We start from the raw sequence: 140,863 nt of genomic DNA on the forward strand, positions 1-140,863 counted from the left end.
TCTATGGACTTCGACAAGCTCATCGAGCCTGGTTTGACAAGTTCAGCAACTTTCTGCTTGAATATGGGTTCTTTTGCAGCTCAACTGACCCATCCTTATTCATCTATCATACTGATATAGACACCATTCTTCTACTACTATATGTTGATGACATTATCCTGACTAGAAGCTCCTCTCAGTTACTTTCCAACCTTATCCATTCTCTAAGTCTTCAGTTCTATATGAAAGACCTTGGCCCACTACATTACTTTCTTGGCATTGAAGTTAAAAATACTTTTGATCACCTGTTTCTTTGCCATACTAAATATGCCAGTGATCTTCTTACTCGAGCTCATATGCTTGAGTGCAAACCAATTACCACCCCTATATCACTAAAACCAATTGTTCTGATAAATGATTCTACTCCCCTCTCCAATCCTGTCGAGTATCGAAGCTTAGAAGGTGGCCTTCAGTATCTAACTTTAACAAGACCTGACATTGCATATGCTACAAATCAGCTGTGTCAGAAATTACAGAAACCCACTATTGCAGACTTACATAAACTCAAGAGAGTTTTGAGATATGTCAAAGGCACTATAAGTCTTGGAGTCTTCATGCACTCTTGAAGCTCTCTCCACCTGTATGGGTTCTCAGATGCAGATTGGGCAGGATGTGTTGAAACAAGAAGATCAACAACAGGTTTTTATACATACCTTGGCTCCAATCTCATATCTTGGGCAGTAAAGAATCAATCCACAGTCAGTCGATCCTCTATAGAAGCTGAGTATCGTGCTCTTGCTTCTACATCTGCTGAACTTACCTGGATTAGCTTTGTCCTTCGTGATATAGGATGCTCATTGACTCGTCCAACACAGCTCTTTTGTGACAATAAATTAGTCATTTCTCTTACTATCAATCCTGTCTTACATGCTCGCACCAAACACATTGAGATTGACTTTCATTTTGTTAGGGAAAAAGTCTCCTCATGGTCACTACAAGTGAAATATGTTCCAAGTAACTATCAACTTGCCGATATATTCACAAAATCTCTTCCTCGTATTACACACTATCAGCTACGAATCAAATTAGGAATTGGTTTCTCACCCATTCCCAATTTGAGGGGGAATGTTAAGAACAACAAGAACAGAAGCTCTACCGATGCTATTATTGATATCAGTAAGAACAGGGGCAGTAAGAACAGGGGAAGTAATATATACAAGAGCAACGAAGAGAAAACATATGAAGAAGAGGAAGTAGAGAATATAAATGCTGCTGAGAAGAATTAGAAGAAAACCTGTTTCGAACACTCTGTATAATGCTGCAAGTCTTGGCAAGTCTCGGCAGTTAGTTTGGTGTACTTCAATTTTGGAAGGAAGTTAGTTTTTTGCTTCTGTTAGTTAGTTATATTTTCTTCAACTGTTCAATACCTGTAAATCAGTTTCCAGAGATAGCCATTGTATATAAAAGGCTAACTCTCGTGATTGAAAGAGATACAAGAAAATAATAGAAAGAAGTTTTCCATCTCAATATCTCTCTACTGTTCCTTCATCCCAAGATTTCCTATTTCTTCTGTGCGCATAAGCTTCTTCATTAGATACGTTTTGCGGGATCAAACTCAAGTGGGTTCTCATGTCGAGACAAGTCAACTCAGGCTACCAAGTTCCTAAGGGCCGGAACCCGATGGCTGAGCACGAAGTTCAGTATTTCGAGCTCACTTTTCACAAGAGACACAGGGAGATCGTGGTCGATTCCTATCTGCCTTTCATCATCGAGGAGGCCAACTCCATCAAGCGGAAGAAGAAGACGTTGAAGTTATACTCTTCGAACTCCAAAGGCGGTAATTTTCGTCCACAATTAAGTTGGAATCAACGAGGTTATCTCTAAATATGTTTAATTTCACAGAATCATCTTAGTTCAATGGGACTCGTCGGAAGTACGTAGACAGTTGCAATCAAATGGTCAAGTCCAAATATAAGTATTGGCTACAGAAAAGGTCACGTGTAAAATTTTAAAGAACATTAGGGTCAAAACTCACTGGAACAGTCTTGCACCTCTTGTATACTATCTACTCTGATTCTCCTCTCTATTTCTTCAACAGAAGATTGAATTTTGTATCTCCATCACAATTTCTTTCCTCTACAGGTTCTCTCTCGGGTAAGTGGTCTCTGGTGAACCTCAACCACCCGGCGACATTTGAGACGCTAGCCATGGACCCAAAGCTCAAGAAGATGCTCATCGACGATCTCGACAGATTCATAGGAGGAAGGAGTACTATAGGTGATCCGGCGGAAACTTTTGGTATCAAAGTGAGCGTCGTACACAATTTATGGCACCATTAGTATACTTATCCCCCTATAGTACTCCTTCCTCCTCACGGTGGCCAAGCGACGATGGCCGAGCAAGCTAGGTCGGCGAGGATGAACAAAAAAAAAAAAAACCTAATTTCAATCACAAATGAGCTATACGGCATAGTTTTTCCTAAGCCATCCACATAGGACGGCAACTTAAGTGATCCGACGAAAACTTTTGGCACCAAAATGAGCGCCATATACAACTTATGGCACCATTAGTGTACTTATCCTTACTATAGGAGAGTCGGCAAGGCGTGAAAAAGAGGGTACTTATTGTATGGACCTCCCGGCACAGGGAAATCGAGCCTAGTCGCGGCAATGGCCAATTACATGAAATTTGACATATATGACCTAGAGCTAAGCGGGCTCTGGAGTAACATGGAACTCAGGAGGCTGCTCGTCACCACTGCAAATCGGGCCATATTAGTGGCCGAGGACGTCGATTGCACCATCACGTTGCAAGATAGGAGGTCGGAAGCCCAAGCCACAAGCACGAATACAATGTCGTCCCCATATCGGCAACAGGATGCGGTACAATTTTTTTTTTTCTTTTGGCATTGTTTTTCAGTATTAGGTTTACTTCTAGTGTTGCCTCCTATGCATATGATCCATCCTTGACATTTAACTTATATTTGTCACTATGACATTGATTTCTTTCTCATGGAACAGCTGACGTTGTCTGGATTTCTTAACTTCATTGATGGGCTTTGGTCTAGCTGTGGCGATGAACGGATCATAGTCTTCATGACGAACCATAGGGAGAGACTAGACCTGGCTCTATTGTGTCCAGGGCGCATTGATGTAGAAGTTCCCATGCTCTATTGCACTCCGTGCGGTTTCAGGCTTCTCGCTGCTAATTATCTTAGGATCAATCACCACGAGCTCTTCAACCATATTGAGAGTTTGCTCAAGACAGCCAGAGTCACTCCAGCCGAAGTAGCCGAGCAATTGTTGAAGAGTGACGAACCAGAGGTGGCTCTCAGGGATATGGTTACCTTCCTCGTTGATCACAAGAGGAAAGAAAATGATGAAGTCATCAAGAAGAAAGTTTGTCGGTGCCAATTGGTCGAAGAAAATAGAGTGAGTGAAGAGAAAAGCGGAAAGTGCGAACTAATTGAAGAATAAATAATAAATATCGACTGTGTTGGTATGTTTCCATCAAATTTAATTTGGAGTATTATAAAGATGGTGATTATTGAGGTCACAGAAGCAATTGATGGGAAGTTATTGCCCGATCATCGAAATCATTAATTAAGTGGGTCGGATGGTAACATGGCATGTAATTTAAGTGAATTTAATCAAGAGTTTAGATGAACCGTGTGATATTTTTTTGGTAATTGATATTCATATCATGCCGGCACTATATTTTGCTTTATATAGTTATATCACGTCAACGACACATAATCAGACAGTAATGATTTCTCATGTTTAGGGCCTCCCATGATTTTTTTTTAGTATTTGCTTGGGTTTGCCGAAAACGTTATCCATCTGGTTTAGTCCAACCATTTGGTTCAAGGTGTATACTGATCTGAGCACCCTGCTAATTCTTGATAGTCTTCCGTTGCACACACATCAATTAATTACTAAATTCACATAGGTCCGTGTTTTGAGTATGTCCTCAAGAAAATGCGGAAGTAGAGTGGTTTGAATTCAATCGATCAGCGATAAAAGACAAATGAGGTCGTCGTTTGCACAATCCCATGAGGTTCTCACTTGCGTAATCATTTAGGGGTTACCATTTTTTCCCAGAACACCACAAGCTTGGCAAAAGCGGAAAGACGGCAAAAGGTTCCAACTATCTCTGGTTTTTCTTGTTCGTATCGTGCAGCGAGAGTTAAGGAGAGATTGATAAATAAATCATTCTAAATGTAACTGATCTATTCAAATTTTGATCTTTAACTAGTCCCGCCAATCAATAAACAAGCCTATGCTATCTAATTAAACTAAATTGAAGTGGAATGTGCCGTGGTTTTGCCTTACATCGAGATGCAAATCATTGAATTAGATGTTGCGTGGGAGATTGGTCGATAGGATTTTAACATCAAGATCAAACTTTACGAAGACTTGGACTAAGAACAGTGTATGAATTAACTTCGTCCAGAAGGTAACACAAAGGCGTACCATGCGGCGTTTGTCCCTTTGTGCTTTACAGCCAGACTTCCTCCATGCGTTTGTCCTTTTGTGCTTTACAGTCAGACTTCCGTGGAGAATGTCACTAGCTCACCCCTTTAAATGCAAGACCGACTCATTGACAATAACATATGCATCTACAATTCTCTAATTCTCTTATATATGGCCACTTGCAACTCACGATACCCTCCGATCAAATACCATCTATACCAAACAAAGTAAACTGAAAAGAATGGTGACCTATTCCAAACAAATTAAACTGAAAAGAATGGTGACCCTGACTCGAAATGTATGAAGTTGAAGAGGTTGACAAAGGAGTTAGTGCTAATTAAACCGCGGGCACGCAGGTGGGTATGATGGAGTTTAGTCCACAACCAATCATCTCTTTAGGTACACTAAAGAAACCCCACACTTATTAATTGACTCACTTCCTCTCACGTTTCCTATGTGAGACAAAGAAACATGCACTTAGTTTGTTTTACGAACAAACTTCCAACACAAACAACTCCAAGAACCCCGTGTGGCGGCCAAGGCAGTGCTGCCTGCCGCAGCCTCCATGATGCCTCCATGATGGTGGTGTAGTTGCTGGTTCGACGTCAAAGGCAACTGTCTGTGGAGGCATCTGAGCATTAATTTTGTACTGCTTCAGAAAATTTTTGCACCATACATGGCTTAATTGAAAAATGTGCATACTTGTCCGAACACACTGCATTATTTTCCGAGTATGATGGCTTCTCTCGTGTTGGAAGTATGGCACTCATGGGCGCTGGCATTCCATTATGAGAACGTATAGCAGTGTTCCGGTGGGTCTTGTCGGTGAAGTTGATCCAGTGACGGGTGAAATAACTGATTACCAGATACTTACTGATATACTTTTAAGTGTTACTTTTGTTTGTTTCATTTGTGCTTATATGAAAAGCAATGCACTTTTAGTTGATGCTTGATAGAGAATCCTTTAGAACCATGTCCACCTGTAGGATTATCCTTGTCTGCAAAATTTGTGTATTTTCACGTATATCTTAGTTATCTTTCACAGTTACGGCGCAGATGCTTTTGAAATCCTTTTTTTTCCTGCTTTTCTTGAGAAATGATCCTGCAAGTTAACTTGATCATTGCTATTTTACTTACAGGGTTTGATGAGCATGTCCTTTTCTAGGGTCTGGAAGATCATCTTGGAGATATGGACTTTAAAATTGCTGGCACTAGAAAGGGAGTTACGGCTATTCAACTGGACATAAAACCAACTGGAATACCTCTGGACATCATATGCGAATGTTTAGAACCTGCACATAAAGGCCGTCTGCAAATTTTGGACCACAATATACAGAGAAATCAGTTTACCACATACCCAGTATGATAGAGATACTCCTCAATTAGGTCAACTTCTTGACTGTTCATAGTCCCATGTTTCATTAGTATGAAAAGCCATGCTTTGACTGAAATTTCGTTATTTTAATTCAGCAACTCTTACGTACATCAATGATGCTCTATATGAAATATTTTGATTCACAAAGTACCGATTACATGTAATACGAGAAAAGCATTATATTGGAAATTGTAAACTTTATTTTATTTGGTTACTTAGCTAATATTTAGTGGGCATTTTTTATTAAATGCTTACAAATAAAATAAAAGTTTGCTCATTTTCCCTTACCAATAAATACTTCGAGATTATACATAAACGAGAGCATTTGTGAATAAAGGTAGTTTGAAAAGCCCCTGCATCACGTGCTCTTCTCTTTGAAATCCGACTAACTCATCTAAAACCCACTCCACCTCCTCTCTTGGTCTGCCTTTGCCTCTGCTCGACAAGCCTCGACACCATGTCTAAACATTCGCAAGAAGGGAAGCCTAAAAGAAGGATTATGACAGATTAAGAAGTATGTAGAGACATCGGAGAATTGATCCAAGATTTGGAAAAAAGGTCAGTGTTTTGCGGGATCTGAGCACTGACTATGTGTTGGTATTCGATTTCTCCAATATCACTTTCTTGGATGAAATTAGCAGAGGAATTGGCAGAGGTGGAAATAGATCCAGTGTTTTTAGGGGCATGCATCGTGGGCATTCCATTGCCCTGATAAAGTTCCCTACTAGACATGTCACGATAGATGAAGATGTGGTCAATGTTTTAATTGAGAGTCAACATCAAAACACCATGCACAATCGTGTAGTGTCTTGTTACAGGGGATCCATATTAATACTATAGCGCTTCACTTACGTAGCTTGAATGATATTGTTAATTCTCAATATCTGCCCTACTGATGAACCCTCAATTGTCCAATATAAAAGGAAGATATTATCTTAAGGAAATGTTGAGGGATATAAAACTGTGGATTGATGATAAACCATCGTGGATTATGCTAAAACTTATGAGGAATGCAAAAAATTTGGATTAGATGATGCACGGCACAGCAAATTAACATGTTATTTGTATTCTGAAATACACAGATTTGGTACCAGGTCTTGAACTATAGTACATGATAATTTGAGATCAGAAAATATTTTGATCATAGAATTTGAGGTTCTATTGGTGAAATCTCATATGTCAATGTCATGGATAGATCAATCTAACGTTCCTTAACTCATGCGGCCTTAACATTTTTCCCAAGTCAATTTTACTCACAATCGACTCATACTTGTGAATAAGATGATACAAATTAGGGGAGGAGACTCTTATATATATTAGTACAAGACAAACCGTATCCGTAGATCTCTCCTTGATTTAACGGTAGATATTGCATCTTCCCAACTTCCAATTACCCGTATTTATTACATGCGTATATAATTATGTATCGTCCACTCCATAGAGTATTCTAAAACACTTGAGAAAATCTTAGAACTTTGGGAAATATGTGGCTCATATGGTGAAATCACATGGTCAATAATCTAGGCGAACTCGATTTACATAGTCTATCAACCACCTGAAATCTTTTCGTGATCGACATTCATATCATGCCGACAATATAATTTGCTTTATGGCGTCGAGAACAGGCAATGTGGCAGTAATGCTTTCTCATGATTTGGACCTTCCACGGAATCTCGCAGTTGCTTGGGTTGGCAGAAAAAATATTTGTCTGAGCTTGGATTCTAGTCCAATCATTTGACTCGCACTAATTCCCGATAGATTCCTAGTCATCCTCTGCTTTAGTCACATGGGCACGTCCTCCAAGGATGGTCCCAATCTCAAGAAAATGCGCACGAAATTGATCGGCAACGAAGAGAATTGAGTTCATGCTTCTTTTCCTAGGAACCCTACAAGTTTGGCAAAAGCAAACTGAGCCAGGAAAGGTTCCCCACTAATATTAGTTGTATTCGAATGGACTTTACTAATATAAAAGTCTTTAAATACTGTGAGAATAATAATTTATTATAAATCATAAATTTTTAAAGGAGTAAACCTTATAATAATTTATAATAATTTATTATTTGATTTTTTTATGATTAAAAAAGGTTGTTATTTTAATAATAAAGTAAAAATTATCATATAATCATTTCTTTATTCGAATCAGGCAGCGGGAGTTAAGGAGAGAGCGGTCAATAAATCATCCTAAAATGGAGCTAACCTACATCGAGATGCGATCAGTGAATAAGATAATCGCCCGGGGCTGGTCGATCTGGTTTAAATATTTGCTACCACCCCTCGAAAGAAAAAGGCCAAGAACGACCCACCGTCGGGGGCAAGAACCAAGGTCTTCGAAGACTTGGACTAGGAACAGTCCAGGAACCAGCTCAGACAAGAAGGATTCCGTCATTTGCAGAGAATTCATCGCCACTTTCATCTCCCGATTCCCTCCGGTCATATACCGTCAGTTCCCCATAGATTGAACTCAAAAGAATGGTGACCCCGCCTCTAAACGACTCCAAGAACCCCATCGCGGTGGCCGAGGCAGCGCTGTCTGCCGCAACCTCCGTGATGGTGGTTCAGTCGGTGGTAAGAACGTTCATGCCCCCCGAATTCCAGGGCTTCCTCTTCTCTGGTATCCGCGGCTTCTTGTCTCGCTTCCGCAGCGAAATGACCATGGTCATCGAACAGTACGATGGGTACGCCCAGAACGAGCTCTTTCGGGCGGCCCAGGTTTTCCTGGCCGCCAAGCAATCCCCTTCGATGACGCGCATGCGAGTGACCAAGTCCCCGAAGGAGAACCACTTCAATCTGGCTATGGACCGGAATCAAAAGCTGGAGGATACGTTTCACGGGGTCAAACTCAAGTGGGTTTTCGTGTCGAGACAGGTCGACTCGGGCAACCGAGTTCATCAAGGCCGGAATTCAACGGCTAAACACGAAGAGCAATACTTCGAGCTCACTTTTGACAAGAAACACAGGGAAATCGTGGTCAAATCCTATCTGCCTTTCCTCATCGACGAGGCCAAGTCCATAAAGCAGGGGAAGAAGACGTTGAAGCTATACACTCCGGGCTCCAACGGTAATTCTACTATTAGAAGTGGAAAAAGAGTGATGCTAAATTCACAAAAACTCCGTAGTTCAATCAGTAAAATCCTAAAGAAGATTAAGAACAAAATTCAGTAGAGCCAGCCTTGCACCTTCTTATCTATGATTCTGCGTTCGATTTCTTGAACAAAAGACTGAATTTTGTATCTCCATCACATTTTGTTTCCTATAGGTCCTTACCCAGGTGCGTCAGGTGCGTGGTCCCCAGTGAACCTCGACCATCCGGCGACATTCCAAACACTAGCCATGGACCTGGAGCTCAAGAAGAAGATCATGGATGATCTCGACAGGTTTGTGAGAAGGAGGGAGTACTACAGGAGAGTTGGCAAGGCGTGGAAAAGAGGGTACTTATTGTATGGACCCCCTGGAACGGGGAAATCGAGTTTGGTCGCTGCGATGGCCAATTACTTGAACTTCGACATATACGACCTAGAACTGAGCGGGCTCCTGAGCAATGCGGATCTCAGGAGGCTGCTTGTCGAGACCAAGAATCAATCCATATTGGTGGTTGAGGACATCGATTGCACCATTCAGTTGCAAGATAGGAAGTCGGAAACACAAGCCGCCAACATGAATTTGATGTTAATGGGTTATAAGCGACAATATCAAGTACAATTTTTTTCTTCTTGCTTTCTTTTTTAGTATAAGTTCTAGTACCGTGAACATGATTTGTCCTAGACATTTAACTCATGTTTGTGACTACAACATTAATTTTTTCCTCATGGAATAGGTGACATTGTCTGGATTCCTCAACTTCATTGACGGGCTTTGGTCGAGTTGTAGTGATGAGCGGATCATAGTTTTCACAACAAACCACATTGAGAAATTAGACCCAGCCCTATTGCGGCCAGGGCGCATGGACTTGCACATTCCCATGTCTTATTGCACCCCTTGCGGGTTTAGGCTTCTCTCTTCTAATTATCTCGGGATCGATCACCACGAGCTCTTTGGCCAGATCGAGAGTGCGATCACAACAGCCAGAGTCACTCCAGCCGAGGTAGCGGAGCAGTTGATGAAGTGCGATGAACCGGAGGTCGCTCTTGGGGACATGGTTTCATTCCTCATTAATCACAAGAGAAAAGAAAATGAAGAAGTCATTGAGGAGAGAGTTGGTCGGTCCCAATTGGTTGAAGAGAATGGAAGGCGTGAAGAAGAAAGCAGCGAGTGCGAAATATTGGAAGAATAAACAATATATCAACTGTGTTGGTACGTTTCCATCGATTTTAACTTAGACTATTATGAAGATCTTGATTATTGTGGATTCAATCACAAAAGCGATCGATGGAAAGCTATCGTGTATTCATCCGAATTATTAATAATCTGAGTCCAATGGTAAAATCATGTGATCAAACGGAGTAAATGAACTCAATTTATATGATTTACGAGCCATGCGATATTTTTTAGCGATTGATATTCATATAGTGCCGATGGTATAATTTGTTTCATATAGTTATCGCGTCAAGGACTTATAATCAGACACTGATGATATCTCATGTTTTGGGCCTCCCATGACATCTTGTATTTGCTTGGATTGGCTGAAACCATTCCCTGTCCGATTTAGACCAACCATTGGGGTCAAGGTCATTTCGGTCTTTTTGTTCCTCATTGGCGAGATGGAAATTTTCTCTTTTTTCCTTTTCTTTTAATATTACAGGGGTTCTGGACTTATTTGAGTTTAATATGATAATCCTCCATTGCACACATATCGAATAATTACTAGATTCACGTAGGTCTATGCTCTGAGTATATGGTCTTAACAAAAATGCCCAAATACAATGGTTCGAATTGGATCGATGAGCGATCAGTGAAGATGAGGTTATCACTTGCGTAATCTTTTATGGTTTGTTTTTATCCTAGAAAACGATAAGCTTAGCAAAAGCAGAACGACCGACAAAAGGTTCCAATTAACGATAGTTATTCATATCGTGCAGCGGGAGTTAAGGAGAGATTGTTATATAAATCATTTATAAATGCAACTGATTTACTGGAATTTTGATCTTTAAATAGTCCAGCCAATCGATGAACGAGTTTATACTATCTAATCAAATGAAATTGTAGTGAAATGTGCTGTGATTTCTCCCTTACATCGGAATGCAAATTCAGTGAATTTGATAATTTCATGGGATCGGTCGATCTGATTTTAACATCAAGATTAAAGTGCACAAAGAGACTCAGAACAGTGCATGAATCAGCTTGGTCGAGAAGGTAACACAAAAGTGCATCATGCATTTGTACCTTTGTGCTTTACAATCAGACTTCCATAGGACCGACTCATTGACAATAACGTATCCATCTACAATTCTCTAATCCTCTATTGGTTCTTTCCCGAGTGCGTGGTTGCCTGTGAACCTCGACCATCCGGCAGCATTCCAGACGCTGGTCATGGACCTAGAGCTCAAGAAGATCCTCAATGATCTCGACAGGTTCGTGAGGAAGAGGGAGTACTATAGGAGAATTGGCAAGACATGGAAAAGAGGGTACTTATTATATAGACCGACTGGAACGGGAAAGCAAGCATGGTTGCCACAATGGTCAAATACTTGAACTTCGATATATACAACCTAGAACCGAGCAGGCTCCACAGCAAGGCGGAGCTTAGGAGGCTGCTCGTCGACACCACAAATCAGTCCATATTGGTGGTCGAGGACACTGATTGCACCACTAAGTTGCAAGATAGGATGTCAGAAACACGAACCACCAGCATGAATCCGCTGTCGATGGGTTATTAGCGACAAGATCGAGCACAATTTTTCCTTTTGGCTTTTCTTTTTTGGTATGAGGTCTTGTTCAATTGCTGCATACTATGAATATGATCCATCTGCGATATTTAACACATGTCTGTACCTTCAACAATTTTTTTTTTTCCTAATGGAATAGTTAAGGTTGTCTAGATTTCTCGACTTTATCGATGAGCTTTGGTCGAGCTACAGTGATAACGAATTATAGACTTCACAATAAACCATATTGAGAAACTAGACCCAGCCCTATTGCACCCAAGGCACATGGATTTGCACATTCCCATGTCCTATTGCACCCCTTATGGATTCAGGCTTTTGTTGCGAGTCAATTGATCTAATGTTCCCTAACCCATGCGGCATTAGGTCTTCTTTCAAGTCAGTCTTACTCACATTCAACTCACAAAAATCATAGAGAGGAACTCTAAAACGAGAATTATTAGTATATTTCACTTGCGAATAAGATGATGTAATCTAGGGAGAGGATGCCCCTATTTACACAAGTACAGGGCCAACCATAGCTGTATATCTCTTCTTGGATCTAATGGTGGGGTTTAAATCTCCCAAAATCATCACAATCATTACTTAGATGTACACTTATCCTATTGCCCCTTTCCAAGGAGTATTTTAGAACACCCTAGGGCTTCGGCAAGCTGGAGAGTCATTTGTTCATGGATGGGTCATGACCCTTTACTTGGGAAACTTTGGAGCGCATCAATTTCTTCGGTCGTGACACTTCTCACTTCTATTTATCTTGGGATCAATCATCACAAGCTCTTCGACCAGATCGAGAGTACGAGTACGACATCTAGAGTCACTCCAGCCGAAGTTGTGAAGCAATTGATGAAGTGCGACAAACTAGAGGTCACTCTTGGGGACATGGTTTCCTTCCTCGCGAATCACAAGAGGAAAGAAAATGAAAAAGTGATCAAGGAGAAAGTTCGTGGTCTTGATTGTAGAAATTGGAGGAAATAAAGCAACGAAGGTGAGCTAATTGAAAAATAAATAATACATATTGACAGTAATGGTATGTTTCCATCAATTTTATCCATATTATTATAAAGTTCTTTGTATTAAGCATGATAATATGACAACTAGACTCATCAAACTAATAGGTCAAATCGAACCAAATTTGAAAACAATATAACCCTAAATGTAAATTTGGAGACCCATATCCAACTTGGCTCAACGTCTATTTTTAGCAATTTTTTCTTTTTAAATTGTTGGTTTGAAGAATAGGCGACTCCATGGACTAGCTCGTCGAGTTACTGAGGGAGCTCGGGGTTTAGTTATAGACAAGAGTATTAAAGTGACGGTGAAAGTCCAGCCTGGGCCTTGCATAAGTCATGAAAGAGTTTGGGCTTTAAACTCATTTCCTGTTATTTGTAAAATCTTAAATGACCCATACGCAACCTGGCCCATAGAATGTGAATTGAAAAACGGGTTCACACCCCCCATGCCTTGCTCCAATGCAACTTATCGGTTTGAAGTGACGCATCTGGCAGCTGACCAGTAAGATTGTCTCCAAGTCATGGGGAAGGAATTACATGTCTGAACAGCTGATGATCGGCTTAATCTTTTCTCTTCCTCAAGTCATGTATCAGAAAATCCAAATAAACCCTTTATGTACTAGCAAACGTTCCTGAAGATTCCTGTGCAGCTAATAACAAAATCAGAAGGGGTAATTCACATAGACATTTCACCAAGCATGTGGGTGACAACATGCATATTTCCAACAGACTCATATTTGTGAATGAGATGATACAAATGAGGGGAGAAAACCCTTATATATATTAGTACAAGGCAAACCATATCCGTAAATCTCTCATTGATTTAACAGTAGATATTGCATCTCTCCAATTTCCAATTACCATATTTATTACATGCGTATATAATTACGTATCGTCCACCCCAGAGAGTATTCTAGAATACTTGAGAAAATCCTAGAACTTTAGGAGATATGTGGCTTAGATGATAAAATCACGTGGTTAACAATATAGGCGAACTCGATTTACATAATCTGTCAACCACCTGAAATCTTTTCGTGATCGATATTCATATCATGCCGACAATATAATTTGCTTTATATTGTTATGTGGCGTCGAGAACACACAATGTGGCAGTAATGATTTCTCATGGTTTGGACCTTCCACGGAATCTCGCAGTTGCTTGGGTCGGCTGAAAAAATTATTTGTCTGAGCTTGGATTCTAGTCCAATCATTGGACTCGAATTAATTCTCGATGGATTCCTAGTCATCCTCTGCTTTAGTCACATGGGTACGTCCTCCAAGGATGGTCTCAATCTCAAGAAAATGCGCACGAAATTGATCGGCAACGAAGAGAATTGAGTTCATGTTTCTTTTCCTAGGAACACGACAGGTTTGGCAAAAAGCAAAATGAGGTAGGAAAGGTTCCCACTATTATTAGTCATATTCGAAAGGGCTTTATTAATATAACAGTATTTAAATATATGAAAATAACAATCTATTATGAGTCATAAATTTTCAAAAGAATGAGTTTCATAATAATTTATAATTATTTGTTATTTGATTTTTTATTGTCCAGAATAAGTTGTTATTTTAATAATAGAGTAAAAATTATTATATAATCATTTCTCTATTCGAATCGTGCAGCGGGAGTTAAGGAGAGAGTAGTCAATAAATCATCCTAAGATGGAGCTAACCTACATCGAGATGCGATCAGTGAATAAGATAATCGCACGGGGCTGGTCGATCTGGTTCGAATATTTGCTACCACCCCTCGAAAGAAAAAGTCCAAGAAGGACCCACCGTCGGGGGCAAGAACCAAGGTCTTCGAAGACTTGGACTAGGAACAGTCAAGGAATCAGCTCAGACAAGACGGATTCCGTGCATTTGCAGAGAATTCATCGCCACTTTCATCTCCCGATTTCCTCCGGTCATATACCGTCAGTTCCCCATAGATTGAACTGAAAAGAATGGTGACCCCGCCTCCAAACGACTCCAAGAACCCCATCGCTGTGGCCAAGGTGGTGCTGTCTGCCGTGGCCTCCATGACGGCCTCCGTGATGGTGGTGCAGTCGGTGGTTCGACCATTCATTCCCCCCGAATTCCAGGGCTTCCTCTTCTCTGGGATCCGCGGCTTCTTGTCTCGCTTCCGCAATGAAATGACCATGGTCATCGAACAGTACGATGGGTACGCCCAGAACGAGCTCTTTCGGGCGGCCCAGGTTTTCCTGGCCGCCAAGCAATCCCTTTCGATGACGCGCATGCGAGTGACCAAGTCCCCGAAGGAGGACCACTTCAATCTGGCTATGGACCGGAATCAAATGCTGGTGGATACGTTTCACGGCGTCAAGCTCAAGTGGGTTTTCGTGTCGAGACAGGTCGACTCGGGCCACCAAGTTCATCAAGGCTCAACGGTTCAGCACGAAGTTCAGTACTTCGAGCTCAGTTTTCTCAAGAAACACAGGGAGATCGTGGTCAAATCCTATCTGCCTTTCCTCATCGACGAGGCCAAGTCCATAAAGCAGGGGAAGAAGACGTTGAAGCTATACACTCCGGGCTCCAACGGTAATTCTACTATTAGAAGTGGAAAAAGAGTGATGCTAAATTCACAAAACTCCGTAGTTCAATCGGACTAAATGGGAAGTATCATATCCAGCTCAAAAATAAGTACTTGCTGCAGAAAAGTTCATCAGTAAAATCCTAAAGAACATTAAGGTCAAAATTCAGTAGAACCAGCCTTGCACCATCTTATCTATGATTCTGCGTTCGATTTCTTCAGCAAAAGACTGAATTTTGTATCTCCATCACATTTTGTTTCCTATAGGTCCTTACCCAGGTGCGTCAGGTGTGTGGTCCCCAGTGAACCTCGACCATCCGGCGACATTCCAAACACTGGCCATGGACCTGGAGCTCAAGAAGAAGATCATGGATGATCTCGACAGGTTTGTGAGAAGGAGGGAGTACTACAGGAGAGTTGGCAAGGCATGGAAAAGAGGGTACTTATTGTATGGACCCCCTGGAACGGGGAAATCGAGTTTGGTCGCTGCGATGGCCAATTACTTGAACTTCGACATATACGACCTAGAACTGAGCGGGCTCCGGAGCAATGCGGATCTTAGGAGGCTGCTCGTCGCGACCATGAATCAATCCATATTAGTGGTTGAGGACATCGATTGCACCATTCAGTTGCAAGATAGGAAGTCGGAAACACAAGCCGCCAACATGAATTTGATGTCGACCGGTTATAAGCGACAAGATCGAGTACAATTTTTTCTTCTTGCTTTCTTTTTTAGTATAAGTTCTAGTACCGTGAACATGATTTGTCCTCGACATTTAACTCATGTTTGTGACTACAACATTAATTTTTTCCTCATGGAATAGGTGACATTGTCTGGATTCCTCAACTTCATTGACGGGCTATGGTCGAGTTGTAGTGATGAGCGGATCATAGTTTTCACGACAAACCACATTGAGAAATTAGACCCAGCCCTATTGCGGCCAGGGCGCATGGACTTGCACATTCCCATGTCTTATTGCACCCCTTGCGGGTTTAGGCTTCTCGCTTCTAATTATCTCGGGATCGATCACCATGAGCTCTTTGGCCAGATCGAGAGTGTGATCACAACAGCCAGAGTCACTCCAGCCGAAGTAGCGGAGCAGTTGATGAAGTGCGACGAACCGGAGGTCGCTCTTGGGGACATGGTTTCATTCCTCATTAATCACAAGAGAAAAAGAAAATGAAGAAGTCATTGAGGAGAGAGTTGGTCGGTCCCAATTGGTTGAAGAGAATGGAAGGCGTGAAGAAGAAAGCAGCGAGTGCGAACTATTGGAAGAATAAACAATATATCAACTGTGTTGGTACGTTTCCATCGATTTTAACTTAGACAATTATGAAGATCTTGATTATTATGGATTCAATCACAAAAGCGATCGATGGAAAGCTATCGTGTATTCATCCGAATTATTAATAATCTGAGTCCAATGGTAAAATCATGTGATCAAATGGAGTAAATGAACTCAATTTATATGATTTACGAGCCATGCGATATTTTTTAGCGATTGATATTCATATAGTGCCGATGGTATAATTTGCTTCATATAGTTATCGTGTCGAGGACTTATAATCAGACATTGATGATATCTCATGTTTTGGGCCTCCCATGACATCTTGTATTTGCTTGGATTGGCTGAAACCATTCCCTGTCCGATTTAGACCAACCATTGGGGTCAAGGTCATTTCGGTCTTTTTGCTCCCCATTGCCGAGATGGAAATTTTCTCTTTGGGTTTAATATTACAGGGGTTCTGGACTTATTTGAGTTTGATATGATAATCCTCCATTGCACACATATCGAATAATTACTAGATTCACATAGGTCTATGCTCTGAGGATATGGTCTCAAGAAAAATGCCCAAATACGATGGTTCGAATCGGATCGATGAGCGATAAGTGAAGATGAGGTTATCACTTGCATAATCTTTTAGGGTTTGTTTTTATCCTAAAAAACGACAAGCTTAGCAAAAGCAGAACGACCGACAAAAGGTTCCAACTAACCCTGGTTATTCATATTGTGCAGCGGGAATTAAGGAGAGATTGTTATATAGATCATTTCTAAATGCAACTGATTTACTGGAATTTTGATATTTAAATAGTCCAGCCAATCGATGAACAAGTTTATACTATCTAATTAAATGAAATCGTAGTGGAATGCGCCGTGATTTTGCCCTTACATCGAGATGCAAATTCAGTGAATTTGATAATTCCATGGGATTGGTCGATCTGATTTTAACATCAAGATCAAAGTGTACGAAGAGACTCAGGACAGGGCATGAATCAGCTTGGTCGAGAAGGTAACACAAAAGCGCATCATGCATTTGTACCTTTGTGCTTTACAGTCAGACTTCCATAGGACCGACTCATTGACAAAACATATCCATCTACAATTCTCTAATCCTCTATTGGTTCTTTCCCGAGTGCGTGATTGCCAGTGAACCTCAACCATCTGGCGGCATTCCAGACGCCGGCCATGGACCTAGAGCTCAAGAAGAAGACCCTCAACGATCTCGACAAGTTCGTGAGGAGGGAGTACTATACGAGAATTGGCAAGGCATGGAAAAGAGGGTACTTATTAGATAGACCGACTGGAACGGGAAAGCAAGCCTGGTTGCCACAATGGCCAAAAACTTGAACTTCGATATATACAATCTAGAACTAAGCAGGCTCCACAGCAATGCGGAGCTTAGGAGGCTGCTCGTCGACACCACAAATCAGTCCATATTGGTGGTCGAGGACACTGATTGCACCACTAAGTTGCAAGATAGGATGTCGGAAACATGAACCACCAGCATAAATCCGTTGTCGATGGGTTATTAGCAACAAGATCGAGCACAGTTTTTCCTTGTGGCTTTCTTTTTTGGTATGAGGTCTAGTTCAATTGCTGCATACTACGAATATGATCCATCCGCGATGTTTAACTCATGTTTGTACCTTCAACAGAAAAAAGAAATTCCTAATGGAATAATTAAGGTTGTGTAGATTTCTCAACGTTGTCGATGAACTTTAGTCAAGCTATGGTGATAATGAATTATAGATTTCACAACAAACCATATTGAGAAACTAGACTCAGCCCTATTGTGCCCAAGGCACATGGATTTGCACGTTCCCATGTCCTATTGCACCCCTTATGGATTCAAGCTTTTGTTACGAGTCAATTGATCTAATGTTCCCTAATCCTTGCGGCATTAGGTCTTTTTCGAAGTCAGCATTACTCACACTTAACTGACAAAAATCATATTAAAAGAAAATTATAGTATACTTCACTTGTGAATAAGATAATATAATTTAGGGAGAGGAGGGCCCTATTTATGCAAGTACGGGGCCAACCATAGCCATATATCTCTTCTTGGATCTAATGGTGGGGTTTAAATCTCCCACAATCATCACAATCATTACTTAGATGTACACTTATCGTATTGCCTCTTTCCAAGGAGTATTTTAGAATACCCTTGGACTTTCGGAAGCTGGAGAGTCATTTGTTCATGGATGGGTCACGACCCTTTACTTGGGAAACTTTTGTGGCACATCAATTTCTTGGGTCGTGGCACTTCTCACTTCTATTTATCTCAGGATCAATCTCACAAGCTCTTCGACCAGATCGAGAGTGCAAGCACGACATCTAAAGTCACTCCAGCCGAAGTTGCGAAGCAATTGATGAAGCGCGACAAACTAGAGGTCACTCTCCGGGACATGGTTTCCTTCCTTGCGAATCACAAGAGGAAAGAAAATGGAAAAGTGATCAAGAAGAAAGTTTGTGCTCTCAATTGATTGTAGAAATTGGAGGAAATAAAGTAGCAAAGGCAAACTAATTGAAAAATAAATAATACATATCAACTATAATGGTATGTTTCCATCGATTTTATCCATATTATTATAGAGTTCTTTGTATAAGCATGATAATATGACAACTAGACTTGTCAAACTAACAAGTCGAGTCGGACCAGATTTGAAAACAATCTAATCCTAAATGTAAATTTGGGGACCCATATCCGACTTGGCTCGGTGTCTATTTTTAGCATTTTTTTCTTTCTAAATTGTTGTTTTGAAGAATAGGCAACTCCATGGATTAGCCCGTCGAGTTACTGAGGGAGCTGGGGGTTCAGTTATAGACAAGAGTATTAAAGCGGCGGCGAAAGTCCAGCCTGGGCCTTGCATAAGTCATGAAAGAGTTTGGGCTTTAAACTCATTTCCGGTTATTTGTAAAATCTTAAATGACCCATATGTCAACATAAAAAAAAAATGATCAAACTTTTGGTTATTATTGACAAATGGAAAACTTGGTCGATGAAGACAATTTATCAAAAAAATCAACAAACTTGAAGAATAGGTAACTTGCTTGTGGAGTCATTGACCACACACAACATGAAAGTTATCGACAAGAGCTTTCATCAAGACTTGAGAAATGGATCGACAAAGTCATAAGTAATGAGCAATCAACATAAGAATATAACTGTTCGCTGATTATATCTATTGCCACTAACTTAGGATTTTTGTTTCTTGCATATAAGTGTTGCCTGTGGATAAGTGTTGCATAGAGTAACTTCTTTAATAGAATTAAAAAGTTATTTCTTTATTTGAATTTAAAAAGTGTTGTTTTAAACCGTCGATGATGAGCTACAAAAATATCCACATTCTACTCTTGTAAGGAATCCTTATTAATCAATCAACGCACTTGAGTCCTTCTGTAAATTTATTTTAATCTTATATAATCGGTTGCAATTGCCTCCAATTTCCATACCTCTGGATCACAGATGAGATTTATGTCTAACGTAATCATTTAGGGGTTGCCTATGACACGACAGGTTCTTGCAAAAGCAGAGAAAAGGGTCCCCAGCTAATGCTGGTCGTATTCACATCGGCGCCGCTTAAGTCAAGAAGGAATCGTCAAATAAAATATTTAAGATGTATTCATAACTTTTCTTGTCAATATAATTACAACTTTAAATAATCTAGCCAGTCCGTAAACAAGTTTATACTACCTAATTAAACAAAAACTGAAATGGAATGTGCTATGCAATTATCTCGGGATCGATTGCCACGAGCTCTTCAACTAGATCAAGAGTTCGATCATGGTGGCGAGAGTCACTCCGGCCAAAGTAGTGGAGCAGTTGAGGTCACTCTCTGGGACATGGTTTCCTTCCTTGTTAATCACAAGAGGAAAGAAAATGAAGAAGTCATAAAGGAGAAAGTCTGCCGGTGCCAATTGGTTGAAGAAAATGGAGGGACTGAAGAGGAAAGTGGAAAGTGCGAAATAATTGAAGAATAACTCATAAATATCAACCGTCATGGTATATTCCAATCGATTTTAATTTAGATTATCATAAAGATAGTGATTATTGAGGATGAAGTGATTGTATGAAGTTACTACACGATCATCCAATCATTAACTATGTGGGTCAAATGGTAAAATCAAATAATCAAAGGTCTAGATGAACTAGATTGACATGGTCTATTGACCATGCCAATTTTTCTTGTGATCAATATTCATACCATGCCTGGCAACATAATTTGCTTTATGTAGTTATATCACGTCAAGGACATAATCTGACACTAATGTTTTCTCATGGTTTGCACCTTCCGCGGAGTCTCGTGTTTGCTTGGGTTGGCTGAAAACAATATTTGTCCGAGCTTGGATTCTTAAAGTCCTCCTCCGTTGCACCCACGCAAACCGATTAATCACTAGAGTCGCATGGGTCCGTGCTCCGAGGATGGCCACAAGAAAATGCGCACTTACGGTAGTTCGAATCAAATCGATCAGCGGTAAAGGAGAAATGAGGTTGATGTTTGTCTTTTTCCTAGGAGCCCGGCAAGCTCTGCAAAAGCAAAACAAGCTTAGAAAAGGTTCCCAGTAGCAGACGGTCGCATCCGCATCGTGCGGCGGGAATCAAGGAGAGGGCGTAAGCATTCTGAAATGGGACTAATTTACACCGAGATGCGATCGACGAGTAACACGATCGCGGGGGGTTGGTCGATCTGATTTTTAACATTTGCCACTGCCCTCAAAAGAAAAGGGGAAAGGATGGGGCACCGTCGGGGCAAGAAACAAAAGTCGACGAAGATTTGGACTAGGAACAGTCCAGGAACCAGCTCAAATACCATGTCCCCCATAGATTGAACTGAAGAGAATGGAGACCCTGACTTAGAACTAGTTCAAGAACACCGTCACGGTGGCCAAGGCCGTGCTGTCGGCCACGGCCTCCGTGACAGCCACCGTGATGGTGGTGCAGTCGGTGGTTCGACCGCTCGTGCCCCATGAATTCCAGGATCTTCTCTTCTCCGGGATCCGCAGCTTCCTGTCTCGCTTCTCCAACGAAATGACCATGGTCATCGAAGACTACGACTCCGCCCAAAATGAGCTCTTTCAGGTGGCCCAGGTCTTCTTGGCTGGCAAGCAATCCTTCTCGGTGCGGCGAGTCCGAGTGACCAAGCCCATGAAGGAGAACCAACTCACCCTGGCTATGGACCGAAATCAAGTGCTGGTAGATACGTTTTGCGGGGTCAAACTCAAGTGGGTTTTCATGTCGAGACAATTCAACTCAGGCTACCAAGTTCCTTAAGTGAAATATGAAGATGAAGATGAAGAAATGAATCAGGATACAGCAAAATCAGCAAAAGAAATACTTCGAATTACTCTATATCAATATGATTGTAGTACAAAGCTTCTGTGATCAATGACAGCTTTTGAATACAAATCCTCTGTTTTACATCCCCTGTTTCTATCTCTCTATCACAGCACGTATCGGCTACACAATTGCAGAGCATCCATTGATGATTGCTCTCTAAGCTTTCTCTCTCTGTATATCTTTCTCTACCCTCATCAAGGAAGAAGAAGACTACTTAAAGAACGGAAAACTGAATACAGCTCATCAAAGAAAAACAGAATTCAACTAACTGTTTCTTCATTTGTTTTTCTCACTTTCAGCTGAATAACCGCACGCGTGCTAGTTTAGATCTGTTATAACTTGGCGATCCATGTCAATCTTCATCTCAGGCTTCTTCTTCATTGATGTCAATCCAAGTTTGTCTTCACCACGAGTTCTCCACCGTTGATCACCAGCTCTTTGTTGCTTTTCTGTCTTTTGTTTTTCCTCACGTGTTCTTTCTCTATCTGCTGAATTTATAGTAACTAATGATTGAGAAGTCCTAGTTCCTTTATATTTAACATCCCCCCTCAAATTGGGAATGGGTGGAAAACCAAGGCCCAATTTGGTACGTAGTTGACAATGTGAAAAACGTGAGAGAGACTTTGTGAAAATATTAGCAAGTTGAGAATTGCTTGGGATATATTGGACATGAAGGGATCCCGAGGAGACTTTTTCTCGAACGAAGTGGAAGTCCACTTCGATATGTTTTGTTCGAGCGTCTAACACAGGATTGGGAGCAATGGCTGACTTATTATCACAAAACAGATGTGTGGGATGAGTGAGAGCATATCCTATGTCTCACGAGACAAAACTGATCCAGGTAAGTTTAGCAGAGGTTGACGCAAGAGCACGATACTCAGTTTCTATAGAAGATCTACTTACTGTGGTCTACTTCTTGGCTGCCCAAGAAATAAGGTTGGAGCCAATATAAGTACATAAACCTGTAGTTGATCTTCGAGTTTCGGGACATCCAGCCCAGTATGCATCTGAAAAACCATACAGATGTGGAGAGCTTTGAGAATGAATGAATATGCCAAGACTGATAGTGCCTTTGATATATCGCAGAACACTTTTAAGTCTATAGAGGTCTGCAATAGTTGGTGTTTGTAATTTTTGACAGAGTAAATTGGTAGCATAGGCAATGTCAAGGCGTGTTAAAGTGAGTTACTGAAGAGCACCAACTAGGCTGCGGTACTCAGTAGGATTGGATAAAGAAGCAAAATCATTTTGCAGAATGAGAGGTCTGAGTGGCAGAGGAGTGGAAATTGGTTTACATTCAGACATTTGAGCTCGAGTGAGAAGATCACTAGCATATTTGGTCTGACACAGGAATAAATGATTAGAATTTTGTTTGACTTCGATGCCAAGGAAGTAATGTAGTGGGCCAAGATCTTTCATGTGAAACTCGAGACTGAGAGAGTGAATCAAACCAGAGAGTAGTTGAAAGGAACTTCCAGTTAAGACAATGTCATCAACATATAACAATAGAAGAATGGTATCTTGTTTATGATGATATATGAATAAAGATGGATCTATGGAGCTGCAAAAGAATCCATATGCCAGTAAAAAATCACTGAACTTATCAAACCATGCTCGAGGAGCTTGTCGAAGACCATAAAGTGACTTTCTGAGTAAACATACATGAGAAGGTTCTGTGGATCTTGAAAGCCAGGAGGCTGCTCCATGTAGACTGTTTCATTAAGTGTGCCATGTAAAAATGCATTCTTAACATCAAGTTGATGAATAGGCCACTGTCTCATTTTTGCTACAGATAGAACTATTCTAATGGTAGCATGCTTGATTACTGGACTGGAAGTCTCTGTGAAGTCAATTCCTTCTTCCTGATGAAAGCCTTTAGCAACTAAGCGAGCTTTCAATCTATCAAGGCTACCATCAGAGGCAAGTTTCGTTTTAAAGACCCACTTGCAACCAATTACATTCATGTATTTAGTTCGAGGAGTTAAATCCCAGGTTTTATTTTGATATAATGCATCCATTTCTTCTGTCATTGCTTTATGCCAACCTTCATGTGACAATGCTGATTTAATTGACTTTGGTTCAGAAGGTACCTTATAGACAGCAAGACCATAATTCCAGATTTGGATCGAGTCTGCATTGGATGACTGGAAGTTGCTTCCTGTGTTGAGAGACTGGAAATGATCCCTTGTGATATATGAGAAGGGATAATTTGTTCAGATCCAATACTTGTATTATAGGGTATTGTTGTATCAGTAGTAAACATGTGCTCATATTGTATAGGTGAAGATACTTCATCGTGTGGTGTTGTTGTAGAAATGACATATTCTTGTGTTATTGCTGGCTGTAGTCATTGATCAGTATAGGGTACAGCAATTTCTGTTGAAGACTGTGAATTTATTGTTGTATTGTCTTCATTGAGCTGCAAATAGGCTGCACATGTCTGAGAAGAAGTAGAATGTATAGTAGAAGCTGTTTTCTTGCTTGTTGACTCTGTTAATTGTACTTCTTCTGCCCATAACTGATATAATGTTGTGAGAGATGCATACTTTGTTAGGCACAGCTTAGTAAAAGGAAAAAACTTCTCATCAAACTTCACATGTCTATTGATATATACTCGACCCGTTGAGCGTACAAGACATCTGTAGCCTTTATGGTGTTCACTATAGCCAATGAACACACAGGTGAGAGACCTTGGATCAAACTTGTGCTGAGCATAGGGTCATAAGCATGGATAGCAGGCACAACCAAATACCTTGAGGTGATCATAAGTTGGTTCTTGGTGATACAACTTTCTGTAAGGTGATTGCATTTGCAATTTTGGTGTTGGAAGAAGATTGATGACATAGTTAGCTGTAATAAAAGCATCAACCCAATATTTCAGAGGAACTTTGCCATGATATAACATGGCAAGACCTAATTCAACAATATGTCGATGTTTTCTCTCAGAGATGCCATTCTGAGCAGGTGTATAAGGGCAAGAGAGATTATGTTTGATACCATAGTCTTGTAAGTGAGCTTGAAATCTGTGGCTAATAAATTCTCCTCCACCATCACACTGAAAGATCTTGATTTTTGACTCAAATTTGGTTCTCTACTTGCTTTTGAAACAGAACAAAAATCTTATAAAAGTCTGACTTCAATTTCAATGGATATATCCAACTAAATCGAGAGAAGTTATCCACAAACAGAACATAGTACTTGAAATTTTGAAATGAAGTCACAGGTGATGGCCCCATATATCACAATGAATTTTCTGTAGGGGCATAGTTGTTACAGATTCGGATAAATGGTAAAGCTACAGCCTTAGCAACTTGACAACTACTACATACATTCAGCATTCTACTGCTACATTGAATGAGTTTTTGATTTTGCAAATACTTCAAGATATTCAAATTGGTGTGTGTTAATCTTTGATGCCATGTGTCCTCTTCTATTGCTCTGTGTCTTTGGGCTAGAAAGGCTTGTGTTGTTTGTGAATTCACTTGATATAGTCCTTTAGTTTTCCTTCCGAGCAGCAAAGTTGTGTTGGTCCAATTGTCCTTTATATATACACAAAATTTGTCAAAAACAAATGAGCAAGGATAATCATCTGTTAACTTGGATATTGACAGAAGATTTTTCTTTATATCAGGGACAATTAGGACATCATTTAGTGGCAACAAACTCTTTCCAGCATGTAGCAATGTATCGCCAGTACATGTAACAGATAGGTGTGATCCATCACCAATCATGACAGTGTCATATCCAGTACATTTAGAAGAGTTATGAAGTATACCGGAATTAGCTGTGATATGTGCAGTTGCACCAGTATCTGGATACCACTCGCTGCCTTTGGCATCTTCAAGATGTATAGCTGCCAGAGCTGTTGGTATCTCCTCAGCTTGATACGAGTTATCAAATCTATACCAGTAGTGTAAAGCATCATGACCCGGTTTCTTGCAGATTTGACACTCTAATTTTATGCTACTAGTTGCCTTCTCATCCTGCATACTCTTGGAAAGAGTTAGATTAGAAGGGTAAGACTTCACTTCTTGATATCTCTGTGATGGGCCAGCATAGGGACGAAATCCTGAGGTGAAACTAGAATCAGAAGAATTTTGATAAGGTTTGGTTCTCTGATTCTCTTTCATATAGCTGGTATTGTTGGATCTATAACCTAAATCGTCTCCAGGGTATCTAAATCCTCGGCCCTTGTTATTAAGAAAACGTCCCCTACTATAGCTACGGCCTCCTCTGTAATTACCTCTTTGTGCTACAAAACCTGAATTTTGAGATATGTACTCTCCATCAGTTGTTTCTTTAAACTGTGCTTGAGGGTGTCTTTGCCCAAAGTAAGCCATATTGGAGTTAAATTGGGTCCTGGAATAGTTCTGCATTCTTGACTCAAACCTCTCTAATTGTGCAATTACCTCATCATACTCAGGTTGAGGCTTTAGACAATATATTGTTGTTCGGAAATTTTCATATTCAGCTCCTAGCCCTTCCAACACACCAAATAACTTGGTTATGTCATCCACAGGTTTTCCTATAGCATTTAACTGATCACATATGTACTTGTATTCTCTAAGATAGACTGAAAGAGCCCTATCATGTTTTTGACAGGCTTGAAGTTTTCCCCTTAATTCGAATTCTCTAGCCGCTGATTTTTGTGTGAAGCGATTCAAAAGTGTTTGCCACACTTCATAAGATGTTTCTAAACCAATTATTAAGCTCAGTATATTCTCCGAGACAGCTCCACTTATCCATGAAGAAACTAGATGATCAGTTTTTGTCCAGTCAATATAGTCTGGATTTACAGCTTCAGTCTCACATCCTTCAACTACATTTTGCAGCATTCGAGGAGGTGATGTAATATCACCATTAATAAAGCCAAAGAGTTCTTGGCTTTTCAGAAATCTGTGGATCTGAGCTTGCCACAAGAGGAAATTGTCTTCGGCAAGCTTAATTGTGACAAAGTTAGAGATATTCACATGTATAGGAAAGGGATACTTTGGTGCTCTTACTGCCATTGCTGTATTTTCTCAGCTTTGAAGAAGAAGATAGCAATAGTGTTATGAAGACCTAACACAATTACCGTGATATTGCAATCTGCTGCAACTTCAGCTTCTTCTTTCTCGATCTAATGAATAGCTACTAAATGGATCCCTCTGGCAGATATGATCACCTGCTAGATGAAAACCTTCTGAGAAATCCAAGATTGAATGCGCAGCAGCAAGATGATTTCTTCAGGATACTATGCTTTGATACCAAGTGAAATATGAAGATGAAGATGAAGAAATGAATCAGGATACAGCAAAATCAGCAAAAGAAATACTTCGAATTACTCTATATCAATATGATTGTAGTACAAAGCTTCTGTGATCAATGACAGCTTTTGAATACAAAATCCTCTGTTTTACATCCCTTGTTTCTATCTCTCTATCACAGCATGTATCAGCTACACAATTGCAGAGCATCCATTGATGATTGCCTTCTAATCTTTCTCTCTCTGTATATCTTTCTCTACCCTCATCAAGGAAGAAGAAGACTACTTAAAGAACGGAAAACTGAATACAGCTCATCAAAGAAAAACAGAATTCAACTAACTGTTTCTTTATTTGTTTTTCTCACTTTCAGCAGAATAACCACACGCGTGCTAGTTTAGATCTATTATAACTTGGCAATCCATGTCAATCTTCATCTCAGGCTTCTTCTTCATTGATGTCAATCCAAGTTTGTCTTCACCACGAGTTCTCCACCGTCGATCACCAGCTCTTTGTTGCTTTTCTGTCTTTTGTTTTTCCTCACGTGTTCTTTCTCTATCTGCTAAATTTATAGTAACTAATGATTGAGAAGTCCCAGTTCCTTTATATTTAACACCTTATAGCCGACACCCGATGGCTGAGCACGAAGTTCAGTATTTCGAGCTCAAGAGACACAGGGAGATCGTGGTTGATTCCTATCTGCCTTTCGTCATCGAGGAGGCCAAGTCCATCAAGCAGAGGAAGAAGACGTTGGAGTTATACTCTTCGACCTCCAAAGCCCCTACCGCAGTAATTGTCGTCCACAATTAAGTTGGAATCAACGAGGTTATATCTAAATATGTTTAATTTCACAGAATCATCTTAGTTCAATGGGACTCGTCAGAAGTATCGTAGACAGTTGCAATCAAATGGTCAAGTACAAATAATTACTGCTACAGAAAAGTTCATGTGTAAAATCCTAAAGAACATTAGGGGCAAAACTCACTGGAACAGTCTTGCACCTCCTTGTCTACTATCCGCCCTGATTATGCTCTCTATTTCTTCAACAGAAGATTGAATTTTGTATCTCCATGACAATCTCTTTCCTCTACAGGTTCTCTCTCGGGTGCATGGTCTCCGGTGAACCTTAACCAACCGGCAACACTTGAGACGCTAGCCATGGACCCAAAGCTCAAGAAGATGCTCATCGACGATCTCGACAGGTTTGTGGGGAGGAAGGAGTACTATAGGAGAGTCGGCAAGGCTTGGAAAAGAGGGTACTTATTGTATGACCCCCCGGCACAGGGAAATCGAGCCTAGTGGCGGCAATGGCCAATTACTTGAAATTCGACATATATGACCAGGAGCTAAGTGGGCTCCGAAGCAACGTGAAACTCAGGAGGCTGCTTGTCACCACCGCGAATCAGTCCATATTGGTGGTCGAGGACATCGGTTGCACCATGACGTTCCAAGATAGGAGGTTGGAAGCCCAAGCCACAAGCACGAATACAATGTCGGCCCCATATCGGCAACAAGATGTGGTACGATTTTTTTTTTTTTTCTCTTTTGGCATTCTTTTTCAGTATAAGGTTTACTTCATTTGTTGCCTCCTATGCAGATGATCCATCCTTGACATTTAACTTATATTTGTCACTATGAATTGATTATTTCTCATGGAGCGGCTGATGTTGTCTGGATTTCTTAACTTCATTGACGGGCTTTGGTCTAGTTGTGGCGATGAACAGATCATAGTCTTCCCAACGAACCACAAGGAGAGACTAGACCCGGCTGTATTGCACCCAGGGCACATGAATGTGGAAGTTCCCATACTATACTGCATTCCGTGCGGTTTCAGGCTTCTTTCTGCTAATTATCTCAAGATTAATCGCCATGAGCTCTTCAACCATATTGAGAGTTTACTCGAGACAGCCAGAGTCACTCCGGCCGAAGTAACCGAGCAATTGTTGAAGAGTGACGAACCAGAGGTCGCTCTCAGGGACATGGTTATCTTCCTCGTTAATCACAAGAGGAAAGAAAATGACGAAGTAGTCAAGAAGAAAGTTTGTCAGTGCCAATTGGTTGAAGAAAATGGAGCGAGTGTAGAGGAAAGCAGAAAATGCAAATTGATTGAAGAATAAACAATAAATATCTTTTTTCTTTAGCCAAATTTTACTTCTTCTTCTTCTTTTTTTACCCTCTTTAACACTTGATTGCATTATAATATTAAAGGAACGTGAAGGTGATGGCAAAATGAGAAACTTACGGCAAGATAAAAGGGTGTTTTAGCCTGTAGTTATGGAATTTTCTTACCCTTGTTCTGATAACATTATCGTTATACTGTTACTTATTTTTTAGGACATTTTTGACCGTCTAAACCAATTCTTTTCCGTTACCATTGTTTCTGAACACGACAAAAGGAATTACCGCATTATTTCTTTTGCACTTATCTTTTGCCCATGAAATCTTATTTCGTGCTTAATTTTACAACTTGACGATGATATGCCGGTAAGTGAGCCAACCATCAAGATAGTGATTATTGAGCGTTCCGGTACAGAAATGATCGATGAGAAGTTATTATATGGCCTACACACAATGCAAGATGATATTATCCAAATCATTCTATATGGATCATATGACAAAGTTGACATGACTTCAACTTGCAAAATCTATGTAACATGTGATAAATTCTACCTCGAATCATTAATTACATGGGTCATATGATAAATTCACATGATCAACAATCTAAATGAACTCGGCCCGCAAAATCTATGCCCTCCTATAGGACATATACTGATTAGTTACTTAAGAGACGCGGCCCTTCGGGGATGGCCTCGAGAAAGCGAGCACATATGGTGGTTCTAATTCAATTGATTAGCGATAAGGACAGATGAGGTTATCTTTTGCTTAACTTTTCTACTTTTTTTTTTAAAGAGCACGGATGAGCTTTGCGAAAGCAAAACAAGCTAAAGAAAAAGTTCCCAGCTGGACAAAAGGCCCTTTTCTATAATAAATAGAAGTCAAAACACTCCTCCATCTTCCACACTAAATGCACTCCCGGATGCCCACGGATCATATTCAAAGATTGCCGCGAGAATTCAGGGCAAAACCATCATTAGATATTGGTCATGCTAAAGATTATCAAATTTACAAGATCGATAGCTCATCCCATAACTTCTATAGTTAGAAAATATTTCGACTCGACAGTTTCTTGAGAATGGTCACCCCCAATGCCAATGCCATCAAAACAGAACGTGCGATGTACATGTGGTTTCATCCTGCTTCAAAATGTGCTCATTAAATAAGACAATTTCACGGCATTGGTCCATATGCTCTTTATGCAATTGCGATCAAGATAAACCTAAGCCCTTTTTCTTGGGTCAAAAGATAAACTTAAGTTGAATGCGCCTCGTTTTGATGTTGTATTGACATTTTGCCAACGCCCTGTAAAGAAAAAGGAGACGAGAGAAGCGTAAAAGCAGGTGCGAGAATACCGAAACATCACGGGATTAGAAAGGGCAAAGTCAAAGTCTGCGGAGACTGACTCTGAACGGTCGTCGATGAACCAGCTTGGTCAAGAAGGCAATTCCCACCAAAATTTCCGATAATTTCTACTTTAGTGCCGCTCTGTCAAGACTTCATTATACATAGAATTTTTTACTATAATAAGGCTCCGTTCGTTTCATGGAAAATAATTTACGGGAAAACATTTTTCGGATTTTCTGGCGTTCGTTTCACTGAAAATGAATTCCTTGGGAAAAATGTTTTCCATGAAAGGAAAAAAAATCTTCTAGATTTGGGAAAAAATGTTTTCCACTTTTGAAAAGTGGGAAACATTTTCTCACTTGATCTCTTCTTATCTCACACCTCTAGAAATCCTCACTTTTTCCTTCCCTTTCTTCTTCTTCTTCTTTTTTTTTAATTTGAATTATTTTTAATTTCCCTTTTCTTTTTCTTTTCTTTGTTTCCCATATTCTTTTTTCTTGGCTAGTCGTCGGCCATTGCCAGGCGAACCTCTAGCTCGTTTATCTCGAGCTCGTGCTCTGCACTCCTACTTATCATTTTTTTTTTATTTACTCTACCCTGCAGTTGTACATTACTCAAGTAAAAGGCTCTACATATTTTGCTTCTTTTTTCTTTTCTTTTTTATTAGAACACAAAAGACATGAGGGAGAATAAGCTACATTGGAAGATTCTCATTAGGGCTGTACATGCTTTACTTCTTTTTAAAATCTATATGAATATTTTTTTAGAGTAGATGAGAATTTGGTGATAATGAGGGAATAAAGATATGAAGTAAGTTTGCCTAGATTTAAAGGCAAGTTTATATTTGATGGATTTATAGGTTTGTAAGTGATACATGCCTAAGTGGTGAAGTCTTAGAAAATATTTTCCTTACCGAACATTAGAAAATATTTTCCAAAACATTTTCAGTTTTAACCTAACACTAGAAAATATTATCATTTTCCTGGAAAATGACTTCTGGGAAAACATTTTCTAAAAATGATTCATTTTCCGTGAAGCAAACGGATACTAAGAGCAAAAATGTCACTAATCTCACTCTATAAAATCCAACCCTCACTTCCTTGGTCTCTCATTCACCCAAAAATTTCGTACAATAAACGATTTCATCTACTGATTTTCTCTGGCCGATTACCATCTATTGTCAAGTTGCTTAGATGACGACCCCAGCTCCGACCGACTTCAAGAATGCCATTGCGGTGGCCAAGGAGGTGCTGTCCACCACAGCCTCTGTGATGGCCACAGCCATGGTGGTGCAGTCGATGGTTCACACGATCGTCCCTCGTGAGCTCCAGGGTTTCCTGTTATCCAGAATCCGCGGCTTATTCTCTCGCTTCTCCAGTGAAATGAGTGTGGTGTCGACGAGTACGACGGGTTCGTCCAGAACGAGCTCTTTGAGGCGGCCCGAATTTTCTTGGCTGCCAAGCAAACCTTTTCAATGATGCGCATCCGAGTGTCTAAGCCCAAGAAGGAGAACCACTTCACTGTGGCTATGGGCCGAAATCAAGCGCTGGTGGATACGTTTCATTGGGTTGAATTCAAGTGGGTTTTCGCGTCGAGACAAATCGACTCGGGCTACCGAGTTCATCATGGCCGGAACTCGACGGTTCAGTACGAAGTCCAGTACTTCGAGCTCACTTTTCACAAGAAACACAAGGAGATCGTGCTCAATTCCTACCTGCCTTTCGTCATCAGCGAGGCCAAGTCCATGAAGCAGGCGAAGAAGACTTTGAAGCTACACACTCCGAGCTTTGACCACATCTACGGCAGTAAGTATCGTCGAACATTAAGTTCGGATCGATGAAATTATCCGTAAAGACGTTTAATTCTGCTATTATAAATGTGGAAAGGAGTAAAAATACTAAATTGACAAAACTTTTTAATTCAACCGGACAAGTCAGAAGGTATCATAGACATTGTCATTTCCAAAAATAAGCACTTGCTGCAGGAAAGTTCATGTGCGATATCCTAAAGAACATTAAGGTCAAAATTCACTAGAGCCGGTCTTGCACCTTCTTACCTACTATTATTCTGCTCTCAATTTCTTCACCAGCAATCTGAATTTTGCATCTGCACACAATTTCTTTTTCTTCTACAGGTCCTCTCTCAGATGCGTGGGCCTCAGTGAACCTCGACCACCCGGCGACATTCGAGACACTGGCCATGGACCTAGAGCCCAAGAAGACCATCATGGACGATCTCGAGAGGTTTGTGAGGAGGAAGGAGTACTACAGGAGAGTAGGCAAGGCGTGGAAAAGAGGGTACTTATTGTACGGATCCCCCGGGACGGGGAAATCGAGCCTGATCGCCACGATGGCCAATTACTTGAACTTCGACATATACAACCTAGAGCTAAGCGGGCTCCGGAGCAATGCAGAGCTTAGGAGGCTGCTTGTTGCCATCGCGAATCACTCCATATTGGTGGTCGAGGACATCAATCGCAACATTGAGTTGCAAGATAGGAAGTCCAAAAAACGAGCCGTGCGGACCAATTATCTACGAGAAAATGTACAATTTTTTTCTTTTTGGCTTTCTTTTTTGGTATAAGGTTTACTTTAGTTTGTCACATGCTCTGCATATTATCTGTTCTTGACATTTAACTAATTAATGTCTACTAGAACAGCTGACCTTGTCTGGATTCCTCAACTTCATCAACGGGCTTTGGTCAAGTTGTGGCGATGAGCGGATCATAGTCTTCACAACGAACCATAAGGAGAAGTTAGACCCAGCCCTATTGCGCCCAGGGAGCATGGACGTGCACGTTCACATGTCCTATTGCACCCCGTGCGGATTCAGGCTTCTCACTTCTAATTATCTTGGGATTGATCACCACGAGCTCTTTGACCAGATTGAGAGTTTGATCACGGTGGCAAGAGTCACTCCAGCTGAAGTAGCGGAGCAATTGATGAAGAGTGATGAACCGGAGGTCACTCTCAAGGATATGCTTTCCTTCCTCATTAATCACACGAGGAAAGAAACTGAGGAAGTCAACAAGGAAAAAGTTTGCCGGTGCCAACTGGTTGAAGAAAATGGAGGGACCAAAGAGGAGACCGAAAAATGCGAAATATTTGAAGAGTAACCAATAAATATCGACTTTGTTGGTATGTTTCGATCGATTTTAACTTAGATTATTATAAAGATAGTGATTATGGAGGATCAAGCGATTCGTGGGAACTTATTATATGGTCATCCGATCATTAATTTTGCGGGCCAGACACTAAAGGCTGCGCATGACAAAATTTCTGAAACATGCTAGAAATCAATTTCTTAATTTCTATTCCCCAGACAAGTTTCTGAGCAAAGAAACCCGTTTGTTAACGACTCAAAATTTCTATTTCTGAAACAGAAATCCGTTTGATAATAGAACAAAATTTTTATTTCTAGGAATATAAATTAATTAGATAACAACATAGGAAATCCTCAAATACAAAATAATAGTCGAAATAATACTAAAACAACATAGGAAATCCTTAAATACAAAATAATAGTCGAAATAATACTAATATATTACAAAAGTTGAAAATACAATTTCATGAAATTTCCGGCATATTATTATCCCTTGCCATTTTATTAGCAATTATTTTGCTAAGCGTATTTATTTGGTTTCCCTCCTTGATCAATGTATCGTTTGCAAGTTCATCCTACATAGGTTCAAACAAGTACTGCGGAAGCATGAATATAGGTGCTATCAATGGCGCTTATACAGCCTTGTCATTTTATCAAAAACTAGTATTATACAATATTATTAACAAAATAAAATTAATGGTATAAAGGAATATATAAGAATTCTACCTTAAAGTAACGTTTATGGTTAGAAACCAATTGGGAGAAGGTCGGTTTATTTTGATTCTCGAATAGAATCAGTCCAGTTGCTCATCCATAATTTCTTTATTGTTGCTCAATGAACCTTTAATGGCCATTGCATAGCAAAGAGAGAAATTCTCTTGAATCTATTGCCTTCGAATTAAAATTTAAGATTGTGTAACAATCTAATTATTTTGATTTTGCAAGAATTTTGAATCCGTAAAAAAATAAGGTTAAATTTCTAGGCACGTTTTTATTCATCTATTACGTAAGAACTTTTTCTTCAACTCGGCTATGCGCGTGCCTTTTCTAGGAGAAAAAACCCTATTGTTTTTAAGTAAGCAATTAAGAAATTTTGTCGTTTTTAAAAATTGGGGACCCATTCGATTGCCTTTCATCATAAAGAAGAAGTTATCAAAAAAAATTGAAAAAAAATGCAAAAAAAAAAAAACACAAGCAAAATAAGAAAAAGAAAATTAGCAATAATTTGTGAAGTTGTGGTTATGAGTGAATTAAGTTAGCAAGAAAGCGCAAGGTTCTTTTATATAGTTTGATTTCAGTTTCGATTTCTATTTCGAAACCGAGAAGTTAAAATTCCAGCTTCGATTTCTTCAATTTCTCTATTTCTATAATAGAAATCTGTTTCAGAAATAGAGAAATCAAATTGCGTTACCAAACGAATTTCTGTTCCAAACCTGTTCCGAGGAATAGAAAAACAGAGAAATCGAGAAATAGAAATTTTGTCATGCGCGCCCTAAAATCACATGATTTACAATCTAGGCCAACTCAATTTACACAGTCTGTCACCATGTGACATCTTTTCGTGATCGATATTCATATCACGCCGGCAATATAATTTGCTTTGTATTGTTATATCACGTCGAGGACACATAATCTGGCACCAATGTTTTATCATGGTTTGGACCTTCCACGGAATCTCGTATATACTTCGGTTGGCTGAAAGCGTTATTTGTCTGAGCTTGGATTCTAGTCAAATCGTTGGACTCAACCTAATTCTCGATGGATTCCTAGTCATCCGTTGCTTATAGTAACATGGGTCCGTGCTCCAAGGATGGTCTCAATCTTGGGAAAATGCGCACGAAATTGATCGGCAATGAAGAGGATTGAGGTCATGCTCCTTTTCTTAGGAACACGACAAGTTTCGCAAAGGCAAAAAGAGCTAGGAAAGGCTCCCACTAGCATTGGTCGAATTCGAATCGTGCAGCGGGAGTTAAGGAAAGGGCGGTCAATAAATAATCCTAAAATGGAGCCAACTTACCTCGAGATGCGACCATTAAATAAGATAATCACACAGGGCCGGTCGATACGATTTGAATACTTGCCGCCGCCCCTCGAAAGAAAAAGGCCAAGAACGGCGCCCTGAACGGGCAAGAGCCAAAGTCTACGAAGACTTGGACTAGGAACAGTTCAGGAGCCAGCTCAGTCAAGAAGGATTCCATGCATTTGCAGACAGTTCTCTCCATAGAATCCTAAGCCGACTCATTGTTGATCCCCCATTTAGCCTGGAGAATTCATCGCCAGTTTCGTCTCCCGATTTCCTTGGGTCATATACCGTCTGTCCCTCATAGATTAAACTGAAAAGAATGGCGATCCCGCCTCCAAACGACTCCAAGAACCCCGTGTGGTGGCCAAGGCAGTGCTGTCTGCCGCAGCCTCCATGATGGCCTCCATGATGGTGGTGTAGTCAATGGTTCGACGTCAATGGCAACTGTCTGTGGAGGTATCTGAGCATTAATTTTGTACTGCTTCAGAAAATTTTTGCACCATACCTGGCTTAATTGAAAAATGTGCATGCTTGTCCGAACACTCTGCATTATTTTCCGAGTATGATGGCTTCTCTCGTGTAGGAAGTATGGCACTCATGGACGCTGGCATTCCAGTACGAGAACATATAGCAGTGTGCCGGTAGGTCTTGTCGGTGAAGTTGATCCAATGACGGGTGAAATAACTGATTACCGGATACTTACTGATATACTTTTAAGTGTTACTTTTGTTTGTTTCATTTGTGCTTATATGAAAAGCAATGCACTTTTAGTTGATGCTTGATAGAGAATCCTTTAAAACCATGCCCACCTATAGGATTATCCTTGTCTGCAAAATTTGTGTATTTTCACGTATATCTTAGTTATCTTACACAGTTATGGCGCAGATGCTTTTGAAATCTTTTTTTTCCTGCTTTTCTTGAGAAATGATCCTGCAAGTTAACTTGATCATTGCTATATTCCTCACAGTGTCTGATGAGCATGTCCTTTTCTAGGGTCTGGAAGATCATCTTGGAGATATGGACTTTAAAATTGCTGGCACTAGAAAGGGAGTTATGGCTATTCAACTGGACATAAAACCAACTGGAATACCTCTGGACATCATATGCGAATGTTTAGAACCTGCACATAAAGGTCGTCTGCAAATTTTGGACCACAATATACGGAGAAATCAGTTTACCACATACCCAGTATGATAGACATACTCCTCAATTAGGTCAACTTCTTGACTGTTCATAGTCCCATGTTTCATTAGTATGAAAAGCCATGCTTCGACTGAAATTTCGTTATTTTAATTCAGCTACTCTTACGTTCAGCAATGATGCTCTATATGAAATATTTTGATTCACAAAGCACCAATTACATGTAATATGAGAAAAGCATTATATTGGCAATTTTGTAAACTTTATTTTATTTGGTTACTTAGCTAATATTTAGTGGGCATTTTTTATTAAATGCTTACAAAAAAAATAAAAGTTTATTCATTTTCCCTAACCAATAAATACTTCGAGATTATACATAAACGAGAGCATTTGTGAATAAAGGTAGTTTGAAAAGCCTCTGCATCACGTGCACTTCTCTTTGAAATCCAACTAACTCATCTAAAACCCACTCCGCCTCCTCTCTTGGTCTGCCTCTGCCTCTGCTCGACAAGCCTCGACACCATGTCTGAACATCGCAAGAAGGGAAGCCTAAAAGGACTATGACAGATTAAGAAGTATGTAGAGACATTGGAGAATTGATCCAAGATTTGGAAAAAAAGGTCAGTGTTTTGCGGGATCCGATTACTGACTATGTGTTGGTATTCGATTTCTCCAATATCACTTTCTTGGATGAAATTAGCAGAGGAATTAGTAGAGGTAGAAATGGATCCAGTGTTTTCAGAGGCATGCATCGTGGGCATTCCGTTGCCCTGATAAAGTTCCCTACTAGACACGTCACGATAGATGAAGATGTGATCAATGTTTTAATTGAGAATCAACATCAAAACACCATGCACAATCGTGTAGTGTCTTGTTACGGGGGATCCATATTAATACTGTAGAGCTTCACTTACGTAGCTTGATATTGTTAATTCTCAATATCTGCCCTACTGACGAACCCTCAATTGTCCAATATAAAAGGAAGATATTATCTTAAGGAAATGTTGAGGGATATCAAACTGTGGATTGATGATAAACCATCGTGGATTATGCTAAAACTTATGAGGAATGCAAAAAATTTGGATTAGATGATGCACGACACAGCAAATTAACATGTTATTTGTATTTTGAAATACACAGATATGGTACTAGGTCTTGAACTATAATACATGATAATTTGAGATCGGAAAATATTCTGATCATAGAATTTGAGGTTTTATTGGCGAAATCTCATGTGTCAGTGTCATGGATAGATCAATCTAACGTTGCTTAACCCATGTGGCCATAACATTTTTCCCAAGTCAATTTTACTCACAATTGACTCATACTTGTGAATGAGATGATACAAATGAGGGGAGGAAACTCCTACATATATTAGTACAAGGCAAATCGTATCCGTAGATCTCTCATTGATTTAACGGTGGATATTGCATCTCTCCAACTTCCAATTACCCATATTTATTACATGCGTATTTAATTACGTATCGTCCATCCCAAAGAGTATTCTAAAACACTTAAGAAAATTCTAGAACTTTGGGAGATATACGGCTCATATGGTAAAATCACATGGTCAACAATCTAGGAGAACTTGATTTACATAGTCTGTCAACCACCTGAAATCTTTTCGTGATCGACATTCATATCATGTCGACAATATAATTTGCTTTATGGCGTCGAGAACACGCAATGTGGCAGTAATGCTTTCTCATGGTTTGGACCTTCCACGGAATCTCGCAGTTGCTTGGGTTGGCAGAAAAAAATATTTGTCTAAGCTTGGATTCTAGTCCAATCATTTGACTCGCACTAATTCCCGATAGATTCCTAGTCATCCTCTGCTTTAGTCACATGGGTACGTCCTCCAAGGATGGTCCCAATCTCAAGAAAATGCGCACGAAATTGATCGGCAACGAAGAGAATTGAGATTACCCGCCGCGAAGGCTCAGCTGGGTAGGCACTAGACTTCCATTGAGGAGGTCTAGTGTTCGAAACTCCTGCAACGCAAGTTGTAGGAAGGCTAGCTTTGAGCCCTTTAGTGACTTATCCGGTAGCACATGTATGGTGGCTAGCACGTGTCGCCCCAGTGGTTTATCTCCGGCTGCCAGCCGTGCGGGGTTCCTTGGGTCACAAAAAAAAAAATGAAGAGAATTGAGTTCATGCTTCTTTTCCTAGGAACCCGACAAGTTTGGCAAAAGCAAAATGAGCCAGGAAAGGTTTCCATTAATATTAGTCGTATTCGAATGGGCTTTACTAGTATAACAGCCTTTAAATATTGTGAGAATAACAGTTTATTGTGAATCATAAATTTTCAAAGGAGTGAGCCTCATAATAATTTATAATAATTTATAATAATTTATTATTTGATTTTTTTGTGATTCAGAATATATTATTATTTTAATAATAAAGTAAAAATTATCATATAATCATTTCTTTATTCGAATTGTGCAGCGGGAGTTAAGGAGGGAGCGGTCAATAAATTATCCTAAAATCGAGCTAACCTACATCGAGATGCGATCAGTGAATAAGATAATCGCCCGGGGCTGGTCGATCTGGTTTGAATATTTGCTACCACCCCTCGAAAGAAAAAGGCCAAGAACGACCCACCGTCGGGGCCAAGAACCAAGATCTACGAAGACTTGGACTAGGAAAAGTCCAGGAAGCAGCTCAGACAAGAAGGATTTCGTGCATTTGCAGAGAATTCATCGCCACTTTCATCTCCCGATTTCCTCCGGTCATATACCGTCAGTTCCCCATAGATTGAGCTGAAAAGAATGGTGACCCCGCCTCCAAACGACTCCAAGAACCCCATCGCGGTGGCCAAGGCGGCGCTGTCTGCCGCAGCCTCTGTGACGGCCTCCGTGATGGTGGTGCAGTCGGTGGTTCGAACATTCATGCCCCCCGAATTCCAGGGCTTCCTCTTCTCTGGGATCCGCGGCTTCTTGTCTCGCTTCCGCAACGAAATGACCATGGTCATCGAACAGTACGATGGGTACGCCCAGAACGAGCTCTTTGGGGCGGCCCAGGTTTTCCTGGCCGCCAAGCAATCCCTTTCGATGACGCGCATGCGAGTGACCAAGTCCCCGAAGGAGGACCACTTCAATCTGGCTATGGACCGGAATCAAATGCTGGTGGATACGTTTCACGGGGTCAAGCTCAAGTGGGTTTTCGTGTCGAGACAGGTCGACTCGGGCCACCAAGTTCATCAAGGCTCAACGGTTCAGCACGAAGTTCAGTACTTCGAGCTCAGTTTTCTCAAGAAACACAGGGAGATCGTGGTCAAATCCTATCTGCCTTTCCTCATCGACGAGGCCAAGTCCATAAAGCAGGGGAAGAAGACGTTGAAGCTATACACTCCGGGCTCCAACGGTAATTCTACTATTAGAAGTGGAAAAAGAGTGATGCTAAATGCCCAAAAACTCCGTAGTTCAATCAGTAAAATCCTAAAGAAAATTAAGAACAAAATTCAGTAGAGCCAGCCTTGCACCTTCTTATCTATGATTCTGCGTTCGATTTCTTCAGCAAAAGACTGAATTTTGTATCTCCATCACATTTTGTTTCCTATAGGTCGTTACCCAGGTGCATGGTCCCCAGTGAACCTCGACCATCCGGCGACATTCCAAACACTGGCCATGGACCTAGAGCTCAAGAAGAAGATCACGGATGATCTCAACAGGTTTGTGAGAAGGAGGGAGTACTACAGGAGAGTTGGCAAGGCGTGGAAAAGAGGGTACTTATTGTATGGACCCCTGGAACGGGAAATCGAGTTTGGTCGCTGCGATGGCCAATTATTTGAACTTCGACATATCGACCTAGAACTAGCGGGCTCCTGAGCAATGCGGATCTCAGGAGGCTGCTCGTCGCGACCATGAATCAATCCATATTGGTGGTTGAGGACATCGATTGCACCATTCAGTTGCAAGATAGGAAGTCGGAAACACAAGCCGCCAACATGAATTTGATGTTGATGGGTTATAAGCGACAAGATCAAGTACAATTTTTACTTCTTGCTTTCTTTTTGAGTATAAGTTCTCGTACTATGAACATGATTTGTCCTCGACATTTAACTCATGTTTGTCACTACAACATTAATTTTTTCCTCATGGAATAGGTGACATTGTCTGGATTCCTCAACTTCATTGACGGGCTTTGGTCGAGTTGTAGTGACGAGCGGATCATAGTTTTCACGACAAACCACATTGAGAAATTAGACCCAGCCCTATTGCGGCCAGGGCGCATGGACTTGCACATTCACATGTCTTATTGCACCCCTTGCGGGTTCAGGCTTCTCGCTTCTAATTATCTCGGGATCGATCACCACGAGCTCTTTGACCAGATCGAGAGTGCGATCACAACAGCCAGAGTCACTCCAGCCGAAGTAGCGGAGCAGTTGATGAAGTGCGACGAACCGGAGGTCGCTCTTGGGGACATGGTTTCATTCCTCATTAATCACAAGAGAAAAGAAAATGAAGAAGTCATTGAGGAGAGAGTTGGTCGGTCCCAATTGGTTGAAGAGAATGGAAGGCGTGAAGAAGAAAGCAGTGAGTGCGAACTATTGGAAGAATAAACAATACATCAACTGTGTTGGTACGTTTCCATCGATTTTAACTTAGACTATCATAAAGATCTTGATTATTATGGATTCAATTACAAAAGCGATCGATGGAAAGCTATTGTATTGTCATCCGAATTATTAATAATCTAAGTCAAATGGTAAAATCATGTGATCAAATAGAGTAGATGATATTTTTTAGCGATTGATATTCATATCGTGCCGATGGTATAATTTGATCATGTAGTTATCGCGTCAAGGACTTACAATCAGACACTAATGATTTCTCATGTTTTGGGCCTCCCATGACATCTTGTATTTGCTTGGATTGGCTGAAACCATTCCCTGTCCGATTTAGACCAACCATTGGGGTCAAGGTCATTTCGGTCTTTTTGTGCCCCATTGGCGAGATGGAAATTTTCTCTTTTTTCCTTTTCTTTTAATATTACAGGGGTTCTGGACTTATTTGAGTTTAATATGATAATCCTCCACCGCACACATATCGAATAATTACTAGATTCACAAATGCTCTGAGTATATGGTCTTAACAAAAATGCCCAAATACGATGGTTCGATCGATGAGCGATAAGTGAAGATGAGGTTATCACTTGTATAATCCTTTTGAGTTTGTTTTTATCCTAGAAGATGAACAAGCTTAGTAAAAGCAGAACGACCGACAAAAGGTTCCAACTAACGCTGGTTATTCATATCGTGCAGCGGGAGTTGAGGAGAGATTGTTATATAAATCATTTCTAAATGCAACTGATTTACTGGAATTTTGATCTATAAATAGTCCAGCCAATCAGTCCAGCCAATCGATGAACGAGTTTATACTATCTAATTAAACGAAATCGTAGTGGAATGTGCCGTGATTTCGCCCTTACATCGAGATGCAAATTCAGTGAATTTGATAATTCCATGGGATTGGTCGATCTGATTTTAACATCAAGATCAAAGTGTACGAAGAGACTCAGGACAGTGCATGAATCAGCTTGGTCGAGAAGGTAACACAAAAGCGCATCATGCATTTGTACCTTTGTGCTTTACAGTCAGATTTCCATAGGACCAACTCATTGACAATAACATATCCATCTACAATTCTCTAATCCTCTGTTGGTTCTTTCCCGAGTGCATGGTTGCCAGTGAACCTGGACCATCCGGCGGCATTCCAGACGCTGGCCATGGACCTAGAGCTCAAGAAGAAGATCCTCAACGATCTCGACAGGTTCGTGAGGAGGAGGGAGTACTATAGGAGAATTGGCAAGGCACGAAGAAGAGGGTACTCATTATATAGACCGACTGGAACGGGAAAGCAAGCCTGGTCTTGAACTTCGATATATACAACCTAGAACTGAGCAGGCTCCACAGCAATGCGGAGCTTAGGAGGCTGCTCGTCGACACCACAAATCAGTCCATATTGGTAGTCGAGGACGCTGATTGCACCACTAAGTTGCAAGATAGGATGTCGGAAACACGAACCACCAGCATGAATCCGCTGTCGATGGGTTATTAGCAACAAGATCGAGCACAATTTTTCCTTTTGGCTTTCTTTTTTGGTATGAGGTCTAGTTCAATTGCTGCATACTACGAATATGATCCATCCGCGATGTTTAACTCATGTTTGTACCTTCAACAAAAAAAAGAAATTCCTAATGGAATAATTAAGGTTGTCTAGATTTCTCAACGTTGTCGATGATCTTTAGTCGAGCTATGGTGATAACGAATTATAGATTTCACAACAAACCATATTGAGAAACTAGACTCAGCCCTATTGTGCCCAGGGCACATGGATTTGCACGTTCCCATGTCCTATTGCACCCCTTATGGATTCAAGCTTTTGTTGCGACTCAATTGATCTAATGTTCCCTAATCCGTGCGGCATTAGGTCTTTTTCCAAATCAGCATTACTCACACTCAACTCACAAAAATCATATTAAAAGAAAATTATTAGTATATTTCACTTGTGAATAGGATAATATAATTTAGGGAGTTGAGGCCCCTATTTATGCAAGTACGGGGCCAACCATAGCCATATATCTCTTCTTGGATCTAACGGTGGGGTTTAAATCTCCCACAATCATCACAATCATTACTTAGATTTACACTTATCATATTGCTCCTTTCCAAGGAGTATTTTAGAACACCCTAGGGCTTCGGGAAGCTGGAGAGTCATTTGTTCATGGACGGGTCATAACCCTTTACTTGGGAAACTTTTGGAGCACATCAATTTCTTGGGTCATGGCACTTTTGACTTCTATTTATCTTGGGATCAATTATCACGAGCTCTTCGACCAGATTGAGAGTGTGAGTACGACATCTAAGGTCACTCCAGCCGAAGTTGCGAAGCAATTGATGAAGTGCGACAAACTAGAGGTCACTCTCGGGGACATGGTTTCCTTCCTCGCAAATCACAAGAGGAAAGAAAATGAAAAAGTAATCAAGAAGAAAGTTTGTGGTCTCAATTGACCGTAGAAATTGGAGGAAATAAAGCAGCGAAGGTGAGCTAATTGAAAAATAAACAATACACATAAACTGTAATGGTATGTTTCCATCGATTTTATCCAAATTATTATAGAGTTCTTTGTATTAAGCATGATAATATGACAACTAGACTCGTCAAACTAACAGGTCAAGTCAAACCAGATTTGAAAACAATCTAATCCTAAATGTAAATTTGGAGACCCATATCCGACTTGGCTCGATGTCTATTTTTAGCAATTTTTTTCTTTTTAAATTGTTGTTTTGAAGAATAGGCGACTCCATGGACTAGCTCGTCGAGTTATTGAGGGAGCTCGGGGTTCAGTTATCGACAAGAGTATTAAAGTGGCGATGAAAGTCCAGCCTGGGCCTTGCATAAGTCATGAAAGAGTTTGGGCTTTAAACTCATTTCCGGTTATTTGTAAAATCTTAAATGACCCATATGCAACCTGGCCCATGTCTTGCTCCAATGCAACTTATCGGTTTGAACTGGCGCATCCGGCAGCTGGCCAGTAAGATTGTCTCCAAGTCATGAGGAAGGAATTACATGTCTGAACAGCTGATGATCGGCTTAATCTTTTCTCTTCCTCAAGTCATGTATCAGCAAATCCAAATAAACCCTTTATATACTAGCAGATACTCCTGAAGATTCCTGTGAAACTAATAACAAAATCAGAAGGGGTAATTCACATAGACATTTCACCAAGCATGTGGGCGACCACATGCATATTTCCAACAAAAAAGAACCCATCACTTATTTGGTCGAGTCGTTTCGTCGCAATGATAGAGGACCAAGCAGAAAAAAATCGACTTTCCAAATTGAGCTAATTACTTGAGCAAGTGCTAGAAGAAAGAAATAGAAGGCTACATGAATGATTTACACGAAGTGTGGTTTTACTGAAAATTATGAGTCCGAGTAGAATGAAAACATCAAAATAAATGTGGTGAAAATGGCGCTTGACAAGTCTTACCTTTGTCGATCCTTAAAACCTGCCAAAATAAATGAAGAAAATAATGACTAGGACTAAAAACACTCAAGTTAAATCGTTCAACATTAATAAATTGAACAAAATTTTCGACTTCCTTTTCAAAGATGGCCTAATTAAATTAACTGAAGGCTGTGTAATTCCAAATAAAGAAGATTTAGAAAACAAAAGAATATTACAAGTGGCACCATTTATGGAGCCATAACACTGTTAACCGTGTTGTTTTTTTCAGAACAATTTAGTAGAGAAAAATCAAATTTGCCAAATGATTGATAATCATTGATTATTTAATTTTAAAAATCGAATGGTTGATGAATCATTCAATTCTCTTAATATGTTGACATCAAAAAATAACCAAACTTGTGGTTGTTATTGATAATTGGCAAACTCAATCGATGAAGACCCTTAATCAGAACAATCAATAAACATGAAGAATCGATAACTCGCTAGTGAAGTCATTGACCACATACAACATGAAGTTTTTGATGAGAGCCTTCGTCAAGACTTGAGAAATGGATCGACAAGGTCATCAACAAGGAGCAATCAACATAAAAATACAATTGTTGGTTGATTATATCTATTGCCACTAACTTAGGATTTTTGTTTCTTGCAGGTAAGTGTTGCCAAATAAATTCTTGCAAATAAGTGTTGCATGGAGTAACTTCTCATAATCGCTAATCGGATTAAAAAGTTACTTCTTTATTTAAATTATAAAATTGTTGGTTTCAACCATTGGTGGTGAGTTATAAATATCCATATTGTACTCTTGTAAGAGATCCCCATCAATCAATCAATGAACTCGAGTTCTTCTGCATATTTATCTTTACCTTTATTTTTCTGCAATTTATATGATCAGCTGCAATTGCCTCTAATTTCCATAACTCTAAATACATTGTCATTTTACTTTCTAGTACAAAATCACGAAAGACCTTTCACAACCTTTATTGATTCACTTATTCGACACATTTTGATGAAGCTTAATCTAATTAACGAGAAATAAGGACATATGAGTTCATCACTTGGGTTACAACTAGGGGTACAACACTTGTGATCAGTTATAAGACCTGAGTGAAGCTCAATTGGTGCTACAACGGTTTTAAAGTTGCCCTAACTCACCCTAGACCGGAGAGTTATTATACTCCTCTACCCGATAATAACCAGTATTGAAATACCGACATTCTGTTTACCTTTATTACTGTCAAGCCCCCCATTCTTACTTTTATTTTTCTTCCCTAGTAAGTAGGAATATGGGAGGTGATAACTGTGAGGCCTTCCAACCCAGGACGTATCTCTCGGCTGTTTCGTCTTTTTCGAGCCTTTTAAGGACCACTCAGGTCCAAACAGAGGAGATATGCTTCAAACTTAATCATTTAGGGGTTGCGTAGAACACGACAGGCTTTTGCAAAAGCAGAGAAAAGGGTCCAACCGACGCTGGTCGTATTCATATCGGTGCAGCGTAAGTCAAGGAGGAATCTTTAAATAAAATATTTCAAGATGTAAGTGATTGATAAAATGGATACCACGTGAGGACCCCAATAACTTTTCTTGTCAATATAAATTCAACTTTAAACACTCTAGCCAATCAGTAAACAAGTTTACACACTGCCTAATTAAATTAAAATAGAAAGGGAATGTGCCGTGGACAAGTGGTCTTCGTCTTCTCGTATTGATCTCCCGTTCTCATATTCATCGCCAATTTCATCTCCCGATTTCCGCCGGTCGAGTGCCGCCTATACCAAATAGATCGGACCGGAAAAAGAATGGCAACCCCAGCTCCGGACGACTTCAGGAACCACATAGCGGTGGCCAAGGCGGCCCATCTTCCGCGGCATCCGTGACGGCCACCATGATGGTGGTGCGGTCCGTGGTTCAGCCATTCCTCCCCCGTGAACTCCGGGGTTTCCTCTTCTCTGGGATCCGTGGCTTCCTGTCTCGCTTCTCCAACGAAATGACCATGGTCATTGACGAGTACGATGGGATCAACCCGAACGAGCTCTACCAGGCGGCCCAGGTGTTCTTGCCTGCCAAGCAATTCCCTTCAATGAGGCGCGTCCGGGTGAGCAAGCCCGTGAAGGAGGACGAGTTAACCCTTGCTATGGACCAGAATCAAGTGCTGGTGGATACGTTCGCCGGGATCAAACTCAAGTGGGTTTTTGCATCGAGACAAGTCGGCTCGGGCAACCGCGGCCTGAACTCACCGGCATCGCGGGAGGTTCAGTTCTTTGAGCTCACTTTTCACAAGAAACATGAGGAGGTCGTGCGCAAGTCCTATCTGCCTTTCATCGTCAGCCAGGCCAGGTCCATGAAGCAGGAGAAGAAGACGTTGAAGCTATACACTGCGAGCTTTGACTGCGGCTATGGCGGTAATTATCACCAGAAATTATGTTCTGTAAAGATGATTAATTCAATCGAGCTAGCGGAAGTATCATAGCAATCAAATGGTCCAGTTGAAAAATAAGTACTTGTTACAGAAAAGTTCAATCGCAACATCCCAGAGAACATTAATGTCAACATTCGCTAGAACCAGTCTTTGTACCTTCTTTTCTACAGTGATTCTGCTTTCAATTTCTTCAATAGGAAACTGAATACTGCATCTTCATCACAATTCTTTCCTCTACACGTCCTTTCTCAGATACGTGGAGCTCGGTGAATCTCGACCACCCGGCGACATTCGAGACATTGGCCATGGACCTAGAGCTCAAGAAGAAGCTCATCGATGATCTCGAGAGGTTTGTGGCGAGGAAGGACTAGTATAGGAGAGTCGGCAAGGTGTGGAAAAGAGGGTACTTATTGTATGGACCCCCTGGCACAGGGAAATCGAGCCTCGTTGCGGCAATGGCCAATCACTTGAAATTCGACATATACGACCTAGAGCTCAGTGGGCTCCAGGGTGATGCGGACCTCAGGAGCCTGCTCATCAACATGGGAATCAGTCCATACTGGTGGTAGAGGACATCGATTGCATTGTTAAGTTGCAAGATAGGATGTCCGAAACACAAGTTGCAGGCGCGAGTGCGATGTCGACCGTCTCCTTTCAAGAAAATCAAGTACAATTTTTTTATTTTTCAGTATAAGGTTTCTTTCAATTGTTCCATAATAAGCATATGGTCTGTCCTTGACATTTAACTTAAGTCTTTCACTACAACATTCAACTTTTTACATGGAATAGGTAACACTATCTGGATTCCTCAACTTCATCGACGGACTTTGGTCAAGTTGCGGCGATGAGCGGATCATAGTCTTCACAACAAACCACAAGGAGAGATTAGACTCAGCCCTATTGCGCCCAGGGCGTATGGACCTGCACATTCCCATGTCCTATTGCACCCCATGCGGGTTTAGACTTCTTGCTTTTAATTATCTTGGGATCGATCACCATGAGCTCTTCATCCGTATTGAGAGTTTGCTCGAGAAGGCTAGAGTCACTCCGGCTGAAGTTGCTGAACAACTGCTGAAGAGCAACGAACCGGAGGTTGCTCTCAGGGATATGGTTACCTTCCTTGTGGATCACAAGAGGGAAGAGAACGAAGAAGTCATTTAGGAGAGAGCTCGTTGGTGCGAATTTGTCGAAAGAAAATGGGGAGCGAGTAGGAAAGCAAGACGGGGAAATTAATTGAAACATAGATAATAAATATCGAAGGTTTTGGTACGTCTCCATCGATTTAATTCAGATTATTATGTGAGTTCTTTGTATCAAGAAAGATGACATGTGACAACATTGAAGAACTCATTTAAGTTTGATTTACTTTTCTTGTAAATTCTCTTCGATTGTTACCAAAGTTTGGCCAATTTCACTTGGTTAGAAGATGTGTTCTGAAGATCCGATAGATCTTATACATAGGCGATATTTAAGAGGGTTATTCATATTCACGTTCTGAATTCCAAATTCAAAAGAAATCTACCAAAAATATGTATTGATGTACCACAGAGAAAGCAATCGTTTTATCTTATCTCAGCCATCAAATGCCAATGTTTCATAGAGAAAGCAATTAACCCATTAAATCTCAATTATTGAATCTTTCCGATGCAGTTGCTCCTCGAGGATTGAATAGAGAGGATTCGAATCGATCATCGTTATACCAAGATGTTTGTGAGAAAGTATGGTTTTTTTTCTTCAATAGAAATAAAATTGTATTTATTACTCAAAAGGATATTGAAGTACGTAATATTTATGACAAAGCAAATCAAAACAAAGCAAGGATACTTAAAAGCAAAACCAAGTTCAGCAAATAAGGAGAATCAACCGAGTACTAGCAAAGTTAACCATACACTTGTTCCACAAGAATGGATCTGTCAAATAAAATATGCAAACGATTACTAGATCTCGTGTCTTTGTCACATACGTCGAAAATTCCTTCTCTAATAATTATGATGTTGCCACTTGATAGTGCGCACCTAGATTCTACTTTCTCTACATCATCATCATACGGAGACAACCAAAATAAGTTAAGCAAACACAAATATAACATGTGGAGAATGATATCTTCGTAATTCAATAAGATGTTAAAACTCTTGTGATCATTATTAAAGTTAGAGGCAAATAACCTAGATACTAATAGAGTAGAGGGACATTGAATCCTCAAAAGTATAGTTATTAAACTCCTAAATCTAGATTAGGAGAGGATACCACTCAAATTTAAAATTAGATCAAGGGAGTTCAAACTTTCAAATTGAAAACTAAACTAAGAGAAGAGAGCTCACAAATCTAAATCGAGAGAGAAGAAAAAACAGGAAAAGAATAATGAAACATAAAAGGGGAGGTGAAACTAGCTCGAACCCTCCTCCATAGTTGAAGGCTGAAGAAGAGGTGGGAAAAGAAAAGAGAGGATGGAGAAAAGACTTTTCAGCTCCATTCTACCTAACCTTTGAGAGAAAGTATGTTGCCTTGTTTGTTTTTTATATTAAAAAAAAAAATCAAGAGGTCGGGGCACATTATTTTGAATGAATGAGTAAGAAAATGTTATATTTTATGATACCATAATACTGTTAATTGTTTTGTTTTCAAGAGAACAATTTAGCATGGAAAAGTCAAATTTTCCGGATGATTGATGACTAGTAATTATTTAATTTGAATAATTGGATAGTTGATGAATCATCCCATTCTTTAAAAGGGGACATATGTTGACATCAAAAAATGACCAAACTTTTGGTTATTGTTGACAAATGGCAAGCTCGGTAGATGAAGACATTTTATCATAACAATCAACAAACTTAAAGAATCGGTAACTCCTAGTGAAGTTATTGATTACACACAACATGAAAGTTATCAACGAGAGCTTTCATTAAGACTTGAGAAATTGATTGACAAAGTCATCGACAATGAGCATTTAACATAAAAATATAATTGTTTGGTGATTATATCTATTGCCACTAACTTAGGATTTGGTCCTTACAGAAGTGCTGCTAAATAAATTCCAGTAGATAAGTGTTGCATAAAGTAACTTCTTGTAACCACACATAGGTTTGAATTAAAATACTGTTGTTTTTAACGGTAGTGGTGAGCTATAAATACCCACACTGTACTCTTGTAAGGGATCCCCATCAATCAATCAATGAAGTCAAGTTCTTCTACAAATTTATCTATCTTTACTATTAGGGTTAATTTCAGAAAAAAAAAAATCAAACGGTACATATATAACAAATTTATTCAAAACTAATTTTTTGACCATGAAAAGTTCTAAAATCAGTACACATGTGACAAATTTATCCTGAACTAGTTTTTTTAACCCTAAATTAGTGAGTTAGATGACACGTGATGATTGATGAGTGTACTAATTTGGAATTTTACTCTTTATTTATCACAAGTGAACAACTTTATGATATTTCGTGATATTAATTTAATTTCATGGAAGGTATATTTGTCATAAACATATCAGCTTGAGATTTTTACGGACAAAAAATTAGTTTTTTAGATAAATTTATCACAAAATATATAAGTTTTGATTTTTATGGTCAAAAAAATTAGTTTTGGATAAATTTATCATATATGTACTAGTTTGAGATTTTAGTAGTTAAAAAATTAGTTTGAAATAAATTTATCACATATGTATCAATTTGAAAAAAAATTGTAATGAATTAGTTTTGATTAAATTTATCATAAGTATATCAATTTAAGATTTTTATGTTATTAACCCTTACTATTATGTAATTTATATAATCTCAAATTTCCATACCTTTACATACTCTTGTCATTTTACTCTTCTATCCAAAATCAACTAAAGACTTTTTACAACATTTATCGATTAACTTAGTTTGAAGGTATTACACTGATACATTTCGATGAAGCGGAATCAAAATAGCAAGCGACAGGGACAGATGAGGCCATCACATGCGTAATCACAAGGGGTCTATATCTAACGTAGGGGACCAGGGGTTGCCTAGAACACCGACCGGCTTTTGTAAAAGAAAAGAAAAGGGTGCAACTGCCACTCGTCGTGTTCATTTCGGTGCCGCGAAAGTCGAGGAGGAATCGTTTAATAAAACATTTCAAGATGTACGGGATTGATGAGATCGATACCGCGTGAGGACCCCCATAACTTTTGCTAGTCAATATAATTCAACTTTAAATACTCTAGCCAATCAGTAAACAAGTTTACACTACACCTAATTAAGCTAAAATTGAAATGGAATGTGCCGTGGACAAGTGGTCTTTACCTTAAAATCGATCTGATTTTAAGGTGAGAGCAGCGTTCGGTCGGAGCAAGAAGACTGAAGAGTCACAGCATTAAAGGGCCATTCCCTTCTAGCTCGCTCTATTAAATAGAAGAAAAGGCCTGCTTCATTGGGTCGTCCATTCACCCTCAAGAATTGCACAACAACATACCGATCTTCCCTTCTCAGTTCATCGCCAATTTCATCTCTCGTTTTCCCTCTGGTCGAGTACCATCTATACCGAAGAGATTAAATTGAGAAAACAATGGCGACCCTAGCTCCAGACAGCTTCAGGAACCCCATCGCAGCGGCAAAGGCAGCGCTATCCGCCGCAGCATCCGTGATGGCCACCGCGATGGTGATGCAGTTGGTGGTCGGACAGTTCCTCCCTCGCGAATTCCAGGGCTTCCTCTTTTCCGGGATCCACCGCGGTTTCTTGTCTCGTTTCTCCAACGAAATGACCATGGTCATCTATGAGTACGAAGGGATCAACCCACACGAGCTCGTCGAGGCGGCCCAGATTTACTTGCCTGCCAAGCAACTCCCTTCGATGAGGCGCGCCCGAGCGACCAAAACCCCCGAAGGAGGACGACTTAACTCTAGCTATAGACCAATATCAAGTGCTGGTGGACACGTTTGGCGGGATCAAACTTAAGAGGGTTTTCGCGTCGAGACAAGTCAACTCGAGCAACTGTGGCCTGAACCCCCGGTCCCGCAGGAAGTTCTGTATTTCGAGCTCACTTTTCACAAGAAACATGAGGAGGTCGTGCGCAAGTCCTATTCACCTTTTGTCGTCGGCGAGGCCAGGTCCATGAAGCAAGAGAAGAAGACGTTGAAGCTATCCACTGCGAGATCCGACCGCGGCTTTGCTGGTAATTATTGTCGAAAATGAAGTTGGAATCGACAAAATAATCTGTAAAGATGATTAATTATGCTTTTTTAGAAGTGTGAAAAGGAGCACAAATACCAAATTCACGAAGGATTTTAATTCAATCGAACAGGCAGAAGTATCATAGGCATCTTAAATTTGCAATGAACTGGTCCATTAATAAATAAGTACTTGCTACAGAAAAGTTCATTCGCAACATCCCAAAGGACATTAACTAGAACCAGTCTTTGTACCTTCTTATCTACAATGATTCTGCTTTCAATTTCTCTACCGGGAAACTGAATTTTGCATCTCTTGATCACAATTCTTTCGCTCTGCACGTCCTCTCTTAGAAAGGTGGACCCGGTGAATCTCGACCACCCGGCGACATTCAAGACACTCGCCATGGACCAAGAGCTCAAGAAGAAGCTCATTGATGATCTCAAGAGGTTTCCGACGAGGAAGGAATACTACAAGAGAGTCGGCAAAGTGTGGAAAAGAGGGTACTTACTGTACGGACCCCCCCCCCCCCGGCACGGGGAAATCAAGCCTAGTCGCAGCGATGGCCAATCACTTGAAATTTGACATATACGACCTAGAGCTGAGTGGGCTCCAAAGCGATGTGGACCTCAAGAGTTTGCTCGTCAAAACCAAGAATCAATCCATAGTAGTGATGGAGGATATCGATTGCGTGGCTGAGTTGCAGGATAGGATGTCGGAAACACAAGCCGCACGCATGAATACGATGTTGAACGGTGCTTCACAACAAAATCGAGTACAGTTTTTCTCAATTACAGTAAAGGTTTACTTAAATTGTTCCTTACCATGCATATGATCTGTGCTTGACATTTAGCTTAAGTTTTTCACTTTGGCATTAAACTTTTTACATTAAATAGGTGACACTGTCTAGATTCCTCAACTTCATTGATGGACTTTGGTCAAGCTGCGGCGATAAGTAGATCATAGTTTTTATGATGAACTACAAAGAGAGATTAGACTTGGCCCTCTTGCGCCCAAGGTGCATGGACCTACACATTCCCATGTCCTATTGCACCCCATGCTGGTTTAGACTTCTTGCTTTTAATTATCTTTGGTCAAGTTGCAGCGATGAGCAGATCATAGTTTTTACGATGAACCACGAGGAGAGATTAGACCTGGCCCTCTTGCACCTAGGGCGCATGGACCTACACATTCCCATGTCCTATTGCACCCCATGCGGGGGTTTAGACTTCTCACTTTTAATTATCTTTGGTCAAGTTGCGGCGACGAGCAAAACATAGTTTTTATGATGAACTACCAGGAGAGATTAGAACCAGCCCTCTTGCACCTGGACCTACACATTCCTATGTCCTATTGCACCCCATGCGGGTTTAGACTTCTTGTTTTTAATTATCTTGGTATCAATCACTGCGAGTTCTTCAACCGTATTGAGAGTTTGCTCGAGATGGCTAGGGTCACTCCAGCCGAAGTAGCCAAGCAGTTGCTGAAGAGCAACGAACCAGAGGTCACTCTCAGGGACATGGTTACCTTCCTTGTCGATCACGAGAGGGAAGAGAATGAAGAAGTCATTTAGGAGAGAGCTCGTTAGTGCCAATTTGTCGAAAGAAAGGGGGAGCGTAGAGGAAAGCAAGACGGGGGAATAAATTTAAAATAGATGATAAGTATCGAATGTGTTGGTACATCTCCATCGATTTTATTCATATTATTATGTGAGTTCTTTGTATCAAGAAAGATGACCTGTGACAATATTAAAGAACTCATTTTAATTTGATTTGCTTTTCTTATAAAATCTCTTCGATTGTTACCAAAGTTTGGCCAATTTCACTTGGTTAAAAGATGTGTTCTGAAGATCCGATGGATCTTATACATAGGCCATGGGTTATCAATATTCACGTTCTGAATTCCTATTTCAAAAGAAATCTACCAAAAATATGATTGATGTTGCATAGAGAAAGCAATCGTTTTATCTTATCTCAGCCATCGATTGCCGATGTTTTATAGAGAAAGCAATTAACCCAATCTCAATCATCGAATCTCTCCGTTGCAGTTGCTCCTAGAGGAATTGAATTGAGAGGATTTGAATTGATCGATGTTATACCTAGGGGTGATTGGGTTCAGGATGGGTAGGATCTAGACCTAGACCCTGTACCCGATCCTATTATAACCGGTCCCTCTTTTTTGAACCCAATACCTGACCCTATTTGTATTAGACCTTGTACCCAATTCACCCTGTTTTTCCGATCTTGTTTCAAGGTCAACCCTGTTTTCACTAGAACCTATTTTGCAATCTCCCGATATCCTATACGACTTTAAATTTTATATTAATACGCGAGAAAATAACATTATCTTCTAATTTATATTGAAACATTAAGCACTTATAATAAATAAATACATAAACTTTTTGACTAAACGAAAAATTAAGGATTCACAAAGCTAATTATAATCATAAGGCAAAGAATTAGCAACAAGCATGGGTCTAATATTAGTCTTATTCCCACAACAACTACATGAAGCTACTCATTTATGCAAGCATAACTCCTCCTACAAAAGAGAAATTAGGCAAGTCAATCCATGTGATACACAAGAATTTGGTGGCGACGAACACAATCCGTCTATCGAACAATGCGAGAGGGAGCCGATGAGGGAGGGAAGCAAGTGAGGAAGAGGAATGGCAAAGGAGGAGTGCCGTGCATGTTTGAAAGAGCCAAGATGAAAAACGTTGTGTGATTATGGGAGTAAGAATATAAATCGGGGGAAAAAAAAGGATTTTGGACCTCTACTTACAAAATTGATCCGGGAATCGGTTCCAAAACAGGTCCAGGAACCAATTTTCGGGTGGGTAATCACTCGGAACTTGTTCCCGAACCGGTTTAAACCGGTTCCGAGTTTGGGGAACCGGTTCCCGAACCGATTTCAACGGGAACCGGTTCCCAACCTTATTTGACGATTGGGTATACCCAATCCGATTGCACATCCCTAGTTATACCAAGATGTTTGCAAGAAAGTATGTTTTTTTTTTTTAAATAAATTGAAAGAAAATTGTATTCATTACTCAAAATGATATAAAAGTTCATAATCTTCATCGCAAAGCAAATTGAAACATAGCAAAAATACTAAAAAGCAAAATCAAATCCAACAAACAAGAAGGATCAACCAAGCACTAATAAAGTTAAGCATACACTCATTTCACAAGAACGGATCTATCAAACAAGAACAAATCTATCAAACAAAATCGACGGCCAATCACTCGATCTTGTATTTTTGTCAGTGATGAGCACATGCCGTAAATTCCTTCTCCAATAATTACGATGTTGCCCCTTGGCGATATGGGCCTAAATTCAGCTTCCTCTATGCCATAATCATATGGAGACAACCAAAATAAGTTAAGCAAACATAGATATAACATGTGGAAGAGCACATCTTCATAATTCAATGAGACATCAAAGCTCTTGCAATCATCATTGAAGTTAGAGGCAGATAATCTATCCACAAATAGAGCAAAGGCACATTAAATCCCCAAGTTAACTTAGATCATTGAGGAATGATCCTGCAAGTTAACTTGATCATTGGTATATTTCTCATGGTGTTTGATGAGCATGTCCTTTTCTGGGGTCTGGAAGATCATCTTGGAGATATGGACTTCAAAATTGCTGGCACTAGAAAGGGAGCTGCGGCTATCCAACTGGACATAAAACCAGCTGGAATACCTTTGGACATCATATGCGAATTTCTAGAATCGCACATAAAGGTCGTCTGAAAATTTTGGACCGCAATATAGAGAGAAATCAGTTTACCACGTACCCAAGATGACAGAGATGCTCCTCAATTAGGTCTACTTCTTGACTGTTCATAGCCCCACGTTTCACTACTGTGAAATCCCATGCTTTGACTGAAATTTCGCTATTTTTGGTTCAGCAACCCTGAAGTTCAGCAATGACGCACCATATGAAATATTTTGACTCACAAAACACAAATTACATATAATAAAAGAAAAGCATTATATTGGCAATTGTAATCTTTTTTTTATTCGGTTATTTAGCCAATATATGGTGGGCATTTTTTTTAACGCTTACAACAACAAAAAAAAAAGTCTACTTATTTTCTCTAATCAATAAATAAATAGTTCAAGAGCATACATAACAACGAGAGCATTCATTATAAATAAAGATAATTTGAAAAGCTTGTGAATCCCATGTTTTCTCTTTGAAAATTGGTTAATCCATCAAAAACTCCTCTGTCTCCTCTTCCTCTGCCTCCTCTCTACCTAACAAGTCTCGACACCATGGCCACATATTCGCCAGAAGGAGAGCCTGAAATAAGGATGATGATGGATCAAGAAGTATGTAGAGACATCAAAGAATTGGTCCAAGAATCTGTAAAAAATGTTAGTGTTTTGTGAGATCCGAGTACTGACTATTCATTGCCATTCGATTTCTCCAATGTCACCTTCTTATATGAAATTGGCAGAGGTAGATATAGATCTACCTTTTTCAAGGGCATGCATTGTGGACATTATGTTGCCCTGATAATGTTCCCTGCTAGGCACGTCACAATAGATATAAATGTGGTCGACGTTTTGACTAAGAGTCAATCAAAATCTCATGCACAATCATGTAGCGTCTTGTTATGGGAGATTAATATTAATATTGTAGGAACTCTGCTTATGTAACTTGAATGATATTGTGGATTCTCTCTCGAAATATATTCAATTCAATATCTACCTACTAATGACAGTCAGTTGTCAAATATAAAAGGAAGATATTATCCTCAAGAAAAGGTTGAGGGATATCAAATTGTGGATTGACGATAAACCGTTGTGGATTATGGTGAAACTCATGAGTATGCAAAAGGTTTGGATTAGATAAATCCAAGGGATGCACGAGACAACAAATTAATATGTTATTTGCATTCTAATATATAGGGGATATGGTATTGAATCTTGATTCGCTCAATATAGCACATGAGAATTTGAGACTAGATATATAATGACCGCGGAATTTGATGGTCTATTGGCAAAAATCTCAGATGTAGGTGTCACAAATCGATCGATCTAATTCTCCATAACCCATGTGGCCATATTTCTCTAAAGTCAGCCTTATTCACACTCAACTTACAAGGATCAGAGAGAAGCTCGGAACTTATATGCTAGTTGTGAATGAGATGATACAAATGAAGGGAGGAGACCCTATATATACAAGTACAAGGCATTATACATAACAACAAGGGCATTCATTGTGAATAAAGGTAGTTTGAAAAGCTTGTGAATCCCACGTGTTTCTCTTTGAAATCTGGCTAACCCATCAAAAACCCTCTGTCTCATCTTGCTCTGCATCCTCTCTCACCCTCCTCCACCCGACAAGCCTCAATACCATCTCCAAACATTTGCTAAAAGGGGAGACTGAAAGAAGGACTCCACCCGACAAGCCTCAACACCATCTCCAAACATTTGCTAAAAGGGGAGACTGAAAGAAGGATGATGACGAATCAAGAAGTATGTAGAGACATCAAAAAATTGATCCAAGAATTTAGGGAAAAAATGTCAGTGTTTTGCATGATCCGAGTGCTAACTACACGTTGGTAGTTGATTTCTCTAATGTCACATTCTCATATGAAATTGGCAAAGGTAGAAATGGATCCACCATTTTCAAGGAATGCATTATGGGTCCTTCCCTTTTTGGTCAAATTGTGGGCGAGGAGGGATTCAACCCCACACCGTGCTTAGTAGCAACATGCTCTAATCCTCTAAGTAGGCCCTGTCCCGTCTCCACTGAATCTGTTCTCGGGAATACCTAAGGGCCCATTCAAGCCTTTATCTCATTTGTTTATTAGGGCTTCCTTCTTATCTTCATCATGGGTAGAGCAGTTTAGTAGCTCGAAAGGCTCATAACCTTGAGGCATTATGTTTCCCGATAAAGTTCCTTTCTGGGCACATTAGAGATTGGTCAATGTTTTGACTGAGAGTCAACATCAAAACCCTCGACTTGTAGAGAGTTTACACTCGACTCACAATAATTGTAGAGAGAGAAACTCTAAAGAGAGAAGTTCTAAACCTATGTGCTACTTGTGAATGAGATAATATAAATAAAGGGAGGAGACTCCTATATATATCAGTACAAGACAAATCATATTCGTAGATTGCTTGTCAATTTAACGGTGAAAATTACATCTCCCTAACCACCATCTGCTTGCATTTATTGCATATTTATAAAATTACCATATCACCCATATCCCTTTAGTATTCTAGAATGCTTTAGAAAACCCTAGACTTGGGAGATAGGCTGAGAGTTGTTTGTTCATGGATCAGTCACGGCCTTTGTTGGGAGAACCTCTTGGATCATTCGTTTCATTGGGCCATGACAAAAGATTGCAACATTTGAAGGCCCAAATGAAAGGAGTTTCAATAGTCCATGGGTCCTTTGACACCTATTTGAATAATGCAAAATTTTGATGGTCCATATGAAAGAAGTCTCCATAATTCATTATCTACGTGACACAAATTAAGTTACGTATTGAATCGTGAAAGTCAAACGTCGATTCTCTCCAATTAAGTGGCTTCGTAAGGAATTGAATCAAAAGGATTTGATTTCTTCTGTACCAATTCTATCTGGGAGGAAGCGTGCCACCTCTTTTGTCGCGGGTCTAGTTTTGGGGGATGTTAGTCCCGTAGCATATTATGAAACATTATATTAATTCTTAAAGGAAATGGGTGTATCCATGTGGCTGTAGTTTAGTGGTGAGAATTCCACGTTGTGGCCGTGGAGACCTGGGCTCGAATCCCAGCAGCCACATTCGATATCCGTTTTTCGCTTTTCTTTACATTAACCATTTTCCACCCAAAATTTTGGCGGTTGCAGTGAATTTCAAAGTTCTATCTACCAGCCAATTCACGTTGACTAAGCACATCAGCGTCTTTCCATTGGGGGCTGTGCCGATACTCGCAGTCCAAGTTACTTGCTAATAAAGGACGATTTGACACTGAGTAAATTTTGCATTGCATGTGAATCATGTGAGCTTTACTATTTGACGTCGACAATGGATTGGTCCACATCAATCAAGGCGGATAGTTATCGATTGTATGGCTTGTGGTGATGTCGAAACTTTGAAGAATTGACAATAATAATAAAAAAGTTGAATTTGGGACCACTCGTCAATGAGCCTAACGAAACTAAACTTTGAAGATATTTCAATAGAATACTTTTCAAGATTGATTGCATCAAAATCGTCAAAGTAGACATATCTCTTCGACATGCACCTTAGGAGATGCACTTTTACAACAAACACTTCATAAGGAAAAATCATGACACGATTTGTAGAGTAGGTAAATTAACATCATCTGAATCTTTATTTATAGCTAGCACAAAAATTGACTTGGTCCACACAACTTATCGATTGACTAGATCGTTGCTGGACATATTCATCCTCCAAATGATGCGATTTCGATTTTGTTGCATTCAGTCAAGACGGCGGAAATCCGCGTGCGGTTTTGAAAGGAGACTTTGATCCCACAATACAGGCGTAATTATTAATTACTTACCACACCGGTGATGGGAAAAAGGCATTATTAATTATTTTAAACTTTTTCTGACAAAATGTAATGTATTTTTCCACTCTCGTTGGATAGGAGTGGGCAGTGGTGGGCCCCCAACAAAGGGGAGATCTCTGCAAATGGAAGCAAGCCAGCCGGCCTCAACCGCACACTTTCCACGTGTCGGCGCCGCTTGCTTCGTGCTTAAAACTATTCTACCGACGCAATCACGCAATCGTCTCTTTTAAATCATTTGACTAGTCCTTATTATTTATCCATTTGCTTTACATTTTTCCGTTAGCAAGCGAGATTGAATTAAATCAAATTTAAAGGAAAACCCAAACTAATAATAATAAGGAGGAGGAGGAGAAGAAGCAGCACAACAACAATTAGAATTGACATCACAAAAAATCTCAAATTTGGCACATGTTACCAAAAATCTTAAATTGATATATCTACAATAAATTTACTTTTAATTAATATGGATTTTCATGTGTTAGTATCATTGTATAATAAAATTTGATGGAAATTCATATCATATTAATTAGTTTGGAATAAATTTATCACAAGTGTATTAATTTAGGTTTTTAGTAATCCAAAAATTAGTTTAAGATAAATTTGTTCAAAATGTACTAGCTTACAGTTATTTATAGCATCAACCCGAACAATTATGATAATAAGTCAACAATCCTGTTCTGAGCGTACCAACATATCCCAATAAAATGTCAATCCACCTTTAGCCACATCCCAAAATTGCATTAGGTGGCTACTTCTCTTGATCCAAAGTTTATCCAATTAGGGACACAATCAGCAACCAAGGAAAATTACGTGCGACAAGCATATTGATAGATGCAAGACGAAGAGTGAGACCCTTTCTAGATTAGGCTATTGACTTTAGGGTTTTCAAGCTATATCGCTGAATAAAATAATCCAAGGCTTGGTCAAATGAGTTAGATGTTAGATGAAAGTAAAGATGCACAAGAATATCACAAAAGACACGTGTACCTAATTTTGACTTTTGCAAGTGAATTGTATGTCTCTACATAATTCTTTATTCATACTGGATATTCAGGATGTGATTTGATGGCAACGAAAGAGAAAATGCTCTTGAGATGTTTGAAAATCTAGAATTCTGGCTCTTTAGCGTTTGGATGGATGTCAAAAGTGTAAAACCAAGAGACGTATGCATATTTCTAGGAAAAAGTAATTCGATATTCAAAATGTTCGAGGACCCCCATTATTAGAAAAAAGGAATGCGTCCCCTAAATTTCTTAGTAAAGCACGACAAAGACATCAATTTTTTGCCAATTTAGTCCTTCATAGCATGCTCAATTATTGAGACTATCTTTTATGAGTATTTTTACTCCCGTCCAACCAATAAACCAAAACCGTATTGGACCATGTTTTCGTTGATTTCTTTCTGGCAATGCAATTTGAAACCACCCAGCTTCTAAGTAAACGAAAATCTTATGTAGTAAATTACATTTAGCTAAGATAGATTAAGAGCTATATTATCAAGAAAAAAAAAGGTGGGGAACAAGCTATAGCCTTCATTGGCCGTCCCAAGAAGCGAAGCCGGTTGTGCGCGGCGGCACGAAATCAACGAGGCTTTTTCTTTGGAAGCGTGGTGCAGCTTTAAGTTCATCGTATCCCCTTGTCCTTTTGTTCATGGATTCCGGAAACTCACGGAAGAGAAAATTTGCAGGAATCCTTTACCTAATTATCTTGCGGTGCATGCGTGGGTATCCACCAGTTTCATCACCACGCACTTTCAGTTCTCCCGATCCCCCTTTTTAAACCCCCTCTCTCTGCTCACGCCCTTCTTTCAAGATCTGATCAAGATTTTTATCTATAGATTCTTCTTTATTTCAAGATAAGCGATTCGTTTGGTGTGTCTTGCAAGATCTGAATGGACCTCGGAGCTTGCAAGAACCTCTCCTCTGTCGAGCCGGTTATGGGCTTGATCCTTGGTGGGTTTTGGCGGAGGAATTCAAGAAAGTCGGCGGTTCTTTCTTGAGTGGTGAAACAGGGGAATTCCTTCCTCCTGTTGTTGCCCTCTGAACGTTCTTGCGTCTCTCTACTTTCTGGGAAAATAGCGAGTGGGAGAGCTGAAATCACGTGAGGGGAGAGAAAAGGAACAAAAAGGTTTTGAAGAATCTGGCGCTTGGGTGTTTCGTGTTTGGTGGTGGGTCTGTTCTGGAAGAGGAACCCGGAGAAGGTAAAGGATAGAATTTTATAATCATCAAGAAAGGAGATCAGAGGAAAACCGAAAAGGGGCAGAGAGCATAAGCACAGTTCCTCACAGCAGGAGCGGCAAGTAAGAATCGATTCCTGTTCCATCTTTTATGTCTTCTTATGTCGGGATTCCAGCTCTTCCTTTCTTGCTCATGCATTGAAACTGAAGCTGAAAACTCCCCTGAAGTTCTGGTAATTTCATCAGTCGATTTCCATGTCTTGAACCCCAATTCGCTTCTTGGGTTTGATACCAATCGCTGCAATCGCTGCAATCTCAGTTTTCTCTTCTTCTTCTGCTCGTGCTTGTGGTGATGGAATCTTGGTTGTGATTTAGGGGAATCCATGGCGACTCTGGTCGAGCCCCCGGATGGAGTTAGGCAGAGAGGGAAGCAGTACTACTCAATGTGGCGGACCCTGTTCGAGGTGGACGCCAAGTACGTCCCCATCAAGCCCATCGGGCGAGGGGCGTACGGCGTGGTGTGCTCGTCAATCAACCGGGAGACACACGAGAAGGTCGCCATCAAGAAGATCCACAACGTGTTCGAAAACTGGATCGACGCCCTCCGGACCCTGAGGGAGCTCAAGCTCCTGCGGCACATCAAGCACGAGAATGTGATCGCCCTCAAGGACGTCATGCTCCCGGTCCACAGCGCTAGCTTCAGGGACGTCTACCTGGTTTACGAGCTCATGGACACCGACCTGCACCAGCTCATCAAGTCCCCGCAGCCGCTGTCCAACGAGCATTGCAGGTTCTTCATTGTTCAGGTACGATTCGTGATTTTCCTTGATCGAATTCCACCGCCGGTTGAGCTGCGCACCACCTTTGGTTCGAAAGAATAGCAATGGGCGCGTTGCTCCTTGGAATTGTGACCTCTGAATCACTGGTGTGGTGATGAGAGATTGCCATTCGGCCGAAATTCATTAACTCTGAACGAAACACTAGACTTTGGATTAGGCGAATATTGCAGAAGTGCAAGTAGGGTTCTATACCATTGCTTTATTGCATTGAATGCATTTTTCAGTTCTAATCCTTGTTCTGATTTTGATTCTGCACATTCAGTTGCTGAAAGGGCTGAAGTATCTGCACTCAGCCAACGTTCTTCACCGCGACCTCAAGCCCGGAAACCTCCTGGTGAACGCCAACTGTGACCTGAAGATATGTGACTTCGGGCTCGCGCGGACCAACCAAGGCGACGGGCAGTTCATGACTGAGTACGTGGTCACGCGCTGGTACCGTGCCCCTGAGCTGCTGCTCTCATGCGACAACTATGGGACCTCAATCGACGTCTGGTCCGTGGGCTGCATCTTTGCCGAGATCCTCGGGCGCAAGCCCTTGTTCCCCGGGACAGAGTGCCTCAACCAGCTGAGGCTGATCATCGACACGCTGGGAAGCCAGGGGGAGGAGGACATCGAGTTCATCGACAACCGGAAGGCCCGGAGGTACATCAAGGCGCTGCCCTTCTCAAGGGGCACCCACTTCTCCCAGCTGTACCCGCAGGCCGATCCCCTGGCGGTGGACCTGCTGCAGCGGATGCTCGTGTTCGACCCGAGGAAGAGGATCACAGTGACGGAGGCCCTCCAACATCCGTACATGGCGGGCCTGTACGACCCGCGGTGCAACCCGCCGGCTCAGTACCCGATCAGCCTCGACATCGACGATAGCATGGAGCAGCACATGATTAGGGAGATGATGTGGAACGAAATCCTTCACTACCATCCTCATCAGTATGCTTCCCTCCATGGATAAAATAGCGGAATCCTTCACCATCGACATGCCAGAGCAAGAATTTTCTATCCTCTGTTCCCTGAATTTTCCCCTGAAACTTTCTTGTTGGTTCCTGCATTGAGAGAGACCTAATTGCTTGATGTCCTGTAATTTGTAAAAAGTTGCAATGGCCACACCAACTAAGATAGCACATTGCAATTTCTTTAAAATAATTTTTGTAATATTATTTTCCTTCTTTCGCTAATCCGAAACTTTAATCATAGGATCCTTCGAAGTTTGATTCGATGCTTCAATCTCTAGCTATGTAATCACCAAATTGCAATCATATCAGCTTCTTCGAACCAAATAATGAATTAGGTGTCTCGAAAATGTGCAATTAGCATCTAATCATCATTAAAGATAAAAGATGCATCTCAAAGGGGAAAAAAATAGCTTTACGTAGAGCTCATGGAAAGTGATTGTTCAAGGCAAAAAGTGCATAGGTGGGCCCTTGCTTTGTGCTACATTTTCAACATGGATATCAAACTTTTACTTTGTACGATCAAATTCTCTAATTCGTAACTTCTTTATTAATGAAGTAGCTTGATCTTTGATTTTGGTAAATCAAAGTTGATGCATGCATTAGTTGTGACTGAAAATTTGATGCAGAATAAATCATTGTTGCTACAAACGTTATGCCATTCGAATTGAAGAAACGATTATGTAAGACATGATTGAAGAAATTTTCATCCATTCGATAATTGTATCAATTATTGCAATAACATCGTATATTTCTCTATAGCAACAATCCATGTCATATTACTGGAATTAGGGGTTCTAAGGTGGAATTAAGAATCAGAGATCGAACCGATTGATCTTAGGACCAATAATTGGACCGACCATCAATTTGGTTTAATTCTGATTCCGGTTTCATGCAACTGGTTACTTTTTTTCTCCACTACTTGATGCCTTATATTATGAAGAAAAAAAGAGTATACATAGTCGGTCCAATTCCCCATTAGAATTTGAGAATCAGATTATAGGAACACCAATTCTACTCTTAGGAGCTGAGAATTGGATCAATAATTTTGGAAACCGGACCTAACCGCCCAGTCCAAGCATTTCTCGGTTCAAGTGGTCCGTTTTGCACACCCGTAATTGGATTTATGACGGAGGGACTTAATTGAATTTTTCTACAAATTTAGGGATTCGATCGCACATTCTGAAAATCACATTGAGAAAAAAGCCGCAAGCTCGAGGACTCCATCTCAAATCCTCGGCTCCATTTACAGTGCGCGCTCTTTTGAAGAAGCGCAGAACTGAACCAGAAATGTGCGGTGAAGCTCTAAACCCTAGAAAATGGCGGTTCACCTGGGAAGCCCAATCCCACCATCCCACCCTCAAGCTCCTCCTCTTCAACCCCGCCGCGCGCCCGGTCGATCAATGCGGCGACCTGAGAGTCCGGTCGGACCCCGCCCGGTCCGCCGTCGCCGTGAGCTTCACGGCCGGTTCCGGACGAGACGTCTCGCTTCTGGTCCCGGTCCCCAGGGTCCTGATCGACGGCGACTCCCCGGCGAGCTTCAGGGCGCTGGAGGATCACATCGAGGTGAAGCTCGCGCTCCTCCTCCCCGTCGATCACCCGGTGATGTCTAACCTCCACGCCGCGTTGGGTTTGTCCGACGATGGAGGAGGGGCGTTGCTGCTACCGGATGCTCCGAAGCCGCTCTCGACGGACTCCGGTAAGGTTACGGATCGTGTCGTGGTGTGCTGCTCCAAGGGCGGGTTCAGTTTCTTGATTTTTGCTCTTACGGGCCGCTGAACTGTACTGAATTTGAGTGTTTCTATCTGTTGGGGTTTGAGTTTGATTTTGTATTTGTCGGTGCTGGTTGATTGACGTATGTTGGTAATGCTTGTTCGGTGTAGATTTGGAGAAACTGTCCTCTAAGGGAAGTGTCGATTTTTACTGCAGAAGTTGCTCGGCTAAGCTGACCAGGAGTCCCATCAGGTTAAGCTTGTGTTCTTGTCTATGTAGGTGGATATGACGTGTGGAATGTATGAACTGTCATTTTTTGATTTTGTCCCTTTTTTCACCACACATCCAGCTGCTTTCTCGACTCACCATCGATCAATTGGCAAGAGGTAGCTGACAACTGGTTTGGGACTTGCTGTTGCTCATTTGGAGGTATAAGCGAGAAGCTAGTGTCTAGGTATGCAAGGTCCTATGCTCCTTCAAGAGGGAGATGCTTATTGACATCTAGAGCAGTCATTATTTGCAAAGATGATCTTATGAATTGTGAATGTCCAGAAGATGAAAGAAACCAAAGTTGTGAATATCGACCCCTATTGTCTAATGAAGATGGTTATCAGAGTAAAGTTCTGATGCATACTGGAAGTGATCATGCAACTGGGCTGACGCATGTTTGTGAAGGAAAACTGAAGTCTATGCATCTTAATGATGAGAATCTCCTTGAATGTGAAGCTGTTGGTGCTGATGGTGATGGATCTATTTTATATTGTGAATCACCAGGGTTGGATCTTACAAGAAATGAGACATCAGTCAATGGATGTTGTCTTCACACTAGTCATTCATTAAGCTCTGAGCATGAAGGCCGTGTGACGGATGCATCTGAAGATATGTGTAGACAACTGCCTCCAAGCCAGAGATATTTTCTGAATGGCTTTCTTGGAGATGTTTTCATGGCCAAATCTCACAATATTTCAACAGCTATTGAGTGGGTTGAATTTTCATGTCCCCAGTGTTCAGCGCTTCTTGGATCTTATCCTTGTGCCGACAGCTGTGCACCTGTTGACAATGGAGTGAGGTTCTATAAATGTTGTGTATCTACTAATATGCCAACCAAGGGACCAGATGACTTGTTCAAGTGAGCAATTAACACTTAAAATTTCCTTTATACTGAATATGGTTTTCTTTTTAATGATTTCCTATATTTATGTACTTCAATAGATCCCTAGGTAAACACACATGCCTATACACTTAGACCTATGGGAAGCAACCTAAGTTGTGTGATCGTACTCATTTCCTTCCATATCATTGCCAACATAGCTTAAATATGGTCTAATATTACTCAAATTTGATTGTTGAAATCAATTTGTTAAGACATGGGTTAGAGTATATTGCATCATTGTCTATGGGATCATATGCTCTTTATATACATGTGGTTTCCTTCCACTTATTAACTTAGGTTTTTGGGTTTGACATTCTAACATGTCAAATGGTGTTGGTTATTTATCAATCGTGTTCTTAAAGTGTCATATTGGGGTTTCTTAGTAAGAATTCTGGTGTCATATCAAGTTCAAATCATGCTTTTGTGTTGTATCAAGGATTGCCACCTCGTCTTAGACCCACCTGCAGCAAAATGTATGTCAGCACTCGTTAACATCATTCGAGGAAAATATTAACCTGTAAAGATAGATAGCAAATTGATTTAGAGAGAATGGAACTCTTCATGTGCACCACTGCCAGTGATCTTGGATCAGACACCTATGGCATGTTCTAAGTATATGTATGAACTAGGCCTCTGTTTCTTTGGCGGATTCATGTATCACGTTGTAACTCATGAGAGAATTCTTTTTCTTTGCTATCAGGGATTATACATTGGAGAGAATGTTCAGTGACCAGATTTTGGAAAGTGCAAAGGATGACCTATCCTTTCGTACAGTAGTTAGAGATATGAAGACTAAATCTCCAGTTCTTCAAATAATTCTTTTAAATCCAAATTGTTGGTTGTCTACTGGTTACTGCTTTGACATGGACAATCCTCCAGAGTCAACCACGAAGCTTATTCTTCAACCTGTGATTAAGGTGCTTTTCAATGACTGCAGGGACAATACATTGCTTAGCTCAAAGTAAGTTCATTTCTTGACTCATTCTCTTCACCGATCCTCCCTTTTCTTTGTGAGGCTTGAATTTTGTAAAAATTGATAGCATTATAAACTTCTTCCTTGTTTCAAGCAAGGTATTTTTATAGCTGAGCCATGTGGTTATTATACTACGAGACTTATCATGTTCCAATTAATATGAGCGACCAATATTTGCTCCAGTAGATAGGTTTGTTGGACGTTATTCTTCACATGGAATTCAGCAATTGTGTTCTATTTTTGTCTTCTGGCCTCCCAACAATCATATAGTATGTGTCAATAAAACTAAAGAATGTACAATAAAGGAAAGCTTTTTGAAGAAGGTGCAATGAACTCTTATGCAGGATGAGCGAAGAATGGGTTAGAACGCATTCAGCTGATGAAGTGTTCATGCTGATGCGTCAAATGGAAGCATTGATTGCTTGTCTTGTTTCAGCTAAAGACATATTTCCACCTTCAATGGTGTCTTTTGAGGGTTTAACTTTGTCACTTGTTCAGAGGTGACATGACTATGTGCTAAGCTTTTCATCTTCCGGGGGATCCTTTTGAGAATTTAGTGGATGAAATCAACTGAAGAATTATCGATCCTGATGAAACAGACAGGACTATATTTTCTCAATCTTGAATCCTGTTCATTTGCATTCGGAAGGAGCCTTCAGATTATCTTGTAGGCTGATGCTCCTTCTTTAGAAATGACTAGATTGATCCAGGGCTCCCCATTTGATTTATTTGTGTGCAAGAATCAGCAACTTAAACTTTAAAGTTCATCCATCTTTCTTACCGCTGCTGCTCTTAATGAGTAAAGAGAAGTTTGTGTGACAGTTGATGTTGACAAGAGCATTTGTTAGCCATCAGCCTGTTATTCTCCTTGCACTTGCTCCAATTAAAAGTATAGTCCAAATCTTCCTAATGGCTGATCCTTTGAGTGGCTGACCTGAAGCGCCTCTCCTTCGTCATGATTAATGAGGATGAAGAATGAAGCGAAGATGCAGAAGTTTTAGCTCTATCTCATCTCAAGATATACATTGAACTATTCATCTTTTTGTAAGACTGGGCTTAAGTTGTTATGTTCATCCTCTTGCATTTTTCAGATATATGCACTTTACAAGTTTGGTTGTACAGCTTTTTGTTGGTTGCAATGAGACGATGGCAACATGAAAATGATCTGCAAAGAGATGAATGTTTTAGATTTACAGGAGTCACGTATAAGGGGACTCTTCTCAGCGGTTTGGGTTGGTCTCCATTTCCTTTTGCAAATTTTCAAGTTTGTGTTTGTGGATGTGGTGGATCTCTCCATTCCCTGCTCTTGAAGCCATTGGACGGTGCTGGCTATTCAGACTTGTATCTGATGGTGTGGCTCGATTTTCATGCGATTCTTTTGCTGAGGAATGGCAAGAAACCTTGAGTTGCTCCTTCATTTTCACTCTACTGCTCGTCATTGGTTGGCCATGCATGGGACATCCCTGGATGTCGGCTTTTCTTTTTTCCTTTGCTCGAATACTATTGTCCTCTGTTTGTCCCGGCCACTGCCATGCAACTTTTTGGATTGCTTTAGTGCATTGAGAGTGGAGGAGAGACTGAGTAATAATTCCATTCCTTAGATGGACACGAGCTAGCCAGTAAGAGTGCTTCACGAGGTGGCGAAATGTTGGTGCATTTGATTGTTAGAAGTTCTTGCATTCTTGAAGATGGCCTTATGTTGTTACGGAAGTTGCCCTTTTCAAGTTAGAATACAGAATATGTTTTCTTTGCGTCTCCATTCATTTTGACACTAGCCATGCATCTGTCCTCAAGGTTAGCGTGACCAGTTTGCACAGATGTTCGGTGAACTTCAGTGCTCCAACAGGAGTGCTCAGAGATTAAAAACATTGTCAAAATCGGCTGAGGAACGTGGGGTCAAAACAAGAACTTTGCTTAAAGTCTGTCTGCATTCATATCGGTAAAAGCAAGAGTACATCCTCAGAGGTTTGCGGCAGACATCAGAAATTAACGGCAGTTCTAAGTTTTCGCGCATCATCATGAAAGGGGTAACCATCGTTATTTCATCCCAAGGGGGAGGATGCCATATCCTCTTGACCATGGTGTCTTTATTCCGGTCTTGTTTACCTTAAGGTCAAGAGAGAGTTTTTCTTTTCTCTCCCTTAGAAATACCTCCGAATTTTATGTCCCAAAGTTCAGATAAAGCACTTTTAGGACATACTTAGGTCCAAACCGTCGCATTGTTGTCTTTTGCTTTCTCTATATACCTCATGACACAAATCTTTTCACAAGCAATCGTAAGAGTTCCTAGGGAAACTATACACGATTTTACCTAACTTAATACAAAATGAATGTTATTTTCTCTGTGTATGCATATCATCCACCATATATATTATATTTATGTGCATAGATACGTAGAGAGATTGTCCAAAAAATCATAAACATACTGTACTTTTATCAATTCAGTCATAAACCCTTTCATTTTATCAATTAAATTATAAACCATTTGACAATTTGCTAATAAACCACTTTTGATTAGAAGTACTTGAATGACAATCATTTTACGTAACATGGTTGACACTAACGTGGATAATTTTTAGAATTTAGAATTTAGAATGATCTCTTTTCTATTTGTTTTTCATTTTTCTCTACCGATCGCCAAGCCTTGAGATGGCCCTCAACCGGCCAAAAGCAAGGATCGGCCAGGGGGGGTCCCCTCGCCATCTTTAAGCGAGACTTGCCCTCTCTGAAGGCCAAGGAGGGCTAGCCTTAGGGAACTTCATTGGCCTTGCTAGATCCGGCAAGGTCAGGCCTTGCTCCAAGCTAGTGAGGTGGGTGAGGATAGAGAAAAAATGAAAAGAAAAGAAAAAAAGATAATAAAAATATAAAAAAATTGTGCGCATTAGTAATTTCCTAATAAAATTAATCGGATGGTGAAAATGTTTAAGACTGAATTAGTAAAATTGAAAAGTTTACAAGAAAATTGAAAACTGCGTGCAATAGGTTTAGGTTTTTTTACAATTTTTCCAACGTATGTATAGATATGAGCTATCTGTTTCTACATCATCTATAAACCATGATGTAATTCGTAGCATATTTCCAATGAATGTAGATAATTTCGTAGAATATGACCATTGTTATTTTGATCTTTAAAATTAAAATCTCATGCCACTTACATCAAATCACAATGAAGTGCCGTCATACACTATTTATTTCACAAAAAATAAATAATTTTAATTTTTTTAAATAATCGTTTAGTTCTTTTAAAATAATTAGTCAATAAAAATATTTTTATTATCGACAATAATTTACACTTAAAACTTTTTATGGACGATGATAATATTTATAATTTATTAATATTTATAAGTAATACGAGTGGTTATCTTTTAAAATGTATTTTTTAAATTTATTAGATATTTCAACTTTTTCATCTGTTTGTACTAAAAGTCACTCAATCCAATATGAACACGTGTTTGAGCATCAGGAGACAGCGAGATCCCTATACAAATTCCCGAAGTCGTACGCGACGAAACGTGGAACGGCGGAAGTCGAATCAACGAAGAACGATAGCCTCTCCCTCTTCTCATCTCAAGCGGTCCATTTTCCTAAGGACACCATCGCACATCCCCAGCCCGCGCCACGTCCCTCGTCCTTGACACGTGTAATGCAGAGGCGCCCTCCACGCGAGCAAGGGGGCCACGTCTCTCCTCCTCTCCCTTCCGTCTTAAAGGCACTTCTTCACGTTTGCCGTCATCATCAGAGCCCGTCGCGTGTTCATTCGTGTAGGTTTGCAACCGAGCAGGGTCCCATACCAATTTGGAGACATGGCGCATTTCCAGAACCACTACGCCAGCCCGGCGGGCAGTCGGACCGACGAGTATGGCAACCCGATCCGTCCGGCGGACGAATACGGGAACCCAGTTTACCCGGGCACCGGGCACGGCGTCGGGGCGGAGCATGGCAAGGAGCACCACACTCTAGGCGGCATGCTCCGTCGCTCGGGAAGCTCCAGCTCTAGCTCTAGCTCCGTAAGTAATTTCCATGCATCTACTCTCGAATTATATACAGGGAACTCATACGCGATTCATTATTCCGAGAGCAGTCCGAGGACGATGGGCACGGAGGGAGGAGGAAGAAAGGGATCAAAGAGAAGATAAAGGAGAAGCTGCCGGGCCGCCATGACGACACGCCGTCCCACACCACCGCGAGCACCACGCCAACCGGTTACCATGCCACGGGGGAGCCGCACGAGAAGAAGGGGGTCATGGACAAGATCAAGGAGAAGCTCCCCGGCAGTCACCATCACCACTGAAATCGGATTCGACGGGACTCGACGAAGTCCGCGCGGAACCTTATCGCTTTCGACGATCGAGTTCGACACAGTAGAGATACCGAGACTCGTGTAATAATGCCCCGTTTGTACAGTACAGTCTGTTCTCGCGAGTAGCTCTCTTCCATGTGATCACATATGTAAGAGGTTCTGTCTTTATATTTAGGTGTCGTAAAGAGAATGATGTATCCTTTCCGTTCGCATCTGGGTCGAACTTTGTAGTGTATTTCTATTTTCTTTATCTATTGCGTGGGCTGAATCATCTTCCTTCCCTCCCTTAACAGACATAGTACTTTCACACAAGCGGTCTCATCGAACCCTAGGGTTTGCAGCCAAATCAGTTCTATCCTACAAACCAGATCGGAACGCATGAAAAACAGGTTTGGTAATCAAAAACAGGTCTGGTAATAAGTTCTTATTAGAACTAGTTCGGAACAAGAGCCAAATTTTGGAACTGGCTGTAACTAGTCCAAAAATAGGTTCGGGTGAATACTCATTTGGGAACCAAATGGACTGCGCTATTTTGGAATAAGCCATATAAGTTAAAAAAGCTAAAACTCTAATTTATTTTTTCCCTAAAAATTAACCTTAGCATTCCTTCGGCGATTGTCTTTTCTCAAAACTCCTCGTCGGTCTTTTCTCTCCCCTTAATGATGGATGAATAGCAAATGGAGTTTTAAAATTTATGTTTCATGTTATGTGTTTAAACTTTTTTATCATTTATAATTGTTTATAATTGCACGTGATTGCATATTCATCCAATTCATCTTATGGATTTTATTCATTTTTAGGATGATGAATATTCATCCAAATCTTATGGAGTTTTATAATTTATATTTTATGTTATGTGTTTAAACCTTTTTATCATTTATAGTGTAGAATTGGAATAGAGTAGATTGACCAAAAAAAAAAAAAAAAATCTTATGGATGGCTGTTTTTGGTGGATTAGGATTCTTGTTGTTCATATTTTACTTTGAATCATTTCATTATTCATAACTTCATATGATTTTGCTTTTGCTGTAAAAAATGAATCAAAAAATAAAAAAAAATAAAAATATAATCGATAAAACAAGTTACTAGGTAAACACTAGATCAAAAGAATAGACCAAAAGAATGGGTTCCAAAACCGGTTTTAAGCAAACAGGATAGGTTTTAGAGTTCAAAAATTGGAAACCGGTTATAATAAGCTAGATTTCAATTTCTAGCTCTAGAATTGATCTTGAAACCAATCACCCCTCATTTGCGTAACCTATGAGTCAAATGATTAATAACACTACTCTTATGTATAACACTACTCGTATTTACATAAGAGTACAGAACAAATAATTGTATAAACACTTACTATCAGTTTAAACAATCATATTTTTATATCATCCGAAGCAGAGGATGTTATTATCACGACAAATTTAGGGCAACCACCATCTTTAGCGCATCCATGGGGGTCTTTCCGATGATTTCGTTTCAAGCACGGGCCGTTCGGGTCTATATGCCACGGTCAGTGCTTCCGGCACCGGTGGAAGTCCCTCCTCTTTGTGTATATATCGAAGTAGTGGAAGTGACCGCGCCACTCGAAGCTGCAGAAGAAGAGCGTGGGCCGAATACTTTGGGCCAGAACGTGTGGGTTGGGTTGGATCCGATGGACGCCAATGTCGTCGTCTCTCGACTTGCAGTGCACGGTGAGCACGGCTCCTCCTGGCAAGTTGTTGATGATCTGGACGTGGAGTTTGGGTCATCGCAAAAACCCTAGAATGAGCATGAACAGCACCAAGAATTTGAGTTTTAATGTCTTTTTAGCCTTCCTTTCGACCATGACATCAGAATCATGCTTGGGACGATTTGATTTATAGAGGAATTAAATTACAAACTAGGAAAGGGCTTTGGACCAAAAAAAGGCAAAAAGAAAAAAAGGGCGTGATCATCTTTTAAAAAGTCATTTAAATTTTATAAATAATCGTGGATTTAATTTATTTTTGGCTTCAGTCAGAAGAAACTCCAATCTCTCTTCTCCTAAATTTGCTTTTAATTAGTGTTTTCTTCGGTTATAAACTTTTTGCAAGACTGATAGCACAATTAATTAACGGTTTGAAGTTTCTGCGACCCTTTAATCCAAATGGGTTTTGACTTTTGAGAAGTCATCGACATTGAAGGTGGGGGACTGAACTTGGATAAAAATTGGAAAGAAAAAAAAAACCAAAAAAGCACTTAAAATACTTTCAACTTTTCTTTCAAATAATTGTTCAAAGTGAATATTATTTCAAATAAAAATATGAAATATAATTACTTTCCCAAACAAAGACTTGAAATAGTTATGACATTTTCAAATAAGGGTCTGATTTTGCCAACTAGTAGAATAGTTTGGCGCATTTTCATCAAAGGCAATTTTAATTTTAATAAATTAGATTAAAAATTAAAAAAGATATTTTTTTTTTATAAGTAAAAATACAAGTATCACCCCATCACCGGTAAGATGGCAATAATGGTCAATAGGATTGCTGGCTCCTTGACGAGGACTAATGACCATCACCAACTAGAGGCAAAAGCCTCTTCTAGATCACGACTCTTGCCTAAAGTCACGGTCCTCTCCTGATTCTAGCGAGGGTTGCTAACCCTCCCCAGGCACCACCGATGACCTTGTTGCCCCATTGGCAATTGGGTGGCAGCCATAGGTGAAGAGCCTATGTATTTCTTTTATTATTATTATTTGTTTTTTATGGAAAGAAAAAAAGTAGAAAAATGAAAAAAAGGAAAAAAAAAATCAAAAGACCAAAATGCCATTCACCATCTAATGAGTTATGGCCCTTCTTTGTAATTAATATGACAACGTCATACCTTTATTTAAAACAAAGTCGCCCTTATTTGAAATTTTCCTCATTGGAAAGGATGTGATCCTCGCGAAACTAGTATCATGATTTTATAGTTTTATTCTCACTTATGATCCAAAAAGGATATTTGGGTGTTCTAAGTTGTGGGACTATAATGGGCACTCTTATCTACCCATCCAATCCTCGCTTTTTTTTTCACCTAATTAATAGGAAAGCATGATATAAATAGTTACTAAACTTTGGTCTGATATGCAATATTATCTTTGAAATTTTAATTTATTGCAACGTGAGGGATTCGTGAAACATTAGTAGATGTTCAATGTAGTCATTCCCTTTGCTCAAACGTCAAATTAGACCTTTTTTTTTATGACGTGGATTACATCATATCTTGAATTGAGATGGATATTTACTTAGAATATTCATATGTAACTTATTTCTATTGTCCGCCATTTTCAAATTTAATGGATTGGAAGCCACGTTATAAGATTCCGTCAACTTGAATTAACAAAATAGTAGACATTCAAATATTTTCATGTAATAAAGAATTGTTCAATATAACGTTCGAGAATGACATACACATTGGACTAAAGTATAAAATCGTTTAAGTCATTTTCCCAATTGATAACGAAACTGTTCCTCCAATTTAGAGAGAAATTATGATTTGATTATTTCAAAATTACCGTTTCTATAATTATTGAGAAATAGATGTCTTACCTAAAAAAAAAAAAAAAAAAATCAGTGAGAAATAGATGAACGCCAACTTGAAAATAGATTTGGTGGTCAATACTTTAGTTCCATATTCCCATAAATAAAAAAGGGAGTTGGATAAATTCTATTTTGATTAAATTCCCATTTCATGCTGACGTCATCGAATGATTGCCAATACCAAAAACTAAAACATAAGATTAGTAGATTTTTTGGTCAGAATAAGATTAGTAGATTAAAATATCATTATTTTGTCGGAAAAGATGGATATATACACTCTTATCAAACACCAATTCAATTTTTTAACCGATAAAATAAAGGATTATTACATTACTCGTTCCGGCGACAATCCCGACTGCCAGTGTAAGTGTAGCTTCCAGCCCGCTCGGCGCGCCGACTCCGAGCTTCAGCTCCAGTCGTGGCTCGCGGCTCTCTCCGATTTCTCCGTCTGATCTGGTCTTCGGGGACGTACGATTCGGAGCGCGAAGTCGAGAAGACGAAATCGCGACGCGTTCCGTTCCGTTCCCTCCGCTCGCCGGGAATCTCGGAATGGAGGAGGAAGATCTCCGGCCAATTCGCTCGCTTCGCCGGCCGCCGGACGTGATGGTGGAACCGTCGAGGCTCGCGCGTTCCCCGTCGCGCTTGCGCGTCGCGATTGCACGTGAGGACACGCCATTTTCGTTTGTTGTTGTTCTTCGAGCTCCGCTGTTCGTTGTTGAGGTAGGCGGCGGCGCTAGGATTCTGATCTTGATGCCGGTTTTTTGACCGCCGCCCGTTTGCCTTGCGCAGTTGCGGTGGTTTGGGGAGCGATCGGAGCCGCTTCCGTCGTCGTGCCGAGCACCAACTGCTACGCGCTCGATAATACCAGCCGCCTCGTTGATTTCGTATCCTTTTTTTTTTTTTTTTTTTTTTTTTTTTTTTTTTTTGGGTTCGGTGAATTGCTGGTGTCGTAGCTAAGCGTGGAAAGCAGTGTAGTTCTCGTTTGCTCTGCCGATGGTGTTTGATGGTTTATCTAGTTGAAAATAAGAGATTAGCATCGTAGCTTTTGGTTTTTGTACTGATAATTCTAGGGCGTTGTTTGAGCACTGGAGTGTGACGCAGCTGTTTTTCCTTTAGCTGTTGATTTAGAGTAGCTGGATTGGCCATGTGTTCGAATACGAGGAGAAGGTAAATCTTCTTGTCATGTTGCTGTCTGTCTCTGATCATTTACCTCGAGCTCGAGGGGATGTTTTTCGGTGGCCAAGATATTGCATCGACTGTTGTTTTTCGTGTTTTTTGGGCTCGATGCAGGAAGAAGACTTGGTGGTCCGGTTTTGCAAAGATGTGGAGACTCGGTCCAATCTGGTATTCTGCTTTAACTTGAGCTTCACATACTGGCCATCTTCATATACTATGAATGAATGTTTCAGCTAATGTTATTGCAATTATGGTAGACAAGAGTATGGTCTTTTTTTCCTAGTAGAATCAATAAATTAAGGCAAATGACTCTAGATACTGCTATGCTTCAGATATACTATCATTTCTTGCTGAGGTGCTTTTAGTCAATTGATTGCACAAATTACTAAAGGGTGGGTCTAATTACAACTATTAAAGATGGAATATCAGGAGTACCTTTATTATGGCAAAATAATGCATGCACATTATCATTTATACCTTACGCATAGTTTTATCAGAAATTCACATTCTTTGAGGGCAAACTATGATTTAGAGAATTCATCGTTATCTAAAACTTTTTGATCCATCTCCATGATACTCATCTTTCTAGCATTATATCACTGGGGTAATGATCGCTGCTTATCTTATAAAATCACAGGGCTTTGTGGCTTTTGGTCGATTTGACAAGTTCAATCACTTTACTGCTGGTTCAGGACATATCGATTTTGTTCAAGTATGCTCTCTTTCATGTTGCACAGTTCTTTGATGAGGTTTTCGGTAAGCTTGGTTTTGGTGAATAGAACTTTGTTATCTCAAGTTAACTAGATGTCACCTTACTTCCCAGTACATTTCTGCTCATAATATGGTCAAATTTTTAGCACTCATTAGCCTGAGATGAGCTCTAATTATGGGAAGCATCCGCAATCACTGTGATTATTCCTTTGAGAAGTTACCATTGCATCATTATTTCCCCCCACATTCTCAAGGTAATTAATGTCTTCTCTGAATTTACAGCGCTTTTACAATGGTGACCTGAGAAATTGTGAGAAGAGCTATGACAAAATGGGACGGACAGCTCAGGTTGGTATAACGTCAAACCTCCTTTTGTGCCACAAATTCTACAAAATAAGCTATTCTGGTGCCTGGAATGGTCAGAGAACAAGCCCAACCAAATGGGGTGGGTAGTCAAATGGAGTAGGAGCTCACTTGACGTAACCCATTCCATCCCTTTCCATTTGTTCGGTTGCATGAAAGAAACATTAAATTGCCTTTTTCTTCTGTATAATTGCAGGTGAATATAATTTGCGGGAGTTGTTCAAAAAGCCAATGCAAAGGTTTGTGAAAGCTCAAGTTAATGTCTTGGCTTGTTACCTTAGTGACGTGCATGGCCTACTCGGCATGTGAATATTTCTGAGGATTGTCATAAAGTTTAAACTTGTAGTTTTTTGGTGTACGCTAGTTTAGTGCGCACAACACTAAGCAAATTCTTCTACAAAAACACTGTGGAGTACTTTTGTAGCTGAATATTGACTGAAAATGGAATTGGGATATGCTAAACAATCGGGTGTCTCACGACAGGTGAACTTGGATGCATATGCAATGTTACCTACGAGTCTACGTGCAGGTGATCAACACATTACCCTTTTTCTTATATTATTTTTTGGATTGGGGTCTTGGTTATAGCATTTTTGTATGAAAATTCCATGCTCCTCAAAATCTATGTGACTATCACCTGGTTTATTTCCCAAAGATGTAATAAATAGAAATGTTAGTTTCTTTTCCTAAATGATGCGAGAACCATCCAGAGCAAGTCTATGGTTGCTGAAAAACCTTCCTCTTTGAATCATCAAGATTCAAAAGAAAGTTATTCTGTTTTCTTGCTGAGGTGTGATGTCTATGGTTATCTAGAGCAAGCAAATGCTACAAACATCAAGTATAGAGCTAGCCATCGAGAAACTGATTGGATCTTTTGATCAACCAAAAATTGAAAGATATTTTGAAGGTCATGTTTTGTACCTTTGCCCTCTTAGAAAGAGTTGCAGCACTTCTTGACTGCTAGTGCCTACATCTCTTCATTATAGGAAATACTTAATCTTGAAAATATCTTCAACTTTATTACCAAAAAGCAAAAAAGGCAAGGTGAGTTGGTCCCTGACATTCCAGGATGTGTATGGAGTTCCCACCCTTTGTGCTATATTGGTAGTTTAAAAAATGCGTCACATTTTCTAACAGTAATCTCTGCAATTGATTCACCCAGATTGCACTGCTAGATGATGTTGCTTTATGGTCTGAGAGGCCATAGGAAGTTGGGCTGTTTAGATATGGTTTTTATTGATTAGTATGAAAGGAATATAATGCTGGGAGTGGAAAGTTATTTATGAAGGAGTGTGAAAGATTGTTCTCTTGCTCTGATATGGTAACTAAGCAGTACCTTCATTGATTTGTTCTTGAGTACTGACTATTTTTTTCCTTACAGAGTTCTCGTAGAACTTGCCATTCCATGTGAGGATCAGGGTCCTCGGGTGTTTGAGGGATTTACTGTTGGTTTTCATCCACGGTCTTGGGAAATTGTAAGAACCCAGTCATCCACACTGCCACAATGTGAGCATTTATATGAATTACTGAGACAGTTGCACGTGGTGGACTTGTAGGTTTATAATGGCCTGACTCAGCCTGGTTTTGAGAAATCTTATCCTGATTTCAGGTAGGCAATGTATGTTTTTATTTAAACTAGAGTATTATTGTTTCTCAACTTTTCTTACCCAATAAGTATAACCAGCTTTAGTTTCCCCCGTTAACCAAAACACGCCAGTCAAGATCATCGCAACAATAATACTATGGGTTACCTTTTGCAGTTTTAGGTCAGAGCAGACCCATGTAGCCCTTTACATGACTGCTATCAGTTCCCACTCTAATTTGGTGCAAAAACCTATTGTCAAGGTACTTCATCCTTACTTAAGGTCCACCGTGCAATGAATCAGCTATCTATTTGCTTTAAAATTGCGTAATTTTCTTAGGTTTTCCCAGAAAACGGATTGGATGTCAAGTTATCTGGATCAGCGATGACAGGCAGATATCCCACAACTTTGTCTCCAACAACTCTAATTTTGGACTGGAGATGTATGGATAAGATATCATCCTGATCTGCTGGTTTAGCTGTAACATCCAGCAATTATCATGTTGATGACTTGCATGTTTCTAATTTTTCAGGTGAGACACCCCGTGATTCTCCATATGAAGTTGAAATCACGGTACCTGTGGACAGTTATGAACCTGTTCATTTTACACTTTCCAAAATATGTGGTGAGCTCATTCAAGGGAACTCTCCTCTTATTCTCTCACTTGCTCGAGTGGGTTTTACAGTGCATATTCAGTTAATGACTTGCCATTTAACTGATTTTGTTTGGTTGGTCGTTCAAAATTCTGCAGAACATAGGCAGGACGCAGGAGGAGATGCTGTAGGAGGATGGGCTGTATTTGGGATCCTATCTTGCATGTACTATTAGTTTGATATTTTTTCCACGTGCTGTTGGTCAGTATAATTCTATTTAACTACAAGGGTTGCTAAATAGAGAACCTAAGGTTGTGACATACATGGTGGGATTTTTTTTCCTTTTGCCTTTGTCCCTTTCTGCCAAATAGCTAAGATACATCACAAATAGTAGAAGGGCGGCATATTTTTGTGGATTACTTCATCCATGAGGTAGATTGCAGCTTAAACAATTTCAAGATCTTGATGCTAGGTTTATGTCTTTCTAATAACTAAAATGTGATTCTGTGACATTCATTTCTTTTCTTAAATTAATTCTGAATGATTTGTCATTGATCAGATGCATTATTTTGTCAACTGTGCTCTGCATTGGAGGGTTTGTCTACAAGGTACGGGTGGAACATCAGGTAGGCTGTCTAACTTGTGCATTTAAAGATTAGATGGCCTTGTATGTTATGTCATAGTTTACTAACTGTGCAAATTAGTTGATATGTGCACCTCTTCACTGTTTGCAGCGTGGACTTGATGCATTGCCCGGTATAACCATTCTATCTGCTTGCCTAGAAACTGTAAGTGGGTTCTGCTTATGCTAATTCAGTTAACTTGTCCAGTCAAGCCTCCTAGGGTAAGGAAAAAAAAAAAAGAAACTTTACCTGCCATGCCTTTATTGCACTACCTTTTTAGGAACCAGTTCTATCAGAAACAAAATTATAAGTTCAGCTAGTAAATGATTGTCAACTTTGAGTGACTCTCATTTTGTATGCTTATCTTTTAATTGATGTATAATCTGGAACTTATTTAAAAGGCGAGCGGTGGGAGGAGCGGTTATTCGCGAGCAGAGGAAATAAACAGTGCCTTCACTAATCAAGCCTCTTGGGAACAACCACAGGATTATGACTATGCAGCAAAGAAATCAAGTGGAAGGGCATATGGTTCGTTTAACCGTATTCACTAAGTCCACAAATTGTATATTGTGCGACCTGTTTTTCTTCTCTTAGTAACACGAAGTAAATGATTTGTCAATATCTTTTCTCATCACAAAATTCAAGCATGATCGCTTTGAGTTTGTATCTCGAGTGTGTTCAAAATTTCTCTCTCTTCCATTCCATGTTCCTCGAGTTCAAATGTACGGCTCTGTTACCATGCTCTTTCCGTAGCTACAAGATGGTCTCTGATGGATACATCGTTTGAAGTGATAACGTAGTAGTGCGACTAATCAATTACCATTGTCGGTGTGCAATGACTCCCATCTTTTTTGGCGCCATATATAACGCATCTCACTTTTGATTGGTTGGTAATATCACGTGGCATATCCGTCATATGAAATACCTTATCCTCTGCTTTTTTCTGTATTAGAGAATTCAATGAATTTCAATGAAAGTGAAATAACAAGTTGAGGGACCTAAAAAACCAAACTGGGAATTGGATTATCCAAGTAAGATATGTATATCTTTTATGCTTTTTCTAGAAGCTTGTGAAGTTATGACCTCTAGTAATTTTTCAGATTGAACCCAAACGAAACAATTATCTCCAAATTTTCCACCTTCGAAAGGAAGAATTTTTTAACATTACTCCTGGAATGTTTTCCTCTAGAATGATTTGGTCAATGTCTTGTCCAAGAACAAATTGAATCTTCTTCACCAAGTGACTTCTCTAAGCCTTCTGTCCACTTGGTTTCCGGGTTATTTATGGTAAGAGCGGCTAGAATGATATGGAAATATGAGAAGAAACTAAAGAATGCCAAAGAATTTTTTTTTCCACGAGCCTAACATAATGAAACATATGTACACTTTTTTCTCTTACAACAGCAAAATCCACGTTGATTGCGATACGAATGCATTTGTTCGCCCACCACAGCAATTGAACCAACCTAACGAAACCAAAATCGACTTTTTTTTTTTTTTAAGTGCATCACAGAAAACGAATCAAGAGAAATTTTGGCACTATTGATAATGCCTTTTGATTTGTTGTGTACCCCGACTTCAATGTAGTGAATTCCGATGAAGTTGGAAGTAAGCCGTTGCGTTGCTCTTTGTTGGCTTCTATCTTTCCCTATTTTGCTAGTTAAAAGCCCTTTTTTTCTACCAAAAGTTACCTCTAGTCATTTAAGCTATCAAACTTCAGAATCCCTACAAAACATGTTCATCAAGAAAAAGAAATGCAATATACAAAAGCCAAATGAGCTCTCGATAGACATTGACAGAAAGACGAGAGACCATGACACGTAGACAGCCTCAATTCAGCTTCTGGTCGAATGAATATTGAAATAATCAGTCAATGGTTTGTGGTCTACGGTCTTGGTCGTTGACAGAGTCTAAGCAGGAAAGAAGATGAAATGAAAATACTCTTCTCTAGGAGGAGGTGCCTCTCCTCCCACTCTTGTGGGGTCTGATGCAAATATGATGCAGAAAATTAGAGAATCAGGACTACGCTGACCGGCTCATTCGGATTATTATATTCGCCTGGAATCTCTTTAGCAAATCTTGCACTCTAATCACATCCCAGATGATTGGCCCCGAATGGTGAAGTAATTCAGTCTCTTTAGCAAATCTTGCACTCCTATCACACGAGTTGAATTAGTCCTGTACTTGGCCTCTCTTGGACGACTTCCTGCTTTTCGATTCGTCTTCATCGAAGCGTTATCAGACATTACAATAGATGTCCTGGTGTCCTCACCCCCACATGCGTTGATCTTGTCTGAAACATCACGAGCGTGAAAAGTAGTTGGTACTTTGAATTCTAACCACTGAAGATGGCCATAAGAGGATTACCAAGAACCCATCGTATTTCTTTTATTAGTTCATTGCACAAGAAAGGACAAGGGGTTTAAAATGGGTCTAGATACCAGAACTCTGTTGTGTGATTATATTTGAGATAAGCTATAGGATTGCAGATAGAAATGACCAGTGAACGGAGCTGAAAGGACTCGATCAACAAAAGGAAAATTAACCAACTCTGCTTTTGTTTTCGGTAGCTTGCTAGAGTGATCAAACCTTGCTGAGACCAAATCCATGTCTGAGTTCAATTCAAGCTCTTCCTCATCATTCTCTGTAGCACATGGACAGAGTCAATCTCAGTTTCTTATAAATAACCTACATGCTCGTTTCATCAGTCTCATCACAGCAAGTCCAAACTTCTTCATTCATATCTCAGGCACTCTCACAAAGAATCACAAACTCTTTTTGTTCTTTGAAGGATCATAGACAGATACATTGAAATGGCTCGGTCTATGACTTTTCTCATTCTCTTCTCAATCCTTGCACTTGCTCCAATGTGTTACTGTCGCAGAACCTATGGCGGTTACCTGTATCCCCAGTATTATGACTATTCATGCCCGCAAGCTGAGGATATCGTCAGGTCCGTTGTGGCAAAAGCTGTAGCCAAAGAAGCTCGCATGGCTGCTTCCTTGCTACGGGTTCACTTCCACGACTGTTTTGTTCAGGTCAGTGACCTGTTAATTTTTTCAGCTGCACAGTCACGTTTCATGTTAAAATGTACTGGTTAGGTGTACACAGTTGCATACATTTCAGTTGCAGTGCTTTGTGCATCTTTAGTTGCGTACATTATGTGGACACAGCCGCACATTTACTTGATAGTCAACAGAAGCTGAAGCAAAGGGCTTAAAATGAAGAGATACCATGTTCACAAATGTGCAAACATTATGGGTTGTATTCAACTGAAAAGTGTCCGGGTAATTTGTGCCAAACACAGTCTCTACTGTATTAGTTTCCTAAAATAGGACACCACCTCTGTTATGTTGCAGACAAGAGTTAGTTTTTCATCTCTAAATCCCTTTTTCTGCAAACTTTCAGGGATGTGATGGATCGATACTCTTAGACAGCACCGGAACCATGCCCAGTGAGAAAAGGTCTAACCCAAATCGTAAGTCCGCTCGGGGATTCGAAGTCATTGAGGAAATAAAGGCTGCCCTAGAAGAGCAGTGCCCGCATACTGTGTCCTGTGCTGATATACTTGCTTTAGCTGCCAGAGACTCCACTGTTCTTGTGAGTGATTTGCTTAATTAGGCTTTCCTAAACTTTAAAGTGAAGTCATGGGTTGAATCGTTAATAACTTACATTTTGTTCTCTTCAGATGGGTGGACGTAGCTGGGAGGTTCCTCTAGGAAGAAAGGACTCGAGGGGTGCAAGTTTAACTCTTTCTAACCTCAACATCCCTGCACCAAATGACACTTTCCCGATCCTCCTGAACAAATTCAATCGCCAGGGGCTCGATATTATTGATCTCGTCACATTATCAGGTAAGATACAACTCTAACCTATAACGATCTACTCTTGCCTCTGGGTAGAATCTTGAAGCCTCTTCTATCTGACGTTTCCTACAAAAGGAAAACTTCCTATATGATGCAGCAATTTTCTTGTTGACCGGGTTGAATGAATTCAGGTTTTTCAAAACAAAAGAGCTCCTAATGCATTATCATTGCTTCGTTCAAATAACGCTTAATCGAGAGAGAGAGAGAGAGAGAGAGAGAGAGAGGGTTTTCATGAAATCACTGGCAAATTTCATATGATAATCTGCTAGTGTCAGCAACAGTTTAAGCATTCAGAGTCATGTAATGCACGTGTGGGGGTCTGGTACATGATTTTTCTCCCTGTACAGGAAGCCACACCATTGGCAATGCAAGATGCACCGCGTTTAGACAAAGGCTCTACGACCAGTCAGGGGACGATCAACAGGACTCCAGACTAGACCAGTCATATGCTTCCCAACTCCGTGCCACTTGCCCGAGATCGGGTGGTGATCAGAACCTGTTCGTCTTGGACAATGTCACTCCAACTGCGTTCGATAACAGCTACTTCAAGAATTTGCTGGCTTACAGGGGCCTGCTGAGCTCTGACCAAGTGCTCTTCACCAGTAACAAGGAATCAATTGAATTGGTGAAGAAATACGCAAAGGACAATGAAGTCTTCTTGCAGCAATTTGCAGCTTCAATGGTCAAGATGGGTAATATCTTGCCATCGACAGGATCGAGGGGTGAGATCAGGAAGATCTGCAGGAAGATCAACAGTTGAAACCAAGCACATAAAACTGGTGCTCTGATAGAAATTTGATGTGATTCGTTTTTTTCTTAGATCTATGTGCGGATTTCATTGTTTAACTGCTTTGATTGATGTACACTAGATATGCTCTGGTGCGATTTCTTTCAATATTTTTGGCACGTAATAAAATTTCTTCTTGACAATGAAGTGAATGGCATTTAATCTAAATAGTTAGAAAAACCAGAAGTGTAGCAGAAAATGCCTTTCAGGTTTGGTAATTTTGTGTATGTTGATAGAGATATGGCAAAAAAATTAAAGGTAACAAAAGAGTAGTTCAAATTTCAAATGGATGAGGAGATGGGACAGGATCTAAAACAAAATCATTTCTTCAAAGTATTTCTAGGAAAATGGATTGCTTTTCCCCGCAAAATTGTTTGTTTAAAGGTAATTTTTCTCCACCTCTGATAGAGATATTTACACACATTATCACTGCCGTTGAATCGTCTACAGCGTGCTTTCAAACTCACATGTAACTAGTAAAGCAAGTGTTCCAACCTCAAATCATATGCGTTTAAGATTAATTATTTAGGTTCCCAAGATAACTTGGCAGGCTAGTTCAGTCAACCAGTGAATCCAGGATGCTCGATAAAAACAAGCTGCGAGCTTTATGGACCCAAAGCTCAAGATTAAAGTTGAGCGAAGCGAGGGAAGACATCAGGACGAAAATGCACGATTCATTCCACAAAGGACCAAAGAAGCATATGACTATGAAGACAATCTCATTCTTTTGTTTAACTGACATTGACGCGTACACTGCACCGTGGGAGAAAGTGGGGAAGGTAATGGCACGTTGAGAAACTTTCTGCAGTATGATCAAGACCAGTCAAAGTTGTGATTCAATAGAATGTTTATGGAAGAAGTTGAGAATTTCGTCGCAAACTTGTTGTGCTCTCTCCTCATGGATGAAACGGTGCCCGTCTAGAATGACGACCTCGACATTGGGAACAAGGTTCTTGAATATGTTTCCTTGTATATAGTCTTTGGCACCGGCTGCCTCGAAACCGTTCTCCTTGTTGCCGATTATAAACTTGGTAGGAACTGTGATTTTTGCCCCATCCCATGGCCCCAGAAGCTCCCAATTCCTGCTTCCATCAAATACACAGCTGAACTCATCTCCCACATCGATGACATTTTATTGAATTTGGGTCAATTTTCTTACATGCAGTTGAGCAAAATGATAGTTGTTGGGTAACAAAGCCAACTGACACATGGTTGAGTTGCAGTTCTTTCCATGAAAAAGTGTTTGTGGAGAGAGAGATCTTTTAGATACTCACAAGTCCATAGCTCTGTAATAGTTGAGAGGGCCAGTGAAACCCGACTCCTGGAACTTGTCGGCATAGACCTGCAAATCTTCTTCGGTAATCCAGGAGGGCAATGTGGCTGGAGTTTCCAGGAAGTCAATGATCTCCATTTCAGGAGGAGCAATTAGTATCTCCTTTTTGTTGTGCAAGAGAAGCTTCTTCATCACCGTCAAATAGTCATATCTAGCAAACGCCCGCTCTGCTCTTCCTGGCTTCTGTTGTTTTTTACAGCATGTGGCAGAGCAACATTAATGAAACTTGAAGAGTGACTGAGGATAATGATACTCAGTTACTCACACAGCAGTTGTCTTGCCAATCAAAAATTTGTGCCACTCTCATGTTTAAGGCAATCTAAAGCAATTTATATGCTGAAACTGACTTAGATTATGACTCCATCTAATGATTTACTGGAAAGCACCAACAAAATGTCCACAAATTACATTGGTCGAAACTATAAACCAGTGTAATGGACTATTAGGATCTGCATCAACTTAGAAAGTCAATGTTTTCATCATATGAACTTGATTGAAATTTGTTTGAAGCTCGGTGGAGTGAAGTACTTAACATGCTTGAATTTGAGGCAGTTCTGTTATTTGTTTAGGTTTCACCTGAGCCTGAACCAGAACCGCAACATTCAGAACACTTCCATACGTTGATGTACTCATCCTAACATGCTTCAGTGACTAGCTACATCAGATCTAGTGCATGACTCAGAATCAAGCTTCAGACTCAACCATGCCAAACACAGGTGAAGCTAAATGAAATTAATCAACAACAACTGAGTCAACAGCTCATTGCTCGAGATTGATGCAAAGTCCCTGCAAGCAGAGTTGAACAGAACCCCAGTTGGGTGTGAGCAACTCGACTCCATTTTTTCCGTGAAAAGCGAAAAAGGTACCTGAAATTGAGTGATGAAGAAACCATCTCCAAGAGGCTTGTACGATTCGAGAATTCTGGTACCTGGAGATCTGGGGGAATATGGAGAAGACAGAGCAACCAGACCCTTCACCAAATCAGGCCTGAACAAGCTCAGGAACCATCCTGCAACTGCTCCCCAGTCATGCCCCACCACAAATGCCTGATCAAACCACATAATCGCGTCCTTAAATTTACAGCATGATTTCGACATACCAACCAAGAACACTGAAGCCGTGCATCTTGTGATGTCCATATCATTTACAGAGTGCATGTCAGCTGGAAGCATTGGTTCTTTTCGTATAAGAGTACTAGTCCATCGTAATCATCAAAGTTTTTCTACATATGATGGCAGCAAGATCGGCCTTAAAGCATTCGATAATTCAAACCTGCCCAGAAAATACAAAAACTTTCCTATTTGCTAATTGATATGGTAGCTTTCTTGCAATACCACAATTTCAATTTTCAAATTCCCCTACTAATTTTATAGTATCTTTATAAGATGCTTCATAAAGCTCTCTCAAAAGATTTTGTTCATAGGTATATCAAGAACATCGGCTACTAGAATTTGAAATAATTCTTAACAAGATCCTGAAAAGCAAGAACCGTGGCGAGAATTCGGTTAAGCAGTCGCCAGGAGGACGAGGAGGAGGGGGCGGCGGGAGATGGAGGTGGGCGAACCTGGCGATGACCGAAGTGGTCGAGGAGGCCGACGAGGTCGCCGACGAGGTGGGGGATGGTGTAGGCGGCGGGGCTGAGGGGGGAGTCGGAGTCGCCGAAGCCCCGGAGGTCGGGGGCGACGGCGCGGAAGCCGCGGGCGGCGAGGAAGGCCATCTGGTGGCGCCAGGCGTACCAGGTCTGGGGGAAGCCGTGGAGGAGGAGCACCAGGTGGGGGCCCTCCCCTTTCTCCGCCACGTGCATCCATATCCCGTTCGTCCTCACCCTGCTGTGGCTCACCTCGTACTCGAACGGCAACGACGCCATGCCTGCGATCCGTACGGCGAGATCCTCGGATGAGGAGGCAGGCGATGCGATCGATGTCGCGAAACAGAGAGAGAGAGACGACGGACGACGAACGGAACTGTACGTTTGTCGGGACAGAGCAGGAAGACGGTGATGACATGACATGGAGGCGGCGGAGTAGAAGTCAAAGATGACGACTTTGACTCTTTTTTTTTCCAACCATCCGACGTGTCGGACGGGCAGGGAGTTAGTTTGGAGCGCCCAATCGATCGAGACGTAGGAAAGCAGCTCCCGGGATTGGCTGACGCGATGACAAATAAACAGAGAAAAAGATTTGAAGTCGGTAGGAATTCTATTTGAATTAATTCAAGAACTTAATGAAGAGAATCACAAGATATTCGTGATTTTGAATTCGATTTTACATTCAATCTTATTCATTTCTCCAAATATATTTGGTTAATTTTTTTTTTAAAAGGCTTCAATAGGATCCATATGATTTGATTATCATCATCAATTTAATTTCCAATTTTTTTCTCCATTTTCTCCTCATTTTCAAAAGCTGCATCGAACGGCCACAATCATTCGAGCTTGAGGATCCACCAAAGCATAATCAAGTCCCAAATGGTTTTTATCTTTTTCTGCTGTCATTATAGAAATCTCAATGTAGGTCCAGCCTTTTCAGTTTAGCCCACCTCTAACCCCAATAATTAATTCCCATTATTATCATCTAAATAATTAAAAAAGTGAACAAAAAGATTCGATGGGACCCATCATAATTTTTTTAATAAAACCACCAGAATGAGGGTCTTTCTTTGACAATTTAATATTAATAAGTTTAGTTTACATTGTAGGCCGCCTTCTAACCTAAATAATAATGACATGCGACACATACATGTAACACATATGATATGACACGTCAATACGTCATTTTTTAAAAATAGATAATTTTGACACGTTGGGATGTTATATATTAAATACATATTTATATTTTTAATTAGTTTGATTTAAATTCACAAATAAATAATAATAATAATAATAATAGTTTATAATGAATTTACATTAATAATATTAACAAATCTATTTATTGAAAATTTGAAGGACATATTCATAATTAATGTGTACCCATATTTGGGAACATGTTTTTAACTTTAATAAAAATTATAGATGAAACTAATGACTAACAAAAGAATAGAATAAACTTTATTTAAATAAATTTATGATATTTTATAATGATCAAAATTTATCGTTATTTAAAATTTAAAATTTTTATTTTTGAAATCATCTTTAACTCATTTATTTATTTTTTTTAACAAAAATAACTTTATCACCCAAAAATTATTCCCCCTAAAAAGCCTCCCAAAAATCATTTTCCTCCCTCATTTCTCTCTCCCCTTATCCCCACACCACCCCAAAATCTACCCCCTCAATTTCTTCCCCTGCTCTCTCTCTCCCCCAAAAAACCAACCCCCCCGGCACCACCACTTGCTCCCCTACCCCCATTAATCACCCCACGCCCCCATCTGCTCCCCTACGCCACCCCACGCCACCCCAAAATCTCCCTCGATTTCTTCCACTCTCTCTCTCTCCCCCCACCCCCTCCTAGAAAATCCAAAGCACCCATCAATCACCCCCACCCCACGCCAACACCTGCTCCCCCACCCGCTTGGTTCCTCCCCCAGAACACCTTTCATTTACCTGATTTCTCCCCCCGCCCCCAAGAACACCTTTCATTTACCTGATTTCTCTCTCCCTCCACCCCCCCCCCTCTCCGCCCCTGGTTTCTTTCTGTCATCCCCCGCCACCCTTCCTCTCTTCTTTACTATAATCCTAACCATGGCCTCTTCTTCCTCCTCGCCACACAATCCTATCACACAATCCTCTCAGCTCTCTCTCGGTTGCCTCATCGCAATTGCTCGCCTCCGACCCCTCCTCCTTCGCAGTTGTGACTCTCTGGACTGCCTTAGTCTATGACTCCATGCTCTTCCTCTGGCCCTCCCTCACTGTCTCCGCCTCGTTTCCGCTCTCTCGGCCATGCCTCCGCCATCTACTGTCTTCTTCAACGATCCTCTCTCTCAGACATGCGTATCGGAACATGTCGAGAAAAGTGGATCACGTGTCAAAAAATCCAACACGTGTTGACCGCGTGTCCAAGTGTGTTGGACACGACACGAAAACTTCGGCAACGTGTCCATACTTCAAAGCTTCCAACCATAAAAAAAAAAAAAAAAAAATTTTGACTTTTTTTCACACCTTTCTTTATGCACACTATTTAAGAGGACAAATAAGACAAAAGAAAACGAGTACTAGAGGAGGATGCCGTAAGAAGTTGTATATGCCGTTTTGCCGAATCCATACTTCAAAGCTTCCAACCATAAAAAAAAAATTTTTGACTTTTTTTCACACCTTTCTTTATGCACACTATTTAAGAGGACAAATAAGACAAAAGAAAACGAGTACTAGAGGAGGATGCCGTAAGAAGTTGTATACGCCGTTTTAGACGCCGTGAAGACTTCTTACAAAAATATTTTCCTCATTTGTAAATTATGATTGTTGATGTTGTAAAACATATAATCTAAGTTATTAAAGAACAATATAAAATTACTTGAGCAATGAGTCGCTTAAGAGTCTGTTTGTTAATGTTCTTTGTTTCTATTTATGAACAAAATTTCTGTTTTTGTTCTAGGGAACAAAATTTCTATTTTTTTGTTCCGGGGAACAAAAAAAAGAAAAACGCGTTTATTTGTGTTTTTGCTCCAAATCTATTTTTTTTGTTCCCAAGAACACGTTTGGAACAAAAACAAGAAATAAGAAAAATGTGTTTTTGTTTCGAGAACAATTTTAAAGAACAAATTTTCTCTCTCCTCTCTTTTTCTTCTCTTTTTTTTTCTTTTCTTTTTCTTTTTCTTTGGCCGGGCCGGCCTCGGCCATGGCCGCGATCGGCCGTCGAGGGCCGGCAACCTCTCGGAGCGTCGCCGCCCCCGACGAGGCCGAGCGTCGCCGGCCCTTAGCGAGCCTCGTCGTGGTGGGGCGAGGCCGCTAGCCCCTCGTCGGCGTCACCTGCCATGGACGAGGCCGGCAACCACCAAAAGAAAAAAAAAAGAAAAAGAAAATTAAAAAATTAAAAGAAAAAAATACAAATTTACTAAACGTGTTTCTATTAATTTTTATTCCAAAATAAGTTTACCAAACGCGTTTTTTATTCAAAAATTGTTCCCCGAAATATAAATATTTTTTTCTATTTATGTTCCCTGGAATAATTTAAATAGAAATGTTACCAAATACGCCCCCTAATATTATTGATGCCGTTTATTTTAGGGTTTTCTCTATATAAAAAAAATTATAAATAATTTATTAGATGTCGGGATTGGTTCGGGTTTGACTAATCTTGAACTCCCAGACCGAGAACCAACCCACACCAACAAGGACAGACCTAGTCTCCTTAGGAACTAAACCAGATAGGCAAAGTTGGGCCAGGTCCCAGGGTTGACCCTAGACCGATGCTCACCTCTAGTGCGCACCATCTTAATATCAATTAACTGAGTTACCGACTAAATGAATCCCGTACTTATCATTGATCGTATTCATGCCATGTGACCCATACCTAAATAATAGTTCTCGCGTCACCAGACGCTCTCATAGAATGGAGTCGCCATTTCTCGTGTTCGTATTCCAGCCGTTATGGATTTCTATCACGATGGTTTATTCATCTTCCAATCGACTCATCTCTCCCACTAAATTTCAAGTATTTTTAAATCTCACGTGGCTTTTTGAAGATTCGATGTGGCTTCTGAAAGTTACAATTTCTTATCGGTCCTTATAAATACATGCATGATGTTTGAACTACATTAAATAGACCTTTTACTTGAGAAAACAAGCTTAACCGCCGCTTATATTTTCATCTTACAGATTTACCACAAAGATACAGAGATTCTCTCCGGGCAATTACGCCAGGCTTACCTTCGTTTCTCCATAATTATACTTCTCATCAGCTGCATGGTAATTTCGAGGATCGTAGGATGGCCTTCTGCGCAAAATTTATCCTTGTTTTATGAATATCATTGTCTCTCTTTTCCAGTGATATACGAATATTACTGGTTTTGCAGTGCCCGGGACTTCTGTTTTGCCATTGTACATGGGACGCTTGCTGGTTTTGTGGGCATTACTGTCGTCTCTGATATTAATGAGAAGTCTTATTCTACAAAATTGCAGTCCTTGGTGGGGAACAGAGTAGTAATATTGACCGTCCTCACCGTTAAATTTTTTAACTGCTTGTTCCCTTCTAATCGACAGGCGTCAGGCTTTGGAGGTTCTAATATCGACCCCACCGCGGGGGAGGATAAGAAGTGCAAAGGTGAATCGAGGTTTCCTGCTCAGGTCGGGCTCGCCCCGCCCATTTGCATGCACATGTCTATTTCACCATGGGAAGATAGTTATTTCTGCTACGACATCCCCTTCTCTCTTTTCTTTCTGCCCGAGTTCAACAGGTGAGGATTTTACAATAGGAAACTCTGCAAAGCATTGGAGGAAGATTTTGATTTGCAATGTTAAGGGCTTAGTTAAGTTAAGCTAGAGGGTGGCCACCAGCTACATGTCCTTCGCGGGGCAGTATGTGGAAGATCAAAATGTTCAATAACCATCACGCATCACATGCATCCTTGTGAAACATCATGTATAAATGGAGAAAAATGTTCAGTCGGTTTCGCACACCTCATGCCAACTATTCAGACACGGATGACAAGTTGTGAACATGGGGTCATAAATGCATCAGCTGATGGCAATATGGTGTAAGATAAACTCACTCCCATGAATGTTTTATCACGGTGACTACTTTGTTCATGGATTTGACAAGCAAATTAGTGTTTAAAGAAATAATATGCTTATCCATTGAAATCAAAGCAATTGACTCGATTCTTCGAAATTGCTTCAATTTGGAGTGAGCATTTATAACCCTCCTTTGGCCTTTTCGTCATTTTACCTAAATTGGTTTAATTCTATATTCCATATGAGTCATGTCAGGCTAGTGATGCGAGCTAGATAAAACGTGAAAATCATAGTGATTGGAGTGAGGTTCACTGGATTTAAATTTAGAGCAATAGTTGAGAAACCAGGCTTTAATTTATAACCTATATTTTGATCTTCTCTATTAAAGCAGGTCATATTCATGATAGTACGAATGTTGGAATCTAATTTTGTCTCTTTACTTTCACTTGGGGCAAATATAGAGGATCACTTGACAATCATGCATTAAATAGTGGCGTTGCGAATAATGTGTCACGTGTGTTTTGAGAAGCATGCTACTATTTTGATTCCTTGATATGTTATGCAAGGTAAATAGGTGCTTCTGAATTTGTTTCCTGTCCCAAGTTAATGCTTATATAATGGTGGCAGTTCTAAGGATGATGCTCAGGTGAATTCAACGCTGATGCTACTTTGCCTTGCTTTGCTCTCTCTCTCTCTCTCTCTCTCTCTCTCCGTATCCTAAGTTTGACAGCTCTGAGATAACGCCCCGATCTTTGCACATTTCGGTGCCAATAGTTCGAGTTCAACGATGGGATTTTTCCAGCTCCCCGAAAACATTCGTGAACTGGGGAACGATTGGGAGCTTCGGTTGTTCGTCCTCCTCAGCTTGTTCCTCCAGTTGATCCTAACGTCTCAAGGCAGCCGGAGGAAATCCATCTTCAAGAACTGGATCCAAATCGTGGTCCGGACCACGTACCTGGCCGACTCCATTGCAACCCTGGCACTCAGCATCCTCTCAAACCGCCTAGCCAATATCAAGGAAACCAAGGGGATGACTGACCCGAAGAGCCAGATCACAGCCTTCCGGGCGTCGTTCCTTCTCCTCCACTTGGGCGGGACCGACCAGATCACTGTGTTTGCCCTGGTAGATCTTGAGCTATGGCAGAGGCAGTTGGCGCAGCTTTGCGTCCAGGATGGACTAGCGTCTTACATATATTTTCATCAGTTATGCGGAGAGGACGTTGTGTTTGTACTGGGCGAGCAAAGGTCCACCTCGAGATTCAATGCTTCCGCGCCCGACGTCCGTCCCATATGCCCCAGGATAATGCTGCAGTGCACTCTGAAGAAAGAGGAAGGTTACCGGGTCAGAGTCGACGAAATCACCCAGATTCCGGGTCCGGAGGATCTCTCGGTGAACAGCGGTCAAGCCCTCCTCAGAGAAGAGGGCTGGACTCTAGCCATAGCCCATGAGCTGTTCAAGATCTTCAAGCTTCTCTTGTGGGCCTGACCGTCAACTCTGTTGACCTGGACGGCACCCGGCGCATGTTCATGAGCCCGGGCATGAATTCGGCGCGGGCGATTGTAAAATCGTGGAGATCGAGCTCGGGTTCATGTACGATCTGCTCTTCGCCAAGGCCCCAATGCTGAAGTGTGCTTGGGGCGTCGTTCGTTGGGTCATCGGTGCTGTGTGCCGTGTTGGTAATCTTCTCCTTACAGGATAAGAAGTATTACACCAACGTTGACATCTGTGTAACTTTCTTGCTGATAAGCGTAGCTACATTTTTGGAAATTTACTCGCTTCTTCAAGCAATTTCTTCCGATTGGATCCACCACTGGCGGCTTCAGAGACGCGGGAGATCCGCAATTTCGTCTGCCATCGCTCTCCTCCGGTTCAGCCGAGCCAAAGATGGTCGAATTCCGTGGCCCAGTTCCCCTCTTGAGATCATCCATCATGAAAAGAAAAAGCATCTTCCGCCATCCGAGGTTAGCCAAGTTGCGCATGGCGCTGGAGAAGAACTTCTATATCGATTACAAAAATTTCGGCGTCGACATGAAAGGGATTGATCTTCGATCGCATGAGGGACATGATCGAAAGACTGGAACAAACCACCAAATTGAAGAGCGGGGTGGCGAGTCTTAAGCTGGAGGCGAGCGATCTACTGAAGAAGTCGAACTGCGATCATCTGAGCTGGAGTTTGGACAAGATGGAGTTTGACCAGAGCATCCTCATCTGGCACATCGCCACTGAGCTCTGTTACTACGAAGACGAGTGGGAAGCAGTACGAAGACATCAAGAACGCCCGAATGAGTACGTTGGTCTCCCGGTACATGCTCTTATCTTTTAGTATTCTATCCTTCCATGTTGCCAACAGGGGTAGGGGTGGTCCGATACGAGGACCCTTTGGTCGAAGCTCAGAAGTTCTACGACGACAAAGCAAGCGATGTCGTCGAAGAAGGAAGGCAGCGTCTCATCGGTCGTCATCGAGTGTGGGCGCATAGATTATTCAAGAAAGAGGCACATGTCCACACCCATTTTCACAGCTGCAGCAAGGCGCACCAGTCGAGGGAGTCGCGCGACCTGTGCGAAGTCTGCTGGCTCCTGCTCCAGTGAGAACCGACCTCCCCGCGTCGAAGCTGCGCGGAGCCAAAAGCACGTCGGTGCTGTTAAGCAGTTGAGATCAGTCGACACGTGGGACATAATCAGCAAGGTCTGGGTGAGGATGCTGGTTTACGCGGCTTGCCAATATGGCGTCGAATTTGGGTCGAGTAAAAAATAATCCGATCCATATCAATTCATTTAACCCGTTTTGATTTATTTTCATATGATGTAAATTTGACAATCCATACCCGATCTATATTATCGAGACATATTAATATTTAATTTAATCTAAAAAAATCCACTCCTACTGATTTAATCCACTTTAAGCTCTTCACACACGCATATAAAATATATGTTATTTGAATAAAAACCTCACATCAAATTAAAAAAGTAAATTAAACAATAAAGATTACTAAATAATTTTTTTTTTTTTTTTTTAAAAGTGAAAAACCTTAAATTGAGATACTTTTTAAAAAATCTTGATAAGAAAAAAGTTTGATTAATTAATGATTGACACAAAAATAATATTTATTTATAATAAATCTTCTAGGATGAGAAAATGCGTAACTTCTTAATTGTAATTTATCAAATTAATTGAATTTCGATCTAAACAACATTGAAGTTCCTCTAAAAGTACTTCTCTAGGTATGTATATGGATATCTACCTATCAAAAATATTAAAAAGAAATCAATTTTAATTATTTTCAAATTTTTGAATTTTTATTATTATTTCTTTTCTTCTATTTTTCTTTGTTTTTCTTTTCTCTTTTCTTTTTCTTCTTCTTCCTTCTTCTTCCCCCTTGTTCCTCTATTGGCGGCGACGACTTGAGCACATTGACTCGAGCTTTGTCGGGGTTGGCAAGCACGCAGCTCGCTAGATCCAAGCGAGCCCGAGCTCAACCAAGGTTGGCAAGCTCGTGGCTCGCCGATCCGAGTGAACCCGAGCTACGTCGCAAATCTAGCGAGCCTCGTCGCGCGTGGTGAGCTCGCGGCTCACCAAATCCAACGAGTTGGAGCTCAACCAAGGCCGGTGAGCTTGTGGCTTGCCGGATCCGGGAGCTCCGGCCAAATCCAAATCCGGGCGAGCTCCAAGTGTTGCTCCGATAACCGGTGAGGCTCGAGCCTCACCTAGCCGATCGCCAACCGTCGTCGTGGCCGCCACCGACTAAGGAAGGAGGAAGAAGAAAGGAAAAAAAAAAGAGAAAGAAAAAGAAAATAAGAAAATAAGAAAAGAAAAATAAAATAAAAAAATAATTCTAATTTCAATTTTTATAAAGTTAAAGAGGGAAGTGAGAGTGCTAGTATGAACAAAATAAAGGAGTTAGGGAAGAGAATAAGAACACAAGATTTATAGTGATTTGGCTTAATCCAAGCCTACGTCCACTCTCCCACGCTAACCTTCTTGGCTGGATTCCACTATGCAATCAACAAGAGATTACAACTTCGAGTGCAAACACTTAGTAGTAGATCACACTATCTCACTAAGTCACTCTTTTGGTATTTCTCTCACGATTACAAACGTTTAAGCTCTCAAGAGACAAGTATATGATCGAAAGTCGCTCGACTTTGAAATTATAAATTCTACGCTCCGTCTCTTACTTGCTCATCGGTCCTTCATCTCCTTAAATACTCCTCCACTTCCAAACTACCCGTTGGACAGTATCCCGGATAATCGTCTTCCAATATACCCATTAGACAGTTCTGTATCTAGAAGATTTGGTAGCCGTTAAGTGACAAAGGTAAAATCCCAAATTGATTCCGATCGCCCATACAAACGAAATCTTGGTTTCCATAAGTAAAGCTTCTTCGTATAGAAAGATCTTGTCTTCAACATCCAATTGTCAATCAATTAGATTGAATCAATCAAATCAATCTTGATGTGGAATCCAAACCCGATCACTAGCCGTTATATGATTGGGCTTGAATTACGTTACGTCGAATGGGATGTAAAGTCGATAGCCATAGACTTTAAACTGAGTCCAGTCTCAGCGGTCTTCGACTTTGAGTCTTGAGTCCTGCGGCCTTCGACTTTGACACGTAAGTCCGGAAATCTTCGAATATACTTTGGACATGTGTTACGTTCGGTCTTCCGGTCGTCTTCGACTTTGATAATATCATTTACATGTTCTATTATCTACATGGTCTATTACTCAACCATTAAACATGTTAGTAGCCTTTGATTTATTTTGTCATCTTCAAAATATCATAAGGGATTTCCCTAACAGGAAGTTGGGTTGGAAATGGGTTTCTAAGTCAAACCCATTAAAGACTCATTTAACTAGTCTCTTTAAAATTTAAATTACTCATATACAACCCATTTTAAAATATAAGTGACTTATACATAACCCATTTATAATTTAAATGAGTCAAATATGAGTTTAAGACCCATTTTGACACCTCTACTTGTCAATGCAAAGGCTACGAATACTGAAGGGCCTAAGCAGAGGAGGAGGAGAGCTTCTCACCCACATTTGGCTTCTCATGGCGCATCTCAGCATAGCGCAACCAGTACAAACTTCCGGAGATCAGTCTGGCAGAATGTTTCTTTTGGTTAAACGTGATGTTTTATTTGAGTGAGATAAATAAGGTAAACTCATCATCATGTTGGGATGGTGAGAGGTTGAGTTTATTTCGGTCCATGTCGCGGTATGGAGTCGAGTCAGAAATAATGAAAACGTGTGCATCAGGAGTTCACCAGTGGCATTCCACTAAAGCCAAATAAGTCACTCCTCAAAGTGGTTCATGACTTTTCTCATTCGTGATTTTGGTTAGTAACTCCTCAATATAATGGACTCCCCCGCTCCAGTTTGTAAGTTTTTAATTTTGAGAAAGTAAATGGCTAAATGCGTATGTGAGACTAGTGATTTCTCGGTAAATAACAAAAAGACGTCACAGACAATAACGTTATATATAAAACCCAGCAAATAAGTGAATTCATGTCTTTTGATTGAGATTTATAGATTCTCTTTATAGATAAAGGGAAAGGGTTGATAAAGAAACAAATCAAATCATATATTACAAAACTATTGCAAATTGAGGGCGGTCACAATTTCCATTAGAGCTGTTTCCAAAATTAAGGCTTGAATATTTTAACACTATTGAGAAATCCGGTAGAATATTGGTGGCATATGTGATGGACGGTGCCGACCATGACCAATGGTGATTCCCGATGTTGGTGGTCCCCCAGTGGATGAACAAGACTCGTGGGATGTGCGGGAGCTATTTTGATTTGGAACTTGAATGTGTTGGATCATTCGGTGGATTCTTAGGAAGAACCTATACTTTCCGAGAGCTTTCATATCATGTTGAACACTCCGATACTCTTTACCATGCGAGTGCAGAATTCCAATACGTATCGGGTCAATTTTAAAAAAATTCAATAAATAAATGGTCAAAATATAAATATATAAAAATAAAAATCAAGGAAAAAGAAGTGATTAATTGTCAAATTGAAACATTAAATAATATTAATAAATGATGAATTAATATTTTTAATATAAATTCATTCTAGACTCTTTTTATTATTTATTTATTTGTAAATTTGAATCAAATAAATTTGATAAAATGATAATTTATTATATATATATTATGTATATAACGGACCATAATTATTTTTTTTTGATAAATAATGTGTTGGCATATTGTGTTTTGTTGTGTCATGTGTTACATGTCATGTGTCGGTGCCACTTAGGTTTGCATTCTTAATTTGTGAGAACAAAACGACGAGTTGAAAAGAAAATTAGATAATAAAAATAAATTAATAAAATAAATTAACAAGTGGGTTTAATGAGGATTGGGCTGATTCTATTTCTAATTGGTTTGGGGCATGATTTAAGACGGGCTTGACTCAGCTCTAAATGTTTGGGCTAGGTTTGATTCTTTTATACGAAATGGGTTTAGTTCAGTTGAAGAGGTTTGATGTAAGAGCTAGTAATGTCCCATGCTTAAATGCAAAATTGGAAATTTAGTTAGAAAAAAATAAGCCTCGATTAGGTTGTCAAATTATTATGTATTATGCGTGTTTGGAAAATGAATGATTTGGAAAATATTTTTCTAAAAATAATAGCCTATATTACCTATAAAATGAACAAACGAAAAATATTTTTATCGTTCCTAAAATAATGACACATAAGATGTTGCTGATAATGAATGATTTCTCAATAACTAATAATTTCAATTGATACAATAAATTATATTTACGGAAATATTTTTCAAATCATTCATTTTCCGTAAACAAACGGAACTTAAAGGTATATGAGGAATGACTATTGAATCCAAGAACTTAAAGAAGAAAATCACATATATGAGCTTTAGCTCATGATTGTTCAATGAAGTATGCGCGATTTTGGTACTTGAATTCAATTTGACATAAGTCTTTTTATTTATCCAAATATATATGGTTAATTGGAAAAAAAAAAAAACGGCTTGAATAAAATTCATATGATTCAATCATCATCATCAAATAATTATTAAGCTCCAAAATTTAGGAATCAAAAACCACCCAAAATCAACCCTTTGGCCCCGTTCCAATGCTCACCCCTAATATGAGCTTCAGGCCGAGGTCAATCGATGAAACATGCACGATTTGGGCACTCAAATTCAATACAATACCCATAAATAAAAAAATTAAAAAAACGGCTTCAATAGGATTCATATGATTCGATCATCATCATAATCAAATAATTCCCAAATATTTTCTCCTTTTTCTATTCATTTTCGAAAGCTGCATGAACGGCCAGGAACATTCGAGCTTGAGATCCGCTAGAGCCGAATAGAGTCCCATAATGGTTTTTTATCTTCTTCTGCTGTCTTTCGAGAAACACGTCCAAATCCCAGTGTAGGCCCAGCCATTACAGTCCGGCCCACCTCTATGCCCCCAATAATTAATCCCGCTCTTATCATCTAAATTATTTATAAAAAATGGTGGGACCATCCTAATATTTTTAATAAAGCCGCCAAAACGAAGGTCTTTTTTTTTTTTGGCAATTTAATGTTAACAAATTCTAGTTACATGGTAGGTCGCCTTCTAATCATTAAAAAAAATAGTTCATATCATGAAAATCCCAAATTAATACACATTTGATAAATTTACCAAACTAATTTTTTCTCATACTAAAAATACCTTTTAATAATTTGTCCCAATAAATTCATTCCATAAATTATTGTTAAATTATTAAGTCGGTGACAAATTATTTAGTTAACTATATCAATTTAACTTAGATTTTATTCTCCTTTTGTTCTAGTTGTACCTATTTCATAATTTTTTGTGATATTAATTTAATTTAACAGAGTGTATTTGTTACTACCAATTTGTGGTTTTTGGCGGTTAAAAAGTTAATTTTGAGTAAAATTGTTACAAGTGTACAAATTTTGAGTTTTTTTTATTAATTTGGAGTAAATTTAGTACCAATTTGAGATTTTTGTGATATTAACCCAAAAATTAAATATCTAAAGCCATTTTTTGGGGTCAAAATATAAAATAGCTTTAAAGGTTTATATCTATATATCAAGGAGTGGGTGGGCCTTTCTCCACGCCCTTTTCAGCGCACAGTGTTTCAAAATTGATAGACTAAATTACCCTTTAAATAAATCTCGCCCTTTTTCCATCTATCATGTGCACACCACGTGACCCCTGCAGAAAGATCGTTTCCGTATCATATCAATACTCTCTCGAAAGTGGGGTTGCCATCTTCTTTTGTCTTTAGACTCCCGCCGTTATAGATCTCTATCGTGCCGGTCATTTCATCTTCAAAATTGACTCATCTTTCCACTAAATTTTGAGTATATTTAGATTTGATATCACGACACAATTAGAAATAAAAAATAGAAAAGGAAGCTAAATATTCTCCTTTTGATGGGTCATTCCCGGTTTGAACATAAAGATAAGATTTTCATATTTTTAACACTTTGGAAGGGTACAAAAAAGGGCAAATTTTTAAAGCAAACTACAATAGGGAAGGAAACAAATGTAGCTATGATTCTATGAACTAGCAGGAAATGAACAGGTGCTGTCTAGTTTTAAAATGGCAGGGTGGAAATAAACCCCCGCCACACGCTCGAATACTGGAAAAAAGAGAAAAGACAGAAGCAGATAAAATAAAAAAAGGAAAAAATATCCACATGCTCGTCAATAATGGAGGTGGCGATTTCCTTCCTCTTATAAATAAGAAGAGCCCCACGTACTGATCACCCGCAGTCCAGAGCCCTGCTCCCTTGCCCGCCTACTCCGTACTCCCCATGGCCATCACCGCCAGCTTTCCCTCCTCGCTCCCCACCCTTCGCTCGCGCACGTGAACAGAGACTCGCTCAGGTAGAGAGAGAGAAGAGAGAGGTGCGCGAGGGACGTCGCCGCGTGGACGACTGGTTCCGGCCCTGGCAGGGAGAGGCAGGTACGTCGGGCTCCTTTTTTTTTTTTTTTTTTTTTCCGGTTCTGATTTTGGGTCCCCAAGGATTTAGTCCGCGTCTGGTGGGAGATCGAGGGAATGAAGAGATGGGTTGCGGCCGGCCAAGGACAACCGGCCGCCGAGTCTCCGCCGGCGGCGGAAGGAGAGAGGCCGCCGGGAACGGAAAGGTGAGGAGAAAGTGCGGGGAAATTTACCTGGGGAGAGCAGAAAAAGCGAAAGGAGCGAAAAAACGAAAAAGAAGAAAAAGGGGTAGGACAATGTGGGGCGGCCAGCGGCCGGGCGGCTGTGCGCCGCACGTGTGCACGTGACCCTCGCTACTTTTTCCAGGCGGCTTCGGGGCAGGCGTGCTCCTCTGCGGGAGCCCGCATGGGATCTAGCCGTGCGACCCGCCGAAGTTCTAAACTGGACGACTTTAATGACGGTGCAAGAGTTTCCGGAATTGGATTGTGTCCAGTAGATAGGTTGCAGGATCTCGTCATGCGATTACCCATTAAGAGAAAGATGATCTCGATCCTGCAAAATCTTAGCTTCTGAAGGGGCGGGGACAGAGAAAATCTGCACGAAAGTTTTGTCTTTTCGAAGTGTTGGAGGAGTAAAATTTAATGGGTGCCTGCAAATTCTTATTAGCGGGTGGGATAAATGATTTAGTACGAGAATGTAGACATCGATATTACCAAGATTTTTCGTGGGGGCAGTGATGTTTCCTTGCCAAGATACATATGAGGTGCGCAGATATGCATTAAGAAATTCTTGTCTTGAATTCATGGTGCTCTTACATCGTTTTTCTGCTCCAATGGCTAGATACCCGAAACTTGAAGCAGCTCGGATCGAACTGAACCGAACCAAGCTGAAATGACTCGATTCAAATGCGATTAGTTTGATGATATTTTTTAAATGTCAGGCGCGGTTTATTAAAGTTCCCATCTTTCTGCATTGATGTTGTGTTTACAGATTACAGTCAAGTATTGAGAGAAAGTGGAAAAACCAAGCAAAATGAGGGTGTTTCTGCCCAGTCAAAATTGAAGCGGCCTGTTTTGCCATCCTTGATTGTTGGGGACAAAATGGAGTGGATTTGGGGAACTTGGTTTCTGGTGGCTGTTCTTACGGTGTGTTGGTATCGACATAGATCAGTGAAGAACAAGATATATGAGAGGCGTGGAGTTCCGAAAGGTAGCTCGGGTTGGCCTCTTATTGGAGAAACACTTGACTTCATTGCCTGTGGATACACTTCCAGACCTGTCAGCTTCATGGACAAGCGCAAACATCTGTAAGTCCAGTTATTGTCTCTGGTGATTCTAGCTGCGTAATATATATTTTTTTAATTGCTCGGGGAGTCCCAAACCTTTTGGCTTGACTAACACTAGTGAATGTATCTACATAAATTTGTTTCCACATCCCGTATTTTCTCAACCCAGCTAGTTACAACAAGATCTGTAGTCATTTCACTTGTGTTAGTCAAACCAGGAAAGTATCTTCTTTGTTGTAACTAGCTGGGTTGAGCAATAGATAATACCAAAATGAATTGAAGGCCATGTATTTAAGGGTGATGGAAATTGTCAAACAATCCTAATTCTTCATTAGTCTTCTTCATACAAGCTGTTGATGTATGCCTGCTTTCAAGGTTACTTTTTGCTCCGGTCTTTTAGCCTTGTTTCATGTCGTGAAATCTGTATAAATATACAATTCGTCCCTGAGAGATATATGAGGAATAGGACAAACTCATAAGTTTCATATCAAAGTGGAGGAGAGTAGTAACATCGTGAGAAGAAGGAACAATTTGGACGACACTAAAAATCCTGTTGCCTTATGGATCCTTGTGTAGATATTTACTCTCATCCCTTCTAATGAGATGAAACCTTGTTTCTTTACATTAAACATCCATGAATAAAAATTCATAGCAAGAAAACAGATTGGGAGGTATCTTTACTTCTCTCTTTTTTTCTTTTCGTCAATTTTACTTGTCTTTATAGGTACGGCAAAGTATTCAAGACACACATATTGGGAACGCCCATTATTGTGTCCACAGATCCTGATGTGAATAAGGTGGTTCTGCAAAACCATGGGAACACTTTCATCCCTGCTTATCCTAAATCAATTACAGAGTTGCTGGGGCAAAATTCTATACTTCAAACGAATGGATATCTTCAAAAGAGGCTTCATGCGCTGATTGGGGGCTTCTTAAGATCGCCGCAATTTAAAGCTCGTATAACCAAAGACATTGAGAACAGTGTTAAACTTACTTTGGCTTGTTGGAAAGATATGCACGTGATACACATACAAGAGGAAATTCGAAAGGTCTCTCTCTCTCTCTCTCTCTCTCTCTGCGCAAGCATGGGAAATGGACACTTCACATATCAAACAATGACTGAATGTGGATTTTCTTTCTGGTTCCATAGATCACATTCGAAGTTCTGGTTAAGATGTTGATCAGTATTGGTCCCGGTGGAGACCTCGACAATTTAAAGAGAGATTTTGAGGAATTCATCAAAGGTTTGATTTGTGTACCTATCAAACTTCCTGGAACAAGACTATACAAGTCTCTGAAGGTAAAAGAGCTGGTAAAATTTAAAAATGACACTTATTTGAAGCTATTGCTTTTAGATGCTCACCCAGGTTCACTTCTGTCTTGTAGGCAAAGGAGAGGCTACTAAAGAAGGTCGAAAGAATTGTTCAAGAAAGAAAACTTTCTATCGAGGAATCAGATGGAAACGGCACACCAAATGATGCGCTTGATGTGCTGCTATATGATAATGGTGAGCCCAATGAGAAGCAATGCCTTCCGATGGACTTTATCTGTGGAAATATCATTGAAATGATGATCCCAGGAGAAGAGACTGTGCCCACAGCCATGACCCTGGCCATCAAATTTCTCAGTGATTCACCTGTTGCTTTAAAGCAGTTGATGGTAAGGTGTTTTTTCTCATCTTTTTGTTGTGAATGGCTAGAATGGTGTCTTAAGATTTTATTCATTTCTCAGCCCCTGTTTGATGAAGCTATTGTGCCATAGAGTGCTCGTCGTGCATGAGTCCTTTCAAGGACAGGAAACACTAATAAACTTTTGAGGATTAGATACTAAGAGTAGAACGTTTAAGAGGGGTTTCTCTTGGTCAGAGTTTTCATCAGTATTTGGAGGTAGGGTCAAGTCCTCAACTGGATACTTGACACAGTTATATGTTGTGAGGTTCAGGTTTTCTCTTTAACAACCAAGCATGATTCACTGTAAGAGAGTTCAAACCGGTAAACTCTTACCCTGTTCAAAGTCCTCGATGAGGCAACTATAAAATTCCATATGGCAATATTTACTATCCAACAGTAGATAGTACTTGCAATAGAGGGAGATGGTTATGCCTCTTTTAGGCTTTTAGTTTTTCAGGAACACTTTTTGCATTCATGGGAAATGAAATTTACTTATCTGCTTGGTCTAGTGCTCCAGAGACTTTGTCTAGTTAGGGCACAAAATGGTATATAAAGGAGCGCTATATGCTATGGCTTGACCCTTTTATAGATAGTTGAGCTAAGCCAACCTTGACCTCCAGAGAGGAACACCCTTTTTTCCCTTTTATCACAGAGGTAGTCAAGATTACCTTCAACATGACATCTCTTGATTTTATTAAATGAGAACATTTCGGTGCATATCACTAGGATGGACCTTAATCTTTTGCTGTAATTCAAATTGAGATTCATTCAATTGCTGGTTACTGCTGTCATTTATCATTTAGGTGGAAAATCTGGAATTGAAGAGGCAGAAGGCTGATTCTGGTGATGACTATGGATGGACTGACTATATGTCTTTGTCATTTACTCAAAATGTAAGTATCAATGGGGAGTCATGCGTTACTGGAAAAGGTCCATTTTATTTTTAACGAAACTAAATAGAGAAGTATTCACCTCATATATGCCTTCTTATTTGGTTCCAGGTGATTAGCGAAACCCTGAGATTGGCAAATATTATTAACGGGGTGTGGAGAAAAGCAGTGAAAGATGTTGAAATTAAAGGTGAACCTTGTTGTATGTCTTATTTATCTGTCCCTTAAAAATAAAATTTGCTCCATGGTTTTTTAAAAGTAAAAATCATCAATAAAGCCGATAAGTATCTTTCTGCATTTATTAAAGCCTCTTTGGTGTTTATGCAGGTCACTTGATACCACAAGGGTGGTGTGTTTTGGCATCCTTTATCTCCGTACACATGGATGAAGACAACTATGAAGATCCATATGAATTCAATCCTTGGAGATGGGAGGTAATGAACCTGATAACTTCCTCTGAAGCAACAATAAGCTAAATTATTACATTGTTGACAACTATTACAGTAACCTTAGGAAGGAAGAGTCATTGAAAGAATAGTTGTGGACGTAGGTTGTGGTGTCAAGAAATTCCTTTTTAGAAGCACAAGAATCGGTAGTGAGCTCATTGATGGTAACTCGAGCAACATACTTTGCATGACAAACTGTTCAAACCGTGTCTGACATCACCGGCCGAAAGTGTTCATATTAGGAGCAGCTAACTCCCTGTAATTCAGATATTTGAAGGACCCGTGTCTTTGTATTGGCTGACATAAACCCTTCACGAGTCTTACTGGAAATTAGATTTCCTGGTCCTCAAATCATGCTTGAAGAACTGCACAAACAGTTTTTTTGGCTTTTTCCTTTGCCTGTGACTAAGGCAACTTGGCGGAAAGTAAGCAATTACTCATGCGATATGCTTGCATTGTGATTCATTATTGGCAGAAAACAGGAGCTGCGGTCAATAACACCTGCTTTACACCATTTGGGGGTGGACAGAGGCTATGTCCAGGCCTAGAATTGTCCAGACTTGAGATCTCAATCTTTCTTCATCACTTTGTCACCACTTACGGGTAACTTCTTCCTTCCTTGACTAGATAATGTGATGGAAAGATCTGCTAATCAATCATATTGCTTTCCCAAGATCATCTGCCTGCTGCTTATTCTTGCATTCTGCTGTGCAGTTGGATAGCTGAAAAAGATGAGATTGTCTCCTTTCCGACTGTCAAGATGAAAAGGAAGCTACCCATAAAGGTTACACCGTTAAGTGCAACTGTCATATGATTGGCCAAACACAATTAGGCGGATGTATATTAATAACCAAGTCAATCATATAGAGTTTTCAGCGGCATTAGATGCTCAGAGAGGTCTTGCTTCCTTCAAGGACCAATAGTGTAGGCACCTTTTGTAAGGCTACACTTCTTTATGTAACCGAAAATGCCATGCACTCCAACCAACTGCAAACTACTATTTTGTCTTATTTCTTCTCTGAGAAAAAGTTAAGCAATCCTTCGCTCAGATTTTCTGGGAATAGAAAAGGATGGCTCAGGAACACAAGGCAAAAGTTTCCCTTGTTGACTTAATTCGAGCTTAATTTTTTTCCCTCCCTTTTATTAGTAGGAAGCTTCTCTAGTTAACTAGGAGCAACACGTTGGACTTTGATCCCTGCCTTGTCTGCAAAATTCTACTTGATCCGGGGAAGCCATAGTTGCCGAGCTTAGACATATGTCAAATGTTGGCATTCCCTACAACAATAAACCTCCAAGTATATATTCCAAGATCCCTACAATCCTCGATAATGGTGAATTAACATTGGGATGAAGCAGTTGCAGGCCTACAGCCTGCTTTCGCCTTTATTTGACCCTCGGGTACTGCTTATTCTGCCTTGGTGAGTACTCGACGAATGCACATTGGAATGAGTTCTCTCCCATTTTCAGAGAAGCGGCGTCGTGAATCCAGTAGCTAAAGTCATTACACATGTAGTTTCTAACAGCAGATGTTGCATCAATTTTAAAACAAAGACGTGTGGTGCTTCTACAAGGTACCAAACAATGAGTGGTGAAAAAAATTGAAACTTATGGTTCATATTTTCATCTCGACACCAATACACTGATGGTGTAGTGCAGTGCTGTACATCAGCTAGTAAGGCGTTCTGTCATGACTCGGCCTGATTATGAAAGTAAACTCCAGCATGGTTAAGTACAGCCAGCAAATGTAACAACTCATCATTGGACAACTTTGAAGGCCTCTTATCTTCAAACCCCTCGGCTCTGAGAACCCCGACAATCTTCTCCTTGAACAGATTCATCTCCCCTTCAGGGACAGACGACGACAGAGACTCCTCTTCACTGTTCCCCTCTTCATCTATATCACCATCTTCAACAGAAACACCACTAATCCCATCATCGTTAGTGATGGCAACGTCCTTTTTCAAACCAGCCAATGTGGAAGTTTTGAAGATCTCCATTAACTTCCTCTTCTGCTTAAATGTTGCACCTAAAGTTTTATTCTTCTTGCCGAAGCAAGTCCTTGTGAAAGCCCACCACTCAGCAAGATTTACCTCAGGAAGTTCAGTTTTTGGACGGATTATGACCACAGACGAGTTGACTTTAGGGACAGGAAGAAAGTCTCTCTTGCTTACATCCATTGCAAACTCCACATCAGCGACCAGCTTCACATTGACAGCCAATCTGTTATACTCTGAGTCACCAGGATTTGCTAATAACCTCCTTGCAAACTCTTTCTGCAGGAGGAGAGTCGCGCTTCTAAACTGGATTTTCCCATACACCAATTTAATTATAAGTGGTGACGATATCTGATACGGAATATTGGCAACTACAATATCAAATGGTGGAAACTGTGTCTTCAGCGCATCTTTCTGTATCACCTGCATAAACCATCACAGGTCTGTGTCACCTAGGCCATCCAGGCCATCTCAAAGAAGGAAGAAATAGAACCGATACTTAAGCAAACTTACAGGGTCACCTTTATTTCAAAACACTTAGTTATGCTCCCTATTTTTCAGATGTAAGCAGACTCGATAAGTCATGCTCACAAGAGTTATGAGCCATCTTGTTGGCCATCTAGTCTGAAAATATTTACTTTCAAAGTATGGACTTTTCCGTTTTCTTTCTTTTATAAGCAGTGCTGTGTTTAATTTATCCAGACCCGGAAGGAGTCTAGTGTAGTTCGCCGTTTCATAGGCCGAAAAGCTTCTGCGAGGCATTTCGTCGAACACATTACATACTAAACCACGTACAGTGAGCCGATCTTCAAACCCACGGTCAGCCACGCGCTTCCGGAGGGCGTCCACCATCCTGCCGTCGATCTCCACCGCCACGACCTTGCGGGAGACCTCCAGGAGCTTCAGCGTGAGATTCCCCGTCCCGGGTCCGATCTCCAAGACAGTGTCGCCGGGCTTCAGCTCGGCCCTCCGGACGATCGAATCAAGAACTCGCGGGTTGGTGAGGATGTGTTGGCCCTTGCTCTTGTGAAGCCGAAACTCGGGTCCTCGGGCTTCTCGAGCGCCCTTCTCGGAACCCCGGCGGCCGTCGTCCTCTCGGGTCCGAGCGTGCATGCACTCGGCCTGGAGAAGTTGCCCACCGCCATCGCGTCGCCAAAGCAGTCGACTCGGATCAGCACGAATCGAGCGGCACTTGCGAAACATGAAAAAGGGGGCGGGTAGTCTCTGTTTCGAGTGCGCTCGAATGGGTCACCGCCTGTTGCGGCGTCGGGCGAGGAGCGGATTCAGGATCGAAACTGAGAAACGGTCGATACCATGCGAAGTTCGCGGCTCTTGCTCGGTCTGAACATCAGCATCTAACCGCCGAAATGCAGAGGAAACGTGCTGCTACTGTTCAATTCTTCAAAAGCTAAAGGCATTGTCAGTTGAAAGTGCTCGAATTCCTTTGTCGGGTTGACTGGACGTCAGATCAAAACATCGTCACCGTTATATCGTGGGAAACATCCGCGAATTTGAGATCCAAAAAAAGGGCATCACTGTTGAATATGCCATACCATGTAACATGCTGTAATACATTAAAAAAAACCCAGTTTCAAAAAAGTAACAAAAAATTCAGATGCAATATTTATCATTTTGTAAGTCTATATTTGAAATATCATGATATGGATTAAATGGTCAATTCACTCTTATTTAGGGTATTGATACTTTGAACCTGGACATGGCAAGCACATGCTGAAATCTATTAGTCCTACTTTGAATGCATTGAGGACCCTATGAAGAGACCATTCAAACGAATGTATAGACTTTTGTGCTAGGTAAGCAATTTTTTATATGGGTAGCAATTTTTTTTCTTTTAATTGTTTGATACGGACCTTTGAAATCGCACTTTTTTTAGATGGAACAAATTGCACGACGTCCAAGGCATATGTTGTGTCCAAACCTACTAAAATGATGGGGTCAAGTTAATACGCATTCAGATAAATATGTAATTTGCTTGTGTTAGTGGGAGGCATAGAAAGTTTTAAGTGAAGAAATGATGAAAATCACCAACAGATTTTCAGAAATCGCCATCAATTCCTTATGTTTTATTCATCATGATTGTAAAGTTCCACTAAAATCACTCCATGCTGCAGACATAAGAATCTCAACATAACATATGGCGCTTATAATATATCACTGCGGATTTCAGCTTGTTCCAAAGAGTCCTTCAAAGACAACTGCGGAGCCCGCAGAGCCCGCGTGATTAAGCTGAAGCAGTAGCCACATGCTTGCCGATGGTCTGCTGAAGATCATCTTTCTTTGCTCCGACCACCTTGTCCACAACCTTCCCCCCTTTCACGAAAATGAAGGTGGGCATCGCCTCCACAGCCCATTCTTGAGCAACTTGCTGCAAAGACACAAGTAATTAGTCCGTGATTTAACTGCACAGGAAGGATGGGGGAATTGGGGAAACAATCTTAGTTCCGCATGGGATGGAATTTTATATTTACCTTCAGCTCATCCACATCAACCTTTAGGAAAAGGACGGCGGGGAATTTCTTGGCCAGCTCTGCCAGGAAAGGTGCGATAAAGCGACACGGTCCGCACCATGATGCAGTGAAGTCCACAACTACCTGCATTAATTAAAGTAGCAATCGTTATCGATGAGAATCTGAAACTGGACCCAGAGCTTTAATGCAGGAAAAATAAAGAACGGTCGGCTCGGCCTTGAATTTTAAATCGATTTGTTGGAAGCTAGTCGCCTGTCACAACACCCTGTAAATCACTTCTAGAAAACTAAATTGGAAGGGTGGCCATATTCTGTACAAGTGCAAGAAGAACTGGGAGACAGTATGACTTTGACACAACATTCTATCGCCTCAATGTCCAGGGAGGACATCTAAAATCAAGCTGGATGATAGAGTAGTAGGTCATCCATGAATTGGCATGTTGGAGAAATCTGCAGTTCAAAATATGCCAATGGCAATGGCATGGGACTTCAGTTCTGTCTTTGTTGAACGTCAAATGACCTGTTTTTCAGGTATTTCTGTGGCATGACATGGTAAGGACTACTAGCAACCAACCGATTTGATCCTAGAAAGGGAAATTGCCGTGACTAATCACACGGGCATCGAACATCAGCACAAATCAACTAAGAAAAGGAGTGTGATCCCGTGTTCATCGCACAAATATACAGTAATATTTTTCCTTAGATAACAGCTTATCAATTGCAAGCCACTTCCCATCGTAGTTTTCCTCATCAAGACTCAAAATTTCCACTGTGCCTTGACCTCTAGTTGTCACTTCTTTTCGTCATGTCTAACTTAAAGACGAAAGCTCCTCAAGCGCATGTTTTCTTTTTGTTTCCCACCGTGGACTTGGTCCTATCGCGGAAGATATCATTATTCGCTTAAAACAAAGTTAAAAGAAGTATGTCTCCATCAAAAGAAAAATAACAGAGAAAAAATACAAGAACAGTCCAACCGAGGAAGCGGTCTATCTCCAATACCATTGCCTACAGCAAGAATTATTATCGTGGGTTACGACGTAACATCAAGCCACTATTTTCCATGTGGTCGGTCGTAGGCCGAACCTGTATAAATCTATAGATATGCCCCCTTTTCGACCACTCTGCTCTCAAGCCAAACCAGTGCAGGGCTTATTGGAGAAACCGCAGCTATAAAAAATCAAAACCCAGTTGATGAAGCAAACCCCCTCACGAGCTAGGGTCCACAAAGCAGTTCACTTGACAATTACATAAGATATAGTTGCCGAACCACGAACAACCCCGGAAAATCAGATAAATTTGCATAAATGCACGCGTATGTAGACGGCTTGTGAATCTTCCGCCTGAAGAAACTCAACAAGAGTCACGTCAATTCGGGGGGTTTTCTCATCTCCGTAGATAATCACACCGCTTCCGGTGGAAATTAAACGTGCAACCAGCCGAACCCGATCAGAGCAGGCACTCGAATCACGACTCGAAATCACTTTTCTCGTTCATGTACGAATCCATCCACGAATCGGGCACGTCTAAATCGAAGTCAACGCCTCGCCTTTCACGACGATCAACCGAGCCACGGCCAAATCCAAAAAAACAAAACAAAGAGAACCCGTAACACGCAACCTCGACAGCCGGAAGATCACGCATCCGGAGTTGCAAAAAGCCAACCAAAAAAAACGCCGCCAGTCCCGGACATCAAAGCGCAAACGCGAACGAAACGAAAGCAAACGAAGGGACGGAAAGAGAAAGAGAGATGAAACAAAGAAGATGGTACCAGCTGGTCGGGCTCGTTGCCCTTCTGGATTTGCTCGGTCCAAGCCCCGACGGTGTGGCAGCCGATCACCTGTCCCTCCTCCGACGACGCCATTCTCGCTCCCTGCACTGCACGACACTAGCCGCCTCGCGACAGCTGGAAACCTCTTCTGCTGCTGCTGTTTGCTCCTCGTCGATTCCGAGGATCTTGTCGAGCGCACGTCTTTCCGTTTCGGTGCCTCGTCCTCATTATATAAGTAGGAGGAGAAGGTGGCCGGCAGGGAATTGGGAAATGGCCCCTGCTTGCTGCGGAATTTACGGTTCGGCCGCCAGGGGTCAAGAGGGGTGGGGGAAATTATTGGGAATGCGAAGGACCACGGAGATTCGCCTGCGACGTCGGGGAAACGATCTCTAGCTGCCGCTAGTTGTAAAGGTGCCGAAAATGAGCGACAACTAGAAAATCCATCCCCACAAGAAAATGTTATCTTCTTTGGGCCATTAGATTTTCTTTTCTTCGGATTATGTTCGATATATGTAAAGTCAATTAATTCACGAGTCATCGGACTTACTATCTGTAATATGAGCTTTTATAAAATTGTGATCATCCAAAATTCGAAAGCAAGAATGATTAAATTATTAAATTTGGCTCAAAATCGAATATGCAAGATTAGGGAATTTGTGCCGAATCGATTGTGCGCTCTTGATGGTTTGCGTCCGAAGCTCTCTCACTTTTCCTTCTTTTCTTTTTTTTTTTTTTTTGCTATTTTCCCCTTTTGTTTTTATATTTTTCGGGGGCCACCCTTCAAGAACAAATTCAGGATGACTTCCCATGGTTTTGGTTTGACATTTGATGAGCCACCTTTGTATCCCTCCTCAACCTGATCAAACTAGAGAAGTAGAAAGAACGCAGGAGAAAAGCTCAAAGCCGAGATCACGTCACCAAAGATGTAATTTCAAATGTGTTATTTCTTTTCATTTATAATTCTATATTAATTGGTTTTTGTTCTTCGGTATGCTATTTTTTCGGGATTTAGTTCGTTGCAGATCACATCGAGTTAGGTATAGCTTGTTAAATAAAAGAAAAATCAATATAAATTAACTTGATTAGTTTGGGTCAAATTCATTTATGGTACACCCCAATACAATCCAGTCCGCTGGTTTGGTAGGTTTATAATATTTATGTAATTTGGAAGAAAAAAAAAAGAGTGGGAATGGAATATGATGCTTCGCCGTGTTGAGAAGGAGAAGGCGCGCAAACCAATGATCATTACCTCGTCGCTTCGTGCTGCGTCACGTCGGGTTAGCTCGTGTTTGCCAACTTCGCATATTGCATGTCAGTGATTAAGATTTTTCTAATGTCCCAATGGAAATCAAGGGATGTTCTGGACGCCCATGGACGGGAGCGATATTTTAGGTTGATTTCGGGAAACGTTGGAACATCACGAGGGAAGCAAAAAGACAGTTTCCTTTCGTCATCGAGAGAATATGGAAATATATCTTGGTCCCAGCTTTCCAGCTAAAGATTTTGACAGCAAAAGTAGATTAAGTTAGAATAAGAAAAAAAAAATATATTTAATCATTATTCGAGATAAAATAAATCGGATGTAAATAGGATACAGATAGATAGATAAATAATATATATATATATATATATCGCACTCGTCTTTCTTACCTGTCTCTTTAACTGTTCATGGATGCCACGCTCAGCCTCCCAAGTCATGGTGACAATCTCAGCTTGATGTCGACTATGGAGGAACTCCTTGCTTAGATTTGGAGCACCGGTCATCGTCCCCCTCCATGGTCAGATTTGGAGTAACAACCGTCGTCTCCCTCTATCTCGAGTAGTTGTACCTTCATCACTGTATGTAGGAAATGGATGTAATAAATGTAACATGTGGAAATTTTAGTTGGATTTGAACGTGGTAGGTGGTAAGTGGTAGTGGTTGGCCAAAATTTTATTTTATGCAGCCTTAAGGCGTGGGTAATAGCTATTCTATTTCTGTTTTAGAATTATTTTTCTATTCTAAACTTATTTTTAGAACAAAAATCCATTTTATAAAATTATTTCATTTTTTCTATTTTTAAAATAGATTTTTATTCTAGAAGTAGGTTTAAAATGGAAATAAGAAATAAAATCCTTTTACTTCTCTCTTTCTAAAATAGAAATAAGAAATAAAATCCTTTTACTTCAATAGGTTTAAGTACATATCCCAAATTGACAAAAATCTTCATATCCTAGAGAAAATTTTCCAATCCAAGCATTCCTGTTGCTCTAAGTAAGACAATCATCTTGATTTAGTGTTTTTATTGGCTTGTTGAATATCTGAAATTCCAGTACTTCTCGATTTCTTGAGCTGTCCTTCCTAGGATTCTACTAGCAATCAGAGACCACTTGATCATGAATGATATAATTTTAGCTCAACAATATTATCTTCGCGAAAAAAAGAAGAAAAAAAAACGGAAATCATCAACAATAAAAGAGAAGTGGAAAGGAAGCAACAAAACAAAGTCTCACCTTTCTCCACTCATATTGTATTCTAATTATAAGCATCTCCTCATATTCAAAGAAATCTAGTTTTGATTCGTTACTTATCTCTTCTGCAATAAACTTGGATCAACTCTATGCCTCACCACTGAGGAGATCAATTTGAATGGTAAAGTGTGACAAATATAGTGAGATGGTGAAAATAAGATAACCATATGACAACTTGGATCATTTAAAAATAGCTAAATGGTTTATTCCAAGCTAGAACCAATAAAGATGAATAAAAAAATAGAGCATTTTAAGGGAGCACACATATTTTATACACATATTTTACTTGACTCTAAGTTCGTCAATCATCAAGAGAAAGAGTGCCGGACACCTAAAATGCCAAAAATTGACACGGAGGGACATTTAAGTGTCAAAAGTTAAGAAAGTAACACTTCAATGCCAAAATCGGAGCAAAATAGATTACTAAGTGCCAACGATGAGAAAATTCGGCCAAAATACTAATGTGATAATTTTCCGGCAAAGTAAGTGTAAAACGACATCGTTTTACACGTTGATATGGCTAAACAAATGCAAAACGACGTCGTTTTGCTACTAATGTGATAAAAAAATTAATTAAATTAAATTAAAAAACTAAATTTATTAAAAACATTTAAAAATACAAATATTTAAAAAAAAAAAAAAAAAAAGCCAATGGAGACAACGAGGGCTGAGCCCTTCCCGCCGCCACCGGGAAGGGCCAACGACAGTGGGGGGAGGGTCGGTTGGGGTCACTAGGCTTTGGCTAGGAGCTGGCAACTCTAGCCAACCAGTGGCGTTGACTCTCGCCCCAAAGCTAAGCGAGGGTCGTGGCTCTCCCCGATCCGGCCAAAGGTCGCCACCCGTTAGGGGCTCGCCTTAGCGGGCACAGCCCTTGGCCGGACCGGGTGAGGGCCGCCGCCCCTCGCCTGATCTGAGAGAGGGCCGTGACCCTCACCCCAGATCTAGGCGAGGGCTCGCGGGCCCTCGCCACCGATCGACTAGGGTCGCAGGCCCTTGGCTAGGGCTCGGTGACCCTGGCCAACCCTCCCCACACCGTCATTGGTCATTCCCAGCAGCAGCGAGGAGGTGGCGGAGGCAAGGGCTTAGCCTTAGCCGCCTTCTTCCCCTTTTTTTTTTTTTTTATTTTTTTTATAAAATTTATTTATTTATTTTTATAATTTAATTTAATTAATTTTTATATTCAAATTCAAATTCACGCCAAAACGACGTCGTTTTTGCAATTCTTTACTGAGTCAACTCTTCGGCAAGCCACATAAGCAAGAAAAAAAAATTGCCACGTAAAATTTCCAACAAGGTTCGTCGAAAGTGGCACTTAAAAATCACTTTCTTAACTTTTGGCACTTGGGGTATACTTCTTCCTCAAGAGAAATCATTATTAAGTTTAGGTCCATGGTCGTACTTGGCAACTCTACATTAAATTCATAATAAAAATGAGAATTGAAGTATTGAAAGATATAAATATTCCGTGGTTATCATTTTCTCACATAACTCGAAATTTTCAAGTTCTCCTAAGTCCTCCCCAATCGACTATGAAAGTGGTGCGAATCGTAACCGATTTTGAGTACATATAAGAGTCTTCATCATGATTGGGGTCATGGAGCTACGAAATATGTCAAGTACGCCACCTCTTGCTAAATGCAAACTCTGATGCTATAGTGGAGATGGGCACAGCCAAAATATCTCAAGTAATGGAAGACAGGATAGGATATCTCAAAGAATTGACTTTCCACCAATTTAAGATATCAAAGGTGGAGCTATATCGTTCACATCCTTCTTCCAAATACTTATTTAATTTAGATTTTTCTTTCACATTTTCTTGTCCTGTTTGACTAAGATACATTCATAATATCCGCACCAACCATAGAAGACATTAACATGTTCATTGTCCTTGTCCCCTATAATATCCGCACCAACCATAGAAGACATTAACATGTTCATTGTCCTTGTCCCCTTTAATCTCATGTTGCTTTAGGAGCATGTACCGATGCGATATTGCTCGAATAATAATGTCAGATATTTTGTCATTCTATCTCGCAAAGTTTCTACTCGGTTGCTTTTATACACTTGATTAATTATCCATTTCATATACTCCATCTTATGTCAAGGGTCAAGTATACACGCAATGAACCATGTTAGATTTATGTTGTTCACATTGTCAAAAAATCTTATTGAACTTGATCTTCATTCTCTTGACTATTTCATGCAAACTCATGTCCTCATCCTTATAATATCTATCAATCATCATATAAATCCTATAGACATATTTCGCTATATCATTGCAAGTGACATAAGAAGCTTTGATACTTTTAAAGTCACATCATAAAACAATTTCAAGAAAGAAAGAAACTGGCGCACATAATCACAATCATAATCAGTAGGCAACCCTCTCACTTGGGAAATCTCTTCAGCAAATCTTTTATCCTAAATATTTAATGAGATAAAAGCATTTTGGAACTTCAAGGCCACTTCCACTGAGTTCCATCCAGTCTCCACATCTAAATATATAAAATTATTGGACTCAATATTTTTCAGTAGAATGTACTCTTTAAACCATTGCAACCTTGAAGGAGAAGAATCTCACATAACGTACAACTAAGTGTATTTTAACAATGGAATCATTTATATCTTTCAAACCCCCTTTCACAATCAAACTGAACATATGAGCACAACATCTCACATGGAGTAACTCATCCCGAGTCATTGAAACTAGTATTATCAACAGTGATAGAAAAAATGCCTTCAATCCCCCAACTAGTTAAGCATTTCTCAACCCATTTTCCTATAATCTTAGTAGAATGTCCTAGGATTTGACAAAAATTTAAAATTTTCTTTTACAACTTCCAATCAACATCTACAAAGTAAGTAATAAGGCACATAACTTAGATAGACAAATCCTTGGAGAAGCATCAGAAAAATATTTTTTTTCAATTTACTTATTTCCTCCAAGTATAACTTATAAAAGTTCTCACTTAATGTGTTTCTTAAGGAGATTAAAAACTTTGGCAGGATTCTATTCACGAATTTCCGAAATGCCTCAAAGTCCACAAACTTAAAGGGTAGTTCACCAATAATAAACATCACGGCTAGATCTTTTTGACTAACATCTTGATCAAATTTCTAAGGACTAGTTGAAATAGAATTACTGACCCCAACAAGCTCATTCGAGGCACTTTTTTGCCTTTTTTCCACGTTCGCATATTAATAATTATTACATCTACCTAAATGATTACACATCCCACTAGTCCCTTAAGCACTAGAACAGCCAATAATAGCTCAATAATATAGACATTCGGCTTTGTCTTGGCTATTTTCTGCCATTTTAAAGTGTTACCATGTAACATATCTTAGCCTCATTCTATTTGTACCACTATATTCATTCATTAAAGATTAGTTCATTGTATATTTGGCTTTGCAAATGATATTTTTGTCTTGATAGGGAGATCTACAAATGGGCATTATAACAATATTTCAGCAAATTTATCATATCAGCAAAACTAGCATTCAATAGTTACAATTACATAATCAAATCAATTTCGCTGCCTAAACCCAGTTAAATCAGCTAGTTGCAAGTTCCTAAAAGATTATCATGACCTTGTAACATATTATAAGCATGCATTTATGCAAAGATGTATGGACAAGCTGTTTACTAAGGAAGAAAAGGTTCTGATGAAGAGACGGATTCCTTTGAGAGAATCTGCTAACATTAAGTCCATTTGCCAAACCTCTAAATGGACGAGCCAACTATTTGCACCAAATCCAGAGTCAAGGTGAAGATAATAACCAAGCAATGTACCAAGCAAGACTGTACAATGTAGAATAAGATTAAATTAAAACCTCAAACATCAATTTCAGCTTCCAAGCAATGGAAACAAAACAAAAGAGTAGAGGATCTCAAATGAAGTGAATTCGAAGCTATCAATGGAAAAAGGGAAGAATGAAGCGGAGATTTTACTAGAAGAAAGAAGGCAGTGGATAAGAATGACTTCAGCATAAAAACGCAATGGACAACCCAATGAAAGTAACCGAAATCCTCGCTACAGGCCTCGGAATAACATCCTAAATGGAGAAGAACATCAGCAAACCTGTCATAACGTGACCGCCGAAAGCGCATACAAACCCATTCAAAAGAATCATAAAAAAAGGGATAGATGGCACTCACGGGCACCAGATTCGTCCCCGCCCTCCCCACTTTCCAAACCATTTAAGCAACTACACACCATGGAGCATAAAAGGGAATCAGCAGGCAACAACAAATCTTTCATTCGCAGAAACTGCGAGAAATAACGGAAATACACTACACACACCAAGTCAAATCATCAATGGTTAATTTTTCAAACAACCACACTTCTTTGGTGCGCGCCAGTGTGGAGAGCAAGTAACCAGACAAGGCAATTTGCGTAGGCCTCTCCTCTAGCGAGACTGTAGAGAAGGATAGCATTTGGGGACACAATGATGTAAGACCACAAACCTCACAAAGAATCAGTTGGGAAAGCCCGAAAGCCATGGCCGTATGAGCTAAGATGATAGTGAGAGAGAGGGAGGTGAGGAGAGCGAGTACCCAGACAAGGTGGAGAGCTTAAGAAGGATCGGAGACGGATTGCTGGCGAAGCAGGCAATCCACAGCGCCGATCATGGAAGCTTCGTTATTAGCGTATCTCTGTTGCGCGTGTAGAGAGCCAAAAACGAGAGGAAAGAAACGAGATTCGATTCTTGAGAGAGATTATTTATTGGTTTGGTTCGGTTAACCAAATCGATAAAAACCAAACTAGTTAAAAAGTTTCAATTTTTAATGAGAACTAAACTAAAAAAAAAAATTGAACTTTCATTTCGGTTCGATTTGGTTTTTTACAACCCTAATAATAAGGAAAGTTCGTAAAGCTTTAAAACAAACCAAAAATAGAAATCAAGGTACATTATCAAGGCATAATTGGCAGAGATAATCACATGCTATATTTGTGGTTACATCCAAGCCATACGATCAGCAATCGATTAGGCCTTGTTTGGTAACATTCTCGGGAATAATTGATTTTATTATTTTGTTCCTCGGAACAAAAAAAAGAACAGAAACCAGTTTATTATATTTTTTGTTCCCAGGAGTAAAAATCCATTTTTTTTTTATTCTTGAGAATAGATGTGAAATAGAATCAAGAAGTAGAAAAAAAATAACTTATTGTTCCTAGAGACAATTACATAATCAAGTCCAATTTTTTTCTTTTTTCTCTCTTTCTTATTCTTTTCTCCTTCTCTTTTCTTCTTTTTCCTCCATCAGCCACTACTAGCCACCGCCACTAGTGGCTAGCAACCGGCTGGGCGAGATCCAACAAGTTTGCCAAAGCCTCGCTAGGCTAGGGCGAGGTCCAGCAAGCTTCTCGAAGCCTTGCCTGGCCACTGCAAGCCTCAGTCTCATAGATCTGGGCAAGGCCAAGCATCACTGGTGGCTAGGTGAGAGTCTCCACACCAGATTTGACGAGTGAGGCAAGTCTCACCAACCAATGTGAGGCTGGGCCTTGCCAAATCTAGAGAGGTTGAGGCTCACAGTGGGAGGCTCATTGGACCTCGCCCAATTAGTCACCATTGCTATGGGCAATAACTAGCCACAAAGAAGGAGGAAGAAAAGAGAAAAGGGAAAAAAAAATAAGAAAATAAGAAAAATATAATAAAAGTATTAAAAAATTAAAATGGACAAAAATGTTTAAGAATCCTATCAAATGCATTTCTATCCTGGGAATATAAATTTTGAATAGCTATGAAATGCCTTCAAAAACTTAGAAATTATTCCCAAGAACAGAATAATAAAAAAATCATTTCTAAGCGAAAAAATTTTCTAGAAACAAAATGGTTATCAAACACGCCCTTAGCAAATCAGACATCATTATCACTAATGAGCTTTGCACAGGGATCTCCATATTTACGACTTTGCCTTTCAAGAGTGTGCACCTAGGTTCGACACACCAACACCATCACCATTAGAATTGAATTACTTTACTTTTGGGTCGATTATCTAGGGTAGTGATAAAACATGTATCGCCACATTAATTTTTAACGGAAACTAATATGCTCAGAGTTTACATATTAGATGAGTTGTATGTTCAAGAATTACTAAATTGAGTCCTTCCTAGCATGCGATAATTTTTGTTGAATATTTTAGTGGGTTCAAAAAACATTTTTGATTTATCAATATTTAAAACGGACGCTGATTTTCTTGTTTACATACTAATATACTAGATATCATGGCAATTTATCAAAATTTCTACTTTGAAACCATAGGTTAAGCCACTTGTGACATTATAATTTGACCACATTACTATTTTTTCACCACCTGTTTTCAACTCAGAGTTATTAATATTTTAACTCATGGTTGATCAATATTATCTCTTCTTAACTCATATTAGTTCCTAGATGCATCCCGCTTTCTTTGAACGAGTCGTTATAGATACTCTAATTTAAAAAGAAATCTCCAATTCATTCTTAAAAAGAATGAGAGTCCCATATTTCTTCCCCTTCTCTTTCATCTCATTCTCTTTTAAATCAAAGTTTCCACATTTTTATTTTAAAAGCTTCAAGTTCGATATATCAAGTGTTACAAGGTCAATTAATGGACTTCCTTTTTATTTATCAAATTACTACTGTGCTTAAAAGATTGAGAGTTGTTAATTTTTGTTGTGGATTATTCTGCTTTGAAGGTAACCGAAGCTTTGATTAGGGTTGATGTGGGGTATTTAGAGCATATTCCCCATCGATTTGTCGCTTGGTACTTGAATATCGATGGTGAGCTAGTCAGACCGTTAAGGGGTTTTGATGGGAATGGTGACATGTCGATGGACAAGGTTGTTGATCCATAGTATACTAGGTGACATTGTGTAAAAAGTTTGGATATAGGAGTATGTGGTATCTACAAGACCCAACCTTCTTCCCATAGTTAATGCCTTGTGTTTTATTCCTTTTGGCACTTGTATTAATACTTGGAAGAGAGTTATAATTAGAAAAATTGTATGTGTATATTTTTGTAACTTGCCAATTACGTTTCTTGTGTTATTTGTTTCATCGTGCTTCTGCATGCCAATAATAAATATAAATTATAAAATGAAAAGAACACACGTCATGCGTAACGTTCTAAGCGTTAGAATTGAGCCTTGACCATGACATTAGCCATGAGGGTAGGGGTGGCGACCGAACCGGTGGTTCCTAAAGATTGTAGACTAGTGATGAAGATACTCAAGCAATTTGGACATTTGCTAGAACTTAGAGATTTGAACGGTTGACATTCGATCCGAAATGGATAGAGAGGAGGAGGAGATGCAAGATGGCCATGAGAGTAAGGTGCAATTTGCTAGTGGCGAGAGCCATTATATTAGGAGATTGTCGGCAACAAGAGCTATTACATAGGCATTCAATCTTTTTTGAATTATTGACATATATAATATAGCTTGAATATTTATCAAATATTGTACGAGATTATAGAAATCCCATTTTTATTTGATCCGACCTATATCTTATCCAGTCTAATTTTCCTTCCCCATAAAAGTCTAGAAGATCAAACGTAATCTTAGGTGTTAAAATATTATTCTAGGAAATTCAATCGAACATCTCTAGGACTTTAAATGTAGACATCTCAGTATCTTAAAAAACTTAACGCATTAGTAAAATCCTAGCCATTGAGCTTAACTCCAAAAGTCAAAAGATCAAGTTGACGGATACCCAAATGAACACACTGAAAAATGTACCTCATACATCAATCATCCGCATCTCAAATCAACATTACCCAAATCAATAAGTCAATCATTTACACCTTAGTAACAAACCGAGAAACCGCAAGCCGAATTCTTTCCCATTTCCTTGGATAGACTGTTCACGGCGAGTTTTGCTGATGACTCTTGGAATTCATGGTTTGATACAAAATGATCAATTAACACCAAAAAAAATCCACGCTGAAGGCAATTCCCTCTTCTAGAAAGAAGGCACCACGAACTCGAGGCCCAAAGGAAAAAGCTCGAGGAGGCCCAAGCCCACTGATATCTCAACAAAGCGGAACTGCAACGACATGCCGGTTCCGGACTGAAGACGGACTCAATAGTCCAAAAAACAGCGACCTTCTCTCTCTGCGCTCTTCTCTGCGAGGTAGGAGCAACGAAATCGAGGAGCAGCTCGCGATGAGGAAGCGAGATTTAGCCATCCTCATGCTCTCCGCCTTCGCCATCTTCTTCTCCCTCCAGGTTCGATCCCCTGATCTCCTCCCTCCCTCATTTCGCGTCCCCCGCCGCCGCCCCCCCGTCTTTTCCGCCGGAGCGACGGCCGGCTCGGTTACGAGGGGATTTCGATTTTTTGTTTTCCGGTTTTTGCGCGATGGATTTTTTTGTGTCTCGGTTTTGGCGGCTGTGGTTGTTTGTTGGTTCCTGATCCTGGTTGAGTATCGTGGGGCTCGTGCAGCACGAGGGTGATTTCTCGTTCAGGGAGTCGTGGTTTCATCTGCTGGACGATTATCCGATCAAGTACGAAGCCGAGCGTCTCCCTCCTCCGATCGTGGCTGATCTCAATGGGGACGGCAAGAAGGAGGTCCTCGTCGCCACGCACGACGCCAAAATTCAGGTCCTTTTTCCCCGACTCTCTGCTGTTTTGCCGTTCGTGTTTTACGTGTTTCGTGTCGAATGGTGCGGTGTCTATGCCGGTCTATATTTATTTTCCTTGCGTTTCATTGCGGAGGTATTTTTGGGTTTTAGAACGATGGAGATTTTGGCCTGGCAGGATAGACGAAGAAGTGCTTTCCGTGTTCAATCACGACCTTTTGCATTTCTGTTTTGTGCCTCCACCCGGTTATTTCTTTGTGTTGCCAGAATCCAGCTTTGTTGGTGGAAATTCAGTAGCTTTCTTGATAGGACTGATCATACTTTCATTGCAACTGATGTAAGAGTTCCTCATGAGCATCTGACTGTAGATTTTAGGGGGCGTCTGCATTGAAATGAGCTGTTTTCGGGTGGAAAAAGGCTTCTTTAAACTTTAGTAGTTGCTGACCATGCGCAAAGTGGATTGGGTTTGCATGGTGGCAGACAACAATGGCTGGCTAGTCAGGTGGTGTGGAGGCAGTTTGGAGACTGCCGTCAGCTGGAACGAGCTGGTCACTGTGGTCACTGCTGCAGCTGCCTGATGGTGATGGTGCAGTGGCAGCAACGACAAAGGTGATCAGTGGGTAATGGTGGCCACATATGGTGGTGGATCTGGTGGTGTTGGTGGTTATAGTTTGCCAATCGTGATGATGATGGAGCTGGAATAATAAGTTACTTATGCAGAACAATTTCAATTTTCTTGGGGAGAACAAGCATCTCCTCTAGAGAAGTGAAAGCTGTTTTGAAATTTTAGTTTTTTTTTTTCATTTTTGACCAAGAAACTTTTTTGTAGCAATAGTTTTTCTTAATTATGCCAAATGCCAATTTGATTGAAGATGTTTTTACTGCACATTCCCCAAAATAAGGGATGTTGGAGAGAATACCATTGGTCCTTTATCTGTTTTTCATTTAATACCATGGCGGTTGTTCTAGATATTGGAACCCCACACCAGGCGGGTTGATGAGGGATTTAGTGAAGCACGTGTCATTGTGGAGGTCAATTTGTTGCCCGATAAGATCCGGGTTGCCTCAGGGCGACGCCCTGTAGCCATGGCAACCGGTGTGATCGATCAAAATTACAAGCAAGGGCAACCACAGAAGCAAGTCTTGGTTGTAGTTACCTCGGGATGGTCTGTCATGTGCTTTGATCACAATCTAAAGAAACTATGGGAAGAAAATTTGCAGGTACGTACCATTTTGATTTGGATACACCGAGTTATTTCATTCTTCAGTATCATGAAAGAACTCTAGTGAAGGTCTGATTTATTTCTGGGGCTCTTTGGCAGGAAGATTTTCCTCATAATGTTCACCATCGAGAGATAGCAATCTCAATCAGCAATTATACTCTCAAGCATGGGGATTCAGGTTTAGTAATTGTTGGTGGGAGGATGGAAGCACAGCCTCATGTATGTTCTTCTTCTTCTTCTTCTCATCATCAGTGGAATTTCCCAGTTAACCAACGGCAAGGGGCAGGAGGGTGTAAACTCATAAATCAGACTATTACTTAGTAGGGAACTCTGCCAGGAATTCTTCTGCCTCTCTTTCTGGGATAAACATGGAATTCTTCTGGCTTTTGCTCATCCTTGCTCATTACTCTGATTCATGTTCATCAAATCCTTTCTTATCACTTTTACAAAGATCTTCAATTACTAATTATTCCCCAGTTTTTATTTGCAATAGCTTATGCGCCTCTCTTCCAATGACAATTGCCTTGGCCCTCGTCCTTCAACCCCCTTTCTCATGGTTGCTGTGATCCCTAAGTCTTTCATCAGACTGACACAATCTTTTTTCCTTTCCTGGTTGTAAATAGCATCTCATGGATCCTTTGGAAGAGATTGGGATGTCAGAGAAGAATACTGAGCAGCATCGAAGAAGTGCTACCGAAAAAGAGGTGATACCTTTTTTACCCTATTTTTCTTTGATGGCCAGCCTTGCCAGCAAAGTTGAGGTCAGTCTTCAGGCAAGGACTTTAATCTTCTGTTCAACATGCCTAGGGTTCTGAAAATGCGGGAACTGTTGATCTGCGCCACTTTGCATTTTATGCTTTTGCTGGCAAATCTGGTCAACTTAGATGGAGCAGAAAGAATGAGGTAATTTCTTCTTTGTATTTTGATTTGCTATTTCATGACATTTCTCTTTTTTTGCAGCTCTTCATAATGACAATTTGGAGAAGACTTGCCCTTTTGAATTTAGTAACTTATTTTGTTATCTTCTCCACTTTTACAGTATCTTTTCTTGATATATAGTACTTAATTCTGTTATATCTGGAGTGCCCCATTAACTCAGCTTTTGTAAGCTGGTGGCACTTTAATGCACGTAACATTTTCTTCCAGTTCTTCTCATGCAAATTTTCTTTCCGCTTATGTTGCCCAGAATATTGAAGCGCATTCCACAGATCCATCACAGTTAATACCACAGCATAACTACAAGCTTGATGTTCATGCGATAAACAGTCGTCACCCTGGAGAGGTATCTTTTGAAGCTTTAGCTTTATTATCAGTTTGCATCTCTTGAAGCAGCTCTTCCTTCATGCCAGCTAATACAATAGCAATGTATGCCAATGTGATGACTTTGACACAGCTTTAATGCTCTTTCAACACATTACTTTCTGTCATTCCTTTTAGCAATTTTATCTTCATTCTGGATGCAGATTTATGGTTTGATTGGGTCTCGTTGTTGTCATTGTGTGCATTAAGTATATATACTGTTAAACAAATATATTACTAATTACAGGTTGCGGTTTTAATATTCATTTCGGAAGCCTCATATAACTGCAATTGCATGAATGCATATGTCTGTGACATTTGACAGTGGCGGTGGGACTTGGTTTGGGATGCAGTATAGCTTGCCATTTGCAAATTACTGTAATTTGTGGAAATAAAAGTCTATGGTCTAACTGACAAAGTTCTGACATACATTGAGGACTTATGATCTGATTATTAGAGGAGTATCTTAAGGTCATTTGCCTAAGTGGTATGACCTTTAATTTAATTTTGCTGACATTGCAATGAGCTCTAATATGTGTTAAGGATTTTTAGATCTAATTGTCTCCTGATGGAAAATTGGGAGCTCTAATATGTGGTCCTTCACATGCATGTACAATTAGGCAGGGAGTTTTTTTATCTGTTGTTTGGACATTGAGTATGACCTGCTTTGCCTGTTTGCTGACAAACTCTAATAGACGCCACTATGTTACAGTTCGAGTGCAGGGAATTCAGAGAATCACTTTTGGGAATTATGCCACATCATTGGGTAAGTTGATGGAGTTCTTCAGCTTTTTCTCCTGGTCATTGTGGGTCTCAGTTGTGGTGCTACTGAAACCAAACGTCTCTTTATAGGATAGGAGAGAAGACACTTTATTAAAGCTGTCGCACTTCCGACGGCACAAAAGGAAAACACTGAAGAAAACTTCGGGGAAAAGTACTAATTACCCCTATCACAAGCCTGAGGAAAACCATCCTCCAGGGAAAGACTCAACCAAGAAGATTTCAAACTTAATTGCGAAGGCTGCAAATATTGCTGGCTCTGCAAAATCGAAGAAGGTAATCCATAAAAAAGTATATTGTGCAGTTAAACTGTTCGAACATGCTTTTTAGAGTTCATACATGTCATAGTTTATGAATGCACATCCATGAGTGCTTGTACTGTCATTGCACAGCAATATTCCTTCTGGAGACAGTTTAGATGGTTTGTTTGTTACTTTGCTGTTGAGTGACCTGTAAAGTAATTTAGTTTAATGCTCCGGATCCCAGAAATTAGCAGAATCGGATCTTCTGGAGAAAATAATGAATAGGAAAGGAAAGGTAGTTGCTTCAAATGAACATCCAGATACCAGTCTTTTAATATACTCGTTAAAATAAGGACTAGAGATCCGTAAAATGGCTATAGAATATGCCTTTTGCAGGAAATTAATTCTAGTCCCCCGTGGAACTCTTATTTCTCATTGGTCTGCTATACTTTTTGATTTCGTCTTGGATACTGAGCCCACCACCTGTTCGTCTTTACGTGCTGCCAGAAATAGCACAGTTTCTTTATTGTTTTTTTTTTTTGGGGTAAAGGTAAGATATATTGTTGATTTGGTTACTACTACGTGCGCTTTCCATTTCCGCCAAGGACACACACTGCATATTTTTGAAATAGGAACTTGGACTCCTTTTGCTGACATATGGTAGATGCTTGAGCTAGTCAGGCATTGAATCTATATGGTAGATCTCTGGATGATTATGTCAACTCACAGTAAAGGTCATTAGATACTTTGCCTAGATATTGGAAGGATTATATTTTAGGACATAAATTGAGTTTGATTTCTTCCTTGTGTATAATTTTTATCAATTGGAGGACTTTTTCTATCTTATAGGCTAGTAGAAGTATTTCATATTGGTGATGTAATAACTGGATCTCCTGAGGTAACCTATACTCTTGATTTAGTGCAGCCAATGAATTATATTCCTACTATAACAAATTACACACAGCTCTGGTGGGTTCCTAATGTTGTTGTGGCTCATCAAGAAGAAGGAATAGAAGCTGTCCACTTGGCTTCTGGACGGACCATTTGTAAGGTACTAATGGAAGTTACATGCTTAACTCACTTCATCTCAAAATTTACTGCAAGTCCCCTGATCTAAGTGATAACCTACATATATGGCCAGCCTTTATCCTCATCTTGGGTGGACAGAATTTTTACAAGGACAAGAAAAATCACATGTGCAAATCTCATGCCTTAGAGTCTACTCCATGCCCTTTATCTATAAAAACAATTGCTGTTGTTGCATTGCACCTTCTCTTTTCCTTAATTTTTTTATATGTTGAGTGCAGTTATATCTAAAACTTGAGTTTGAATTTGTGTTTAAAGAGTAGTGCATACAAAAAGATATACAAATCTCAGTGGATCTTTGGTTGTAGATTCTTATGACTCTTTATTATTACACCAATATGCAATTGCCAGCAAATGCATCCCTGGGCTGATATGAATTAAGAATGATGGACCAACCATATTATCTACAAGATCAATCTCCATATACATGGACAACGATCTTCAGCAACTCTGCTTTCTTCAAATGACATCTTCAGATTCTCATGCAGACAAACTGGAATTTGTGCATAATGCACGCATGAAATGCATTTTGTTCAACATTATTTTGGATAAAGATTTTTATGATATTCTGTTTTGCCATCAACACTTTGTTCGATTGTTGATGTGGGAGTTGTTTTCTTTAGCTTAATTTGCGAGAAGGTGGCCTCCATGCTGATATCAATGGGGATGGAGTTCTTGATCATGTCCAGGTAAGAGATTTTAGTTTTGAACATATTTGATCGTCCATCATTTTCTCAGTGTTCATAGTATCTATGTACAGTTATTAGAGAAAAAGTCACCAAAAGCCCCAAACTTTGCTCAGAGTGACAAATTTACCCCAAACTTTTCTTTGTGATACAAAAAACCCCAAACTTTATCACTTGTGACACATTTATCCCAAGTTTTTTTTCATGACACAAAAAACCCTAAACTTGTACCGCATTGACCTAAACTATAGGACATTTTCGTCTTTTATTTTTAAATTTCTTTTTCTTTTTATTTCCTTCTCTTCTTCTCTCTGCCCTTGCCGGCGTTGGTGAGGGCAGCCCATGATGTTGGCGGAGGGAAGCCAGACTTAGGTGAGGGCCACCTTCACCAGCGTCAAGTGAGGAGCATCGGGCAAGGGCCGCCCTCACTCGACACTGGTGAGGTGGCCCTCATCTAAGTCTGGCTTTAGCCATAGAGTTTGGGGTAAATGTGTCACGGTTGACAAAATTTGGAGTTTTTTGTGTCCAAAAAAAGTTTAGGGTAAATTTGTTGTTCTGGGCAAAATTTGGGGGTTTTGATGGCTTTTTCCCTAGTTATTATGATCCTAGATATATGTATGTTTCTGTTAGTTGCATGTCACAGGTTGGAATATATATTATTGTGTCGCTACATGGGTATTGGTCCATGAGTATAATAGAGTTTCTGGGAATGGATAAAATGTTTTCACTCAAGTTAAGTTGGTTTTGCATTTAACATTTTAAAGGCTTTGTGTAAAAGATCTTTAAGTGCATATGTAGAACCATATTCTGCATTTCCCTAGGACAAAGGGATTCATAATTAAGGCAAATTAAATAGCTGAGGGATAACATTCCTGACAGCAATTCATGATTGTATCTGCAGAATTAGCTCTATAGATAGGGAGTCATTTGTAATGAGAGCTGATTTCCATTTCTCTAGGCTGTTGGGGGACATGGTGCTGATCGGACTGTTGTTAGTGGATCAATGGAAGTTCTTAGACCCTGTTGGGCTGTGGCGACATCTGGAGTTCCTGTGAGAGAACAACTTTTCAATGTCTCTATATGCCGCCATTCCCCATTTAACTTGTTCCCATATGGAGACTACTCGAGAAATTTCGGCCAATCATCAGAGGTGGCTTCCTTGGAGGTTGCAACACCCATCCTTATCCAAAAAAAGGATGGTCATAAACATCACAAGAGAACCCAAGGTGATGTTGTCTTCTTGACGAATCGAGGGGAGGTAGGCTCTTATTTAACTTTTGCTTTCTCTTTTGGCAACCGAAAACTTGGATAAAATAGTTATCTGTGCATTTTTCTCTTTTATTGAGGAAATATCCAGAAATGGGTATCCGGTGGCTGTTCTGCGTAAGTTGTATTGCATTCTATTATTATACGGATTGTAGCATCTGAAAAGATCAGAAGATACTGATGGGTAAAGCCTTTGAAGAGTACTATTTTTCATGCTACTTTAGATTTTGTAGCTAATCCCAGTATTATCATGAATCCTATTTTCCCTCTCCCTGCAGTTACCCGATCTTATCATGAATCATTTTATAGAGACTGCAGATGTGGAGGAAGAATTCGGTTTTCGGCCTGCACATTATTAGTCCTGTTTTCTAGAAATTGAGAATACACAACTGAGCTGTACCACATAATTTTTCAGGTCACATCTTATCATCCTGGCATGCATGGCCATGATGCTGTATGGCAGTGGCAAATATTGACTGGTGCAACATGGTCGAATCTTCCATCTCCATCGGGGATGATGGAAGGCGGCATGGTGGTCCCCACCTTGAAGGCATTTTCTTTGCGCATGCATGATAATCAAGAAATTATTCTTGCCGCTGGGGATCAAGAAGCGGTGTTGATATCCCCTGGTGGGAGTATTTTAGCAACGGTGGAGCTTCCTTCACCACCTACGCATGCCCTTGTCTGTGACGACTTCTCAAATGATGGATTGACTGACCTCATTCTCGTAACTTCCAATGGAATCTACGGCTTTGTCCAGACAAGACAACCCGGTGCCCTCTTCTTCAGCATGCTGGTTGGTTGTCTTATTGTCGTGATGGGAGTCATCTTCGTCACCCAACACCTAAATTCTATGAAGGGAAAGCCCCGTGCCTCATCTGGCTCTTGGTGAAACTACCTCTGAGTCCTTAGACAAAATCTATACCATCATTTTGCCGCTCCTTTTAGCCAAGCTGCGTGATTGGAGATTGCAGTTGGGCGGAATTGCCCTTCCACCCATTCAAAATCTTTTGCACGAGGCACTTGTTGAGGGGAGGATAACGTTTGGGACCAGCTTAGCATACACTTTAACCACTGGTTTTCTTCTCTCTTTTTTTCTTTTTTATAAAAATCCGCAGCATCATGCACTGTGTAAATACTCGGACTAGTTTTACTTATAGACAACTGCCTCAGCACTTCCAATTGAGCTTCAGGGAGCTACAGAACGAGGTTTTTGCGATGAGTCTGTAAAAGATGTCTGGTACCAGCTTACTAGCTCGACTGCCTGGGATTAGATGACATATCAATCTTCAATGTATGACCTGCTTGCCTGGTTGTGGCTGAATGTTTCAATGCTGAGCTGCCTGTTTGAGGGCAACGTATTGCAGCCTTTGGATACTAAATCTATGATTCATCTCTTGTTCTTCACCGAGAATTATTTGATAACTGCATGTCTTAACGGCTCAGACGTACTATTTCATGGTCCAAGTCTTCTTTTCTAGTATGAATTAAGCATATCACGGGTTGATTCAAATCGAACGTGGCGCATATTGTGAATTTCAGTTTCTCATCTGTTCCTTTAGCAGATTGATTTAGCCTTTGATCTTTCTTTGTCCTGGTGTTTAAGTCCGTTGCGACTCCATAATCAAAGTGCTTACTTCAACGACAATTTTTAGAGTTAAAAGGCTTTATCGAGGTTTCAGGTCCGTGTCGGTCTTTTGACCAAAGGCCTAGTAATTCAAAAGATTTGAGAGATCAGCTCCATGTACATACCCGTGTTTTACTAGGTCATGAGTTCAATTTCTGTCGTTCATCAAGTATATGTGCCTTATTACCGATCTAAAGAAACGAAAAAAAAGAAGCAAAGCCATTGAAAAATCTATATGTCTCATGGTAAATTAGGCCTTATTTGTTTAAATCTATTTCTGATCCTGGAACACAAATTTTTGTTCTTTTGTTTCGGGAACAAAAAAAGAAAAAAAACGCGTTTGTTTACACCTTTGTTCTCGGGAGCAAAAAATCTTCTTTGGTCGCCGGCCATGGCCAAGGTCGGCGACGAGCCAAAAGGAAGAAAAAAAGAAAATTAAAATAAAATAAAAAATATTAAAAAATTAAAAGAAACAAAAAAATTATATAAATTTATCAAACATGTTTATGTTATTTTTCCATTTCGAAACATAAATTTTGTATAGTTACCAAACGCGTCTTTTGTGTTCCACTATTACAAAAATAAAAAAAATAAAGGTGTTCCACGTGTTCTTTAATGACATGGCATCACGAATTAAAACATTGGCCTACAATGAACAATGCATATTATAATCAACTGTTGATACCACTTTGATAGTAAATGATTAATGTCAATCCTCAATATGATATAAGAACACAAGATGAACTTTTCTCAGGTGAAATTCATTTCGACATGTAACGACGAAATCAACTAAAACTTGACACGAACCGACGTATTTTCATTCATTTTTAAAGGAAACATTTTATACTGAAACAATTAATAACATAGACGCAAATGAAAATATTTAAGGAACATCTGGCGTGCCATATTTTTTTTTTCCCTTTGTACGACTATTTTATAATTTTAGTAATGTTCTGAAATAGTTTTACCGCAGAAGTGACATGGCTTGCGCTTTGACGGATGCAGACCGTGGGTTTTGGGTGACTTTCCAGGATATTCTCAGTAAATCCAGTGGCTGATCCTGAAAAGATTCTTCCACTCTGCGATTCATACGCTCTAGCCTTAGTATAGCGGGGCGGGTAGCTGCAATCAGTCAGTATTCAGACTGAACTTTCAAGCTTTCGGACTGCAAATTGCTCCTAAAAGACAGGCAAAACCAGACTACTAATTAAAGAACAGTAAATTTTCTCACTCATTCTAAGAAGAAAAACAAAGAAAAGAAAAGAAAAAGCAGAATGTGTGGTGCTACATCAAGTCTCCATGGCAGACAAAAGGCTGATATTATAAACTCATAAGGACTTCCACTTCACCGGGCTATGAACTAAACCTCAGTAATTCGTGATGCAAAATTGAAAGAACATCCATTTTGCAATGCGATTCATCATTAACCAAGCTAACGTGGATATCAAGCGTCTTACGTGGCATTGTTGGTGCTGACTTTGGACAAATTTTATAAGTTTTTAATTATTTTTCTGAATTTTTTTGAATTTTTTTTCCCTTCATCAATTGCAGCCACTAACCACAGATAAGACCAGCGAGACTCACCCTCACCGAATTTGGTGAGGACTAAACTCATTGGCCTCGGGCTTGCCATTATCGAATTTGGTGAGCATAAGCCTCGCTCAAGGCCGGCAAGGTTGACCCTTGCCATATACTAGCAAGGTGACCTCGCCCCTGTGAGGGCAAACTTGCCAGCCCTCGTCTATGACTGGTTGCTAGCCATCGAGGAGGCCAACAACCGCAAAGGATGAAGAACAAAGAAAAAGACAAAATTATTTTTTTAAAAAATTGGAAAAATAATATAAATTGCAAAAATTATCCATGTTGATAGGGACTATGCCATATAAAACAATTAGCGTTTATATTGACGATTTTTGGCCAAAATTGGCCGAATGGATTACATTAACCAATTTTTTAAAGGTTCAGGATTAAATTGAGACAATTGTTCAAAAAGTCCTAAACATATTACATTTTTGTCAATTCAATCATAAACTCTTTAGTTGTAAAATTTAGTTCTAAACGTTTTCACATTTTATCAATTGAATTCATCTAGCCAATTTTACCAGTTGTTGACGTGGATGTCAACTGTTCTATATGACATGTCAGAGCTAGTGTGGACAATTTTACTAATAACTTTTTCTTTTCTTTTCTTTCTCTTTCTTTTTTCATCCCTTCTTCCTTTAGCTGATCATTAGGCCACAACGACAAGCTAAGACAAGGCCTAGAAAGGTTGACCCCACTAGCTTCTGGCAAAGCTCACCCCTACTGGCCACTAATGAGAGCAAGGCTCCCTCAAGGCCGGTGAGGTTGTGCCTCACCAATGGCAAGGAAGGCTCAAGTCTAGCCGGTCATTGACCATCACCAAGGTCCAACAACCAACTAGAGGAAGAAGGAATGTGAAAAAACAAGAGAAATAAGAAAAAGAAAATTAAAGAAACAAAAATTGAAAAAAAATTGTAAAAAATTGTTCATGTTAGCGCTAATCGCGCCACCAAGGACGACTAACGTCCACGTTAATGATTTCCGACCAAAATTGACTGGATTCCAATCGACAAAGCATAAATAAAGGTTTGAACTCAATTACCACACTTAAAAGATTTTAAATCAAATTGGTAAAAGTATAACAAGTTTAAGACATTTTAAACAATTTTCTCATGTTCCACTATTACAAAAACAAACAAAAACAGCGTTCCATGTCTTTTCTAATGATATGGCATCACGAATTAGAATACCTTGGCCTGTAGTGAACAAAGCAAATATTTAATAGGTCATTGACACCACTTCAATATGCAATGATCGACGTCAATCCTAATCCTTGAGGCGTTACAAGAACACAAGGAGCTTTTTAGGAAAAATCCACTCCAACATGGAACGACGGGATTAGTTAAAACTCAACACAAAAGGATATATTTTCACTGATTAAAAAACAGAAATTCATGGTAAATGTTGAAATGATTAATAACATGGACAATCGATATGATTATAATTATATGAAAAGCGGAAACTTTTAAGATACACTCGGTGTATCATAATTTTTTTTTTCTTTCAACGACTATTTTATAAGTGTGGTAATGTTCTAAAATAGTTTTACCGTCGTAGTGACATATGGCTTGCGCTTTGATGGATGCAGACCGTGGGTTTTGGGTGATTTTCCAGGATGTTCTCAGTAAATCCATCAATGACTGATCCTGAAAAGATTCTTCCCTTTGCAATTCAAATGCTTTAGCGTTAGAATAGCGGGGCAGGAACGCTGCAATCAGTCAGCATTCAGACTGAACTTTCAAGCTTTTGGACTGCAAATTGCTCCCAAAAGACAGGCAAAACCAGACTACTAATTAAAGAACAGTAAATTTTCTCATTTATTTTATTCAGCAAAAAAAAAAAAGAAGGAAAACAAAGAAAAGAAAAGGCGGAATTTGTAACGCTTCATCAAATCTCCATGGCAAACAAAATACTGATACTATTAACTCGTAAGGACTTCCACCTCACCAGCTCATGAGCTAAAACATCAGTAATACGCATCGATGTCTCAATGCGATTCGTTGCTACCCAAGCTAACATACGAACGTGCCAAGCATTTTGCATCTACATCACATATTTCAACTCATCAGAACACATTAGTTGATCATCACATTAAAAACCACGACTTCACAATGCCAAACACTAAACACGCGGAATTTTTCTATTTGTTCACTTAGACAGTATCGTAGGGCGTTTTAGCTGTGAAGCATCCAACAATCACATGCAATCACTGTACTATGAGCTGCTTGTGTTGCTCCACAATCATTAGATTCATCAAGAATGCAAGTTTCTATCACTGTTGTTTTCCCCTCCCTCAATCCAGTTGGTTTGCAATTTTGTGCTTTTTTTTTCCTATCATCTGATCCTGATTGGTGGAAGAATGTATGTTCATATTTGTAACCCGTCAATCGGAAACAATGTTAGAAAATGTTTCTTCAATCAAAATGAAGGAAAACATGGGATTTTGCCATTAAATGGTGAGTTCATTTGGACTAAATTGACAAAGCCATTTAACTTGCTGGTTCTTATTCCTTCATGATCTTCTTCTACACTATGGTCCAAATGCATCAGAGCACTTCGCACACAAAAGAAAGTATTCGTACTCTCTGTGGACACATCACAGTGACTGAGTTCTCACCCCACTCTGAATAAAAAAAGCGTGTGTGGGTGCGTGTATAGGCATGCAGCAAGGGGTCCAAACCCTAGAGAGCTCCTGCATAATTAAGATGAATCCACACTGAGCTATTGAAGACGAAGCTAATAAGAGAACAGGCTTTTTGCCCTTTCTAGATCTGTGAAGCGCGTACTCACCCATTGTAAATCTTAAAACAAAGCTTCCTAATGAACAAAAGGATGTTTCTCATTTAGATCAGCAAAAGTAATTATGTACCTCTATGCATAATTGCATCTGAGTGAAACTTTTGGGACCACAAGTTAAATAACCCATGAATTTATGGATCTTGGGAGGTACATCATTCACTTTTGGGCTCACTCTAGTGTGCCTCAGCTGAAGATGCCACCACAACCACCCCCTAAAGGAGTGCCCTACTAATAAATAAGAAAAGAAAGAACCCTAGGTGATTATCTTTTTGGATGTCTTTTGGTTGTTCACGTTATACTAGTCACAGGCAAATGAGAAAATTTTCCTTTTCTGGGTTGGTTTTTTGTTTCTCTCCTGTTTCCCATTCCTCTCCAAGATGCCATAAAGATAGCACAAGATAGAAAGAAAGTAATGGGAAAGCTGAATAATTGAGTATGGTCTCTCTCTCTCTCTCTCTCTCTCTCTCACACGCACATTCATGTTTGTTGGGTTCTCTTTGTGCAGAATGTCATGGACGAGCAACAATTCAGAGCAAGGAATGACCACATCTGAGATTGGAAATGGGTTTCAAGCCCTCATATCAGAAGAGGTCAGAGTGCGACTGCGTTTTTCAGTGAAGCTCTTCCTTTCCCAAGAATTACGGGACTTTCTTTTTTTGCCTTATAGTCTAAGTCTGCATAGTTAAAATGAAATAATCCAATCGTTGAGGTAGCGAGGTCCAAAATAACGCATCCCAAGGAGGATACTATGCATTTTTGGTTCTACAAGATGATTGATCAGCTAGGCCAAAAATTTCCAATTACGAGAAGAAACTGTCCTTATATGTTAGCGTCTACTTGTTTCCAAGATATCTAAGCATCTGTTCTCTTTCTTTTTTCTGAAAACACACTGTACCTCTGGTACAGATAGTGTGTACAGTCTTTCAGTTGCTCCAAGACACGAGCCCCATCTTGGCGCAGATGATTCTCATATGATATTTTTTGAATTTTGCTCTTGAAGAGGATAGACAATCTATGGATTCTTATACCACAACCAATGAAGATTGATGATTTTGAGAATGGTATATAACATTCTCAGATGCATCCTGTGATAGTTTCAGTGAGTTGCTTTGCTTCTTGTAGTTATAATTAATAAGATTGCAAACAGAATGGTATCATAGAAGGCTCGCAACTTGAGGCTCATAGTATCTATTTTTCTGTTTAATATTCAGTAGTCATACTATTCATACATATCAAGCCATTCCTTTAAGGATCTTTAGCCCTAAGGAATTGGTTATGACGAAACGACTACAATTTTACATCTCAAGAAGTGTATAATCTCTAGTTGGGACCCAGCTTGAATGGCCTTCTTTGATTGAAGCTGAAAGATAAATTCAAGATGATGTGTAAAAGTTGGTTCACAACACTACCTGACGACTAAACTAAGAAGAAAAATATTTCTTAGCATGCAAAGAAATTAAATGCTGTGTCATTGTACAGCTGACTACTTGGCCATCCCACAATTGCTCCTCAAGTACAGGGATTTTTGGTCCTCTATTTGGCCCATTAAAAGTTTCGATAGCCTCTTTCTTAATCAATAGTAATGTCATTTCCACCAACAATCTGTTTAAATGTTTTGAAAACACGTTGACAAGGCTAAAACAAAGATAAATCATATAATGTCAACAGCAGAACAATGTGACATATTTTACATTTAATTAAGATGGCTGCACAATATTCTCCCTCTCTCCTTGAAATTTCAATTTCAATATTGTTCTCCTCTTTTATTTTCATTTCTCAATATAGGTGTTTCTCCAAATTGATGAAGATGAAAAGTATAAGCTTGTAAAATCTAATGTACGGTCATGTTGGTTGTGTAGACACAAAAACTCATTCTAACTGCTCAATTTATATGCATTGTCATGTTAAGCATCCAAGAACATATTTTATCGATGATTAAAGTTTGACTCACTACCACAAATGGTATACACATAATCTTTGACTTAGTGAGTAAAATTGAAAGTTGTCTACTAATTGGCAAAAGGAATTTCAGTAGGTCAAAGTAAGCTATCTTTGATGTTTGCATGAGAAAAATGAAGGCTGCAAAACATTTAGGATGGACAAGTATATGCCTCGTATACAGATTATATTAACTAATAGAACAAGATTCTTAAAGTACTAAACAGCTCACACAAGACATGGAAGCGAAGGAATATGAATGCCAGTATTTGGAGCATCCTTTTTAATTTCAATATTGAAATGGCAGTTCGTTGACATTGTACGATGGAATTTTACAGGAAAACTGCACCCTCATTTTCCAGGAGAAGTTATCGAATTCTGGAGATGTTCATGGTCGATGATCCATCAGCACATGATAAAAGGTAAATCTCGATATAATACTCTTCCTCCTGATAATTTTGCAGCATCAGTTGGCCAAAACTTTGCTTAAGTGCAGCACATATCTTAAGGTGTGACAAGAAAAGTAGTCTAATCTAATCTGGACATAAGCAATATTGCCAATTAAAACACACATGCTTCAGATCATGTCTTGAAAATGATAAGCCTCCAGCTTTTTCCTACAAAGTCCGCCTGCTGGGATCTGCCAGCCTGTGTTCCAACAATTGTGTGTCTTCTGATGTGGATTTAGAGAAAAAAAAAAAAAGATAGAAGAATATGAATTTATATGAGATTTGTGCCACTCATCAAGTCCAAATCCAATTCTTCCTTAAAGCTATGGCATTGCTTATCAAACACCATGGATACAAGGAAACATTTTGATGATAGAGCAGAAAAATGTGTATGCAATGGCCTTCATGATTCAGATTTCAGAACACTGTGTCCTACAGTACCTATATCTCAAAGCTGTCATGTGTGGATGATAATTCATTAACAAAGAGGATAAATATATAAAAGAGCAAATATGCCGAGACAAAGATAAATAAATCATGAATTTTCACAAGTTACTAGCAATTTTTATTTTAGTACTATTCCTGCTGACGGTCTCGATGTGCAGCATCAACCGGCTAAACAAATTTCAAATAGTATCTCTTGCAATTTATATATTTCTTGAAATTACGAGGAATTTAGGAGATAAAATAAGTCGTTTGATCATAAAGGCCAGTTCTGCAGATTAATTTACTTAATTCGTGGCTGAACACATCTTCTAAAGCTTTCCAGAAATTCTTTCTTAGGTGATTGTCTGACCTATGACCAGAAAACTGATGCAGGAATTGTCATGTATGAGCATCATCCGGATAACTTTGCATTTTTTGTGTTAACTTCCTATGAGTGCCAAATATATCAGTCATTTTAATCAGCATGAGACTCCTAGAAAGTCATGAATTAACCAGGAAAAAAGAGGTTTGACATATCACGAGACAGTTCCTCGACGGGACAGGTATAGTAATTAATCATCCATCTTCTTTCCTCTTCATAAGAAGTTAGCCAACACATTGTTTGAATTCTCTTTGGTCTAGGGCATAACACACCGATACCCGTTTCCACTAGAGCGTTCACAAGATGACACTTTTTAAGATATATTTATAATCATCCACTTAATGGATGCATATAACTATATGTATATGATAAGTTGGCTGCAGTGTCTTTTCCATTTGTACTAGAGAATATATTCACATTAAGGAGAGACAAAGTTTGGAGCTTTATCATTCGAACCGTCCAGAGATGCCTTCAAAACGAAAAGTACAGCTTTTGATTTCGAAAGAAGCATTTCAAGGCATAATGGAGAAGAGAACAGATGCACAACAATAACACCCTAATTGTAAGTACCATCTAAGCAAGCTCCAGGAAGTGTTTTAGTTATTTTACCAGAAATAATGCCTGAAGAATCTAACTGTACATATCATCATTAAGCAAAAGCCTCCTGTGACCCCATCACGCTTGAGAACTATAAAGAACAGCACACACTTACACAACAGCCTCTAAAAAGCTAGATTCAAAAGGAACTGTTTTTTGCCCACGGGCAATCTTATCAAGATGAAACGCGATATGCTATAAGCGTTTTGAGGAAACACGCCATTCCACCATGTCCGAAACCCAGCAGAAACATGTGTTGCGACCTAGATCTTCCTGTTTCGCCTAAGAAAAAATCGACTCATGAACCCAAAAGAACGCTTTTACGGCTTCTAGAAATGGGACCTTAAATGCATAAAACAATGCTAATGATGCAAAGTCACCTGTAGTTGCATTAAGCGCGTACTACATAGCTTGCATAGCCGTGACCAAATATCTTCCCCCCTTTTCCGATTTATCAGAATTGTAAGTCAGATCGCCGCATGCCTCTCCTCCGCTGAACCAAAAAACCAAGAAAATATATATAAAGTTTGCTTTTTTATGTCATTAAACGAGCTCAAACTAGAAAAAAAGAACGGTATCGAGAGAGAGAGAGAGAGAGAGAGGGTACCGCTTGAACTTGAGAACTTGACCGAAGCATGGCTCGATGCATGGCTGGGGGCCCGTCCAACTGAAGCGAAAATCATGGAGTTTCTCTCTCTCCTTCTCTCTCCAGATTCAAAAATCTCGGGGCACTTTCTCAAGCCAAAACACGAAAATCAAAACCGTGTCCCGGCAGCCGCACGGGTAATCGGGG

At 40.0% G+C, this 140,863-nt stretch overlaps 16 protein-coding genes, 1 long non-coding RNA gene, 1 other non-coding gene and 3 pseudogenes across 20 annotated transcripts in view; 17 read left to right on the plus strand and 4 right to left on the minus strand.

The window, feature by feature from the left end:
- Positions 1-1,659: 1,659 nt before the first annotated feature.
- On the plus strand, positions 1,660-3,455 carry LOC120288813 (annotated as a pseudogene).
- A 4,617-nt stretch (positions 3,456-8,072) lies between these two features.
- LOC104422720 (AAA-ATPase At3g50940) lies at positions 8,073-10,317 on the plus strand. The gene is made up of 3 exons (XM_010035132.3): positions 8,073-8,884; positions 9,083-9,519; positions 9,641-10,317. The coding sequence occupies exons 1-3, from the start codon at positions 8,296-8,298 to the stop codon at positions 10,094-10,096; spliced, it is 1,482 nt and encodes a 493-aa protein (XP_010033434.2). The 5' UTR covers positions 8,073-8,295; the 3' UTR covers positions 10,097-10,317.
- Positions 10,318-14,353: 4,036 nt separating this feature from the next.
- LOC104422721 (AAA-ATPase At3g50940-like) lies at positions 14,354-16,665 on the plus strand. Its single transcript, XM_010035133.3, has 3 exons — positions 14,354-15,196; positions 15,456-15,892; positions 16,013-16,665. Exons 1-3 carry the CDS (start codon positions 14,602-14,604, stop codon positions 16,370-16,372), a joined length of 1,392 nt encoding a protein of 463 aa, XP_010033435.2. The 5' UTR covers positions 14,354-14,601; the 3' UTR covers positions 16,373-16,665.
- An 11,694-nt stretch (positions 16,666-28,359) lies between these two features.
- On the plus strand, positions 28,360-29,169 carry LOC104423958 (AAA-ATPase At3g50940). The gene is made up of 2 exons (XM_039302975.1): positions 28,360-28,511; positions 28,761-29,169. Exons 1-2 carry the CDS (start codon positions 28,360-28,362, stop codon positions 29,167-29,169), a joined length of 561 nt encoding a protein of 186 aa, XP_039158909.1.
- A 2,538-nt stretch (positions 29,170-31,707) lies between these two features.
- Positions 31,708-33,629, plus strand: LOC104423959 (annotated as a pseudogene).
- A 5,765-nt stretch (positions 33,630-39,394) lies between these two features.
- Positions 39,395-41,457, plus strand: LOC104422722 (AAA-ATPase At3g50940). Its single transcript, XM_010035134.3, is given in 5 exon segments — positions 39,395-40,142; positions 40,341-40,518; positions 40,520-40,576; positions 40,578-40,764; positions 40,885-41,457. Coding segments are annotated over 5 exon segments (1,473 nt in total). The 5' UTR covers positions 39,395-39,547; the 3' UTR covers positions 41,341-41,457.
- A 4,970-nt stretch (positions 41,458-46,427) lies between these two features.
- LOC104422723 (protein HYPER-SENSITIVITY-RELATED 4) lies at positions 46,428-48,565 on the plus strand. Its single transcript, XM_039303346.1, is given in 5 exon segments — positions 46,428-46,604; positions 46,607-47,152; positions 47,422-47,706; positions 47,709-47,836; positions 47,959-48,565. Coding segments are annotated over 5 exon segments (1,386 nt in total). The 5' UTR covers positions 46,428-46,549; the 3' UTR covers positions 48,331-48,565.
- A 3,140-nt stretch (positions 48,566-51,705) lies between these two features.
- LOC104430811 lies at positions 51,706-53,881 on the plus strand (annotated as a pseudogene).
- Positions 53,882-59,024: 5,143 nt separating this feature from the next.
- TRNAH-GUG lies at positions 59,025-59,096 on the plus strand. The gene has a single exon. It is a non-coding gene; the product is annotated as a tRNA-His (tRNA).
- A 2,296-nt stretch (positions 59,097-61,392) lies between these two features.
- Positions 61,393-64,076, plus strand: LOC104422724 (mitogen-activated protein kinase 7). Its single transcript, XM_010035137.3, has 3 exons — positions 61,393-62,150; positions 62,403-62,833; positions 63,129-64,076. The coding sequence occupies exons 2-3, from the start codon at positions 62,411-62,413 to the stop codon at positions 63,813-63,815; spliced, it is 1,110 nt and encodes a 369-aa protein (XP_010033439.2). The 5' UTR covers positions 61,393-62,150; positions 62,403-62,410; the 3' UTR covers positions 63,816-64,076.
- A 976-nt stretch (positions 64,077-65,052) lies between these two features.
- Positions 65,053-69,069, plus strand: LOC104422725. The gene is made up of 5 exons (XM_010035139.3): positions 65,053-65,512; positions 65,697-65,778; positions 65,876-66,655; positions 67,380-67,640; positions 67,997-69,069. Exons 1-5 carry the CDS (start codon positions 65,104-65,106, stop codon positions 68,154-68,156), a joined length of 1,692 nt encoding a protein of 563 aa, XP_010033441.2. The 5' UTR covers positions 65,053-65,103; the 3' UTR covers positions 68,157-69,069.
- A 2,340-nt stretch (positions 69,070-71,409) lies between these two features.
- On the plus strand, positions 71,410-72,202 carry LOC104422726 (dehydrin Xero 1). The gene is made up of 2 exons (XM_010035140.3): positions 71,410-71,659; positions 71,734-72,202. Exons 1-2 carry the CDS (start codon positions 71,456-71,458, stop codon positions 71,941-71,943), a joined length of 414 nt encoding a protein of 137 aa, XP_010033442.2. The 5' UTR covers positions 71,410-71,455; the 3' UTR covers positions 71,944-72,202.
- Positions 72,203-75,833: 3,631 nt separating this feature from the next.
- LOC104422727 lies at positions 75,834-81,241 on the plus strand. Its single transcript, XM_010035141.3, has 17 exons — positions 75,834-76,149; positions 76,278-76,372; positions 76,617-76,655; positions 76,779-76,832; positions 77,302-77,376; positions 77,658-77,723; positions 77,935-77,977; positions 78,222-78,267; positions 79,120-79,213; positions 79,295-79,347; positions 79,499-79,583; positions 79,661-79,763; positions 79,854-79,946; positions 80,073-80,139; positions 80,474-80,540; positions 80,649-80,702; positions 80,939-81,241. Exons 1-17 carry the CDS (start codon positions 76,038-76,040, stop codon positions 81,086-81,088), a joined length of 1,296 nt encoding a protein of 431 aa, XP_010033443.2. The 5' UTR covers positions 75,834-76,037; the 3' UTR covers positions 81,089-81,241.
- A 2,076-nt stretch (positions 81,242-83,317) lies between these two features.
- On the plus strand, positions 83,318-85,188 carry LOC104422728 (peroxidase 49). Its single transcript, XM_010035142.3, has 4 exons — positions 83,318-83,575; positions 83,946-84,137; positions 84,226-84,391; positions 84,751-85,188. The coding sequence occupies exons 1-4, from the start codon at positions 83,351-83,353 to the stop codon at positions 85,161-85,163; spliced, it is 996 nt and encodes a 331-aa protein (XP_010033444.2). The 5' UTR covers positions 83,318-83,350; the 3' UTR covers positions 85,164-85,188.
- Positions 85,189-85,676: 488 nt separating this feature from the next.
- On the minus strand, positions 85,677-88,499 carry LOC104422729 (epoxide hydrolase A). The gene is made up of 4 exons (XM_010035143.3): positions 88,088-88,499; positions 87,390-87,569; positions 86,465-86,706; positions 85,677-86,272 (listed from the first exon to the last, which is right to left on the minus strand). Exons 1-4 carry the CDS (start codon positions 88,388-88,390, stop codon positions 86,014-86,016), a joined length of 984 nt encoding a protein of 327 aa, XP_010033445.2. The 5' UTR covers positions 88,391-88,499; the 3' UTR covers positions 85,677-86,013.
- Positions 88,500-101,876: 13,377 nt separating this feature from the next.
- Positions 101,877-107,497, plus strand: LOC104422732 (3-epi-6-deoxocathasterone 23-monooxygenase CYP90C1). 2 transcript variants are annotated; one of them, XM_018864089.2, is made up of 10 exons: positions 101,877-102,097; positions 103,064-103,379; positions 104,083-104,407; positions 104,509-104,658; positions 104,745-105,017; positions 105,832-105,921; positions 106,030-106,108; positions 106,246-106,352; positions 106,840-106,967; positions 107,079-107,497. In XM_018864089.2, the coding sequence occupies exons 2-10, from the start codon at positions 103,174-103,176 to the stop codon at positions 107,176-107,178; spliced, it is 1,458 nt and encodes a 485-aa protein (XP_018719634.2). In that variant the 5' UTR covers positions 101,877-102,097; positions 103,064-103,173; the 3' UTR covers positions 107,179-107,497. The 2 variants fall into 2 exon arrangements, with proteins under 2 accessions (XP_018719634.2, XP_039159407.1); XM_039303473.1 differs by lacking the exon at positions 101,877-102,097 and adding an exon at positions 102,165-102,836.
- Positions 107,498-107,923: 426 nt separating this feature from the next.
- LOC104422731 (ribosomal RNA small subunit methyltransferase, mitochondrial) lies at positions 107,924-109,947 on the minus strand. The gene is made up of 2 exons (XM_010035145.3): positions 109,154-109,947; positions 107,924-108,781 (listed from the first exon to the last, which is right to left on the minus strand). Exons 1-2 carry the CDS (start codon positions 109,559-109,561, stop codon positions 108,050-108,052), a joined length of 1,140 nt encoding a protein of 379 aa, XP_010033447.2. The 5' UTR covers positions 109,562-109,947; the 3' UTR covers positions 107,924-108,049.
- Positions 109,948-110,411: 464 nt separating this feature from the next.
- Positions 110,412-112,831, minus strand: LOC104422730 (thioredoxin H-type). Its single transcript, XM_010035144.3, has 3 exons — positions 112,615-112,831; positions 110,848-110,970; positions 110,412-110,744 (listed from the first exon to the last, which is right to left on the minus strand). Exons 1-3 carry the CDS (start codon positions 112,705-112,707, stop codon positions 110,601-110,603), a joined length of 360 nt encoding a protein of 119 aa, XP_010033446.1. The 5' UTR covers positions 112,708-112,831; the 3' UTR covers positions 110,412-110,600.
- Positions 112,832-123,174: 10,343 nt separating this feature from the next.
- Positions 123,175-131,696, plus strand: LOC104422733. The gene is made up of 13 exons (XM_010035149.2): positions 123,175-123,338; positions 123,553-123,711; positions 124,659-124,910; positions 125,012-125,131; positions 125,536-125,616; positions 125,720-125,815; positions 126,099-126,194; positions 126,924-126,977; positions 127,064-127,267; positions 128,159-128,284; positions 128,943-129,008; positions 129,964-130,263; positions 130,687-131,696. The coding sequence occupies exons 1-13, from the start codon at positions 123,276-123,278 to the stop codon at positions 131,161-131,163; spliced, it is 2,094 nt and encodes a 697-aa protein (XP_010033451.2). The 5' UTR covers positions 123,175-123,275; the 3' UTR covers positions 131,164-131,696.
- Positions 131,697-136,620: 4,924 nt separating this feature from the next.
- Positions 136,621-139,561, plus strand: LOC120288953. Its single transcript, XR_005546883.1, has 4 exons — positions 136,621-136,711; positions 136,784-136,868; positions 138,555-138,638; positions 139,485-139,561. It is a non-coding gene; the product is annotated as an uncharacterized LOC120288953 (long non-coding RNA).
- The window catches only part of LOC104422734 (protein SHI RELATED SEQUENCE 1), a 4,997-nt gene continuing 2,601 nt past the window's right edge, over positions 138,468-140,863 (minus strand). Inside the window, exons 2-4 of one of the 2 annotated variants that reach the window (XM_018864448.2) lie at positions 140,678-140,863; positions 140,451-140,563; positions 138,468-138,889 (exon numbers count right to left, since the gene is read on the minus strand). The exon at positions 140,678-140,863 is cut by the window's right edge and continues 1,046 nt beyond it. The gene's annotated coding sequence lies outside the window, so the exon portion shown is untranslated. Of the gene's footprint in view, positions 140,564-140,677 lie in introns of both variants that reach the window. The other variant, XM_039303277.1, reaches the window with a different exon arrangement.

The sequence above is a fragment of the Eucalyptus grandis genome, chromosome 10, assembly GCF_016545825.1.
Source record: "Eucalyptus grandis isolate ANBG69807.140 chromosome 10, ASM1654582v1, whole genome shotgun sequence".
Classification (NCBI taxonomy): Eukaryota; Viridiplantae; Streptophyta; class Magnoliopsida; order Myrtales; family Myrtaceae; genus Eucalyptus; species Eucalyptus grandis.

Coding starts and splice junctions, on each gene's coding strand:
- LOC104422726 (XM_010035140.3), top strand. CDS start 71,456: ATGGCGCATTTCCAGAACCACTACGCCAGCCCGGCGGGCAGTCGGACC. Junction 71,660..71,733: donor CCAGCTCTAGCTCTAGCTCC/GTAAGTAATTTC, acceptor TTCCGAGAGCAG/TCCGAGGACGATGGGCACGG.
- LOC104422731 (XM_010035145.3), bottom strand. CDS start 109,561: ATGTTTCGCAAGTGCCGCTCGATTCGTGCTGATCCGAGTCGACTGCTT. Junction 108,782..109,153: donor GGTTTGAAGATCGGCTCACT/GTACGTGGTTTA, acceptor TGGTTTATGCAG/GTGATACAGAAAGATGCGCT.
- LOC104422728 (XM_010035142.3), top strand. CDS start 83,351: ATGGCTCGGTCTATGACTTTTCTCATTCTCTTCTCAATCCTTGCACTT. Junction 83,576..83,945: donor TCCACGACTGTTTTGTTCAG/GTCAGTGACCTG, acceptor GCAAACTTTCAG/GGATGTGATGGATCGATACT. Junction 84,138..84,225: donor CCAGAGACTCCACTGTTCTT/GTGAGTGATTTG, acceptor TGTTCTCTTCAG/ATGGGTGGACGTAGCTGGGA.
- LOC104422733 (XM_010035149.2), top strand. CDS start 123,276: ATGAGGAAGCGAGATTTAGCCATCCTCATGCTCTCCGCCTTCGCCATC. Junction 127,268..128,158: donor GCTCTGCAAAATCGAAGAAG/GTAATCCATAAA, acceptor GATTTAGTGCAG/CCAATGAATTATATTCCTAC. Junction 129,009..129,963: donor GAGTTCTTGATCATGTCCAG/GTAAGAGATTTT, acceptor CCATTTCTCTAG/GCTGTTGGGGGACATGGTGC.
- LOC104422729 (XM_010035143.3), bottom strand. CDS start 88,390: ATGGCGTCGTTGCCGTTCGAGTACGAGGTGAGCCACAGCAGGGTGAGG. Junction 87,570..88,087: donor ACCACTTCGGTCATCGCCAG/GTTCGCCCACCT, acceptor TGGTTTGATCAG/GCATTTGTGGTGGGGCATGA. Junction 86,273..86,464: donor TATTACAGAGCTATGGACTT/GTGAGTATCTAA, acceptor TGATGGAAGCAG/GAATTGGGAGCTTCTGGGGC.
- LOC104423958 (XM_039302975.1), top strand. CDS start 28,360: ATGGCCAATTACTTGAAATTCGACATATATGACCAGGAGCTAAGTGGG. Junction 28,512..28,760: donor ATGACGTTCCAAGATAGGAG/GTTGGAAGCCCA, acceptor GCTTTGGTCTAG/TTGTGGCGATGAACAGATCA.
- LOC104422724 (XM_010035137.3), top strand. CDS start 62,411: ATGGCGACTCTGGTCGAGCCCCCGGATGGAGTTAGGCAGAGAGGGAAG. Junction 62,834..63,128: donor GCAGGTTCTTCATTGTTCAG/GTACGATTCGTG, acceptor CTGCACATTCAG/TTGCTGAAAGGGCTGAAGTA.
- LOC104422725 (XM_010035139.3), top strand. CDS start 65,104: ATGTGCGGTGAAGCTCTAAACCCTAGAAAATGGCGGTTCACCTGGGAA. Junction 66,656..67,379: donor GGACCAGATGACTTGTTCAA/GTGAGCAATTAA, acceptor CTTTGCTATCAG/GGATTATACATTGGAGAGAA. Junction 67,641..67,996: donor AATACATTGCTTAGCTCAAA/GTAAGTTCATTT, acceptor ACTCTTATGCAG/GATGAGCGAAGAATGGGTTA.
- LOC104422720 (XM_010035132.3), top strand. CDS start 8,296: ATGGTGACCCCGCCTCTAAACGACTCCAAGAACCCCATCGCGGTGGCC. Junction 8,885..9,082: donor ATACACTCCGGGCTCCAACG/GTAATTCTACTA, acceptor TGTTTCCTATAG/GTCCTTACCCAGGTGCGTCA. Junction 9,520..9,640: donor GTTATAAGCGACAATATCAA/GTACAATTTTTT, acceptor CTCATGGAATAG/GTGACATTGTCTGGATTCCT.
- LOC104422721 (XM_010035133.3), top strand. CDS start 14,602: ATGGTGACCCCGCCTCCAAACGACTCCAAGAACCCCATCGCTGTGGCC. Junction 15,197..15,455: donor ATACACTCCGGGCTCCAACG/GTAATTCTACTA, acceptor TGTTTCCTATAG/GTCCTTACCCAGGTGCGTCA. Junction 15,893..16,012: donor GTTATAAGCGACAAGATCGA/GTACAATTTTTT, acceptor CTCATGGAATAG/GTGACATTGTCTGGATTCCT.
- LOC104422732 (XM_018864089.2), top strand. CDS start 103,174: ATGGAGTGGATTTGGGGAACTTGGTTTCTGGTGGCTGTTCTTACGGTG. Junction 104,659..104,744: donor GACTATACAAGTCTCTGAAG/GTAAAAGAGCTG, acceptor TCTGTCTTGTAG/GCAAAGGAGAGGCTACTAAA. Junction 105,018..105,831: donor TTGCTTTAAAGCAGTTGATG/GTAAGGTGTTTT, acceptor TTTATCATTTAG/GTGGAAAATCTGGAATTGAA.
- LOC104422730 (XM_010035144.3), bottom strand. CDS start 112,707: ATGGCGTCGTCGGAGGAGGGACAGGTGATCGGCTGCCACACCGTCGGG. Junction 110,971..112,614: donor GCAACGAGCCCGACCAGCTG/GTACCATCTTCT, acceptor TAATTAATGCAG/GTAGTTGTGGACTTCACTGC. Junction 110,745..110,847: donor TTGATGTGGATGAGCTGAAG/GTAAATATAAAA, acceptor GTGTCTTTGCAG/CAAGTTGCTCAAGAATGGGC.
- LOC104422727 (XM_010035141.3), top strand. CDS start 76,038: ATGGAGGAGGAAGATCTCCGGCCAATTCGCTCGCTTCGCCGGCCGCCG. Junction 79,947..80,072: donor TACACTTTCCAAAATATGTG/GTGAGCTCATTC, acceptor AAAATTCTGCAG/AACATAGGCAGGACGCAGGA. Junction 80,541..80,648: donor AGGTACGGGTGGAACATCAG/GTAGGCTGTCTA, acceptor CACTGTTTGCAG/CGTGGACTTGATGCATTGCC.